Genomic DNA, 144,179 nt, shown 5'->3' on the forward strand with positions numbered 1-144,179 from the left:
ACTTGATCCAACTCTCTGTGTGGGTATGAGGCAGTGGGATATGTGTAGTGTTGGGGGGCTGTCAGGGAACACACACTGGGAAAAGTAGCTTCCAAATTATGAGCTGAAATACAGGATCAAGATTTCAGCCAAGCAAAAGGTAGGAGAGGGGGTGAGCGTCTGCAGAGCATACTAGACCTATGAACAGCAAGGATCAATTTGTTCAGAGGCTAGAGAGAATGGCCTCTTCCCATAACTAAAAGTAATTCTCTGGAGCAGGATCAGAGTAATTGTGGGAGTGGAGCTCCATCCACACCAGAAGGTTGGTGCCGGGGAGGTGTGTGTTGGAGGTTGCGGGTTAGGTGGAGCAGGCTGTGCTAAGCAAAAATTGGACTTAACCCTTAGGGCAATGGAGAGCCAGCAGGAGAGTTTTTCAATTTTTTACTTCGAGATAATTTTAGATTTACAGAAGTGTTGCAAAAATAGTACATAGAGGTCTCATACACCTTTCGCTGGGCTTCACTTAACGTGAACATCTTACATAACTATGGTACAATGATCAAAGGAAGAAATACGCATCAGTACGATGGTATTAAGCAAACTAAAACTCTATTTGGCTTTCACCAATTTTTTCACTAGTGTCCTTTTTCTGTGCCAGGATCCAATCTAGCCACCCCCCCCCCCGCCCCGCCACATTACATTGATTTGTGCAGCAAAGGATTATTTATTTATCTATTTATGTTAAGGATTTTATTTATTTATTTGCGCGGGCATGAGAGAGAGATAGCAGGAGAGCACTAGCAGGGGGGAGAGGGAGAAGCAGGCTCCCCGCTGAGCAGGGAGCCCAATGCAGGGCTCCATCCTGGGACCCCAGGATTATGACCTGAGCCAAAGGCAGACACTTCACCAACTGAGCTACCCCGGCGTCCCAGCAAAGGATTTTTTAATTATAATTTTTGTGAGAATAATCTCTACACCCAATGTGGGGCTTGAACTCATGACCCAGAGACCAAGAGTGGGATGCTCTACCAACTGAGATGGCCAGGCACCCCTGTGCAGCAAAGGATTTTAAGGGGGAGTGTGAAACGATGAGATTTACACTACCAGTTTGAAAGAAACCTATTTAGATTTGGGGGGACCTGGGAAGGAAAAAGTGAGTCAAGGCCAGAGGCCCAAAGGGTAAGCTAGACTGATGCTGTCAGGACACTATGAAAGGTATGATGTGGCCTCTGGGCTGGCACCCTGGCCTACCATGGCACATTAGTACTTTTTTTGATGTTCCAATATGCTCATTTAGAAACATGGCTTAAATAGAGCATGATTTCACTGGGTCACAGTATTCCTTTGTTCCCCTACTGAATTTTGATATGTACACGTCGGAGTGAACTGGAAAGAGGATGGGAACTGTCACTTGGATATCTTTAACTCCAAATGGTTGGAATCGAGGGGGAAAATGTCACTATGAAAGATGAACTATTAAAGACCTAGTTACTGTATTCCTCCATCTTACACATTGTCTGTAGTGCAGCCCAAAGCACCCACTTTTGTGAAGTGCCATTCCTCACATTTCGCTCCTTTTTCAAAGTTGTTTGACTGACGCTGCATATCACAAATTTCATGGTTGAATCTCTCTGTGCACCACTGCTAAAGTTAGCTCCTAACTTCAGGTTCATATGCTTCACTCAAGCTTTTACTTGCGGGTTTCATAGTTGATGTAGCTGTCAAGTTTCCAGCTACATAAAATGAGTTTCTTTCTTTTTTATTACCACTTGGTACTTCCTTTTATTATTTTTTTTAAAGATTTTATTTATTTATTTGAGAGAGAGAATGAGATAGAGCACGAGAGGGGGGAGGGTCAGAGGGAGAAGCAGACTCCCCGCTGAGCAGGGAGCCCGATGCGGGACTCGATCCAGGGACTCCAGGATCATGACCTGAGCCGAAGGCAGTCGCTTAACCAACTGAGACACCCAGGCGCCCCCTTTTATTATTTTTTATAAGATTTTATTTATTTATTTGAGAGACAGAGAGCAGAGAAGGGAGGTCCCCTCTCCCCGTCCCCCCGCCGCGGGGTTCGATCCCAGAACCCCGAGACCATGACCTGAGCCAAAGGCAGATGCTTTTTTTTTTTTTTTAATTTTATTTATTTATTTGACAGAGAGGGAACACCAGGAGGGGGAGTGGGAGAAGGAGAAGCAGGCTTCCTGCAGAGCAGGGAGCCCGATGCGGGGCTCGATCCCAGGACCCTGGGATCATGACCTGAGCCCAAGGCAGACAGACGCTTAACGACTGAGCCACCCAGGCGCGCCCCTAAAGGCAGATGCTTAACCGACTGAGCCACCCAGGTGTCCCTGGCACTTCCTTTTAATTCCATTATATTTCAGAACTAAATTAGACATCAGGGGACCTGCTTCCTAGCCTTGACTTGGTCCTCTATTACTGTGTGACCTTGGACAAGCAAACTAACTACTCTTGGCCTCAGTTATCTCACATAAAATAACTACTCTGCCTACCTTACATGGGCACTGGGAGGATCTATGCAGGAACTATGCAGACTCTACTGCTGTAAATAAAGAGGGATCATCCTGGTTATCTACACTTACTCCCATCTTTTGATTGCATCCTCTTTTGACTTCTATATGAAGTAAAATATATAAAAATGCCACGGCAGTGTAAGTTACATGGCATTCATTCTTCCATCTTTTCATTTATTCTGAATCAATGTATTGTGCTTGCTGGGGAGCAAAATTTGACACCCCAAAATGTGTCTCTTTAGGCATGTGGATTATTTTAGTTTGATTCTTTTTCTTTTCAAAAAAAATTTTTAAGTTTTATTTATTTAAATAATCTCTGCACCCAACATGATGGGGCTTGAACTCACGAGCCTGAGATCAAGAGTCGCAGGCTCCTCTGAATGAGCCAGCCAGGCACCCCTAGGCTGATTATTAAGAAACAGAAGAGGGGCTCTTGGGTGGCTAAGTCATTAAGCGTCTGCCATTCGGCTCAGGTCATGATCCCAGGGTCCTGGGATCGAGCCCCCTCATCGGGCTCCCTGCTCCACGGGAAGCCTGCTTCTCCCTCTCCCACTCCCCCTGCTTGGGTTCCTGCTCTCGCTATCTCTCTCTGTCAAATAAATAAATAAATAATCTTTAAAAGAAACAGAAGATTGGGGAAATTTTTCTTTTCTCCTTTTTTTCAGCTTATTTATTCAAATTATCTTTACACCCAACATAGGGCTTGAATTCAGGACCCTGAGATCAAGAGTTGCATACTCTTCCATCTGAGCCAGCCAGGAGCCCCAGGAAGTTTTTCTTTTTCTTTTTTTTATCTTCCCCTTAACTGCCTAAAAGAATCTTGGGGTGCTGGCGCGAGCCAAGCTACTCATGCTGTTTGACAAGATCCAAGTATGGGGGACGATCCTGAAAACAGGAGACTCCACAGCTGGCTCCTGCTATTCTCTTTCTTTTTTTTTTTTTTTTTAAAGATTTTATTTATTTATTCATGAGAGACACAGAGAGAGAGGCAGAGGGAGAAGCAGGCTCCCAAGGAGCAGAGAGCCCAATGTGGGACTCGATCCCAGGACTCTGGGATCATGACCTGAGCCGAAGGCAGACGCTTAACCATCTGAGCCACCCAGGCGCCCCCTGCTATTCTCTTTCATTTTGTTTATGGCAATCTTTGTAATTGTGGGAATATTTCTGGGGTTTCATGATAAAGTGACTACTCATCTTAGTTACGCCTATCTAAGCAATCATAATGAAACTAATTCCATGAAGAATTAGTTTCTATAGAACAAAATAACAAGACGGTCACGCTCTGCCTAGCACCTTTCTTTTTGCGTACTGTTTTTTAGTTTTCGCAGAAGTCAATAAAGGTCATGTTAACCTTACAAAGGAAAATGAAAGAAGGCTATGTCTGTAATCCAAAAAATGATCTAAGATTATCTCAATAAATTGTAAAAAAACCATAATCACGTTATGAAAGTATGGAAAAACAAAAATATCCTAACATATAAATAAAGTTCCTCCGAGGCTGTCAGGAGGAGATGCTTGCAACCTGATCCTGTGTCTGTGTCTCCTCATTCGCCGACGCCATCCTTTCCTACGAGAGACCCACCCCGGCTGGAGCTGGACTCCGGCAGGGTGCCTAGGTGGCTCAGGCAGTGACTCTTGATTTTGGCTCAGGTCATGATCTCAGGGTCATGAGACAGAACCCTGCATGTTGGGCTCTGCACCTGGGTGTGGAGCCTGCTTAAGATTCTCTCTCCCTCTCCCTCTGCACCCCCCCCCCCCAAAGAATCTAGATAGAGGATCTGTTCTAGAAAGGGAGCTATAGCGACAGATAACTATAGTACAACAATCTAGGTGTGGCAGACAGAGGAACTTAGCAAAATCTGTTAAAATTCTTTTTTGTGTCCCATTGTTTCTGTATGGCCTGGCAAACATTTGTTTACAAAACATTTGCTCTTTTTCAATTTCTTGTGAATTGCCTGCCTTCCCTTTGAAGCCCCAGACCCCTACCCCCTTCTCCTTAGTCCAGAATGACATATATACGTCATTTTTCCTGTTTTTGAAATCTCTCGTTTTGTGGATTCCCCATATGTACATAATTAAATTAGATTTTTCTCCTGTTAATCTGTCTTATGTCAGTGTAATTCTTAGACCAATTAAAAAACCCTTGAAGCATAGAGAGAATTTTTCTTCTCCAATATGCTCTTACCAAGTGGTCTGTGCTAGGAATATGGACCTTGAGAGCTTGTTTGGAGGTTCTAGCAGGGAGCGCAGCTACTCGTATACCCTTGACAGAAGAACGGTCCTCCTCTATCGGGGAAGGTCATCCTCTTCGACCGAGCGTGCAGCTTCAGGAGGGACGCACATGGAGCGGTGAGGGAGGAAGGGGACACCCGCCTAGCTAGCCAGATCAGCCGAATCAACCCTGGCGATCAATGGGGTGACAGATGTCGCAGCCAGATCGCCCTCACATCCTGTGCTAGGAATATGAAGACAAAAAAAGGATCCTGTGCTTAAGGAGCTTACTTTCAGTAGAGGGTGAGAGACAAGTAAGCAAATAAAATGAATAATGTATTCTTCACTTTCCACTAAGATACTCCTAATGGCATAGAAGGGAAAACCCATGTCTCCCCGGAGTTTGGGGCATAACCTACATTAAGAGATTAATTTCTTTGAATTTCATCTCTTTAAAGTATTTATTTAAGTCCAATTAGTTGAGTGTAATATGAGTTTCAGGTGTACAATATAGTGATTCAACACTTCCATACACCGGCAGGTGCTCATCACAAGTGCTCTCCTTAATCCCCATCACCTGTTTCCCCATCCCCCCACCCACTTCTCTTATAATCATCAGTTTGTTCTCTATAGTTAAGCCTCTGTTTCTTGGTTTGGCTCTCTCTCGAATTTTATCTTTTAAAAGCCTTGCAAATTTTGCATTCCACACTACAATATAGCTCCACTTGTTTTTTTTGTTTGTTTGTTTTTACATATCATCCAACCAAGTGGGGTTTATTCTGGAAATACATGACTGATTCAGCATTTAAATATCAATGTAATGCATCATATTAATAGCCTTAATAAGAAACACTGCCAAAAAATTGGATAAAATTCAATATCTAGTCATGATAAAAACTCTCAACAAACTAGGAAGAGAAAGGAACTTCCTTAACCTGATAAAGGACAAGTATAAAAAAACCTATAGTTTGGGGCCGCCTGTATGGCTCAGTCGGTTAAGCGTCTGCCTTCGGTTCAGGTCATGATCCCAGAGTCCTGGGAATGAGCCCTTAAGCGGGCTCCTTGCGGGGAACCTGCTTCTCCCTCTCTCTCTGCCTGTCACTCCCCCTGCTTGTGTGCTCGTGCTCTCTGTCTGTCAAATAAATAAATAAAATCTTTAAGAAAAAAAAGCCTATAGCTGGTATCATACTGCATGGTTAAAAACTGAATGTTTTCCCCTTGAGAAGGACAGGTAAGGATGTCTCCTCTTATTCAATATCCTATTGGAAATCCTATATAGTGTGACAAGGCAAGAACAAGAAATAAAAGGCGTAAGAATTGGAAAGGAAGAAATAAAACGGTTCCTAGTTACAGGTGCCAGTCAGGCCTCCCTCTGGAAGAGGTCTTCAAATTGGCGCATGGGGGAGGGGGAGCCTTGGAGTTGGGCAAAGCCAGGCCTGCCTAGTGAATGGCTTGCACATTGGGGGGAGGGGGGAGGTTAGGAGGTTGGGGGTGGGGAACAGAAGACAACTCCTAGAGCACAAGGAGCACAGAGAATCCACCAGAAGGAGCCGCCTCCATTTCAGGCCCAGCAGGTAGATGGAGCTGGTGACAGTCACTCAGTGGGGACACCGGGAGGGCTGTGTCTTATTGCTGAGAATGGGGACGTAGCCCTCGGTGCTGCTTCGCTTCTTGAGTTTAACAGACACGGCGCGGCGGGGAGCTTTAATGGAAGACCTCAAAGTCACAGTTGGAGTTGTGGATGAGGACGGGGATGGGGGCAAAACGGATCAAGAACCGGCTGCTCTTTCCTGCTTCTCTGTCTCCTGCGTCTGCGGAGGGGCGGAGGCCGGCGTCCTGTAGGTGACCCGGGTGGCACACGGTCCCCACACTCGGTGAGCCGCCTGTGCTCGCTCAGTAGGGCGCCCAGTCCCCGCTGCAGTCCCCGCCCGCAGGGCCCTAGAGCAGCCGCTAGACCCCGCGCCCAGGCCTGGGAGGCTGGCGGAGCATCCCGTTTATTTAAACATGTACACTTTTTCAGCCACAGGCTGCCTGGAGAGGGGTAGTAATGTAGTGGTAAAACGCAAGATTTGTATTCAAGCTCTGGTGACTTTTTTTTTTTTTTTAAAGATTTTATTTTTATTTTTTATTTTTTTATTTATTATTTTTTTTAAGGTTTTATTTATTTATTTGAGAGAGAGAGAATGAGAGACAGAGAGCACGAGAGGAAGGAGGGTCAGAGGGAGAAGCGGACTCCCTGCCAAGCAGGGAGAAGCTCTGGTGACTTCTAATCGTGACCGCTCTACCGCTTCCCAGCTCCTCTTTCCTGTTCCTCTTCGCAAAAGTAGTGCCCCTTCTGATCACCTTCTCCTGTTCTCCAAATCTTTACAAGGGCTTCTCCAGTCCGCGTGGTTAAGTTCGTTCTCCCCTCTCTTACAACGCCCCGGATTCTGATCATTGGTACATTTTCTCCCTGCAACTTTTCCTGCCTCTCTAGTTCAAGAGTTAACTCGCTAAATTCTACAGGCCTCTTCTAACCGCCAGCTCTCTGCCTTTGTTCTGCCTGGAATCGCCGGCTGCCAATCAACAGAGGACGCAGACCTCTCGAGCGAGGGAACTTGGACAGAATGGCCAGGCGCACTGGGCTCAGCGTAAACAAGTGACCTCTTGTTCTCCAAAGCTCTTGACAGACCAGGAGGAAAAAGGATCAGCTCTTCTACTATCTTTGTTGTATGATACCTACACTACTGCCTGGGTCCAAATACAAGCACTTTGCATTATAGGACAGCACAGGGAGCGGAAGGCGAGGGCGACGAGGGTTCTTACAAGAGGTCGAAAAATAAGATCCTTGCCGCTAAGTGAAACTTTCAAAGACTAAGAGCAACACTTCCCTCTCCCTCCCTCTTCTGTAGCCTTTTTCCCCTCCCCCCTCCTTCCCCAGACCTGCGCTGTCCAATAGAAATGGAAGGCCTTGTGGAATCACTATGTTGTACACCTGAAATTGATGTAATATTGTGTGTCAGCCACGCTTCAATGAACATATTTAGGATAAGTCCACCTGGCATTCTCTAGGATGTGATTATTGTGGTTTTCTTTTTTTTTTTTGTGGGTGTGTGGTTTTCTTAAGGTGATTTTATTTTATTTTATTTTTAAAGATTTTATTTATTTATTTGAGACAGAGAGAATGAGAGAGAGAGCACATGAGAGGGGGGAGGGTCAGAGGGAGAAGCAGACTCCCTGCCGAGCAGGGAGCCCGATGCGGGACTCGATCCCGGGACTCCAGGATCATGACCTGAGCCGAAGGCAGTCGCTTAACCAACTGAGCCACCCAGGCGCCCTCTTAAGGTGATTTTAAAGATTTTTCAGATTATCATTGAATCATAATAAACATATTCTGCTTAAGGCATGAATGTAAAATAAAAGTTGTGTCTCCCAGGTAGGAATGATGCCAGAACTTATTTCACATTGAGCGATATATGTATCATCACAGACAACATAAAAATACCGAATAGCTGAACTGGTTAATTGGTAACACTGCATGGCTTTGTTTTGCTGTAGTATTTTTGCAGAATTTATTTATATTAAAAATTGCTTTAACGAATAAAAAAAGAAATATAATGCGAGCCACGTGTCATTTTAAACGTTCTAGTAGCCACGCTTTATTTTTACTTATTTATGTTAAAGTAGGCTCCACGCCCAACATGGGTTTGAACTCATGATCCTGAGATCTAGAGGCCGGTGCTCTACGGATTGAACCAGCCAGGCGCCCCTAGCAGCCACACTTTAAAAAGAAACAGGCGAGGGGCGCCTGGGTGGCTCAGGCATTAAGCGTCTGCCTTCGGCTCAGGTCATGATCCCAGCGTCCTGGGATCGAGCCCCACATCCGGCTCCATGCTCTGCGGGAAGCCTGCTTCTCCCTCTCCCACTTCCCCTGCTTGTGTTCCCTCTCTCGCTGTGTCTCTGTCAAATAAATAAATAAAACATTTTTAAAAAAAGAAACAGGTGAATTAATTTTTTTAAAAGATTTTATTTATTTATTTGAGAGAGAGAATGAGAGACAGAGAGCACGAGAGGGAAGAGGGCAGAGGGAGAAGCAGACCCCCTGCTGAGCAGGGAGCCCGATGTGGGACTCAAGCCCGGGACTCCAGGATCATGACCTGAGCCGAAGGCAGTCGCTTAACCAACTGAGCCACCCAGGCGCCCAGGTGAATTAATTTTAACAATGTTTTATTTAACGCAACTGACCCAAAATATTACAATTTCAATATGCAATCAATATAAAAATGCAGAGGTTTGCATTCTTTTTTCCAAGCAGTCTCTGATACTGGGTGTGCATTTGACACTTACGGAACATTAATTTTGGACTGGCGGCATTTCAAGCGCCTAATACCCACCATCCTGGACAGCTTGGCCCCGGAATTCCCCCTCGTTCCCCTTCTTGTCCCACCACCCCGCAGGAAGAAGTGAAGATGGTGGGGGGGCGGTAACACTGCTACTTTGGGACTGAGGCAAACTCGGGGAGGACACCACCCTGTGAAGTTGTGATGCTGCGATGCTGAGACCTCTCAGCCAACCTCCCCTGCCCCCCTCCCCCGCTCAGCGAGGAAGCTCCTACCGCAGGAAAGCGCCAGGCTGCGGGTGGGGGATGGGGGGAGTGGGAGAGGTGGGGGGGGAGGTGGAAGACGCCGCGCAGAGCCGCACGCATGCGTACTGCGCGCGCTCATAAACGCAGCCTGGCGCCCTAGCAACGGGTTCCAAGCCACTGTCTCGTCGGAATAAGTGGCTTTCCCCGGAGTTCTAGTCCCACCAGTCGGTCTCGGCTTGTCCCCATCCACGGTTCTTTCTTATCATTTCCGTTTCTCCCCTCCACTGGTTCGATCTCGCTCTCGCCCGAGCCCTGAGCCGGGCTCCCGAAATGAGTACTCGTGGTTTCCGCGTGGGAACCAACCCTTGCCGCCTCAGGCTCGCCCTCCCCGGGCTGAGGTGGCTGCTGGGGCTGTTCCTGGGGCTTCACGCCACCCGCAGCGCGGCCTTCTACCTCCCCGGGTTGGCTCCAGTTAACTTCTGCGAGGCGGCCCGAGAGACTGCAACCTGCAAGGTGAGGACCAGTGGGAGAGGCAGTGAGATGTGAGGGGAAGGCTTCGGGTAGGGGTATGGGGCACACTGGGGGAGACCACGGTCGCGAGCTCTTCTGCCTCCGACCCAGAATGCCAAAGCCCTCTCTGTGGGTGTGTGTCTCGTCGTCTCTAACTCTGAGCCTCGCGCTTGGAGGATCCGGACCTCTCTTTTTCTCAGATTCTCTTTCCCTCTCTTTTGGCTCCTCCCCTTACTCTCCGTTCGTCCAACTCCCGCTCAGCTCTTCCTCCGTCCTCATAGCTCCTCCTCCTCCCCCGTTTCTCTTGGCTCCCTCCCTTTCATCTCAGCTTTTCCTCTTCTCCTCCCTCTCCGCTCCGCCCCGCCCTTCCCCACTTCCGTCTCAGCTCCTCCCCTTCCCCTCAGCCCCTCCCCTCCCTCTCAGTTCCGCCCCGCCCTTCCCCACTTCCCTCTCAGCCCCTCCCCTCCCTCTCGGCCCCGCCCCGGCGTCTTGGCCTTCCGCCTCTCTTCCCCTTAGCCCCGCCCCTTCGTTACGCTCTCCCCTCTAGGTCCCGCCCCTTCTGCCTGACTCCACCCCTCCCTCTTTCTCTTCCCTCTGGGCTCGCCCTCTTGCTTCCTCCTTTCTGGGCGGCTTCTCCACCGCACTTCTTAGCTCCTTCTGTTCCTCCTTCCTCTGAGCTCCTCCCTTTCCTCCCTCCCTATTGGCTGCTCCTCCACCTTTCTTAGCTCCTCCTTTTCTGTCGCAGTTCCTTTTCTTCTTCCTCCTTGGCTCTTTCCCTCTCTCCCTCCCTTTCCGATTGTCCTCCTTGTACTCTCTCCCTTTCAGGACTCACACACTCACTGTGGTTTTTTTTTTTCTTTCTAGTTTTTATTTAAATTCCAGTCAGTGCACATACAGTGTTAAATTAGTTTCAGGTGTACAATTTAGTGATTGAACACTTCCATACAAAGACCGGGAGCTCATCGCAAGTGCGCTGCTTAATCCGCATCAGCTCTTTCATCCGTCCCCCCACCCACCTCACTGTGGTCTTAGATACACCCCTACCATGTTTCCTTTCTGTCATTCTTCACTCCTCTGGTCTCCTGCTTTTTACCTCTTTAATTCTTGTCAATGTACTTTTGTCTCCCCTGGGCCCTTTACCTGCAAACACCAAGATCTTATTTACCTCTCAGACTTGTGAGAATAAAATGAGACAATGAATGAAAAGCACTGACAACTGTACCTGGCGCTTAGTAAGCTTTCCATAAATGGTAACTATTGTCATTATTAGCTTTCTTTAGGCAGAGATTTCTTTTTTTTTTTTTAAAGATTATTTATTTATTTATTTGAGAGAGAGAGAATGAGAGACAGAGAGCATGAGAGGGAGGAGGGTCAGAGGGAGGAGAAGCAGGCTCCCCGTCGAGCAGGGAGCCCGATGCGGGACTCGATCCCGGGACTCCAGGATCATGACCTGAGCCGAAGGCAGTCGCTCAACCAACTGAGCCACCCAGGCGCCCCTCTTTTTTTTCTTTAAAGTTTATTTAAGTCATCTCTACACCCAACTGGGGCTCGAACTCAAGACCCCAAAATCAAGAGTCGCATGCTCCTCCCACTGACGCAGCCAGTCGCCCCTGGGCAGAGATTTCTGACCCAATTCCTCTTCTGTGTGTTCCTCAACACCCAATAATTTTCTGACTCCTTTCTTTAGCAGCTTGGTTTCTGTAACTGTAAGCTGAGTCCAAAAAAGGTGTGTTTTTTTTTTTTTTTGTAAGTAATCAATTCAAAATATATTAAAGAATAAGACTTGGGCGCCTGGGTGGCTCAGTCGGTTAAGCGTCTGCCTTCAGCTCAGGTCATGATCCTCAGGGTCCTGGGATCCAGTCCCGCATCAGGCTCCCTGCTCAGTGGGGAGCCTGCTTCTCCCTCTCCCTCTGCTGCTCTCCCCTGCTCATGTTCTCTCTCTCTCTCTCAAAAATAATAAAAAAAAAAAGAGTAAGACTTAATTTTCGGACTCCTCATTGGATGGGGGAGCGTTCTGGCATAAGGCACCACAAAGGCACTGGGAAGTTGAGAACAGTGCTGGGTGTGGTTTAACTATAGACTTAACCAACTTGAAAGTTCCAGGGTTTTTTAAAGGCCAGTTTTAGGGGTAGCAAGTTTGCTCTTAAAACCTGGAACTTGCCTTTTCCTGTGTGAAGTTTTGATAGTAATGTTTTGAGCCAACATCTTGCCAAACACATGTAATGTAAGAAATGGCATTTACAAAATATTTTTATGTCTGCCTTTTCTCTGGTAATACCTCATCCTGGATCTCTCTATTTCATCAGGCTTCCTAGCAAAGAAACATGATCTTTAACCATAACAAATGTCTGGAACTTCTTTTCCATAAGCTCTTTTCTTTTTAGGCTGTTATTGCATCCCTACATGTGTTCTACTTTTTATTCTGAGATTTCATCTTCTGTCTTTTGGTGAGTCTCTCATTTTTAGGTTTAACACTCTAAACTTACTTCATTTGGTAGCATCCAGCCCCTTGATTTTTTTTTTTTTTTTTTAGTTTTAAAATTTTTGCTATTACAAAAGCAGTAGCATGCATCATACATGGTTAGAAAATGCAGGTAGGCAAAAAATAAGAAAAACATTTCTAATAACTAGAGAATTACCACTCTTGATATCTTAGCATATATTCTAGATTTTTTCCTACACATACTCATACCCGCATGTGTATTTTTAATAGACTTTTTAGATTTTTTTAGAGCAGTTTTAGGTTCACAGCAAAATCGAGCAGAAAATAGAGTTCCCATATACCCCTACTCCCGCACATGCATAGCTTTCTTCATCGACATCCCTCACCAGAGTGTTACATTCCTTACAGTTGATGGACCTAGATTGACACATCATTCCCACCCAAAGCCCATAGTTCATATTACACTTCACCCTTAGTCATTCTGTGAGTTTGGAGGAATGTGTAATGACATGTATCCATCATTATAATATCATATAGAATAATTTCACTGCCTTATACATTCTCTATGTTCTCTGCTATTCATCCACCCCTCTCTTAATCCCTGGCAACCACTGATCTATCTACTGTCTTCATAGTTTTGTCTTTTCCAGACTGTCATATAGTTGGAATCCTACAGTATGTAGACTTTTCAGACTTGCTTCTTTCACTTAGTAATATGCATTTAGGGTTCCTCGGTGTCTTTTCATGGCTTAATAGTTCATTGCTTTTCAGTTTTGAATAATATTCCATTATCTGGATGTACCACAATTCATTTATATATTCACCTACTAAAGACATCTTGGTTGCTTCCAAGTTTTCACAATGATGAGCAAAGCTGCTATAGACATTGTGCAGGTTTTCGTGTAGACTTATCTTTTCAACTCCTTTAGGAAAATACGAAGGAGTATCATTGCTAGATTGTATACTAAGAGTATGTTTAGTTTTTTAAGAAACTGCCAAGCTGTCTTCCAAAGTGGCTATATCATTTTGCATTCCCACTAGCAATGAATGAAAGTCCATATGCATTTTTTACCGACATAAAATCGTGGTATTCATGTTATTTTGTAACCTGCACTTTTCTTTCTTTTTTAATCAATATCTTGTTTCTTTCCTTTTTTAAAAAAGATTTTAAAAATTTATTTGTGAGAGAGAGAGAGAGCACAAGCAGAGGGAGCAGCAGGCAGAGGGAGAAGCAGGCTCCCTGCTTAGCAAGGAGCCCCATGCAGGACTGGATTCCAGGATCCTGTGATCATGACCTGAGCCTGAGCCGAAGGCAGATGCTTAACCATTCCATAACCTGCACTTTTCTATTAACAACTCTATCTTTCCACATCAATACATTTTTATCTCATGTATTACCAAGTTCATAGTCAGATTTCCCTAGTTATCCCTGAAATAACCAAACCAGAATCCAATCTAGGACCACAAATTGCATCTCTTTATTGTAGTCTATGGTTCTTTGAATCAAGCACAGTCCCTGCTTTTTTTTTTTTCATAACATTAACTTATAAAAGGGATCAGTCTGTTTTTCTTGTGCAAGTCCTCCTGGACTTGTCTCTTTGCTGCCTTTTGATGGCATGTAGATTGGTTTAATAGTTAAACTTGAACCCTTTGGAGAGTAATTTGAAATATATATCAAAGTCTACAAAAATGTTCATCCCCTTGATTGTAATGATCTCACTTAGAATAATATACAAGGATATGGACAGATAAGAGGTTTTTCTCTGTGAAGGTCTCATCTACCTGGGTCTTTTAGTCACATAGTACCCCTCCCTGGAGAGCACCAATATCATCAGTTTCTCATGTATCCTGCTAGGGATTTCATGAATAAATGAACAAATAAGTATTTATATCATTTTTGCCTTTTTTTTTTTTTTTTTTACACAAATGGGAGCATACTGTTCTCATCTTCAGGTGCCTTTATCATTTAACAATATAGCTTAGAGATCATTTTATATCATTGTATAAAGAACATCCGTGTTCTTTTTTAATGGTATAGCATTCTATTATAAGGATGTGCTATACTTAATTTACATAGTCCCTTATTTATGTATTTAGCTTGTTTCTATTCTCTTGATCTTACCAAACATTGTTGCATATGAGAATATCTATAGAATAAATTCCTAGGACTGGAATTGCTGGGTCAAAGAATATATGCACTTAACAATTTTGATATCCTCAAATTGCTTTCCATGGAGGTTGCATTAATTTACACTCTTAAATCAGGAAACTAGTCCCTTGTCTGTGACATCCTTTTCCCAAGTTTGTCAGTTGTCTTTTGGTTTTGCTTATTGTGTTTTGTTTTTGCTTTTGTTTTTTCACCATTTAGAAAAATTGGCTTTTATTCTAATATATCAAAAATTTTTTTGGTTTCTGACTTTTTTGCCCTGTTTTGAAAGGTCTTAACCAAGCCAGCCAAGATTATAAAATAATTCTCCCATGGTTTCTTCTATTATTTTTATGGTTTAAATTTTATGGTTTAAATTTTAACAAATAAGATTGAGATTTCCTGGTGTAATGTATGAGGTAAGTATCCAGCTTAACTTTTTTCCCCCTAGATTGCTGACCAGTTCTCTTAACAGTATTATTGAAGAATTTATCTTTTCTCCACTTGATTTGTGAAACCATTAAGATTCTTTTAATTATAGTAAGCTCCAGATATGCATTTTAAAATATAGTTCAAATCTTATATACGTTGTGTTTTGGGATTCTAGATGAGAGCTATTATCCTTAATTATCTGCTGTCCTTTTAGAAACTTTTCTCTGGGGCACCTGGGTGGCTCAGATGGTTAAGCGTCTGCCTTCGGCTCAGGTAATGATCCCAGGGTCCTGGGATCGAGCCCCACGTTGGGCTCCTGGCTCAGCGGGGAGTCTGCTTCTCCCTCTTCCTCTGCTTCTCCCACTGCTCATGCTCTCTCTCTATATATATCTCTCTGTCTCAAATGAATAAATAAAATCTTTAAAAAAAAATGAAAAAAGAAAAAGAAACTTTTCTCTGTTCACCTTTATAAAACTCTGATATATGTTGCTACTGCTAAATTTCTGATTAGATTTCATTAAGTGCAGATACAATACTCTTACAGAGTTAGAGTAAGGTTGTTTATATTTGTTGCCAAACTTGATGATTTCCTACATCCTCTTTAAAAAAAAAAACAAAACTAACCATGTGGTAAAGATGATAGCAGATGTTCAATTAAAAAAACAGTTTATGGAATTTTGAACAAGAATAAAGTGTTTACCCAAGTTCTGCTGTTCTAGTGGTTTTAAAAATCCTATCTTGGGCACCTGGGTGGCTCAGTCAATTAGGCGTCTGACTCTTGATCTCAGCTCAGGTCTTGATCTCAGGATTGTGAGTTCAAGTCCCGTGTTGTGCTCCACGCTGGGCATAGAGCCTACTTAAAAAAAATCCTATCTTGTAAATTATCAACAACACAGCTGAGATCCAGGGAAGTAAGCAGAAGTATTCTGTGAAAAGCCAGAATAGATGTCCTAATGTTCATGCACTAACTCTCATGCTCTCAGCCTTTTTGATATAGTTTTAACAAATCTGTGATTTATTCCACAAATTGAGGGCTTGCTCTCTAGCAGATTGGGGGTGGGGAAGAAGGGAGAAGAGGCATCTCAACAACTGACAATTGAAAAGAAAGACCTAGGGCGCCTGGGTGGCTCAGTTGGTTAAGCGACTGCCTTCGGCTCAGGTCATGATCCTGGAGTCCCGGGATCGAGTCCCGCATCGGGCTCCCTGCTTGGCAGGGAGTCTGCTTCTCCCTCTGACCCTCCCGACCCTCCCCCCTCTCATGTGCTCTCTCTCTCAGTCTCTCTGTCTCAAATAAATAAATAAAATCTTTAAAAAAAAAACCCCTAAAATCTACACAAAGAAGTTGAAGTTCTTTGGTAGGGGTGAGAGATGTGGGTAGCATCTATCGCAATGTAGTTTTGGGGCAAATAATTCTCACTTAGTTTGATACTGAGAATGTCACAGAGTCCAAGCTGGTGCAAGGATTGATGTTCAAAATGACCCTGAGCCATCAAGGAAGGTTGAATTGTGATCACCGTGTTCTGTTTAAGATAGGAAAGAGTGAAGTGTATTTTAGAATGATTCTTACAAAAACGGCTAAAATAATACAAGGAGAGCTCTTATGCAGGTAGATTTAATTATCTCAAGTTCTTAACCCGAATTCCGTGGACTCCAGGGGCCCTATGAAGCCTCCTAAACCTGAACAGAGACTTTGGTGAATATGTATGCTTTTTTGAGGAGAGGGGCCATAGCCTTCATCACATTCTCAAAGGGTTCTATAATTAAAAAAGGTTAAGAATGGCTGAGATATCTGAAAAATTTATGTATTCAGAGAATCCAATGATGCCACCTAAATGAAATGTTATGAATTTATAGCTATACTGTGTTAAAAATTTATAACTGTATTGTTATACATTTCTATCACTGTCCTAAGTTATAAATTTATAATTGCACAGTTATAAATTGATGGGAGCAGTAGACCCAATTACCTTTCAGTTACTTCATTATGTATTTTGCAAGTGCTACCTTGTTTTATTTTGTATTATTAATGAGTGTTTTCTTTCCTTTTTGTAGTCATCAATAGCACTATTTGTAAATAGATTGGACTCAGAAGAATCTGTCCTACCTTATGAATATAATACGTAAGTTATAAGTATTATCTCTGATATAATTGCGGTTACATTATAATTATGATATTATTGTGTTAAAAGTGTGTTTTAAGCTTTTAAAGATAGTGGATGAAAGCCCTGGATATATTAAGAAATACAGTGGTAATTTTGTAATAAAGGTAACAGGAACAAAATGATTAAAATAGAGAGCTTTCAGTGTGAGGCAAATGCTTAAAAATTTAGGAAGTTGCCATACTTGATTTTTCTAAGAAAAGCAAATTATAAAGTTACTATATTTTGAACTTTAAAAAAATCATTGCAGAGTTGTAGTTTATTTTTAAAACATGGGATAGGGAGGTTTCTACTAAGGTTTTTATTTTTATTTTTATTTTTTTAAAAGATTTTATTTATTTGACAGAGAGAGACACAGCGAGAGAGGGAACACAAGCAGGGGGAGTGGGAGAGGGAGAAGCAGGCCTCCCGCCGAGCAGGGAGCCCGATGCGGGGCTCGATCCCAGGACCCCGGGACCATGACCCGAGCTGAAGGCAGATGCTCAACGACTGAGCCACCCAGCTGCCCCTCTACTAAGGTTTTTAATGGATGCCAAGTGCTTAGTTCAGTAGTGAGCTGGTATCACATAATCAAAATTAAGATCAATCATTTTGAGAATAGCAACAAATGATATACGTTTTAGAAAAATGATTGTAGCTCGCTTTGGTATTACTTTATTTCCACTAATTAAACAGAAGTAAAATCAGATCTAATTTTCATTAAAATACCAGGTTTAAATGTAGGGTGTTAGCAGGAGCATTTAAAATATTATGCAAGCCTACCATTGATTTTATCGTCTGCCATTTTATATTCAATTTTATATATTCACATTTACTTAAAGGTAGTTGTAATTCTTTTCATGTAGTAACCATTTGATTTGTGAGTGAATCTGTGGGCATGTATTTGAGGAGGGAATTTGTTGTTTAAGTTCCCCTTTGATCAGAACTGATAACAGCAGTTTCTAAATGTCTCAGGTTAGAATTAGTACAGATTTTAAACTATTCTTTGCTTATTTTATGTAATTTGAAGATTAACCCTGAAAATAACTGTTAGTTTTTTTAAGATTGTGATTACCTACATTACAAAAGCCAAGAGCAGTACCATGAGCATTTAAAATAATGAATTCTTAGTTATAAGAAGTTAAACAATTTAAAAAGAAATCTATAATGAGGTCTATAAATCATAATTAGACACCTTCTGGGTCATGTTTTTAGAAGTATCTACCATTAACAGTGGAGAGGCTTGACAAATTACAAAGATGTATTTCTTTGCTGAGATGTATATATATGTTTTTACCTTACTTGAACTTCTCCTCTAGCTTTGACTTCTGTCAAGATTCTGGAAAGAAAAACCCTTCTGAAAATCTCGGCCAAGTACTATTTGGAGAACGAATAACATCATCCCCCTATAAGGTTATTCAGGTCTTATTTAATATTATTTTAAATTGAATCTTCTCAGAACTGGCTACTTAAAATTGTAGCAAAGAGTCTGTTTTATTTTTTATTTTTAAAAATTTTATTTATCTGACAGAGACATAGCGAGAGAGGGAACACAAGCAGGGGGAGTGGGAGAGGGAGAAGCAGGCTTCCTGCCGAGCAGGGAGCCCGATGCGGGGCTCAATGGGGGGCTCGATGCGGGGCTTGATCCCAGGACCCTGGGGTTATGACCTGAGCTGAAGGCAGACGCCTAATGACTGAGCCACCCAGGCGCCCCAAAGAGTGTTTTAAAAGGAGGTAGAGAAAAAAGAAAGGAGATAGGATGTGGTGTTGCCAGAAGAATGCATGAGTATGTGGTCTTTGAACTATCTGCAGTAGGGAGTGATTCCACATAAAGATTTTGCCTTTCAAATTTTATTTTTGCTTAGTAAAGAAAAAGTTTACCTTATTGTCCCTGCATATTTTGGGTAGGGTGGAATAAGCAGATGTCATTGGACTGTCATTGTCTTATTGATTTTGCCTTCAATATCTTAATAGATAATGGGTATAGAGTAAGGATGTTTTCATAAGCAGTTATGATTATGAAGGCATTAACTTTTTTTCTTCTTTTTTCCAAATTCATTGACATCTACTTGAAGTACAATAAACTGCTCATATTGAAAGTGTATAGTTTGGGGGCAGCTGGCTGGCTCAGTCGGAGGTGCATGCGACTCTTGGTCTCGGGGTCGTGAGTTTAAGCCCCACGTGGGGTATAGAGATTACTTAAAACTTTTAAAAAAAAGTATGTAGTTTGCTCAATTTTAATTTATGTATACACTTGTGAAACCATCAGGCATTAACTTCTTTTAAAACTTTTTTTAAAGATTTTTATTCATTCATTTATTTTTTAAGATTTTATTCATTTGGGAGAGAGACAGAGCACAAGCAGGGGGAGAGGCAGGGGGAGAGGGAGAAGCAGGCTCTCCACTGAGCAGGGAACCTGATGTGGGACACGATCCCAGGACCCCGGGATTATGACCTGAGCCGAAGGCAGATGCTTAACTGACTAAGCCACCCAGGCGCCCCAAGACTTTTTATTTTGAAATAATGCTAGACAGGAAGCTACAAAAACCCCATGAACAGGGAGCTCTCATGTACCCTGTGCCCAGGTTTGCCCAATGATAGCATCTTGCATGACTGTAGTACAATAGCAAAACCCAGGAACTGACACTGGTACAGTGCACAGAGCTTATTCAGATTCCACTAGTTTTACATGCATTCACTTGTGTGTGTGTGAGAGGGAGAGGGAGAAAGAATGGGGGGAGAGGCAGAGGGAGAGAATCTTCAGACTTCTTGCTGAGTGTGCAGCCTGACCTGGGGCTCAGTCTCCCAACCCTGAGATCATGACCTAAGCCGAAACCAATAGCCGGATGCTCAACCGACTGAGCCACCCAGGAGCCCCTGTCTCCTCTTTTACCCATTTTCTATTTGGATTGTTTGTTCCTTTACTATTGAGTTTTCAGAATTCCTTACATATTCTAGGTGTGATTCCTTTGTTGCAACAGTAGTTTACAAATAGTTTTTTCCCAGTCTGTAGCTTTTGTTTTCATCATCATCTTTTTTTTTTTTTAAAGATTTTATTTTTAAATAATCTCTATACCTAATACAGGGCTCAAACTCATGACTCCGAGATTGAGAATAGTGTGCTCTACCAACTGAGCCAGCCAGGCACCTCTGTGTTTTCATCTTCTTAACAGAGTCTTTGACAGAGCAAACATTAATTTTTATGAGGTCCAATAATCAAATTTCTTTTTTATGGATTGTGTTTTTGGTGTCAAGTTTAAGGACACATGACATAGCTTTTAGGTCTTAAAGATTTTCTTTTATGTTTTCTTCTGACACTTTTATAATTACTTTATATATTTAAGTCTGTGATCTCTTTTGAGTTATTTTGTATAAGGTATGAGATTTGGATTGAAATTACTGGATTTTTTTTTTGTTTTTGCTTTTTGGCCTATAGATGTCCAGTTACTTCAGCATTATCTGTTGAAAAGACTGTCCTTCCTCCACTGAATTGCTTTTGCACCTTTGTCAAAAAAATCACACGGACATAGTTGTATAGATCTATTTCTGGGTTCTCTGTTGATCTATTTTTTTGGTCTGTGTGTCAGGCATTAGCTTTTCGATGATTAGAGTTGCACAAAATACCTCTGTGGAGTACCATTGTCCTAACAGAAAAGTGAACTTTTTCAAGAAATGCTGTCCCTTGGAATGAAGAACATGACAGTATAAGAAAAAGAAAGAAAGAAAGAAAGAAAGAAAGAAAGAAAGAAAGAAAGAAAGAAAGAAAGAAAGAAAGAAAGAAAGAAAGGTGACAGTGTTCTCAGCTGCCAATGGGGAACTTTTTGGTTAATATTTGTATGATTTCAGGATATGAGGTGCTAACTATAACTCTTTTTCATAGTTTATTCTTGTTCATTATTTCCTGATTAGTAACACCGGTACTTTATCCTGATAGCTAGACTTTGTAAATGAGAGGTTTCATATTAAAAGTATCAAATATTTTATTAACACTTTTTTGTTAACAGCTCTATTGAGAGATATTCACATACCAAGTAACCCACTTAAAGTGTCCATTTTTTTTTTAAGTAAGCTCTACACCCAACATGGGGCTTGAACTTACAGCTTGGAGATCAAGCGTTGCATGCTGTATTGACTGAGCCAGCCAGGCGCCCCTTGAAGTATCCAATTTAATGTTTTTTATTTATTTTTTATTTTTTAAAGCTTTTATTTATTTGAGAGAGAGCACAAGCAGGGAGGGAGTGGGCAGAGGGAGAAGCAGACTCCCCGCTGAGCAAGGAGCCCGATGCAGGACTAGATCCCAGGACCCTGTGATCATGGACTGAGCCCAAGGCAGATGCTTAACTGACTGAGCCAGCCAGGCGCCCCTCTGATGTAATGTTTTTTAGTATATTCAGAGTGTTGTGTGACTATCACTAAAATCAATTTTGTTACCACTTTTAAGTGAAGGGTTCTATATCAGGGTGGTTTTAGGAAGCTACAGTGGATGTTATATCCTACCTTCTATGTTATTGAAGAAGGCAAATTCTTCTGCTTAGTGGTGAAAGCATGTTGTGTATGTGTGTGTGTGCGTGTGCGTGTGTGTGTGTGTAGTGTAATCATTTCAGGTATGAATTGAAACTCAAAGGAGATAGTGTTGAGGATGATGGCATACTGAAGTCTCTGAGGAAAAGTTTTATCTGTAAGGTAAAGTACTTATTTTGTGATACTTGTTTTTATAAAATTTAGTCAAGTCTTTTACTATTTTCTTTCTTAACAGTTTTCTTTTAACAAGACAGAAACATGTAAAAAAGTTTGTGTAAAATCCTATGATAGAGAAAATGAGGACCACAAGAAAAAGCTGGCTTTTTTGAAGAAAGGAATACAACTAAATTATCAACATCACTGGTAGGTTTGAAATAACACTGAGATAACATGACTTAATTTTTTAAGTCCTTTCAGAAGTAGTTTTTTATTTTATTTTATTTTATTTTATTTTTCAGAAGTAGTTTTTTTAAAAAAAGTTGTTTTAATACTTGAAATTGTATACTATTTTTGTGACTTTGATTAAAAATTTTAAGTCCTTTCAGTAGTTTTTTAAAAAAAGTAGTTTTAATAGATATTTGAAATTATATACTATTTTTTGTGACTTTGATTAAAAATTTGAACTTAAATATATGCAAGATGATGTTGCTATTGCTTCATGTGAAATGCTTAAATCTTTTATTTTTAAAATATTTATATTTAGGATTATTGATAATATGCCAGTAATATGGTGTCACGTTATTGAGGATGGAAAGTACTGCACACCAGGATTTCCGATAGGATGTTTTATTACCAAAAGTGGCATAGTGAAAGATGCTTGCGCTCTCCACGTAAGTGTTGAGAACTTACTGTAGAAATATAAGTTGCTTATAATTTGCTTTCTATTATAATCACTTAGCAAACATTAATGGGACACCTACCATCTCCTAGGTTTTGGGCTAGGTGTTGGGAATACAAACTCAAGTAGACATGGTCTCTATCCTCTAGAAGTTCACAGTCCTGAGTAAGGAGATAGCCCTGTAGACAAATCAATACACTAAAATGTCCTATGATAGGAGATTAAGGGACAAGGAGGATATAATGGAGGGTATGAAAAAGTATATGTGAAATAAATGGGTGGGTGAGCATTTCTAGTAGGGAGATCAGTGTGATCAAGAGCTTAGAAGCCTGAAACAGGATGCTATGATTGGGGGACTGTGAGGAGTCGAACATGTCTGTGGGCATAAGTTTTGGGGTTTGGGTGGTAACAGCTAGAGATGAAGCTAAAATGGGAGGTAGGCAGAAGCCAGGTCATGGAGGGAGGTCCTGTGTGCAGTGGTAAGGAAAATTGTATCGATTGCCTCTAATGTGCCAGGAGCAATGTTATATTACTTTATACAGTGACTAATTTCATCCTTAGAACAGCCCTGTTGCTAGGATCTACTGCTGCCATTTTACAGATGATGAAACTCAGTCTCCGAGAGGCTGTGGCATGACTAGAGACATACAGCTGGTTAAGTGGCAGAAGTAGGACTCCAACTCAGATCTTTTTAGCTTGGAAGTCCCAGCCACACTGTTCTGCCTTGCGGTTCTCAGTCAGTGTCCTACTGGGCCCTAGACTAACAGGAGTGTCTTAGGGCTGCCATGGAGGATGACTAAGAGGCTGAATGGCCGTGAAAGAGCTCAACCAGGGCAGCACTGCCTTTAATCTGTTTTCTGTGTGGCGACTCAGTGTGGGTCAGCGATGGGGACAAAGGGGATGGGAGAAGGAAGAATATAGGATGACTGCCCAGTTTCTGGCTTGGTTGTCTAACTGATGATACTCTTAACTGTTTCTTTCCAGATAAAAGGGCAGTGCTTCTTAAATTTCACTCATTTATGCATCACCTTGGTGATTTTGGTCAAATCGGAGGCACCTATATTATTATTTATTAAATTTTTTTTGAGTTTATTTAGTTTTAGTAATCTCTACACCTACCTTGGGGCTTGAACTCAGGACTCCTAGATCAAGAGTCCACGTTCTTCTGACTGAGTCAGCCAGGTGCCCCTCAATTTTTTTTAAAGATTTTTATTTTTAAGTAATCTCTACACCCAACGTGGGGCTCGAACTTGCAACCCCGAGATCAATAGTCATATACTCTACCAACTGAGCCAGCTAGGAGCCCCATTATTATCTATTTTTGATAATCCATAACTTAAGTTTACTTAGAAAAGAAACTATAATATCCCAGAAAGTATAGGTTTAGTGCACTACTTATATTTTTAATTCATCAATTTCAAATATATAGATACAAAAGTAGAGTACAAATAGAGTACAGATTGTTTTTTCATCTGCTGCCTAAAATCATCTCCTATATCCCCAGTGATATGTATTCTTCACAATAGGAAACATTTAGGTAGGGAATATGGGAGGAGAAGCAACAAACAAATGCTTAATTGATAATTGATAGTTCTTTTAAAGTAAGGGAGGAGGGGCACCTGGCTGGCTCAGGTCATGAGTTGAAGCCCCATGTTGGATATAGAGATTACTTAAATAAATAAATAAACTTAAAAAATAAAGGAGAAGTGGCAGAAAAGAGGAGTTAATGAATAGGAGAAATTTTGATTAATATAGTCTGTGTTTGATAGCATATATGAAAGTGGATTCTTTGGGATGATGTAAAGACCACATTTTTGAAGGCCAAGTCTGTGAAGAATAAATGGACCCATAGAATGAAAGAGCTGCAGTTGGCCAGGGTAGCAGTAACTTTTATCAACATATGTACCTTCACCTCCCCCATGGTTGCAAAATGATACATGTTTATAAAAACCTCATACAACCCAGAGGTTTAAAGAGTACAAAGTGAGAATCTCTCTATAATCCACCTCAATTTTAATAGATTCTTTTTATGAGTACATCATTTCTTAATCTAAGTGGGATTATAAAATGTATATATATATTTCTGTAATCTGCTTTGTTTCTTTTAGAAGCTTATAATGGGCTTCTTTCCGTGGTCAATATCTATCTACCTACCTATCTATTCATATACAGATAGAATACAAGAACAAGAAAGTGTTTATGCTTTTTAGTAGTTTCATAATATTCCATTGTGTGGATGGAACATAATTTTTTAAAGGCTCTCTTTTTATTTCCATTTATTTTTAGAAGTTAATTTACTGGGGCACCTGGATGGCTCAGTCAGTTAAGTGGCCAACTCTTGATTTTGACTCAGGTCATGATCTCAGGGTGGTGAGATTGAGCCCCGCTCAGGCTCTGTCCTCAGGAGGGAGTCAGAGCCTGCTTAAGATTTTCTTCCTCTCCGTCTGCTCCTCCCCCTGCTGTGTGCTCTCTCTCTCTAAAATAAATAAATAAATCTTTAAAAATGAGTTTATTTTTAAGTAATCTCTACACCCAACGTGGGGCTCAAATTCATGACTCTGAGATCAAGAGTAGCATGCTCTACCAACTGAGCCAGCCAGATGCCCCATTTTTTCATTTTTTTGTAAAGATATTTTTTAAGTATTTACTTATTTATTTATGTAATCTCTACACCCAGTGTGACACTCAAACTCACAACCCTGAGATCAAGAGTCACATGCTCTTCCAACTGAGCCAGCCCCTGGAACGTAATTTTTTATCCACTTCACCAAAATTAGGTGTTTTCGATTTTTCTTACTTAATAATGCTGCAGTGAACATTTATTTTTTATTTTTAATAGCTGTTTTCTTCCTTTTTTAAGATTTTATTTATTGAGAGAGGGGAGAGCATATAGGAACAGGGGGAGGGGCAGAGGGAGAGGGAGAAGCAGACATGGGGCTCAATCCCAGAACCCTAGGATCATAACCTGAGCTGAAGGCAGATGCTTAACTGACTGAGCCACCCAGGTGCCCCTGTTTCCTTTTTTTTTAAATTGAAGTATAGTTGATACACAATGGTAACATTCTTATGTCTCTTTGAGTCTCATCTGTAAAATGGGAATAAGAGTAGTATATACCACATAGGGTTGTTGTGAGGATAGATAGGATACTACTTATAAAGTACTCAGAGGGACGCCTGGGTGGCTCAGTTGTTTAAGCATCTGACTTTGGCTCAGGTCATGATCCCAGGGTCCTGGGATTGAGCCCCAGTCACTCCACGCACGCTCAATGGGGAGTCTGCTTCTCCCCCTACCTCTCCCCCTCCCCCCACTCTCTCCACTCCCTCTACTCTTCCACTCCTCCACTCCTGCTCTCTCTCTCAAATAAATAAATAAAATATTAAAAAGTGCTTGGAGCTGTGTCTAATACATAGTAGGCACTCAATGAATGTTATTGTACAAACATCTGTGTACTCTTGTCTAATTATTACCTTAGGATAAATTCATATAAGGGTAATTGCTGAGTCAAAGGATATGGACTTTAAAAAAAGCCTTTTTGTTGCGAAATACAGATCTAGAAAACCACACAGAACAGATATAAAGTTTAATGAATTATTACAAGGGGAACACCTTTGTAAACCTCAAGCAAGTCAGGAAATAGAATTTGGCCAGCCACCCAGAAGGTATCAGTGTATCCCTATCCATTTACAACGTCCTTCCTTTTCCTAAAGTAAACACTCTCCTAACTTCTATCCTAATCACTTCCTTAAGTTTCTTTTCTAGTTTTAGACAATGTAGTTTAGACTTGAACATTTTTTCTTTTTTTTTTATTTTATTTTTTTATAGTTTTGTTTTTTTTTTAAGATTTTATTTATTTGCGAGAGAGAGAATGAGAGACAGCATGAGAGGGAGGAGGGTCAGAGGGAGAAGCAGACTCCCCGCCGAGCAGGGAGCCCGATGTGGGACTCGATCCCGGGACTCCGGGATCATGACCCGAGCCAAAGGCAGTCGCTTAACCAACTGAGCCACCCAGGCGCCCATAGACTTGAACATTTTATATGTCTTTTTTTTTTTTTAAGATTTTATTTATTTATTTGAGAGCGAGATACGAGCCAGGGGCGAGGGACAGAGGGAGAGGGAGAAGCAGACTCCCTGCTGAGCTGCGAGCCTGATGCAGGACTCAATCCCAGGACCCTGGGATCATGACCTGAGCCAAAGGCAGATGCTTAACCGACTGAGCCACCCAGGTGCCCCTATATATCTTTTTTAAATCTTTTATTGTGAGCAATTTCAAATACAGAAAAGCTTAATTCATTATATAGTAGACACTCATATACCCAGCACCTAGATTCTAAAATTTTTTTAGAGTTTTATTTAAGTACTCTGTATACGCAACATGGGGCTCGAATTCACAACCCCAAGATCAAGAGTTGCATGCTCTTCCAACTGAGCCAGCCAGGTGCCCCCAATTAGCATTTTAAAATATTTGATTTATCACATGTTTATCCATTTGTCTGTCCCTGTATCATTCATCCAAATAGTGCTGCATGTTCTCTTTTATTTCTTGAAAATTGGCAGATGGATCCAATGGCTTGATCAGATTCAAGTTTGATCTCTTTGGTGAGATAAGGTAGTGGTGTGTTCTTTCATCAAGAGGCAAATGATGTCTCCTTTTTAACAAATGGATTTATTATTTTAAAATTTTTATTTATTTGAGAAAGAGAAAATGGGGGGAGAGGGGGGAGTAGAGAGAGAGGGACAAGCTGACTCTGTGCTGAGTGTGGAGCCTGACGTGGGGCTCAATCCCATGACTCTGAGACCATGACCTGAGCTGAAACCAAGAGTCGGACACTTAACCAACTACACCACCCAGGCTCCCCCCCAAAATAGATTTATTATTTAGATCAGTTTTAGGCTCAAAGAAAAATTGAGAGGCAGGTACAGAGATTTTCCATGGTCCCCTTTCCCCACATATGCATAGCCTTCCTCATGATCATCTTCGCTCACCAGACTGTGGTACATTTGTCACAATTGATAAACCTACATTCATACACCATTATCACTCAGCATAGTTTTCAGTAGAGTTCACTCTTGGTGTTGTACATTTTATAGGTTTGGACAAATGTGTAATGACATGTATCTACTGTTATGGTATCATACTGAGTAGTCTCACTGTCCTGCAAATCTTTGTTCTGCCTTTTGCCTATTCATCCCTCCCTCCCTCCCCAACCCTGATGTCTTTTTGTCTCTCTTTTTGTTGTGACACATGGATCCATTAATTCTTTAGAGGTTGTGTCCACTGGAGAAATAGGGGAGTGTGGAGTGAGAGCTCCCGTCAACCAGAAAACAAAATTCTCCTCCCTGGTAATGTCTGTCTAGCACCCTCTACTGGCAGCACTTCATTCAATGCCTCCTTGCAAAGAAAAACAATTTTTTTAAAAGATTTTATTTCAGGGCTCAGCTTATTTGTTGCCTTTCTCTTAGCGATCAGTCTCTTTTTTTTAAAGATTTATTTATTCATTTGAGAGCGAGAGAGAGAGAGGAGGGGCAAAGGGAGAGGGAGAGAGAATCCCAAGCAGATTCCCCACTGAGTGCAGAGCGCAATGTGGGGCTCGATCCCAGGACCCCGAGATCATGACCTGAGCCGAAACCAAGCGTCAGTTGCTCAACCAACTGAGCCACCCAGGTGTCCCAGTGAACAGTCTCTTAATGTTCTTTGTTGTCTGAGGTCTAAAAAATGTTGTCTTCCTATATTTTACCCATTTTTTTTTAGTTGTTTAAAGTGAAAGGATAAATCTGGTCTCGCATTATTCCATCATGTCAGGAAGAGGAGGTCCAACTCCCTTGCTTTCTTTTTGCCTACCTTCCCTCAGTGTAACTTTGCCCAGCCCTTCTTACCTTTTCAGAACCTCTTTGTTTTAGATGTGTCTCTTGTATACAACATGTTGAGTTTTGCCTTGTGGTATCTTCTGAAAGCCCTTTTCCTCTTAATAGGTGAGTCAAGCCCATTTACATTTACTGATAGACATTTGTTCTCACTTCTGTTATTTTATGCTTTGTTTATTATTTTTTATTATTTTTATAGTCCACATTTTATTCTGAAACTCATATTTTCCAATATTTTAACATTTATGAAATCAGGATGTATCCCTTTCAGTTGATGGCTTGTCAAAGTTTAATTGGCAATGTTTTTTCCTAACAGCACATAAAATAATGCTTTTTAAAAAGATTTATTTATTTATTTGAGAGAGAGAAAGTGGGGGTGGGGAGGGGAGGGAGAGACAGAGGGGGAGAGATCTCCAAGCAGACTCTACTCTTTTTTTTTTTTTTTAAAGATTTTATTTATTTATTTGACAGAGAGAGACACAGCTAGAGAGGGAACACAAGCAGGGGGTGTGGGAGAGGGAGGAGCAGGCTTCCCGTGGAGCAGGGAGCCCGATGCGGGGCTCGATCCCAGGACCCTGGGATCCTGACCTGAGCCAAAAGCAGATGCTTAATGACTGAGCCACCCAGGCGCCCCAAGCAGACTCTACTGTGAGCATGGAGCCCAACACGGGGCTCAATCCCACAACCCTGAGACCAGGACCCAAGCTGAAACCAAGAGTCAGATGCTTAACTGACTGTGCCACCCAGACATCCCTAAAAGAATGTTTTATAATTGGTGGCATTTTAGATTCCATAAAATGGAATTATTAGTCATCTCTTTCTATAAAGGGTCTCATACAGTTTTATGATTATGTGTCTAGTTATAGACTTTTGTTTTGCTTTGTTTTTAATCTTTTTTGTATTTTTTTTAGTTTCCTGGATTGGTGCCTCTTATCAGTTCTGGAATTCTCAGCCATTGTCAGATACTTTCTTCTTTCCTTTTCAGACTCCAATTAAAGCTGTGTTAAATGTTTTTATTTTCTCCTCCATGCTCTTAACCTCCCTTCTGTATTTTCCATTTTTTGTGTGTGTGCTGCGTTCTGGCATATCTTCTAGTCTAAAATTTTCTTCTTTACTTGTTTCTTCTCTTATAAACATTGGCATTGAGGGCACATGTTGTGATGAGCACCAGGTGTTGTATGTAAGTGATGAATCACTAGATTCTGCTCCTGAAACCAATATTGCACTGTGTGTTAACTAACTAGAATTTAAATAAAAACTTGAAAAAAATGTGTTATTACAATAACATTTATATCAAACATATTGAAATTTTGTTCTCACATTTTTAAGCCCTTTGCCTTGGCATCTGATAATCAATTTATAAGTTATTTCATCCATAAACAGACCTCAAAAATCCTGAAAAAAACCCCATAGGCACTGAATTTTTAATTTCAGTAATTAGCTTTCTCATTTCTGCAAGTTTTATTTTGTTCTTTTGCAAATTTGCTAAGTCATTATTTTATACTTTTCTATTTTGTGCACATACTGTCATGCTTGTATTTTACTTTAAGTATAGTAAATGTAGTTAAAATTTTACTTATTTTTATTTTTTCAAAGATTTTATTTAATTATTTGACAGCGGGAGACACAGCGAGAGCAGGAACACAAGCAGGGGGAGTGAGAGAGGGAGAAACAGGCTCCCTGCCAAGAAGGGACCCTGATGTAGGGCTTGATCCCAGGACCCTGGGATCATGACCTGAGCCGAGGCAAACGCTTAATGACTGGGCCACCCAGGCGCCCTATGTAGTTAGTTTTAAATCTGCTTCTAATGGGGCACCTGGGTGGCTTAGTTAGGTGTCTGACTTGATTTCAGCTCAGGTCATGGTCTCAGGGTCATGAGATCAAGCCCCATGTCGGGCTCTGCACTGGATGTGGAGCCTGCTTAAAATTCTCCCTCTCCCTCTGCCCCCCAACCCTGCTCTCGCTCTCTCTCAGCCTCTAAAAAAAATTATTTGTGGAGTTTCTTTGAGTCCTAGGATCAAAGTAGTTTCCTCCAGAGAAGATTTTCATTTACTTCTGCAGACATCTTTGGGAAATATCAGTCTGGGAACACCTTAAAGCAAATTCACAACTTGAAATTCCTAGGGCCACTTAGGTGATGGGAATCCACACTGCAAATCTATGTTAGGGCTGGCCCGTGGCCACAACTGTTCCAGGACAGTTCCCCCACTCCCCTTTTCTGTTTACCATCAAGGCCATCTTCCTTGTAGTCCATGGGGGGCTTGTGTGGAGAAGGTTTTCTTCTGGCTCATCTTTACCCTGAGGGTATTGGTTTTGTGAGGGGTCAGTGGTCTCAGCTTAATGTGCAGAGGGTCTCATGTTAGCCTTCTCACCTGGGAGGGCCCTCCTTGAGGTCTCTCCTCGCTATCCCATGAGGCTACCCAAACCTAAGTTCAAGTTTGCCCAGATCAGCAGGTGTCCTCAGGACAATAGCAGCATCAGTGCTCCCTCACCCAGCTTACCTCTCTGGCTTCCTGCTTTCCCTTAGATTTGGCATGGCAGTTCCTTACTTTCTTGTCAGCTCACGTTTTGTTTTTGTTTTTAATTTAAAAGACTTTATTTTTTAGAGCAGGATTAGGTTCACAGCAAAATTAAGAGGAAATGTACAGAGAGTTCTCATATACCCCCAACCCCCATATATACATAGCCTCCTCCATTATCAACCTCCCCTACCAGAGAGTATATTTTATTTTATTTTTTAAAAAATTTAAAAAATATTTTTAAGATTTTATTTATTTATTTGAGTGAGGAAGCACGAGCTGGGGGAGGAGCAGAGGGAGAGGGACAAGCAGACTCTGCACTGAGCACAGAGCCCAATGTGGGGCCTGATCTCATGACCCTGAGATCATGATCTGAGCTGAAACCAAGAGTCAGACACTTAACTGACTGAATCACCCAGGCGCCCCTAAAAAGATTTTTATTTTTTTTATTAACATACAATGTATTATTTGTTTCGGAGGTACAGGTCTGTGATTCGTCTGTCTTACACAATTCATAGCGCTCACCATAGTACATACCCTCCCCAATGTCCATCACCCAGCCACCCCATCCCTTCCACCCCCCTCCACTCCAGCAACCCTCTGTTTCCGGAGATTAGGAGTCTCGTATGGTTTGTCTCCCTCTCTGGTTTCATCTTGTTTCATTTTTTTCCTCTCTTCCCCTATGATCCTCTGTTTTGCTTCTCAAATTCCTCATATCAGTGAGATCGTATGACTTGCCTTTCTCTGACTGACTTATTTCACTTAGCATAATACCCTCCAGTTGCATCCACGTTGTTGCAAAAGGCAAGATTTCATTTTTGATGGCTGCATAATATTCCATTGTATATATGGACCACATCTTCTTTATCCATTCATCTGTTGATGGACATCTTGGCTCTTTCCATAGTTTTGCTATTGTGGACATTGCTGCTATAAATATTGGGGTGCATGTGCCCCTTTGGATCACTACATTTGTATCTTTGGGGTAAATACCCAGTAGTGCAATTGCTGGGTCATAGGGTAGCTCTATTTTCAACTTTCTGAGGAACCTCCATACTGTTTTCCAGAGTGGCTGCACCAGCTTGCATTCCCACCAACAGTGTAGGAGGGTTCCCCTTTCTCTGCATCCTCACCAACATCTGTTGTTTCCTGACTTGTTAATTTTAGTCATTCTGACTGGTGTGAAGTGGTATCTCATTGTGGTTTTGATTTGTATTTCCCTGATGCCAAGTGATGTGGAGTATTTTTTTCATGTCTGTTGGCCATTTGTATGTCTTCTTTGCAGAAATGTCTGTTCATGTCTTCTGCCCATTTCTTAACTGGGTTCTTTGTTTTTTGGGTGTTGAGTTTGATAAGTTCTTTATAGATTTTGGAGTCCATAGTCTCTCATGGTTCGTCTCCCCCTTTGATTCCTCCCCCTTCATTTTTCCCTTCCTACTATCTTTTTTTTTTTTTATTAACATATAATGTATTATTTGCTTCAGGGGTACAGGTCTGTGATTCATCAGTCTTACACAATTCACAGCACTCACCATAGTGCATACCCTCCCCAATGTCCATCACCCCATCCCTCCCACCCCCGTCCCCTCCAGCAACCCTCAGTTTGTTTTCTGAGATTGAGTCTCTTATAGTTTGTCTCCCTCTCTGGTTTCATCTTTATTTTTCCCTCCCTTCCCCTATGATCCTCTGTCTTGTTTCTCAAATTCCTCATATCAGTGAGATCATATGATACTTGCCTTTCTCTGATTGGCTTATTTCGCTTAGCATAATACCCTCTAGTTCTGTAAAAAGATTTTATTTTTAAGTAATCTTTGCACCCAACCTAGGGCTTGAATATACGCCGAGATCAAGATTTGCATGCTCTACCAACTGAGCCAGCCAGGCACTCCAGAGTGGTACATTTTATACAATTGATGAACCTACATTGACACCCAGTGCCTATAGTTTACATTAGGGTTTACTTTTGGTGTTGTACATTCTATGTTCATGTTGCTTTTATGAAGATATTTGTTATGTTATATTTACCATTTGTAGTTTTCAGAGGGAGATTTAGCCCAAATCGGATTGGAATTGGAAATCTAGTTGAAGTTTTAAAGCATGATTTTGACATCTAGTAGGAAGGAAACTAACATTTAATGATCTCCTTATTCTGTGCCAGGTGCTGTGCTAGTTCTTTCCCTATAATTTCTCACTCAATCCACTTAACAATTTTATGAAGTAAGTGATGGTATCCCCATTTCAAGAAAACTAAGGCCAAGAAAGACTGACATACAAACGATTATATGTGGCAAAATCTGAATTGCATCCCAGTGTTTTTTGATCCAAATTCTGTTCTCTCTGTAACATATGAAACTACCTCTTGTATTATTTGAGCCCCTGTAGGATATTAGCTCTTAGGGCATAGTTAAGAAGTGCTTGGCACATAATAGATGTTAAAAAATATTTGCTGAATGAATGAATGAATGAGTGAAGCAAAGTTCCTAGCCTTGTAATCTACTGGGGAACACAATTGACTAGGGGATGTAAACGTGGAAATACACTGACTACAATTCGATGTGGTCATTGAGTGACTGGCATATGAGCTGAGTGCTATGAGAGCACAGAATAAAGAATTCTCTGTAGTCATTTAGCTGGTTACAAGTAGGGGCTGTGGCAGCAGATGAGTCTGGAGAGACAAGCAGGATCCAGATCCTTAAGGGCCTTGTTACCACTTTACCTCTCATATTGGGTACTTTATGCCCAAGACTGGTTGAGATGCTTTTCATGGGTTGATTCAATCCTCATAGCACCCATGAAGACAGGTACTCTTATGTCTTATGATCTCTACATTTTAGGTGTGGAAACTGAGACACTGAGGGGCTAAGCAACTGGTCACACAGGCTAATACATGCCATACCTGAGCTTTCAACCTGGGCAGCTTGACTGTGGAGACCACATCCTTAACCACAATGCGGGGTTGCTTCTATTAGTACATACCATGGACATCCGATACCAATACATGGTATACTCCATACTAGGACATAAAAATCTGCTAGCTGCATTTTATTTCTCTATGTGGTTACACCATATTTCATTTAACTGTGTTCATAGACAGTCTTGGTGGTTTCTTGTCCTTTGCAATTATGGACAGCACTGCAGCGAGTAGTACGTACTTTCCAGCCCAAGCTGACTGCTGTTGTTCCCCCATAGGATCACTCTTACCCTCTTCTCTGTTATTATTGTACTAAAGGATCTCTACAATTCCTTCAGGGCATCACCCTCAGTTCTGAGATTTGCAGAGCCATAATTCTTTTTTTTTTTTTTAAAGATTTTATTTATTTATTTGACAGAGAGAGAGAGAGCGAGAGCAGGAACACAAGCAGGGGGAGTGGGAGAGCGAGAAGCAGGCTTCCTGCCAAGCAGGGAGCCCGATGTGGGACTCGATCCCAGGACCCTGGGATCATGACCTGAGCCAAAGGCAGACGCTTAACGACTGAGCCACCCAGGCGCCCTGGAGCCATAATTCTTAATCTAGGCATACTGCATGTTGTAGATTAATCAATATGGTAATTGACAAGGTTCATTTGGATTCATTTTCTGAAGATTGAAGGGCCTGGTTGATGTAATAGCTAATATTTATTGAAGGCTTCCTATGCCAAGCACTGCACTGAATACTTTACATACATTATTCTGTTAAATCCTCAACCATTCTATGAGCAATCCTATTATAGTTCCCATTTTTTTTTTTTTAGTTAAAAAGATATTTTTATAAGTAATCTCTACACTCAACGTGGGGCTCAAACTCATGACCCCGAGATCAGGAGTCACATGCTGTACCAACTGGGCCCCTGTTGTTCCCATTTGTAAAAAGAGGAAACTGAGGCTCAAAGAGGCTAAATGAGTTGTCTGTGGTCAGATAGCTAGTAAACGCTGTCTGATTTCAAAGCTCATATTGCAAAGCCCTTTGTTTGCTAGGGCTGGCTAAAAATACACTACAAAATGTGTAGCTTAAAACAACAGAAGTTTGGGGCACTTGAGTGGCTCAGTCGGTTAAGCGTCTGCCTTTGGCTCAGGTCATGATCTCAGGGTCCTGGGATTGAGCCCCGCGTCGGGCTCCCTGATCAGTGGGAGTCTGCTTGAGATTCTCTCTCTCCTTCTGCCCCTCCCCCCTTCATGCTCACTCTCTCTGTCTCTGAAATAAATAAATAAATCTTAAAAAAACCAACAGAAATTTATTGTCTCATAGTTCTGGAGGCTAGAAGTCCAAGTTCAAGGTGTAGGCACGTTGGTTCCTTCTGAGGGTTCTGAGGGAGAACTGGTGGTTGCCAGAGGGGAGGGTGATGGGGGATGGGCAAAATAGGTGAAGGGGATTAAGAAGTACAAACTGCTAGCTATAAAATAAGTTATGAAGATGAAAAGCATAGGGAATATAGCCAATAATATAGTGGATCCCATTTTTATTCCATGGTCAGATTTTATATTTTTTAGTTTCTGGGAAAAGTTCAAACCTTTTTAAAATTTCTGTGTCTTTTTGCAGCCTGAATTCAACAAAAATAATACTTTCTACCTCTTCAACCACGTTGATATTATTATTATGTATCACAGGGAAAGTGAAAGAAATTGGGCTATTGCAAGATTGGTTGCTGCTAGACTTGACCCCCAAAGGTAATTATAGAATATCTTTTTAATTAGTTCCTTTAATTTAAAAATTAATTCAGAATGTAGACGTTCTCAACTAGAATTTTCATTTTTAGGGTACACATGTGATGTAACCTTAGACATACAGTTTGAAAAATTAAACAGGCAATTTATTCCCTTCTACCTATAGTTAGAGTTTGAATACCGTGTAATGTGAGGAAGAATTGACAGATGTGGAAGGGAAATAGACTTATTGAGGGCATCCTAACTCTCTTCTTTACTTGCTGCCATATGACAAAGAGCTTAGATTTAGATTTGTGTTTCTTCAGAGGACAGATTGGAGTCTGGAGTCTATTCGGCAGGTATCAGCTGAATATAAGGAAGAATCTACTAACAATTAGAGTTCTCTAACAAGCAATCTCAAGAATTAGCAGGTACTTTATCCCTGTACATTTATAGAAAGAGCCTGGATGACCTAGCTGTAAATTAGAACTCTTCAATTAAGATAGAGAGGGGAATATAGCACACAGTGTATAAAATCATGGTTCATTATGGGCAAAATATTATAAAACCTGAAATACTAAGATGGAGGGAAGAAGTTATCCCTTGAAACCTACTTGCATATATTAAAGGAAGCCCATGTGGTATAGTTTTCTGAATACAGAACAAGGAATTAGGAAATTTGGATTTTAGTCTCATCTCTCCTGGTTCCATTTTGCAAGTCAACCCTAAGTTTGTAGAAATGGATCAGACTTCATTGTTTTTAAGGCTACTGCCCCATTTGACTTCTGCCAAGGTTCCATCTGGCACAGAGATTATTCCCAAAGGGAAAGAAGAGTTAGAGACTGTATTGTGCCAAGCTTTTGACCATTGGGTAGGTTAACTTGATTTGTCATAGGCTGAATTTCCTCATCTGTGAGAGGAGAGGACTGAATTAGGAGTTTTTAATATGGTCCCTGATATATCAAACTCTGGACATTTGTATTGATGTGTATTTTTCTGGGTAAAAGGGCCTATAGATTTCATTAAACAGACCCCAAGTGGTGAGGAACACTGGTATTTTCCAACTCTGGTTTATCTTAGTAAAAGGATATTCTTTTAAAATTAATGTCTATGTTAAAAATTTTGAGGATTATTTATCTTTGCAAGGTGTTGCAAGTAGGAAATAAAAGAAGGCTTAAAGGGATCAGAGTATATTTGTGAACAACAGGAAATAAACATAGCTACCAAGAGAGGCCAGGAAATACTAATCATTGTCAAGGGCAATCACCTGTGCTTTTTGGTGTATGTCACTTCTGATATCTGGCAAGAGAATGTTAGGAGCATGGACTGTGAGGTCTAACTCGGGATGGCTGCTCATATTCGAAGTCATTAGGTAGTAAACATACAGGGTATGATCATCCAGGCAGCTAGTCCCATCAGCTATATGAAAATCAAACAATGCTTTACAGTTATATCTCATATTGTCAGACTCAGAGTAAAAAAGCCAAGAAAATAATTTTTTAGACTTATATTTATTCTACACTGCACATAGCAACAGTTTATGCATGCAATAAAACTTTTATCTAATCATTGTAAAGGTCATTTATGTGGGCCCCTTGAGAACAAGGACTGTGCTATAAATCATTTTTTTAGAATTAGGCAGTCTGCTCAAGGTCATAAGAAGTGAGTTAGGCCTAATGGTATTCTAGGCCTACAGTCTTGTGTTTTCTATTAGGGACTGTACCCAGCTAATTTCCCTGATGGTTACCATAGTTGATCATTTCTTTTTCCTATAATTACTTGCTTCATTTGGCTTTTGGATTACCATACTTTACTGATTTTCTCCTGTCTCACTGGTTGCTTATCAGTCTTCTCATTTCTCCAACATCTTCATATTGGAGGGCCCCAGGACTGAGTCTTTGAACTTTTTTTTTCTTTATATATACTTACACATTGGTAATCTTATCCTGTCTCATGGCATTGGATCCTACAACGACTCTTAGATCTGTAAACTTGTATATCTAGCTGTCTACTTGACATGACTACATGGATGTCTAGTAGGCATTTGAAATTTTTAGAAAAGATTTTATTTATTTGAGAGAGAGAGAGAGAGCAAGAATGGTGGGAGGAGGGGCAGAGGGAAAGGGAGAAGTGGGCTGTCCGCCCAGGGCTGGATCCCAAGACCCTGAGATCATGACCTGAGCAAAAGTCAGACGCTTAACCCACTGAGCCACCCAGGTGCCCTGGCATTTGAAATTTAACGTGACCAAACATGAACTTGTAATCTTTCCTCCAACCTGTTTTTCCTGTTGTCTTCTCTATCTCAGCAAATGGCAACTACATCCTTCCAGTTGCTCAGGCCCCCAAGCTATGGCAGCAACCTTGACTCCTCTTTATCATTTTTCACTCATACTCTGTATCTATTCCAGTCCTTTGGCAGACCATGGGACTCTGTTTTTAAAATATATTTAGGATCCACCCCTTCTCATCACCTCCACCGCTATCATCTGGTCCAAGACATCATTACATCTCACCTGCCTGATGGCAACACCCTCGCCGGTCTCCCAGTGCCATCCTTGTTTCCCAGCAGTCTATTCTCAGTACAGCGTGCAGAGCATTCCTTTTGAAATGTCAGCTCATGTCAATCCTCTGCTCAGAATCTTCCAGTGACTTCCCATCTCACTTAGAGTAAAGGCCCAAGTTTTGAAAATGGCCTAGAAGGCCTTATGCAACCCATATGTAAGGCTGGTGGTTTAAAATAGGCCTTTTACATTGATTGGAGATCTTAATATACCTTTTGCTGCATGATCTCTCCCATATGAAATGCAGGTATTTCCTGGGCTAGATTCAAGGGCCATACTTAAACATACTTAAACAGTAAACCTTGATATGCGTTATCATTTGGTAATGTAATGTTTTTCCTGTAGATGTTAAGTTTTTATTGGTAGCCTTAACAGTGATCATTTAATTCATAGCTGTTTTATTTTATTTTTAAATTTTTTTTGAAGTAGGCTCCTAGTGTGGAGCCCAACACGGGGCTTGAACTCACGACCCTGAGATCAAGACCTGAGCCGAGATTAAGAGTCAGACATTTAAGGGGCGCCTGGGTGGCTCAGTTGGTTAAGCGACTGCCTTCGGCTCAGGTCATGATCCTGGAGTCCCGGGATCGAGTCCCGCATCGGGCTCCCTGCTCAGCGGGGAGTCTGCTTCTCCCTCTCCCGCTCCCCCCTCTTGTGCTCGCGCTCTCTCTCAAATAAATAAATAAATAAAATCTTAAAAAAAAAAAAAAAAAAAGAGTCAGACATTTAATTGACTGAGCCACCCAGGTGCCCCAATTCATAGCTGTTTTAAAATATATTTTGGCGGGGCGCCTGGGTGGCTCAGCCATTAAGCGTCTGCCTTCGGCTCAGGTCGTGATCCCAGGGTCCTGGGATCGAGCCCCGCATCAGGCTCCCTGCTCCGCGGGAAGCCTGCTTCTCCCTCTCCCCCTGCTTGTGTTCCCTCTCTCGCTGTCTCTCTGTCAAATAAATAAAATAAAATCTTTAAAAAAAAAATAAAAAAAATAAAATATATTTTGGCTTTAAATAGAATTCACCCTACAAACACTTAGTAAGGGCAATCATATGCCAGACACTAGGGTTACAAAAATGAATAGGAAGAGGGGCACGTCAATAACCCCCCTCAATTGTGAGTGAATGGTTTAATTGTGTATATACATGTAGAAATAACCATCCCATAAGGATTGCATATTGTCCTTTACACAGAAGCCAAGGGATAATTTGTATGTTGAGTAAATAATTCAAAAGGGAAGCGCCACTGTTTCTCCTTTGATTTTTCTCTCTCCCTTTTATTCCTCTTTTCTTTTTCTTTTTTTTTTTTTTAAAGATTTTATTTATTCATTTGAGACACAGAGATACAGAGAGAGAGAGAGAGAGCATGAGCAGTGGGAGAGGCAGAGGGAGAGGGAGAAGCAGACTCCCGGCTGAGCCAGGAGCCCGATGTGGGGCTCGATCCCAGGACCCTGGGATCATGACCTGAGCTGAAGGCAGACGCTTAACCATCTGAGCCACCCAGGCGCCCCTTCTTTTATTTTTCAAGTAATATTACAGTCTCTTTATTCCTGACCAGGCACTTGTTAGCTTCATCAGTCCTTAAGTTTAGTTTCACACTTCTTTAGTTTTTGCTTTCCATCTTCTATTTTTTATAATCATCTTTTTCAAATACAAAAGGTTTGCATAGATTGTCCTCGCTACCTTTCATCACTAAGCATGGCATTTTACACACAGTAGGCCCTCAGATCTCTGGCTGCTTATAAATATGATTTCAAAACCTATTTGGTTTTCTAAGCCTACAGCTAAGAATACAAGACAGGTTGTTTAATATATTGGAGAGGGGTGAGATGAAAGATGAGAAATAAAGCCATTTGCTAATAGAAGGACTTTAAAAAATCTATCCACAGCCAAAGAGAAGGTTCTTTTTTTTTTTTTTTTTAAAGATTTTATCTATTTATTTGAGAGAGAGAATGAGAGAGAGCACGAGAGGGAAGAGGGTCAGAGGGAGAAGCAGACCCCCTGCTGAGCAGGGAGCCCGATGTGGGACTCGATCCCGGGACTCCAGGATCATGACCTGAGCTGAAGGCAGTCACTTAACCAACTGAGCCACCCAGGCGCCTGAGAAGGTTCTTTTTTTTTTGAGATTTTATTTTTAAGTAATCTCTACATCCAACATGGGGCTTGAGCTTACAACTCCGAGATCAAGAGTTGCACGCTCTACTGCACGCTCTACTGACTGAGCCAGCCAGGCTCAGGAGAAGAACCATGAGAAGGTTCTTAGAGTGATATATTTTCCCCTGCTATCCGAAAGTAGAGTGTTCCTATGAAAGCTTTTGGAAGCAATTGCCATTAACTTATATGGAAAAATTTGTGAGCGTTCCCAGACCCTCCAAATCGCCTCTCTCAGGCTTTTCTGATACCTTAAGACACATCTTGCTAATGGATGCACAAAGTAAACCAAGATAAAGCACAGATGCTCACAGACCCAGTTCAAAGCATTGGTGGCTTGATGTCAAAATGCTGTGTGGTTCCCAGGGAAGGGGCCGGGTGGTGCCACGCTCACTGCTGGGGTGCGAGCTGCCTTTATTATGGCTCCCTGCAAAAGCGATGCTGAATCCTCTTTTTGATTTTTCATAAAAGTGAAAATCCTCTTTGCATTTCTTTCAGTTAGTTTGTGAAAACAGGCACTAATGTAGGTCTTTCGTTAAAACAAAGTGGCATAAAGTGAGCTTCGGAAAAGCAGGGCAATTTGAGTGTTGGGGACATTTAGAAACAAAAGTATTTTAAGTATTTTTTCAGTCTGCTATTGTTATATGCCCGAATAGCCGTGAATCGGCAATTTACAGTGGCGGTTTGGTATAAAAATTCCTTTCCCTTCCTCCCCGCCCTTTTCTTAGCTATAAGCATTCGGATGAAAACCACCTAACTTGTAATGGACCCCCTATGGAAATTCCTGGAGAACATACAGATAAGTTGAGTGTCACCTACACTTACTCTGTGAGATTTGAAGTAAGTATTCCATGCCATCATCTTACTTTTGTTCCATATCAAGTATATAAATATCATATACTTCCTTAATAGTAAAGCCTTAATTTTCATCATCAAAGTTTTATAACACAGCTAAGAGCCCAGGAAAGTAGGTTAAGTTCTTTATATTAAAACCAGTCAGAGGACAATCGTGAAAGGAATTCTGTATTAAATCTCCCACATTTCAGGTACTGTGTCAGATAACTTACTTTTTCTTACTTTACGTGGAGGTTTAAAAGAAGTATGTGGGAAACCAGAGGGGTGTCACCTGCGGTTGGCAGGCTGGCAGGCTGCTCAAGTGGGACCTTAAAGGAAGAGTATGTTGTGGAAGAGACAGAGTATCATGTACTGAAAAGAACATCCTTTTTTTTTTTTTTTTAAAAAAAGATTTTATTTATTTGAGAGAGAGAAAGGGGGAGCGGGGGCAGAGGGAGACAGAGAGGCTCAATCCCACAACCCTGAGATCATGACCTGAGCCAAAATCAAGAGTCAGATGCTTAACTGATTGAGCCACCCAGGCACCCCGAATAGAAATTCCTTATTGGGCTCAGACTGACCTGTGGTTCAAATTGAGGCTTGGCCACTTACTAGCCAGTGTGAGCTTAGGTAAGTCATGTGATCTCAGGCTCAATTTTTTTTCCTCATGTCATTTCATCCTCATTTTCAGAATATGTAAAGACCTTAGCATGACACAGAGTAGGTCCCCAACATATGGCATTCATTATTGTTTCTACATCTGTCATTTTTCTTTTGTAAGTAGCTGTTTTTATGAAGTGGTATGTATTTTGGGAAGCTAGATAGATATACAGACTGACTATTAACATTCTGGTGAATAATCTATCAGCTCTCTGATGCCCATGTTTCCCAAAGGTTTTTCTGGAAACTCGTTGCTTCATATTTTATTTATTTTTGCTTTGTATTTTCAAAAGTGTTATGTGAAAAAGGGATTCTATGACAAGGTTACTTTGGATAATGCTAAGTTAAACAATGTTAAAACAATGGCATCAAGAGTACTCATTATGTTAAAAAGCACTGTGAATATTCAGAAGATGATTATGATACATGGTATTTCATAGACCATGGCAGAACTCATGGGGTTATAATGTTCTGTAGAATATATCAGGGAAACACTGCATGTGGTACCAAAAAATATGCAACTTTGTACAAATGAGGTATTACATGTGCTATTTTCACTCCATGTGTACATAGAGTCACATCCTTTTTATTTACTGCCTAATACATTTATTTTTTAAATTTTTAAAAAAGATTTTATTTATTTATTTGAGAGAGAGTGAACGAAAAAGCATGAGCAGGGGCAGAGGGAGAGGAAGGAGCAGACTCCCCGCCGAGCAGGGAGCCCGATGCAGGGCTCGATCCCAGGACCCTGGGATCATGACCTGAGCTGAAGGCAGACACTTAACGACTGAGCCACCCAGGTGCCCCAAGAATTTTTTTTAAGATTTCATTTTTATTTCAGAGAGGGGTGGGGTGGGAAGGGGCAGAGGGAGAGGGAGAGTTTCAAGCAGACTCTGTGCTGAGCACGGAGCCCCACGTGGGGCTTGATCCCATGACCCTGAGATCATGACCTGAGCTGAAATCAAGAGTTGGACGCTTAACCCACTGTGCTACCTAGATGCCCCTACTACACATAACGTGTAGGCCATAGTTGATTTACTTAGTGTACTTTTGAAAAGAATGACCCAAATGTCTAATTTTTAATTACTATAAATAATGCTTTAATGAACATTCTTACTTATTTTCTTCTGTGATTATCTCCTAAAGTTAAATTCCTAGCAGTAGGATTATTTAGGTAAAAGGGTGTACATATTTTGATAACACATTGCCAAATTCTTGTCCAGACAAGTTGCTGGGGCTGAGGATCTGCTGTTCCCTCACACACTCAGCAGTACTAGGTTTTTGTCAATTTTTAAAAATCTTGCTTCAGAATTTTAATTCTGTGACTATACCAAAGGAAGATTGATTCATACTAAGCAAACTCCTAAGGGTCCAATGGATAAACCAGAATACCAATTTATTAATTTACATGGAGAAATATAAATGCCAAGCAGACCACACCATTCATGTTAGCTGGTTAGCACATCTGCCTGTTATAATGATATGTGAGAAAGCAAATAGAAATAGAATAGAATAAATAGAAAGTTTCTTGGTGAGCATAGGACCCCAGAGCAAAGGGAAATGGCTATTAAAAGATGATATTCATGGCATTCTAGTGCTCCGCTTGCCCATGGACCAAATGTTTATATTCATGGGTTAGGAACTCAGCCCTGCAAAGTATTAGAGGTGCTTCACCAAAAGATTAACTTCGGGGCTTTCCTTTTTTTAAAAATTTTTTTTTTAAGATTTTATTTATTTGTTTGACAGAGAGAGACACAGCGAGAGAGGGAACACAAGCAGGGGGAGGGGGAGAGGGAGAAGCAGGCCTCCCGCTGAGCAGGGAGCCCAATGCGGGACTCAATCCCAGGACCCTGGGATCATGACCTGAGCCGAAGGCAGACTCTTAATGACTGAGCTACCCAGGCACCCCTGGGGCTTTCCTTTTACAGGGAAAACCTTTTATGACTATATAGATCTGTGCATTTCTCTTTTTAGTTTTTTTTAAAGACTATATCTCATATTTTTGATTCTGCTTTGATCATCCTTGATTTCGTATAAAAGGCTTATTTCTTAAAGCTTTAGATGTGCTTTCTTTTTTTTAAAATTAATTAATTTATTTTTATTTATTTTTTTTAAAGATTTTATTTATTTATTTGAGAGAGAGAGAATGAGAGACAGAGAGCATGAGAGGGAGGAGGGTCAGAGGGAGAAGCAGACTCCCCGCCGAGCAGGGAGCCGGATGCGGGACTCGATCCCGGGACTCCAGGATCATGACCTGAGCCGAAGGCAGTCGCTTAACCAACTGAGCCACCCAGGCGCCCTAGATGTGCTTTCTTGAGACCAAACCCTAATCACATTATTTGGGATTAGGTCTCAAATTTCTTCAAATATTTACAAATTGTGCTCAGTTTGTGTCATGTCTATAGGTGGCCTGACAGCCATTACAACATGATTTTTCCTAATCTCATTCTGAAAGCAATTCCAGGTTGGGGATGCCTTGCTTTTGTCCCTATGTATCACTTATGTGGTTATATCCATTTCATAAATGAGGATACTGAAGCCCAGCGAGGTGAACTAATTTTCTCAGGGTCATAGCTGGCCGGAGGTGGAGGTGATATTCAAACTCAGATCTGTCTGGCCCCCAGACTCATAGCTTTTCTACTCTACTCTTCTGGCTTTCTTTATTAAAGCTCTGTTATATTTTCTGTCCACAGAGTTACTGTGAAGAAAATGAGAACCGTTTATGTTAGAAATGTGTATGTGTGTACTTTGGATCATCCAGCTAGAGGTCAGGATTACTTGATCCTACATCCTGCTGTTCACCCAAAGTACAGTTGGTAAAAACAATTTACTAGTCCAATAAGTATAGTCCAGTCAGCCGTCTGATCTCTGGATGAAATGCAGAAGTGTAATCTGGGGGAAGGAATGAAATACACCCTAAAGAAATTAAAATAACCTTTCCCCAGTGATTGAGAATATATATATATTTTAAAGATTTTATTTTTTAGAGAGCGAGCGAGAAACAGCATGAGAGGGGAGAGGGTCAGAGGGAGAAGCAGGCTCCCCGCTGAGCTGGGAGCCCGATGTGGGACTCGATCCCAGGACTCCGGGATCATGACCTGAGCCGAAGGCAGTCACTTAACCATCTGAGCCACCCAGGCGCCCCGTGATTGAGAATATTATTCAGAGTCTAAGCTACTATCAGAAGTTGATCAAAGAATTGAAGCCCTTCTACATATTTATCTCTTATTCATCAGCTGTTAAAAATTTAAACGTGGCCAGTGGGTGGGAGGGCTCCTGGCTGGCTCAGTTGGTAGAGCAGGTGACTCTTAATCTCAGGGTCATGAGTTCAAGCCCCACGTTGGGTGTGGAGCCTACTTAAAAATTAAAAAAAAAAATTAAATGTAGGAACTTTTATGTTTACAGTAAAAGCCAAGGGAGAACACCTCTAAATTGAAGTTCAGATTCATATCAGGAGTCTCATTTGGGGTTATGGCTCAACCCCTGTTTCTTAACAGGTCTCCATCCTGGAAACTCTTCCAGGAGAGGGAATTATCTTCCTCTCCCGTTGAAGCTCATTTAGGGTGCTTAGAAGGCCCTTGGCTTCAAGAAGTGGCACAATGGAAAGAACCACACATGTCTGAGTTTGAATTCTGGCTCTGACATGTACCAACTGTGTGAACTTAGATAGGTTACTCTGTGCCTATTTTTCCTAATCTGTAAAATGGGCATAAAATCATCACCTCTGGTGATTACTATCAGAGATATGTGAGCTAACATAAAACATTTAGCATGGGTCCTAGCCTGTAGTAGACACACAACATTTCCTATTCCTTCTTGTGGATATAGGAGCACGTGATTCATAAGTGTCTCACACAACAGTAGCTCATGCATGCAGCGAGCACACCAAGCCACAATATTTTTGATGTGAACACCAGAACATTGCTGTTGTAGGTGGGGGAGGGTGTCAGGAGTGGTGGTGTTGTATAGCTCTGGTGCTGTTCATTTTATTGTCTTTAGTTGAAAAATGCCATTTTTTTTAACCCCGTGACAATGATACACATCAACATTTCCCAAAGTGCATTCCCTAGAACACTAGTCAAACAAGTTTGGAAAATGCTACTTTCTACTACTTCCTTTTTTAGCTTCACAAAGCATGTTAGTAAAATATTTAAAAGTCTCCTAGGGTGCCTGGGTGTCTTGGTCAGTTAAGCATCTGCCTTTGGCTCAGGTCATGATCCCAGGGTCCTGGGATCGAGTCCCGCATCAGGCTCCCTGCCCAATGGGGAGCCTGCTTCTTCCTCTCACTCTGCCCCTCCTGCCTGCTCATGCTTTCTCTTTTGCTCACTCTTGCTCTCTCAAATAAATAAAATCCTTATAAAAAGAAGTCTCCTAATAAAGAAACATTTTGACTGAGTCTAACCCAGCATTTTACAGCTACAATTGGCTCTGGAGTACTCTTCTGAAGTATAATTTATGTTACATCGTGGATATCACTTTGGGTATCCCAAGTGTACATGGTTGTTGCATCTTGGAGTAGCTCACAAAATCTTATTGAACCCAGAACACAGCTTGAACTTTCAGAGGACAAATAAGAAGCAAAGCTTCATACATTGGTAACTGTAATATAAAATAAACTACATTATGGCTTATGAAGGATTTTGTCAACTCACTGGGTTGACATCATCATTTGTTGAAATGCTTCAGTGGTAATGACTATTTGAAGTGGAATTTGAATTTGAAAACCACTATTTTTCACCCTCCGGTTAAATAATTGATTCAGGTCAATGTTATCAGTGGATGTTAAAATTGGAGGTGAATGAGTATTGGGGAAACTGGTTACTCTCACAGTGGCAAAGTTCACCCCACAGATGACTTGCTAATTGCAAATGGGAAAATATAAAACTGAATGAACAAGGAAGTAAGTGAACATGAGTTCATACCAGTATCTCGGACTTAATCCAGTACTGCAGTGTTCAGGCTAGCCCTCTCCCCTTGCTCACTGGTAACTTCTTTCTCTGACACTGAGAAACCTGGCCCTTATCGTCTACACTACACTACACTTATTTGTTCAACCCTAGCATACATGTAATGTCAGCACTGATAACCTATACCCCTGTGAGAGACACATTTATTAACTAGAATGCCATGTTTGTATAGCACTTACTTTGGTAAAGAAATACCTTGTGTTCTTTTATCTTGTACCAAGTCTTTGAAATCCAGCATATATGTTACACTTGCAGCTCATCTCACTTAGGACCAGCCACATTTCAGGTGCCTGAAATGTGGGGGACAGGGGCTGCCATCTTGGCAAAGATCTAACCCTCCACATTTCCTGGGAGTTTCCCCTTTGGTCTGTGCTTCTGCATGTTTTCCCTCTTTTTGTTGCCTCTCACTCCCAGTACAGAAGATCCCACGAGGTCCTGTGACATGGATTGATTCCAGGCCCTTGGTTGGGTGAACCACACTGTCTTACCCTCGTACAGACTGTGGAAGCCTTCCATGTACCTCTGGTACACACAGTCATTCTCGGGGTCAGTGGGGGAGGGGTCTGCACAATCCTGACACAGGGATGGAGCCAGGGGACATGGACAGGAAGCCAAACTTCATGCATATGTCAAGCCACTTACAGATGTCAGTGCCATGCAGCAGCTGGGGCTCCTCAGCCACCTGGGTTGTGACCTCCCTCCTCCTGGCCTTCCTCTATCACCTTAGACCTCCTTGTACCTCCTCTACAGCCACCTGCAAGCTGCTGTTTGGAAGCAGAGCCCATGGTCACTGGCTGAGATTGTGGGCCTGAGCCCCTGCTCAGGCAGCTACTAGCTACAGAAAGGTCCAGAGGCAATATAATTTTTAGTTAAAAAAAATTCTGTCTTTTTGGTTTTTTAGTTAAGCATCTTGGGCACTTTATGTTTGCAGAAAATGATTCATGTTCCCAAATGGGTATAGGTTGGGAGTTTATATAACAAATTTGTTCAGAAGTTATTGAAGGATGGGTCATAAAGATTAACATTGGAGTAAAGACCTTTTTTTTTTTTTTTTAAAGATTTTATTTATTTATTTGACAGAGAGAGGCAGTGAGAGAGGGAACACAAGCAGGGGGAGTGGGAGAGGGAGAAGCAGGCTTCCCGCGGAGCAGGGAGCCCGATGCGGGGCTCGATCCCAGGACCCTGAGATCATGACCTGAGCCGAAGGCAGACGCTTAACGACGGAGCCACCCAGGTGCCCCGGAGTAAAGACCTTTCATTCGTCCATTTATGTGACAAATATTTATCGAGTGCCTATTATATGCCTGGCATGGGAATTTTTATAAAGTACTTACTTTAACTTCATTTCTCACAATAGTCCTCTGAAAGCAGGTACTATTTTAAATCTCCATTTTATAGAAAATAAAACTGAGACTCATAGAGGGAAAGTCACTTGCCCAAAGGATTATAGTAAAGGATTATAAACCAAGATTAGTCTGACTAGAGAGTCCAGGCTCTTAATGCAGCCTCTAAAATACACGGTGTGACTTTAAAATGGTGGGTGAATTGTCCAGGAAGGCTTTGTGAGAGAGGGACCTTGAGCTGGGCTTCTAAGGATGCTGCATGTGATTTGGATGGAAGGGACAGAGGTGTGTGAGGCATTATGGGAAGGCCAATGGACTGAGTTAAGAGAGCCGGATTTTGGGAATTTGGCGAGGAGCTGGGGTAGGGCTGTCTGGGTAAGATTGTACATGGTGTATGTGAAGAACAGCAAACAAACGTCCAATTGAAACAAAATTGTTTTCCTTTGCTTATCCATTCATCAAAGGACATTAAATGCACTTTATGTGCCAGGCGTTAGGTGCTAGGGTTTATAAAGGCCAAAGAGATTCAGTCTAACTCTGGACTTTAATAGTTTATATAGTATTGGTAGAAAGGTTAGAAAGATAGACATAGGCCAGATTTTGAATGGCCTTGAGTGCCAGGCTAAGGTATTTCTATTCACAGTACTTTTATTTCAGAAACTTACTGTTTTTATGCCACCAACCAAACGTTTTTAAAAAGGTTTCATTCTAATCCCAGTACTCTTAGCTATGTATATGAGTTATATAAGTTTTATTTGTGGGCTAGCCTGGGACCCTAGCCACATTTATAGCATTGTTGTTTGTTTTTCCCTCCAAAATATATTCTTGATCTGTAGGCAGCATGGGCCACTAACTGAATTGAGAAGCAGAAAATTTTGGTATTTTGGTTCTAGCTTGCCTCAAACTCATACTGTGACCTTGAGCAAGTTCATTTGCCTCTCTGGACTTCAGTTTCCCCAAAATAAAATGAGAGAGTTGAAACAGATGAGTAGTTCTTAACCCTATCACATCGATGTCCTCTTTTATTTATTTAAAAGATTTTATTTATTTGAGAGACAGCACGTGTGTGCATGTGGGGGTGGGGTGGGATGGGGGAGGGGCAAGTAGACTCTGTGCTGAGCTCGGAGCCCCAGGTGGGGGCTCAATTCCACAACCCTGAGATCATGACCTGAGCTGAAACCAAGAGTCAGACACGCTCAACCGACTGAGCCTTATTTTATTTTATTTTTAAAGATTTTATTTATTTATTTGACAGAGAGAGAGAGAGAGCAAGAGCAGGAACACAAGCAGGGGGAGTGGGAGAGGGAGAAGCAGGCTTCCTGTGGAGCAGGGAGCCCGATGCGGGGGCTCGATCCCAGGACCCTGGGATCATGACCTGAGCTGAAGGCAGACGCTTAACAACTGAGGCACTCAGCGCCCCCTATTTTAATATCAAATGTTTTTGCAGCCTCCCTTTACTGTGAATTCACATTTATAGATACTAGATGATTAAAACTGTACGCGTAGTTTCAATAAACATCAGTATAACACCCTAACTATAATATAAAATAAAAAGAAAATAACTTTTAATAAAATAACATGTAGTTCAGTATATATTTCAGCCTGTCAGATGCATGCACCATTGTGTATAATCACTGTAAATGTGACAGCTGTGGATGCAGATGAAGATGAGAATGTTGTACATAGGTAGGTCAAGTACCCCATATTTCCAAATGATGGCATGATTTTCTGAAATGTTTTTTCTTTTAAGATTTTATTTATTTATTTGACAGAGAGAGAGACAGCGAGAGAGGGAACACAAGCAGGGGGAGTGGGAGAGGGAGAGGGAGAAGCAGGCTTCCTGTGGAGCAGGGAGCCCGATGGGGGGCTCGATCCCAGGACCCTGGGATCATGACCTGAGCCGAAGGCAGACACTTAACCGTCTGAGCCACCCAGGCACCCGATTTTCTGAAATGTTGATCAATTTTGGTAAAGTTTCAAACCAGGGGCACCTGGCTCGCTCAGTCGGTTAAGCGTCTGCCTTCGGCTCAGGTCACGATCTCAGGGTCCTGGGATCGAGTCCCGCATTGGGCTTCTCGGGCTCCCTGCTCAGTGGGGAGCCTGCTTCTCCCTCTCCTTCTGCCTGCCACTCCCCCGGCTTGTATGCTCGCTCTGTCAAATAAAAAGAAAAAAAAGTTTCAAACCGAACATAGTACTGTTTTCCCTCAATTTACATGGTAGTTGCAGTCCCCCAAAAAGTCAGTGTTATTAAAAACATGTAAAAATACTTTATCTGTAAAATGGAATTAGAATCTAGGCACGGACCATAATCATTTTTAAAATTTTAAAATTTTTATTTTTAAATGTTTATTTATTTGAGACAGAGAGAGAGCGCGCACACAAGCAGGGGGGAGAGGCAGAGGCAGAGGGAGAAGCAGGCTCCCCACTGAGCAGAGAGCCCGATGGAGAACTTGATTCCTGAGGACCCTGAGATCATGACCTGAACCGAAGGCAGACACTTGACCTACTGAGCCACCCAGGCGCCCCACAGATCATAATCATAAGCAGTCTTTCCCTCACACCATATTGGGTGGCGCATTTGGAAGTTTTTCTCAATTCCTTGTTGTGTTGGTTGGTCTCCCAGTGCGCTGTAGACGTCTGGCGTTCTATGCTGCGAACACCAGAAGCATCCCTACACATTTTCATTCTGCCCCCTAGGGGGCGCTGCTCCCCGTGTTGAAAACATCTGGACTAGAAGAAGCCCTCGTCTGCCCATTTGATTCTTGGAGCCCCTGCCTATTGATTGAGTGAGATCCATCGTGGGATATTGTGTCAGGACTCAAGAAGTCCTGTGTGTGTTTCTACCTTTGCTTCTTGTGCCTCCAGTGTAAACAAAATTAAGGACTTGTTTTAGGAGAATTGCTGTGTCTTAGAAAAGACTTTGAAACGCTGGCATGGAAAGAAGCAGAATAACTCATTAGTTTTCAGTGGATTAAGGAAATAGGTTCCACCACTTAGTTATCTGTCTGCATTTGTCATTTTGTTCTCAAATGTGCCTTAGGATTTTTAAATAGTTTCTTATTTTCTTAGGGAAGAGTAATATGTGTTATAGTCTGTTATTTCCAGCAGATGGCAATGTTTGGTGCAAAAACCATTAGGTTTAACAACTGCAGATTTTTCTAGGCTCTCTTTGTAAAATCCAAACTTCATGGCGCATATTTGAAAGTATCTCTCCGTTTTGAAAGACTTGATACGAGTTAACTTGCTTAAGGCAAGGGATAGGCTGGTGAAGAAGATGCCCGTAATTCAAATTTTTACAAATTAAGTCACATTTTACTATAGAAACAATATTTTAATAGAATGGCTAAGATATATGCTTTTATGCAATGAATATTTATCCCTTGATTTGTCTACAAATTCTGATTTCCTTATAGGTTTTATTTTATTTTTATTTTCTTAAAGTTTTTATTCATTTGAGAGAGAGAAAGCACAAGCAGGTGGAACAGTAGGCAGAGGGAGAGGGAGAAGCAGGTCCCCTGCTGAACAGGGAGCCCGACGCAGAACTCAATCCCAGGACCCTGGGTTCATGACATGAGCCGAAGGCAGACGCTTAACCCACTGAGCCACCTAGGCGCTCCTCCTTATAGGTTTTAAATAATAATTTATTTCGAAACAGTTTCAGACTACAGAAAGATTGCCAGAACACTACAAAGAACCCCCATAGTCTCTTTAATCTCAGACGCCCCAATTGCTACTATTTTACTCATTTGCTGCATTGTTCACCCTTATCTGTGTGTCCATTAGCCTTAGTCTTTCTCTGAATCTTTGGAGAGCTAGGTGTTCCATCACCCCTAAACACTCCGGAGTCTTTCCCCCAAACAAGATCACTTTCCTACTGGCATAGCATATCACTAGCATAGAACCCTCCAAATCAGGAATCTGCACTGGTATCACATTACCATCCGGTTCACATCCATCCATTCAAATGTTGCCAGCTGGCCAAACAATGTCACTTTTTCCCTTCGTGGTTTGAGATCCTATCCAGGAGTATGTGTTGTTTAGTTTGTGATCTCCAATCCAGACTGGTTCTTCTGTCTTTCTCTGTCTTCCACAGCCTTGAAATTTTTATAGAGTAAGGACTTTACAATCTGCAGGATGACCATTAATCTGGGTCTGTCTGATGGTTCTTTATGAGCAGGCTCAGGCCGTACATTGTAGGCAGAGATTATACAGCGGAAGTGATGCTGCACGTTAGGAGGCATGTGATGTCAACCTGCTTCGTCACTGGTGATGTTAACCATGATCTCCTAGTCATCAGGTTTTAGCTAAAATCAACCGTTGAATTAAAACCCAATTAAAATCTGTCCTTTGGATTTTTAAAAAATTTTTTTTAAGTAGGCTCCACACCCAGTGTGGGGCTCGAACTCACAACACTGAGATCAAGAGTCGCATGCATGTTCTACCAACTGAACCAACCAGGTGCCCCTTGGGTTTTTGTTTTTTAAAACAGTACATATTAGGGGCACCTGGCTGGCTCAGTCCATAGAGCATGCAATTCTTGATCTCAGGGTCGTGAGTTCAAGCCCCACATTGGGCGTGGAGCCTACTTGTTAAAAAAAAAACAAAAAACAGTGCACATTGAGTCTCTCCATACTCCAACTCTAAACTTCAGAAAAAACACCTAACAAACACCCACTTTTATTTTATTTTTAAATTTAAATTCAATTAATTAACAATGTATTATTGGTTTCAGAGGTAGAGGTCAGTGATTCATCAGTCTTATATAACACCGAGTGCTCATTCCATCACGTGCCCTCCTTAATGTCCATCACCCAGTTAGCCCGCCCCCGAACCCTCCTCCCCTGCAGCATCCCTCAGTTTGTTTCCTAGAGTTAGGAGTCTCTTATGGTTTGTCTCCCTCTCTGATTTTGTCTTACAAACACTCAGTTTTAAATAATAAGTCATTTCAAACATTACTTGGTCAATTTGTACCAGCATTTTCCCTTTGCTAAGAGCATGTTATTGATTTGAGGGGTGATTACTCTGAATTAATGGTGTGTTTATTGGGGGTTACCAGTTAAGATCTTCATCTACTGGGGATATTTTGTAAGAAAGCTACTGACAGTTTGAGTTTGATCACACATCAACAGAAACAGCTTGATTGGTAATTGTATTTTCTTGTGGTTTATTCAGTATTGAAAATTACAATATTTGAAAACAACATCTTTTATAAACTTGTTGCTACTACATCTCAAAATACTTAACGTATAAAAATGTAGGGGTGCCTGGTTGGCTCAGTCGGAAGAGCATGGGACTCTTGATCTCGGGATTGTGAATTTGAGCCCCACGTTGGGTGTAGAGATTACTTTAAGCAAATAGTCTGTTTTATTGTTTTAATATTTATTTATTTGAGAGAGAGAATGCACAAGTACGAGGAGGGGCAGAGGGACAAGCAGACTCCCTGCTGAGTGTGGAGCCCAACTCGGGGCTCCATCCCAGGACCCTGAGATCATGACCTGAGCCGAAGTCAGAAGCTTAATTGACTGAGTCACCCAGGTGCCCCTGGATGGTCTGTTTTTAAAAAAGGTTGCTACTTCTGGTGAACAGCAGCAGGCTAAAATTACTTTCTAGTCCCTTTCTGAAATGAAGAAGAATGTCAGTTAATAAAAATAAGATAAAAATGCCAGGGTACATCTCATTATTCCATGAAGTTAGTAGTGAAGAGATTGACAAAGTACATGCAGAATAACTTTGTTTTAGGATTATAACCAGCAAAAGGTCAGTGAAAGTTTGGTCATATTATTGTATATTTTTGTTTTTTAGGAAAACAAAAGCATCAAGTGGGCATCTAGATGGGATTATATTTTGGAGTCCATGCCTCATACCAACATTCAGTGGTTTAGGTAAGTACTTTAGTTTTATTTTTAAATTCATTTATTTTTTTTTAGTAATCTCTACCCTCAGTGTGGGGCTTGAACTCAGACCCTGAGATCAAGAGTCGCATGCTCTTCCAACTGAGCCAGCCAGGCACCCCTACGTAAGTACTTTATGAAACAAAGAATACATAGCTTAAGGGGGGGGATGTAAATATATATTTGTGTTACATATACATATATATATTTTTAAAGATTTTATTTTAGAGAGAGCACGAGCAGGGGGAGGGGCAAAGCGAAAGGGAGAGAGAGAATGTGAAGCAGACCCCCCACTGAGCATGAAGCCCAGGGCAGGGCTCAATCCCAGGATCCCAAGATCATGACCTGAGCCCACATCAAGAGTCGGAGGCTTAACCGACCAAGCCTCCCAGGTGCCCCGATACATACATATTTTTAAAAATTATTTTGTTACCAGAGATGGTCTCGGGTGACATTTTTTCTTCTCTGTGGCTAGTTTCCCCTCTCAAGGGGACGTTCCCTCAGCAGGTCAGATAATGGAGAGGACTGTGTGGAGGTCAGGTCTTGAGTGAAGGGCCGCTCATTCCACTGGTGTTCTTTCTAGTCTCTGTTAGGTGGCCGGGCACTCTGCTGGCCTCTGAGACAGTGTGAGGGAGGCACACAGGCTTCTGCTCCCGTGAAGCTTACTACGTTCTAGTGGATTCAGGTGAAACTGCTTGATTCCTCAGGAATCTTTAACAGGGCCAAACCACAGAGTTAGAAGTTTCAACCTGAGACGGAGGGATGGACCAGCTGAGAATGTGATGATTGGGCATGACTGTGGCAAAGTGCTGAGGGAGGGGTAAGGTGTTAGCTCATTTTGGAGTGGAAGAAGACTATAAAAGTAAAAATGAAAGTGAGGAAAGGTGTGATTCTGAGTATGGTCTTTTGAGGTGATGATTTTCCTTATATTGCCATTGCCTTTAAAGTGAGAATAGCGGGGCACCTGGGTGGTGCAGTTAGTAAGTGTCTGATTCTTGGTTTCAGCTCAGGTCATGATCTCAGGGTCGTGAGATCGAGCCCCGCGTTGGGCTCCATACTCAGTGGGAGTCTGCTGGAGATTCTCTCTCTCCTTCTCCCTCTGCCCCTACCCCCTGCATGCACTCTCTCTCTCTCTAAATAAATCCTTTTTAAAAAAGTGAGAACAGCATCCCCCACTCCTGTTTTTCTAGACTTGTTCCTTCTTCTCCTCTTCCTGCTCTCCCTCCTCCTCCTCTTCTTCATTATTATGATCATACCATAGCTTTTCCACAGAGTCTTTTGTTTGGGCAACTGTCCAGGTCCCATTTTGTTACACCTCCAGGAGTCTCTTCAGATAAAATTTATGTAAATGGTTTTTCCAAAGGGATTGTGAAAGCAAGGGGCCTCCGGATACACTGTGGGGGCTAATCTCTAGTAGTAGTGATATTTATAGCGTAATGAGGAATGTACTTTAGTTTCTGTCATGAGCTAATTTACTTACGACATTTAACAGACATTTTAGACATCAATCATCTTTTTAAAAATTTTTAATTGAAGTATAGTTGACATACAATATTATTAGTTTCAGGTGTACAACATAGTGATTTGACAGTCCTGTACTTTGCGAAATGCTCACCATGATAGGTGTAGTTACCCCCTGTTACCATATACAGTTATTACAGTATTATTGACAATATTCCCTGTGCTGTACCTTTCATTCCCAGGGCTGGCTGGCTGGCTGGCTTATTTATTTATATCAAAAAGTCTAGTCGACACACAATGTTACATTAGTTTCAGGTGTACAACATGGTGATTCAGCAAGTCTGTACGTTCTGCTGTGCTCCCCACAAGTGTGGCTGCCCTCTGTCCCCATACAGCACCGTTACAATACCATTCACGACAACCGCTATGCTGTGCCTTCCATCCCTGTGACTTACTCATTCCATAAACTGGAAGCCTGCACCTCCCACTCCCCTTCACCTATTTTGCGCATCCCCCCACCACCTCCCCTCTGGCAGCCATAGACATCAATCATCTTATTGGCATCTTTTTAAAACAGTGCTGGTCTTTTCATAGATTCTGGTGAAACTTTGTTGACGTGTCTGGGTTTGGCTGGGTGGTAGGATGGCAGAGGTACTGGTTTTGATTTGGGGATAATTTTTACGTTTTAGTTTAAGTAACAGTAAGAGCTCATAGGTAAGTTGTCCATGGGGTCATTACCCTGAAGCTCACAGAATGATAAAAAGACTACAACCTTGGTTTATCAGCTAAGAAGTCAGTCAGCCATTAGTTCAACCTCGATTCCTGAACTTTCGTTCTCAGTGCCATGCTCTGGAACTGAGTTTCTAAGATTTTTATTTTATTTATTTATTTGAGAGAGAGAATGAGAGAGAGAGAGAGGATGAGAGGGGGGAGGGTCAGAGGGAGAAGCAGACTCCCTGCTGAGCAGGGAGCCCGATGTGGGACTCGATCCCGGGACTCCAGGATCATGACCTGAGCCGAAGGCAGTCGCTTAACCAACTGAGCCACCCAGGCGCCCGGAAATGTACTCTTAAATTCTAAAATCACCTTAAGAATAGTGTTGCTTCTTCTTCTTCTTTTTTTTTTTTTTTTAAAGATTTTATTTATTTAACAGAGAGAGACACAGGGAGAGAGGGAACACAAGCAGGGGGAGTGGGAAAGGGAGAAGTAGGCTTCCCGCCAAGCAGGGAGCCCGATGCGGGGCTCGATCCCAGGACCCTGGGATCATGACCTGAGCCGAAGGCAGACGCTTGACGACTGAGCCACCCAGGCGCCCCAAGAATAGTGTTGCTTCTATTGCTTTGTTTGTAATGCACTTTTTGTGGTAGAGCTTTAAGTTCATTTAATATATTGATGTATTCAGCATTTGATCTAAGTTTAACCTTGGAAAACTGATCAACATAAAGATAATTTGCATGTCTTTCTTTTATACATACACACATTTTCTTTCACTGTTCAAATAAGGAGCTTGAGATTTAACTTCTGTTTTTTTCTTCCTTAAATTTTCTAGTATTATGACTTCCTTTGTTATCGTTCTCTTCTTGTCTGGGATGGTGGCTATGATTCTATTAAGAACTCTCCATAGAGATATTATCAGATACAATCAGACGAATTTTTCTGTAAGTAAAAATGCACATATTTGATTCAGTACATATTTGAATGCCTACGCTGCCCAGTTGTCAATGTTATATTTGTACTTAGAGTATAAAATACCTTGAAAACAGCACATTTTCGATGTTTAGTCGTTTTGCCCATTATACCAAATCAGAAGTTATGGGGTTGTGTAGATTTTTAAAAAGTACAAGTAAGTTTATTAGAGAAGTATTTGTTATCAACTCTGGTTCTATTCCTTTTTATATGTTTCTGAACTTTCAGGGTATTATTATTTAAGGTTTTCATTAATTTGAAGCATGAGATAAATGTACCAAACATTGCCAAATGCTATCATTTAGGTTAAATTTAGTTTTATCTCATTTATACTATTTTGACTCTTATAATCATTTGCGTATTGGTGAATTTTAAATGTCTATAAAATTGGTTGAATTCCTTCTGTATGTCAAATGATTTTGCTTTCTTCATGGAATTAAGCCAGGTGTGTGCCCTATATGATGAACACATTCCCCCCAGTGCAAACCTTGGAGTAAGGGAGCAACTTATTTTACGACAGGATCACATACCTTCCAGAGACCCGCTGTATCCAAAATGAGCTATTGGTTTCCAGTTAATCTGTCTTTAGAGTAAAATTCATTTTCGTCTACCTTTCAGAGTTTCAGTAACTTTCTGTCATAGTGTGTGTTTATCAAAGACTTTCTTATGTGCAGGAGGAGGTCCGGGAGGACTTCGGTTGGAAGCTGGTTCATGGGGATGTATTCAGACCTCCAAGGAATAGAATGCTGCTCTCAGCTTTCCTGGGTCAAGGAACACAAGTTTTGATTATGACGTTTATTACCTTATGTGAGTAGGCTCAGATCAATAGGTGTCATCTTAAACATTCTTAGTCAACTGCTGACCTATGTTAAATTTTGATCCATGTGCACAAAAGGACTTTGAAAATACCCTGAAGTTTAAGAAAATGATGTTTTCTAGTACTTACATTTCCATCTTCTCAAATTAAGGAGAGGAGTCTGAATATGTTCCTATGTCAAGGACCTTTCATGGCTTCTTCAGTTCTGAATAATTTATTGTAATGTCCAATACATATATTCCTCGCTTTGCAAAATAGATGCTTTCTTGAAAATCAGCATGTGGGTAGAAGCATATTTAATACGTGGACTAAGGGAATTCATAATTAACCACTAGCATTTTGAAATGCTATGGCAAGCCTAGGCACTGGTCTTTAAATGTATAAACACAATGGCATCTTTAGTAGTCTTTCAATGGCTGATAAACCCTGGCTGCCTTCATTTATAAAGTAAAAAATGGAGCTTGTCAATTTTTGATAGAGTGTTGATTTTCGTAAACAAAGCTGCTGTTAAAAAAAAAAAGGAAGGCTTATTAGGTGTTTCACGTGTCAATGATAATTTCAAAATTCAGCTCTTAAGATTATATTTTCCTGAGACCGAGTCTTGCTTTGATTTTTTTATTCCTCACCTTGAATAAAGGGAAGCAGAAGGAAATTTTTGTGGGGAAAAATGAGTTGCTGTTTAGGGCGTGATCCTGGAGTAGGGAAGGGGGATTTAGTTTGTTTAATTTTGATTTAAGCAGTGAGATTAAAGACTAGACCCCACTTGGAAACTGATTTCATGTGCCCAGTATTGAAAATCACACCTTTTCGTTAAGAAAAAAATTGTCATTAGCTAAGTGAATAACAGTCATTCACAGTGTCACTTAAGTACTCACACCGCAGAATTTCCTCATGTGCTGTTACCCATAATGTGTCTTAATAAGCAGGTCTTTATTATAAAGTCTTGCATGCTTCTGGGGCTGTTATTGTCACTGCTTTGATATTTCTTTTTTGTACCTTTAGTTCTGGCTTGCTTTGGTTTTCTTTCCCCCGCCCATCGAGGGGCCTTGATGACCTGTGCCGTTGTGTTATGGGTCCTCCTGGGAACCCCTGCTGGATATGTGTCGGCTAGAATGTATAAGAGTAAGCATTGCAACTGTTACCATTCCAGTTAGTTGGTGTGTTAAACGTAGACATTAAGAGGCCATAAAAGAAAACATTTAAAAATTGCATGGGGCATTTTAGCTGGCCTATCAAAATGTAACTGGGCCCTGGGTATAAAGTAGTTGAAAAGTGGACTAAATAAGTTGCTACAGTAACTATTTCTGTCTTTTCCTTCCTCAGCATTTAAAGGTGTTAACTGGAAGACAAATTTTTTGCTGACAGCACTATTATGTCCTGGGTTAGTATTGCTCGTTCTCTTTTCCCTACACAATTATACTCTTTCTTAGACTTGCTCTTGGAAAAAAAATCACTGTACCTGATAATGAGGAGTAGAAAGGAGATGAGCGACCACTGTGTTTTCTGTAGCGCCAGCATTCTCTCTCTGTGGTATCTGCATTCCTTTCATCATTTTGTACATCGTAACCTCTAGTACAAAGAGACAGCCGTGGTGCCGCTGTATTCGATTTTGATCTTTGGTTTGGAAGCAGATTTCATAGATGCGCATCTTAGTTATATAGCTTGTGTTATATATCATGTTAGAATGGCAATTTCCGCTCTACCTTGTGTTGTTCCCCTTGTCACTGGCTTCCGGGATCCTTTCTTTCTGTCTCCCCTAGGTCCTGCGGTGTCATTCGTGACTGCAGCTCCCAGGTAGCGTCATGGTCCCCGTGGGAGTGGGCGGGGCTGTGCTGTGGCAGGCCAGTAGCTCCCTCCGCCCCCTCATTATAGAGATGTGGGGTTGGCGGCCAAGCCAGGGAGCAAGTGTTTGAGGTCACAAGGGAAGTTGGTGACAGAGCCCAGGCTATACATAACTGAATGTCCCCCCGGCATCCCGTCCAGGGCTCTTCCCACAGAACCTCACTGATGAGGTGCTGACTCACTTTGGGTTTCTTTCTTTCCTTCTTTCTTTCTTTCTTTCTTTCTTTCTTTCTTTCTTTCTTTCTTTCTTTCTTTCTTTCTTTTTTCTGAAATTTTGTTGGAATTCTTTTTTTTTAAAGATTTTATTTATTTATTAGAGAGAGATTGAGAGAACGAGTGGGAGGAGGGGTAGGGGGAGAAGCAGGCTCCCCGATGAGCAGAGAGCCCCACACGGGACTCAATCTCAGGACCCTGGGATCATGACCTGAGCTGAATGAAGGCAGACATTTAACCAACTGAGCCAGACACCTGGGCGCCTGGGACTTTGGGTTTCATCTCCTTAGTTAGCCTGGGCTACCATAACAAAATACCATAGACTGGGGTGGGGGACGCTTAAACAATAGAAATTTGATTTCTCACAGTTCTGGAGGCAGGGATGTTGGAGATCAGGGCACCAACAGGGTCGGTCCTGGTGAGAGCTGTCTTCCTGGCTTGCAGATGACTGCCTTCTTACTGTTTCCTCACACGGCAGGTGGAGACGGTGAACTCTCATGTTCCTTCTCAGGAAGGCACCGATCTCGGGACACCTGGGTGGCTCAGTCGTTAAGCGTCTGCCTTCGGCTCTGGTCATGATCCCAGGGTGCTGGGATCGAGCCCCGCATCGGGCTCCCTGCTCCTCAGGGGGCCTGCTTCTCCCTCTCCCACTCCCCCTGCTTGTGTTACTGCTCTCGCTCTCTCTCTCTCTGTCAAATAAATAAAAATCTTTTAAAAAAAAACCAAAACACCGATCTCATCATGAAGGCCCTACTCTCATGACCTCATCTAAGCTTAATCACCTCCCAAAGGCCTCACCTCCAAATACCATTACATAATGGATTAGGGCTTCAACATATGAATGGGGGGGGGACACAATGCAGTACATAACACGTTTCATTTCTAATATTCTTTCCTTGATATGTTATAAAGGACAGTTTTTTTTTAAGATTATTTGAGAGAGAGAGAGCATGAGAGAGAGAGCACGTGAGAGGGGGGAGGGTCAGAGGGAGAAGCAGGCTCCCCGCCAAGCAGGGAGCCCGATGCGGGACTCGATCCAGGGACTCTGGGATCATGACCTGAGCTGAAGGCAGTCGCCTAACCAACTGAGCCACCCAGGCATCCAAGGACAGTTTTTTTAAAGGAAAAAGTAGTGGATTATGTCTTAATTGTCATGTGGTACTTTAATTCCTATTTGTTACAAAGTTCCCACATCCGTGATGCTAGGAGTATGTTGCAATAGTGGAAGAGGTCCCATAGTGAAAGTTATACATAGTAAATTCAGTTGCGTTATGTTCTGATTAGTGACAAAGTGAGAGCAAATGCTTTAATAATGCTCTGTGACTGTGTGTCATGCAATAAATCATGCAATGCAGTGATGGGTTCTGTAGACCCATAATCATTCATCTCCATGTGGCTGGTTTCCCTCCAAACTCCAGGGAAAAAGATTAGATCATTGAAAGAATTGAACATTACAAGTTTGCACATCAAATACAGGAACCTCATAATTTTTGACTTATTTAAAATAAGGACAATGCACACCCCTCCCCTTCCCCACCTTGAATAGAGCCATCTGCTTTTCCTATAACTCTTTTCAAGGGAACTAGAATGGGTGGTCTTTTCTGAGGTGAATGCTTTATTACATTTCTGTAAGAAAGCGACGTCCTTGACAATACTTCAGATATTTGTTGCTTCAAGTTCAAGACTCAAATGAATCCAAAACTGAATAAATTTGGCAATGAAGTGCCATTGTGCAAAGGTCATTACACTGAATTGTAATACAAGGGATATTACATGCAAGAGTCAGTCAATAAGCCATTCACTATTCTCTGCATTATTTAGTTACTCATTCAACATAGTTATTGTGGTCTTTTTGGTTTTGTTTTGTTTTTGTTTTTACTATATTTAAGGCATTATGCGAGGCACTATAGAGGAAATAAATACAAATTGCCCCTGAATCTTTGCCTTCGTCGCTCAGGATGAATAATAGTGGCCCATTTTTCATCACACAGATGTTCCATCTAACTGCAATAATAAGTTACATCATTGAAATAGAAGATGTAAAAGAATTAGAATATACCATATCACTAAGCTTGATTAGACAAATTAAACAATTAATGTCTGAAAAGCATTAGCATTTGCAATGCACTATGAGTGGTTTTCATCATGTTTTCTATGGGATCAATTTTGAAGAATGTTTTACACAGAAAAATTTAAAAAATCAAGTAGAAATCCATAATAACATGGCTCAGGTTTACATGGACTATGAAATGATGCAGTGTCAAGCCACGGTTTTGTAAAAGTAAAAAAAAAAAATTTAAATTTGAAAAGCAAATTTAAATAATGGTGGTTGTGCCCTGGGTGGGTTTTTGGGTGGCTGGGGGACAGAAGCGTGAAGGAGACTGTTTATATCAGACTTACTTTTCACTCTTTTTTTCTTAACCTTTTGCATCATATACCATATGCATGTGTTATCTATTTTTATTTTATTATTTTTATTATTATTTTTAAGTAAGCTCCACGCCCTGAGATCAAGACCTGAGTTGATATCAAGAGATGCTTAACTCACCGACCCACCGAGGCGCCCCACCTATTTTTAAATAATTTCATTATAAACAACAATAACAACTCATAACCATATATTAAAGTGGAGAGGTAGTGATAGAAACTACCAGCACAGGCTTTATTTTTTTATTTCTTATTTTTTTAAAAGATTTTATTTATTTATTTGACAGAGAGAGACACAGCAAGAGAGGGAACACAAGCAGGGGGAGTGGGAGAGGGAGAAGCAGGCTTTCTGCCGAGCAGGGAGCCCGATGCGGGGCTCGATCCCAGGACCCCAGGATCATGACCTGAGCCGAAGGCAGACGCTTAACAACTGAGCCACCCAGGCGCCCCTAACACAGGCTTTAGAGACACACACACACACACACACACACACACGCGCGTGCGCGCTCCCATGCACACATACCCTACACTCCGCACATGCATAGCAGTTCATTTCCCAGTTCTGCCTCCTTCTAGTTTCCAGGCCTTGAGCAAATTGTGAATAATGCTGAATGAACATAGGGATTCGGGCATCTCTTTGAGATTTTTGCCTTCTCTTTTATTAAATAGATGTTTTCTATGGCACCATTTTTATTCCTTCGTCATTTCTTCTATTATTTCTTTTGAATTATTTTCTTAGTGGTTACCTTACAGATTACAATTAAATTAATCAATGTATACTAATCTGATTTGGATTAATTCCAATTTAATTTCAATATTATACAAAAACTTTGCTCCCATATAGCTCCTTTCCCTCCTTCCTTCTTTGAGCTGCTGTTGCCATACAGATTACATCTTAATACTTGGCATGCTTGTCAACACAGATTTATAATGATCGCATTATGCAGTTGTCTTTTAAATTAGGCAAAAAAGATCTTCAACTAATATTTACTAATCATGGGTTGTTGGGCAATTGGTTTTACCTCTCTAATCTTGGCTTTCCTCATCTGTAGAATGCAAATCATGGTATTATCTACTTCATGGTTGCTGTGAGGATTAAATGGGATAATGTGTGTAATGGATTTGAAAGAGTGCCTAGCATATACTGAGTGCTCAATAAATGGTAGCTGTGGTTATCAGCTACTCTTGACTTCTGCCGTCATGCCTTTGCTCATGCTGTTCCATCTTTTTGTAATCACCTCTTTCCAATCCTCCAATGCCAAATTTCTATTCTTTTTTATGTCCCAGCTCAAATGCTACCACTTCCATGTTCTGGAATTTTATAGTGTCTATTATCATTACTATAATACTTATCACAGTGTTCCTTAGATTGGAGTTATTTGTGATATGCCTTATCTTACTGTGCATTCTAAAACTCCTGAGGGTGAGTACCATGTCTTATTCATTTCTGTATCTTTCACAGCTTGTAACCAAGTGCCCTATATGGAGTATAAGTGCCTTCTATGGAGTAAGCACTCAGTAAATATCTACTGTATGATTGAATCAAGTGAATAATTTAAAAATGCAAAACAGATTCAGTTTCTTAGTTCTGTTAGTAGAATTGAATACAATTTTAAAGCAATAAACCAGGCATGATACGAAGGACATATTTCCCTCAAGTGGTTTAGGGGCTCTTTTAGGTAGATGGGAGAGAGAATTGTAAGGTACTGGCATTCTTATTTCTTAGAACATAGTAGGTTGAAAGAGAAGTTCAGTGCCTCATGGTATATCAATGTGCAAGTGGCTCATGTGGTGCCATAAATGGGCAGTGTAAAAATGGCTTTAAATTTAAAAGAAGAAGCATTTAGGCTAATGAACATAGATGTTCCCTAAAAGAAATTGAAGAAAGTAAGATTATTAAACCATATACTTTTCCTTCATGTAACCCCAAAAGTGGTAGGTAGGAAAAGGCAGAGGTAGCCTAGTTTGATGGGCATGTACCCAAACTTTACAATTAGAGACAAGCAAGTCTGAATTCCAGCACTTACTATTAGGCTCTCGGTATTAGGTAAGTGACTTTGGGGGAAATCCTATAACCTTCCTGATTGTCCATTTCCTTGCCGGATAATGCCTTTGTCACAGAGTCGTTTAGAGAAATAAATGAACTAATAGATTGTGAAATTTTCTGAGCTATAACGTACTTTTGATCACTCTTTTCTTCCGTATTCCTACTGCTCTGTGTTTATCATCTGCTATAGTATTTCCCATGTTGTATTGTAATTTATTTGTTTATCTCTGTCCCCCACTAGACTGAGCTTTTCAGAGCAAGGGTTCTTATTTATCTTTGAACACCAGGACCTAACACATAGGTACTCAATAAATGTTTGATGAATGTGTGAATAAATGTTTCAGGTAGGAGATGAACCCAGATGACCTCTTAAATTTCCTTTTAGTTTTGCTGTTTAAGATTCCATGAAAAGGTCTAGAAATAATTAGAGATCAACAAAGGAAGAACTATTTAGAATATAAAAACTTGAAACTGAAGGGCAGTTACAGAATTGTTAAACACATATTAACATTCTAGAGTGTACTTTCAAGAGGGAAATTGTTGAGACGGGTTAATTGAGTTTATGTATAAGAAGGGAGGTTATGATTTGTCAAGTGAGAAATAATTTTTCTGGCCATGGAATGATAACAGCTGAAATGAATCTCTCAAAAGCTAGGAAATTTGGCAGAGGAATATTGTGGCTGAACAAATTCATTAGAGCAGAAAGGTATTAAGAAACATTTGAAGAAGTATGGTTAAATCATAGGAAACCAGATTCCCTTATTAAGATGCCAGAAACTAATGAGACCTAAGGTGGAGGTTTACTGTTGTTGCATTTATTGTTGTTTGAAAGAGCTTCGAACCATGTCTCTGGCAGGAGCGTGTGTGAGCCTTTAAAAAGCACAATAGAGGTACCTACTAACATAGGTTTTAGTAGGGAGAAGAGCTCGTACACACAGTGGGGAGGGTGGAGCAGAAATGGTAACATGAAGGAAGAAATGGCTGAAGTTGGTTTATAATGAGAGATGAGGAACATCCCCAAAAAATGATCTTGAATAAGAAATTGGAGAACGGTGGCAGATAGGAAGGCAGCATTATATCCTAGAATTGGAATGGACCTTGAGAGAACTTCCAACTAAAGAATTAACCAGAGCCTTAGCTGGTGCGTCATGATGTGGCTGATGCCACATTCCCTCTCTCTGGTCTTTGACAAAATGTCTGGGGGAAGAGAAGATAGACCTGATTGGCAGGGTGGGTTCCCACCATAGAGGCCTTAGGATGGCACAGTGGCATGGAAACAGCTTGCTCGTGAAGAATCACACACACACCTGAATTAGAATCCCAGCTCTGCCTCTTATCCGCTGTCTGACCTTGAGCAAATTACCTAATACCCCTAAAAGACATGAAGAACTCTGTCTATTCAAGTGACTCCTATTTCTCATGTGCCTGGGTTGTTCATCTAATTTTTCTTTGTTTTTGACCTATTCAATTTTTTCTTTTTTCCTCCAGTTTTATTGAGAACTAATTGACATCCATCACTGTGTAAGTTTAAGGCATACAGCATGATGGTTCAATTTACATATACTGTGCACTGATGACCACAATAGGTTCAGCTCACATCTGTCATCTCCTATAGCTACAATAAAAGGCAAATAAAGAAGAAAAAGGAAAAAAAAACCTCTCCTTGTGATGAGAACTCTTAGGATTTACACTCTTAACTTCCCTATCTATCTATCACGCAGCAGCATTAGCGGAAGCCATCATGTTGTACATTAGTCCTTCATACGGACCTTTTGACCACCTTCTTCCCCCCACCCTGGCCCCAGTTAGCCACAAGTCCGATTTCTTTTTCTATGAGTTTGGTTTGCCTTTTTTTTTTTTTAAAGATTTATTTATTTGAGAGAGAAAGAGAGCGAGCAGGGTATGGGCAGAGGGAGAGGAAGACAATCCCAAGCAGACTCGCCATTGAGCGCAGAGCCCTCAGTCTCATGACCCTGAGATCACGACCCGAGTGGAAACCAAGAGTCAGATGCTAAACCGACTGAGCCACCCAGGTGCCCCGAGTTTGGGTTGCTTTTGTTTTTGCTTTAGATACGTGTAAGTGAGATCATATGGTATTTGTCTTTCTCTTATTTCAGTTAACATAATGTCTTCAAAGTCCACCCATGTTGTCACAAATGATAGGATTTCCTCCATTTTTAGGCTGAATAATATTCCAGTGTATATATACACTGCAACTTCTTTATCCACTCATGTTTCGATGGGCACTTAAGGTGTTTTCATTTCTTCTCCTCCTCCTCCTCATCCTCTTCCTCCTAACACTGCTTTCTAAGACATACTATTAGCTTTATGTTCTAACCCTTTTACTGAGGTTTTTATTCCCCTTGTCGTATTTCTAATTCCAAATAGCTCTTTTATTTCTCACCAGTCCTTAAAGTGTCATCTTGTTTCATGGCTGCAGTGGCTCTTCTAATCTCTTTGTGGATGTCAATCATAGATTTTCCTTTCTAGAGTTTTCCTCTGAGCTGCAGGGACCTTCTCTAAGAGGCTAGACCCTCCAGTCTTCTGCTGGGGTCGGGAAGGGAAGGTCTTTGGCTCTGCGGTGTAGGGGAGGGAATCTGCAGGTCTGTGAGTGTCTTGCGCTGACTTTCAACCAGTCCTGGTTTTGGCCACTCCTTCCCTCCCACTCACAGGGGTACCTGACGCTACATATCCCTGAACCTTTTCTGGAGTTCTGTGGTATAACCTGAGTGGCCTCTCAACTTTTCCTACAGATGACTTGGGATACAGTTTTCCCAGTTGTACTAACTCAGTTACTACTTGTCCATCTGCTGTTTGCTTTCCAAAATTTGTTGCTAATGTCTTCTCTCCTGTATCCCCCATCCTTGTGTATTTGTGCCCTTTTAAAGTTCCTTTACTATCATTTTATCGGAGTTTTGAGGAGGCAGCAGAGCTAAATGTGTGATTTCAATCTGCCATCTTTAACCAAAAGTCTCTCAGTGCTTCATGTCTTTTATATACATCATTTACATTTTAACCATCACCACCTTATACAGATTCGTACCACTTTGTATCTGGTCTCCTTGTCTCTAGTTTCTCTTCCCTTAGGGCTGTCCTTCGCCATGCTGCAGACTCATCTGCCTGGAAGGCTGCGCTGTGTACCCCAGAGCTTTGAGTGTAAAACCCCTTCAGCTGCCTCCTGATGCTGCCAGGAGCAAGTCTACCTTCCTTACCCTGACATTCAAGGCCTTCCACAATCTAGCCTCTGCCCACTTCTTCACCCTCATTTTTAGGCTTTCAGAAGCACTCACATCCATACCCACATTCACCTGTAGCTTTGACCAAGCTTATCTGGAACCAATAGGGGCACAATAGCTGGGCTTGCCTGGTGATTTATCCAGTAGATTCAGCAGCTGACCTGTTGATTTTGAGTGACTGATTTAAAGCTCTTGTGTTAAGTGAACACTTGTTGGACTTGAGACTCATAGCCCATTTCAGTCTGGAATTCTGTTTTCAGTATGTGCATGTTCTTTTTTTTTTTTTTTTTTTTTTTTTTTTAAAGATTTTATTTATTTATTTGACAGAGAGAGACACAGCGAGAGAGGGAACACAAGCAGGGGGAGTGGGAGAGGGAGAAGCAGGCTCCCCGCAGAGCAGGGAGCCTGATGCGGGACTCGATCCCGGGACCCTGGGATCATGACCTGAGCTGAAGGCAGTCGCTTAACCAACTGAGCCACCCAGGCGCCCCTTAATTGTGTTCCCTATATTGCACATTGAGTTTTTCCGTGGTATATTACTCTACACCTTACTTATTTTCTGCTAGACTCTGGAGGTGCGAAGATGAGTAGGATGTAGAAATGATGTCTTATAATAAACTGCTGCCTTATTATATGGTATTGGGTTTAAGCCCCGGCTCAGTGGCTGGGTTTCCACAGTGAGACTTCATATTCTTCTAGGGTTTAGCCTTGTCACTTACTATATCCTTCCCACCAAAAGAATGTTCTGACATTCACATCAAGTATGATTATAACATTTTCCTGAAAGCATATTGTTTCCTGATGTTTTTTTCTCCCTAGTGTCGTCTTTGTCGACCTTTTCTTTATGAACCTGATTCTTTGGGTGGAAGGGTCATCGGCTGCAATCTCCTTTGGTACCCTGATAGGTATCCTTGCGATGTGGTTTGGAATTTCAGTACCATTAACATTTTTGGGTGCATACTTTGGAAGCAAGAAAAAGGTAAATTTGTAAAATACTGCTGTTGGCAATTGACTAATGTCTGAAATAATACCTCAATGTGTATATTACTATATATGGAATGCGAAATGTACCATTGGCAAAAACTACAAAGGATAATCATTTTGGAATCAAATATTTTTAAAAATTTTTTAAAATGAAACACAGTAATACTTCAAAAGACACTATTTAATGTACTTCCCACTTTATAGGTTGTTTATATTTCTGTCTATCTCTGTTGGATGAAATTAAAGGGACATATTGTCAAAAGGGGCACCCACACCCCAGTGTTTATAGCACAACGTCCACAATTACCAACATATGGAAAGAGCCCAAATGCCCATCAGCAGATGAATGGATAAAGATGTCATATGAACTCTCTCTCTCTCTCTCTCTCTCTCTCTCTCTATATATATATATATATATACTTTTTATATTGATGACAAATTTAACTGATAATATTTGGAGGTGTTAGATGAAATGAAATGTATTCATAAATTGATTCTGCCTATTTGTTTTTAAAATTTTTTAATTTATATTTCTGAGAGAGTGAGAGAGAGCACGAGTGGGGTTGGGGGGATACTGAGCAGGGAACCCGATGCGGGGCTCGATCCTAAGACCCAGGGATCATGACCTGAGCTGAAGGCAGATGCTTAAGTGACTGAGCCACCCAGGTGCCCCGATGTTGCCTATTTCTTTTCACTTTTAAAAATGCAGCTTCTAAAAGCTTTAAAACTGCATATATGGCTTGTATTATATTTCTATCACACAGTGGTCTAGGCTCTGCCCACATGACTGCTCTTGGAAGTGTTCCATGTCATGTTCCGATTCAGGATTCTGTGTTGTGATTATATGTATATAAATTCACCTCAATTTCATTCATTCTGATTTTCACTTGATTTCTTTTCGAGCAGTTTAAGCATCCAGTTCGCACAAACCAGATTCCCCGTCATATTCCTCAGCAGAATTTCTTCACCAGACCACTTTTTGGCATCATAATCGGTGGCATTTTACCTTTTGGCTGTATTCTTATTCAACTCTTTTTCATTCTGAACAGTATCTGGTGAGTATTGGATCTTCATAATCTCAAAAAAATCTTAATTGTTGATCAATTAATTTTCCTGTATTTCAAGGAGGTTAAATTCTGGTATGGTAAAACTTCATTTGACACCCCCCCCCCCACGCTTTTTAATCCAGGAAATGGCAGTCTGACCCCAGGGGAATTTCCTAGGGAACTTTGACTTAATTCACAAGTTTTTCAAGACACTTTTTGATGGAAATTTCTATGCAGGTTTCCTTTTTAAAAAGTAATAACCTCTTTTTAAGCCTTTCCAGATGACTTAGAAAGTTGGCTCACACTGTACTACTCTGAGCCTTTGCAGGGGGTGGGGCAGGGGTGTCCCTTGGAAGGAGGCGCCTAAAGATGAGAAGAGGCAGCCCTGATGTATCTCTCTTTTCTGTACTGACCTTCCATGCAAGATTTCAGAGTTCCTCTGCTAAAAATACTTTGAAGACCACTGACTCTGGGTCTTCATCTGTCCTGAGCTGTAAGTAATGTTTTTCTGCTCTCCTGTCTGTCAGCTGTTAGCTCTGTTGTCAGCATGCCTGCTCCTTACAGTGTTCCTCTTTCTATTTGTTACTTTGAAACTGTCGTGATTTAAGAATTCTGATATGTAAAGTAAGAACCCGTGCTCTCTGATGCAAGTTCGACAGCTTCAGCTTCTCCAAGTCCTTTTTTTTTCTTAATTCCTGATTCTTGACTGCATTCTCGTTTCAGGGGCGGGTCGAGTGGGGTGGTGCTGCAGAGGGAGTTTTGGAGATGGGGCAAAGTCCCCATAAAATCCAAGGCAGTAGCCAGCTGTGTGTGTTTAGAATGCTTTTGTCCCAAAGCAGTCTTTCAGACACAGCTTTCAAGTCCTCAAAAGTTAGGCTTAATCATGCACATTAATTGCTCACCTTTTAAACAGCATTGTGCCAAATTTGTTTAAAAGATAAGCAATAAAGTTTGTTACCTTGTCAGCAACTAAATATTTAACCTGCTGCAAAATAGATTATAGTAACCGCATTTTCCAGATGTTTTTGATGGGAAAATAATTTTCAAGTGAAAACTAGAAGAGTCTTCAGACAAGTTTTATTTCAATGAAACAGAGTGTGCTTGCTGTATGCAACTTTGTATATGTTCATTATCTACAGAGATGATTTTCCCCAAGCCCCATCCCTCGCCCTTGTGCCCAGGGATACATTCTGCAGGAGATTTTAAAATGGGGTATCGATTGGTTCCTCAGTTTCTTTTCTTTAGAAGGCTTTTAAAATTGCTCATCCCAATTTAGTCAGCTCGGCTCTGTAATAATGAAAGAAATGACTTTGTTCCTCCAAAGTCTGGCAGAAATGTAATCCACACACAGAGCTTTAAGAAGATGCACATCTGAAAGTATATATATATATTCTATCAAATAGACCTATTGGGGGAGGCTGCCTGTCAATAGAGCTTCAAAGGCAAGGCAGTATTTGATTCTGTGGTTTTGTGTTATATAACGTAGTCGCTGGCATTTTTGCACTTACCACCTTCCGTTGCTAAAAAGAAAGCACGGTTTAAAATGTGCCTAAAGAAAATGACAGAGATACTGATGGGTCTCAACTGAATACTGAATGACGTGAGCAGAGAATTATGGGTAAGTAGCCACACAGATACGACCTGGACAAGATCAGGCAGAACTCTGAAGCCACACAGGTCAGGGAGTATCTTTTGGATACTGGATGGATAGATGAAGGTTTGGAATGAGTTGCTAAGGCTTGAGAAGTGTGGCCGTCTCTTGTATGGATTTGGATTGGGCTTTCTGTGTACTGTGAAGTTAATTTTAAAGCTGTCATTTTTATTTTCAGGTCTCATCAGATGTACTTCATGTTTGGCTTCCTTTTCTTGGTCTTTATAATTCTCTTGATTACCTGTTCAGAAGCTACAGTTTTGCTGTGTTATTTCCATTTGTGCGCTGAGGTAAAGACCTAAGAAACGAATGTATCTCGTGCTTCCAAAACTCGTGTTATTGGAATTAGAAGCCTGTGTTGAGAAAGGAATTGAAACAACTGTTAACTGCATGGTTTCTAGAATGTGGGATCAGTTTTTTTTTTTTTTTTAAGATTTTATTTATTTATTTGAGAGAGAGAGAATGAGAGAGAGAGCACATGAGAGGGGGGAGGGTCAGAGGGAGAAGCAGACTCCCCGCCGAGCAGGGAGCCCGATGCGGGACTCGATCCCGGGTCTCCAGGATCATGACCTGAGCCGAAGGCAGTCGCTTAACCAACTGAGCCATCCAGGCGCCCAGGGATCAGTTTTATATTGTGTTTTCCTGATGACACATTTTGATTTTGATGCAGCTATCAAGTTAATGCGACTTTGATGGAAAATTTAAACAGAAAGCAATTTCTCTCTGGCTAGTTACTATAATTGCTGCATAATATTCAGTTAACATAGAAAAATATAGGGAACTGATTTGATATTTGGACATATAAAAGATCTGGTTCAATGTAGCCTTTTTTTTTTAACAATTAAAATTTTCTCCGCTTAGGCCAGCATTGTGTTTTATGGGTTTGAGATTGCTGCTAAAGGCCCTTTCTCTTATTTTCATTTCATGCCTTTTGGTTACCATGGACATAAATAGTTCTGTTTACCCCACTCCACCCCCATTTTTTTTTCTGATGTCATTCTGGATAATTAAGGTGGTAGTGAACATTATTTTCATAAATCCCCTACATCCTTCTTGTTTTGGTAGTTAAATGTCACTCTCTAAAGGTGACAATAGAGAGTTTAGGGAATGGTTATCGTATACATGATGTCTGAGAGCATTTTCATAGGCATATGATGTGTATATTTCTATTTCTTAGATGGGGTGCCTGGGTGGCTCAGGCAGTTAAGCATCTGACTCTTGATCTCAGCTCAGGTTTTGATATCAGGGTCATGAGTTCAAGCCCCACTGGAGCCTAGTTAAAAAAAAAAAAAGAAATGTTTTGGAGGCTCCCAAGACCACCCACATATTTGGCAGCTTACTGGAAGGACTTATGGGACTCAGCATAAAGATGTATGCATGGCTAGGGCCTATTATAGCCAAAGGATACATAACAGAATCAGCAAGGGGAGAAGACACAGGTGGAGTCTGGAGAAATCTACATACAGTCTTCCTATGCTTTCTCTTTTCCACGAGAGGATACATCAGTTGTGCTCCTTTGTCCAGCAGTAAAAAGTATAGTAATAGATATGTGATGTTTGTGCCCAGGGAAGCCCATTAGAGACTCTGCATCCAAGGTCTTCATTAGGAGATAGTCATATAGGCACCCTCTGCCTAGCAACTACAAAAATTCCAGACTCCCAAAAGGAAAGCAAGTGCTCATCATAAATCACATTGTTTGTACAGTCTAGGTATAGCAAACCAGTCTTATCAGTCAGGGAATGATTAAATGCCAAATTCCCAGATGTAAGCCAAGGGCCAACCTTGCAAGCAGACCCTTCTAAAGATAGTAACTTCAGACCTGCTATGTTAACTCTTTTCTGTACTGTAGGTCTCCTTGACCCTCGACCACAGTGCCTTTACAGTAAAATTTTTTTTCTGTCTTTTAAAAAAATTTTTTTAAAAATTTTTATTTATTTGAGAGAGAGAGCATGAGCAGGGGACAGAGGGAGAAACAGACTCCCTGCTGAGCAGGGAGTCTGATGTGGGGCTCGATCCCAGGACCCTGGGATCATGACCTGAGCTGAAGGCAGATGCTTAACCAACTGAGCCACCCAGGCGCCCCATCTTTTTTTTTTTTTTTTTTTTAAGTAGGCTCCACCGCCCAGTGTGGGGCTTGAATTCAACCTTGAGATCAAGAATCGCATGCTCTCCCCACTGAGCCAGCCAGGTGCCCCTACAGTAAAATTAGCATCATCAGGAGCCCGTAGAATACGCAGAACTTGCGTATTGACCTCAGTCATGCCTCCCTGGGTCCCAAATTCAGCTGGGTAAAACAAATCGCATTCGCTATAAAGCTCTATCTGAAGTTTCTGTACTAATCTTTTCCTACCTAGCCTGAGGCAGCTCTGGCCAGTAAATTGAAGCTGACCGGAAAACCTTCTAAGGCTGAGGCAGCGTCCCAATAGAAAGGATGCTCCTGATAGAAAGGATGCGTGCATTACATGTGCAGACCCTGAGGGCACACATGATCTCCCTGGAAACAAAGAGTTTATACATGTTAAGGCACTCCAAGCAGACGTACATTAGTCAGACAGTGTATACCACATTGAATTTCTTTTTAAAAAAAGATTTTTAAAAATTAATTTATTTGACAGAGAGAGACACAGCGAGAGAGGGAACACAAGCAGGGGGAACGGGAGAGGGAGAAACAGGCTTCCCGCTGAGCAGGGAGCCGGATGCGGGGGCTCGATCCCAGGACCCTGGGATCATGACCTGAGCTGAAGACAGGCACTTCACCAACTGAGCCACCCAGGCGCCCCCCACATTGAATTTCTTATAAAACTTCCTCTTTTATTTCTTTTACTGCATAATCTAATGAAGCCTATTTTAGGACAATAATTCGTAACCCATTTATAGTTAGATTTCACCTAAAAAGTTGTTTTTGCTATTTCTTTTTGCAGGATTATCATTGGTGCTGGAGAGCCTTTTTTACCAGCAGTTTTACAGCTGTTTACCTTTTCATATATGCAGTTCATTACTTCTTTGCCAAACTTCAGATCGTGGGCATTGCAAGCAGCATTTTGTACTTTGGGTACACAATGGTCATGGTCTTGATTTTCTTCCTTTTCACAGGTAACCACAGAATTACTTCATGCATTTCAGACTCTCTGAAGAGACTTGGAGATAGCCATAATGTAATAAGCATCAATTAACAATTAATGGAAGGAATAGGGAACAAAGTCATCATGTTCATTTTTATGCTTTGGGGATAAAAGATTGCAAAGCCTGGGGAACTGGAGGGACCTTATGTACTTAGCTCCAAGGTTGTCCCTTGTGAATGTTTTTAAACAGTAGGGATGTGTTCCAAAGCACAGAAAGGGTTATGTGTAATCACCTTTGAATAGCCTCCAAGCATAAACATTAACTGGCTTGAATAACTTTTAAATTAGCAAAAATAGATTAAGTAAATGTGTAGTCATATAAGCAATTAGATGCGAGGGACAAGATGTAGACTTCTCAGGATTATTCATTTGGGGTTGTTATTTGGGTTCAAGATGTGATGGCAACTCTTGTTTAGATTAATGCTTAAAGCCATAAAGGTGGCAAAATGGACTGGTTTATAAAATGATTCAGTTAGAGAAATAAGGAAGTTGGAGAGCTTGGAACCCTTTTCAGGACGAGTGAGGCAGCTTTCCATTCTATCTGCCTCACTTTTTTTTTTTAAGATTTTATTTTATTTTATTTTATTTTATTTTTTTATTTTTTATTTTTGAGACAGAGAGAATGAGAGAGAGAGCACATGAGAGGGGGGAGGGTCAGAGGGAGAAGCAGGCTCCCCGCCGAGCAGGGAGCCCGATGCGGGACTCGATCCCGGGACTCCAGGATCATGACCTGAGCCGAAAGCAGTCGCTTAACCAACTGAGCCACCCAGGCGCCCTTAAGATTTTATTTTTAAGTAATCTCTACACCCAACGTGGAGCTTGAACTCACAACCCTGAGATCAAGAGTCCTATGCTCTACCAACTGAGCCAGCCAGGTGCCCCTCTACCTGCCTCACTTTTAAGTTCTGGTTTTCGCTCAAGTCACATGACTTATCTACATCACTTGGGCAAATTTCAAGTATTCTCTGATTTTAACTCTCAGGTTTAATAGATACGTAAAAATCAACTATGGAAATTTGTCAGAAATCAAAGCCTTAAGACAAGTGTCTTGTCTTGGTGTCTCCTTACCTGAGAAACCAAGGAATCTTGGTGGGTCTCCTTGTTTAATATTGTATTACCTATAAACTGCCAGTCTTAACTCCTCAGTACATAGAAGACTATGCTGGACTCCTCACATCTCTCAGCCACCAGACTTTCTATTTAAAACTGAAGGCCTGAGAATGTCTCACCATCCTAGTCTAACCAGGCTTTTCATGTGTTTTGCGGTTTTTCTAACTTTGTATTTAAAATATGCATACAGAGAAGTGCACACAACATACACCATACACATACAGCTCGATGAGTTATCGCAAAGTGAACCCACTTTTGTAACTATTGCTGGTGTCAATGAACAGTACATGATCAGTGCCCTGGAAGCCACTTCTCTCTACTCACCTTCCCCAAAGGCAGCCACTCCCCTGACACCTAGCATCATGGATTAACTTGGCCTGTTTTTTTTTTTTTTTTAAAGATTTTATTTATTTATTCATGAGAGACAGAGAGAGAGAGAGACAGAGGCAGAGGGAGAACCAGGCTCCCAAGGAGCAGGGAGCCCGATGTGGGGCTCGATCCCAGGACCCTGGGATCATGACCTGAGCCGAAGGCAGACGCTTAACCAACTGAGCCACCCAGGCGTCCCAAACTTGGCCTGTTTTTGAATTGTGCATAAATGGAATCCTACAGGATGTACTCTTTTACGTCTGCTTTCTTTTCCTTGGTATTGTTGGTGAGGTTCCTCCACGTTGCTGTGTGTAGACCTTGTCTACACCCCTCATGTCTTTTGTTTTGGATTTCTCCCCCAGTGACTGACTGGCTTTTATATTTGGGTGATGTGCAGTTGGATGTGTCTCACACAGTAATTTCAGGCTTCTGTTTTCTTCAATACCTAGCACTTTGACTCAGGTTGCTTTTTTCTGAGAGTCTTGTATGACAACAGCTTCTTTCAGAAGGTAGATGGAATGCTGAATGGTCACATTGCTGATAGAAATCTTCTCCCATTGGTTGGCTGCACCACTTGTCGTCTCTTCTGTCACACTCCACTGAATACTGACTTTTTTTTTTTAATACTAGGATTGTTTTCTTTTTTAAAGATTTTATTTATTTATTTATTTGAGAGAGAGCAAGAGTGAGAGCGCACAAGCAGCAGGGGAGCAGCAGAGGGAGAGAAGCAGGCCCTGGTGAGCAAGGAGCCCGATGTGGGGCTCGATCCCAGGACCCCGAGATCATGACCTGAGTCGAAGGCAGACACTTAGCCAACTGAGCCACCCAGGTGCTCCTGAATACTGACTCTTAAATCTTTTTTTTTTTTTTAAGATTTTATTTATTTATTCGACAGAGAGAGACACAGCAAGAGAGGGAACACAAGCAGGGGGAGTGGGAGAGGGAGAAGCAGGCTTCCCGCTGAGCAGGGAGCCCGATGTGGGGCTCGATCCCAGGACACTGGGATCATGACCTGAGCCGAAGGCAGACACTTAACGACTGAGCCACCCAGGCGCCCCTCCTGAATACTGACTCTTGAAGGTTCCCAGTGATCCCTTGCCAGATCAAATGGCCTTTCCCTAGCCTTCACCCTCCTTGGCTTCTGCAGCTGACTACTCAGCACCTATTCTGTGAAACTCTCTCAATGTAATTTGCATCATTCTCCTTGTACCTCCCTTCCTCTTGCTGTCACCTACCTCTAGCCTTTATACAAGGTTCAGTCTTTAGCATTTCAGGCCCCTCTTTGTACCCTCCCCGTTTCAGAGCTCATCCAGTCCCATGGCTTCATCTACCTCCTCAATGCTGACAGCTCCTAAGTCTATGCAGTTAGATTCTGAACATTTGCCTGTCCCATTGGCACTGCCAACTCAACACGCCAACTCCAGTGAGTGTAGTGCTTCCTTTCCCAAGACTGACTCATTTTAATTTCTTTCCATCTTTGATGTGTTTGTTTATTTTAGAGAGACCTAGTATGGAGGGAAGGGGCAGAGGGGGAGGGAGAGGGAGAAGCAGACGCCCCACTGAGTGCAGAGCCCAATTTTGGGGGGTGGGGACTTGATCCCACAACCCCGAGATCATGACCTGAGCCAAAATCAAGAGTCGGACACTCAACCGACTGAGCCATCCGGGCATCCCATGAAGTGTTTTTGGCATCTGTTTTCTAGAACTGTTCTTTAAGAAGCCCTGTCTGCTTATAGACCCTTAAATGGCATCTCTTTACATTTCATCATTATATATTTTTTCCTGTCATATGTATTTTTTCATCATCATTATATTTTGAGGTTCACAGCAGGAAGTGAGGCTTATTGCTTATGGTCATGTTTCACTTTTGAGGAAGACATCCTTAATTAAATCATTAGTCTTGAGAATATGGATGTACACAAAGGTACAGTTATTAATTGCTGATTACTCTTTCTTGCTGTAGACAAATGCTTCTGAGAGGGTTTTTTTTTTAAATGGCAACTTGAAAATTAGCAATATCCACTCATGTTAAAAATGCCGAGGAGTTTCACACTCATTTAGAATAATTATGCATTCATCCAAAGCTCTTCCTTGTGGTCACCACATTGTCTTTGGTATTTGGATTCATCTGTGTCATCACAGCAGAAGGATAAGACTTCACAGCTGTCATCTTTCAATATTGAGTATTGTGACTGTAGGGAAGACTATTTATATACTAAGTATATTTCCATGTTGCTACAAATCCTTTATTTTTACTTATTTTTTTAAAAAATTTAATCTCTACACCCAACATGGGGCTCAAACTCACGATCCGGAGATCAAGAGTCACACGCCCTTCCGACTGAGCCAGCCAGGTGCCCCAACTATGAATCCTTTATATTTATCATTTGTAAGGCTGCTTAATCTATTGAGCAGATTATTTAACCATTTCTTGCCTATCGAACTTGTTTTTTCTGTTTTGAATTATTTCCTTAAGACAGTCTGTGAAATGGGATAGCAGGGTCAAAAAGCATGAATATTTTTATGATTCTTTATGCTTTTCTGCCATTAGCACAGTGTATTGGTTTCCCCACAACCTTGGCTGGCACTGAGTATTATTTTTGAACAAACAAAACAAAACCCCAAAAGTGGTTTTCTTTTTTGTTAACACAGTATGTCTAGAATGGCATCCCATTGTTTTCTTCCTCTCATTTTTTGAGCCAAAGGAAGTGATGTGCATTGTGGCTGGTGTTCCTCTACCCAATTTTTAGTTGGTGGCACACTTACAGATGTGTAAACAACATGTCGACTTAGGATTCAAGGGACAGGGAGAGGAAAGATAAGCCACAATATATCAACAATATCACCAGAGGGTACCAGGACGGAAACCTTGTATTGTATAGACTAAGATAAATAAATTTCAGTTAAGTGTGGGTGACTTGCCCCAAATCTTAACTGGTTTTAAAAAACTAGTTTATCAGCTGGTTAAGCTAGTTAAAAAAGAAACTAAGTCTGTGCATTACCAACTAGGCTATGCTGTCTTCCAATCTGATTGTTTTCCTCTGATTTCTAATGGATGCTCATTGATGGTTCACTTATGGATACTTGGTCTCGATTGATGGTTCACTTATGGATACTTGGAGGATAGTTAGTGATTTTTATTTGCATCAAGTTTTGTTTTAGGTATCAATAAATGAGTTAAAGTCTTTTTTTAAATTTTATTTTTAAGTAATCTCTATTACAACCCCAAGATCAAGAGTCAGGCTGTACTGACTGAACCAGCCAGGTGCCCCAAATGAGTTAAAGTCTTAAGAAAATGACTTGAAATAATGTAGTTTTGTAGATTTTGATAGGAAGGATATAAAATCACAATAACCAATTAAGATCTAACACTTAGGATTCCTTCTTTAAAAGTCTAAAGTGCTATGTTGTATTATAATAATGGCATTTATAGCCTAATGTAAACCTTGAAATCTTTTATGTGATGATGTATGTTTTAAGCAAGCAATGAAAAATGTTTGCATTTAGCCAAGGTCTATTATTTAGCCACAGTCTATTATTCTAGAGCAGTGTTTCTCAGCCAGGGGTGAATTTGCTCCCTAGGGAACATTTAGCAATATGTGGACACGTTTTTAATTGTCATGACTGGAAGGGTGCTAGAGACATCTAGTGGGTAGAGGCCAGGAATTCTGCTGACCACCCTACTGTGTGCAGAACAACCCTCTACAAAATAGAATTATCTGGCCCAAAACATCAGTAGTACCACTGTTATGAAACCCTGGTCTAGAGTGAACTATTTTCTTTTTTTTTTTTAAAGATTTTATTTATTTATTTTGACAGAGAGATAGACAGAAGAGCACAAGCAGAGGGAGTGGCAGAGGGAGAGGGAGGAGCAGGCTCTGCACTGAGCAGGGAACCCGATGCGGGACTCAATCCCAGGACCCTGAGATCATGACCTGAGCCGAAGGCAGACGCTTAACCATCTGAGCCACCCAGGCGCCCTAGAGTGAACTATTTTCAAACCTTACTTTTCCTTAGGAGTTAATGCTATTTTCAAAATACAGTTTTGTTTTTGTTTTTTTAAAGATTTTATTTTTATTTATTTGACAGAGAGAGACACAGCGAGAGAGGGAACACAAGCAGGGGGAGTGGGAGAGGGAGAAGCAGGCTTCCCGGCGAGCAGGGAGCCCGATGCTGGGCTCGATCCCAGGACCCTGGGATCGTAACCTGAGCCGAAGGCAGACGCTTAACGACTGAGCCACCCAGGTGCCCCCAAAATACAGTTTTGATTGTCTCAAAAATCAAGATTATGTTTAGAATCTGAGACTCTGAATCACCAATCACTGTGTGGTGATTGAAGCCAGTTTGGTACCAGGAGCTTTTAAGACCCAGAAGAAGTATTAGCCAAGTGCCGAGTGCTTTACTGGTAGCTTTCTCACTAAGTGTCTGTGCTTTGAATATATTTTTATTCATTAAAAAGAACCTAATGAAGCTCAATATGTTTTGAGAATGTCTACTGTGTAATATTTTATCACTAAATTAAAGTGAAGAATCCATGTTCTCACACAGTGTAACATGAAATACACTGAAGGAAAAGGCCAATTACCTCAATGCACAAATGTTAGCCGTATTGGGCCTTTCGTGTTTTACTATACCGACTTGTCTCTGCCTTATTAAAAATTTCAGTTCTCGGGCACCTGGCTGGCTCGGTCGGTTAAGTGTCTGCCTTTGGCTCAGGTTATGATCCCAGAGTCCTGGGATCAAGCCCAAGCCCCACCTTGGGCTCCCCGCTCAGAGGGAGCCTGCTTCTCCCTCTCCCTCTGCCTGCCGCTCCCCCTGCTTGTGTGCTCTCTCTCTCTCTGGCAAATAAATAAATAAATAAATAATCTAAAAAAAAAGTTCTAAAGGGTAAAAGATCAAAAAGGGATAAAGATATATTAATGCTAATTGTTAATCACCCAACAAATATTTATTAAGCTTCTATGGGCTTGGCAATGTGTTAAGAGGGAATATGGAAACATAGATCTAACACTATCTGGTTTTTGTTGAATTGACTTCGTGCCAACTATTTGCATGTATTTATCTCACTTTTCACCTAATTGTCTAATTAGCATGAGATGTTAAGTCATATTACTGCCATTGTATGGATGAGGAAACTGAGATTAAGTGACTTGTTTGAGGTCACTCAGCTAGTAAGTGTTGGAGCTCTGATTCAGTTGAACCCAGGTTGGTCTGACTCCAAAGCTCATTCTCTTAACTACAACTCTCCATGTCCTCCTCAAGAGAGAGGCACTTTCCTTGAGCTGAGGCCAAGCCAACAACCAGAGAATGCCTGTGGAATCTCCTCTGTGGTCCTCTGTTTGATCAGGTGGACTGCTCTGAATTGGGAGAGCTAAGATTGGCGCATCTAAGAGCACAATATCGCCCTCAGGAATAAGATGATGGAAACAATATCTCAGTCTTTCCCATACCCTTTTGACCCTTCTTTCAGAAAATGGAGGCACATTCTTCCAGTTTTTCCTCATTACTTCTTCAAGCCCAGCTCATTTTGGTTTCAATTTACATTTATGGATCCACATGCCAGGTGCTGTAGGAATGAGCAGGACAGAGTCCTCTCTCTTGAGGGTATGGAAAACTGGGGCTCCCATTGTTTTTCCCAGTGCAACTAGCTACACACCTACTCTAACTCTGGGTCCTCCAGTAGCCAGTGTTCTTCTAGTTTTGAGTAGCCTGCTAAAACTTTTCAGAGGAAGGGAAGCCTCGCTTTTCCTGGCGGGAAGCAGAACCTGCATTCTCTGGCATATTCTTGTACTGTGTGGTTTACACTCTCTAGCATCTCATACCTGAATTGGTTTCTACTCCCGACACGCCAGGCTTTTCCTGTCCAACTGCTGCTCATTCTCCGTGGTCTTTCTGCACAAAGCAGTTCGTGGTCACCTCAGCCCGTATTAATCTCCCTATCCTAGAACAAAGACTTGGCTTTGAGTCCCAGCTGAATCGCTTATTGGCTGGGTGTTGTAAGGCAAGTCAACAGACTCTCTGAGCCCCTCTTTCCTTATAGAATGGGGAGAATCCTAGTACTTAGCTCAGAGACTTCGACTCAAACTGATCGCACGTGTAAGCACTTAACCCAGAGCCAGGCATAGAAATTTTTAGTAAACAACAGATATCGTCCTTCATTATTATCATCATCGTTGTCATTGTCACGAAATAGAAATTTGGTCATCTTATGCTCTGGCTTATGTATCGTCACTGCCACCCCCCTCCCCCAGCCCCGCCTGCTTAATCAAATCCCAACTTCTTAGCATTCGCTCCCTGGCTCTCACCTACTTTTGCAGTCTTTTCTCCTATATGCTTTCTTTGATATTCCCTTAATTCTATTTTTTCTTTTAATATTTTAAAGAATATTTTCAGTTTCTTTATTTTTAAGTAATCTCTATGCTCAACATGGGGCTTGAACTCATGACCCCGAGATCAAGAGTCATGTGCTCTTCCAACTGAGCCAGCCAGACACCTGATGTTTCCTTAATTCTTCGGTCATATACCCTTAATGTCCCAATCCTTCTGCCATGGTTCTCACTGTTTCTTACAACTGTCAGGGTTTAATTGTTCCAGGCCTTTATGGGTACTTTTCGCTCTGTCTGGAATACCTGTCTCCCATCCTCAAATACCTCAGAGTCCAACTTTAGAGGACCTTCTCTGTGATGCCCTCTCCAAATTCTTGCCATTCATTCAAGAAGTATATATTGAATACCTACTGTGTGTCAGGCACTAGCCCTAGAAGCCGGGGCTTTGGCAGTGAACAAACCTTCATATGAAGGGATAAAGGTTTCTATCCTCAGGGAGCTTACATTGCTATGCAGTTTATCCAGACCAGTTTAAACTTTGTCATCTGCCTACAACGTGCTCAACACCATGCTAAGCACTGGGGGTACAAAACTGAGTAAGCCTTAACCCCTAGCCTCACAGCTATAGTCTGGTGAGAGAAGGCCTCTAAACAGATCATTCCGGGGTGCCTGGGTGGCTCAGTCAGTTAAGCGTCTGCCTTTGGCTCATGTCATCATCTCAGGGTCCTGGGATCGAGCCTCATGTCGGGCTCCCTGCTCAGCGGGGAGCCTGCTTCTCCCTCTGCCTCTCCCCCTGCCATGCGCTCTCTCTTTCAAATAGATAAGTAAAATCTTTTTTTTTTTTTTAAAGATTGTATTTATTTATTTGAGAGAGAGAATGAGAGAGAGAGCATGAGAGGGGGGAGGGCCAGAGGGAGAAGCAGACTCCCTGCTGAGTAGGGAGCCCGATGCGGGGCTTGATCCTGGGACTCCAGGATCATGACCTGAGTGGAAGGCAGTCGCTTAACCAACTGAGCCACCTAGGTGCCCTAGATAAGTAAAATCTTAAAAAAAAAAAAACCAGATCATTCCACGCATTGTGGCAAGGAGCCTAAAAATGAAGCTCAGGGTTTTGTGAAAGCAGTGAACAGGGGCGCCAGGCCCCGGCATGGGGAGGGTGAAGGAGGTCAGAAAAAGCTCTGCTGGAGAACGTGATAGAACTTCCTTGAGGGAAGACTGAGTCTTACAGTTTGAAGGTGGAATTGACAGGTTGAGCAAGGCATGGTATGGGGAGATCTGTAGGTAATTTGGGGCTGCTGGAGTTTGAAATTTTAAGGCACGGAGTGACAGGAACAAGTCCTAAAGGAGGAGGCTGGGGCCCCGTCCTGGAGGGCCTTATGAGCCGACACCAATGTGGGCGTGCTTCGCATTCATTTGTGGAAATGATTGAAAACCAATACAGCGGATGCCCAGGGCCCATCCCGAAGCCCTGAATCAGAATCCTTGCTGATGTTTATTTTTAACAGCTTAAAAGGTTTCTGATACACTCAGGGGTTTGAGTGCTTTTGCCATGGGGAGCTATTAAAGGTTTGCAAGTAGAGGCATGACTATAATTTGTGCTTTGGAAATCTCACAGTCACTCTGACCAAGTGCAGGATGGATTAGAGAGAGAGACTGGAGGTAGAGGTGAGCCGAGAGAGTTTTCTAGATGAGAGATGAAGAGAATGTGATGTCTTTGTCAGTGGAGATGTGTAGGATAGCCATCACCTGAGATCGTTCCCTACAAGAGCCCTGTTCTGTCCTCCTCATTACCCACCCAGCAAGGGCCAGGCCCAGAGAAAGTGCTTCATGAATACTGAATCAAATATGGCCGAAGGGAGTCAAGGCCCCCAAGACTCTTTTCTCCAAACAAGCTTTCTCTTTGTTCCTTTGTGTAATGGCTTTCATTCCAAATTTAAGAAAACCTTTTCCCTGCATGTCTTACTGGTGCAAATTCTGAGATTAATGTGTATTGGAATATAGCCCCCACAGTGGCTGTGGAAAGACTCTTTAAAGGTTTGATCCTATCAAGTAGAATGCGGTAGACTTTCAAAATGTTTTATTTAGCTAGTTTCTTCTTCTTTTTCAAGTGTGCATATATAATGACTACTTTGGGAAAGCCTCAGAAGAAATGTGTATTGGAAAGCAGTCCCAGGATCAGGCTGTGCATTCTTTACCTTATAGAATTGCAATTAGGGCCAGGACAAGGGGAAAAATGGGCTTCTCTGCTTGGCTTGGACTGCCTCATCAAGATCCTGTATCACCTGACCTAATGATAAAAGGTTATGAAGCTTAGAAAGAAACTAGGACATTTCTAGTACTGGTTTAGTATTTTCTCTGACCTGAGGCAAAAGTAGACAGAGACACCAAAGTGACCATTCTCTCCCTTTTGGGCCCATCTCTGTTTTTCTACCCGCAAATTGTAGTACAAGCAATTGGGTTGTAGAAAAAAATATTTCCATTTTCCAGATCCTTTAAGTTGCTTTTCAATTGTATGGTTCAGTGGCCCTTAGAAGAGAAATTTCCCCACCTCTCTTTATACTTAATGATGTTTGTTTATAGGAAGGAAGGGAGGGAGGGAGGGAGAGGGGGACAAAAAGGCAGGCTAGACCAGAGGCTCTGAAACCCTGGTTGCATGTTAGAATCACCTGGGGAGATTTTAAAAATCTTGGTACTGAGGCTGCATCCCAGATCAATTACATCTGGGGGATGTGACCCGGGCAATAGTAGCTGTTAAATCTTCCTAGATGATTCCAGGGTACAGGCAATGTTGAGGACTACCACACTAGTCAAATAAGCCCCATGTGACTATATTTTTCAAGCCCCAGATCAGGACACGAATGCTAGCTCTCATTTCTTGAGTACCTCCTCTGACAGGCACCCTAATGTATCTTACCTTTTTCTCTCAGGTCAATCCTGTTAGTTGGGTGGGGGATAGAATTCCTTTTCACTAAGGAGGAACAGAGATGGGTAGCTTGCTCTATATCCTATAGCTAAGTGTCTGCCTGACTCCAGAGTCAGCTGACTTAGCTGCCTATCAGAACAGTGTGAGAGTTGATGGAGCTTTGTGTTTCGGGTAGGAGACAATTTGAGTATTGTAAGTCGAGCATCAAAAAGTTTGAGAATTCATAGACATTTTAGTAGTGTACGGGGATAATATGCAGCAAATTGAAATCAGGAATGTCTTAAATTCAGAGACATGTGTTAGCTACACATTGTCATCTCCTGAACCTTTGAAGTTGTTGGATGCAGAAAAGGAAGCTTAAAATGGGAATAGGTATTATCATCCCCATTTTTCGGCTGAGAAAATGGAGGTTTGGCAAGATTATCACTTGCCCAGATCAGACAGCTAGTAACCAACAGAGCAGATTCTGGGGCTCACTCCCAGAGCCCATGCATGGTCTTAATCACTATACCACACTGACTCCTGACAAGGAGCTTTGAAGGGTGGGAGGGAGGTGGCATGATGGTATATTGGATAGCTTGGAAACTGGCAAAGAAAAAGGGACCAAACCCTGCCTAAAGCCTTCTGTGATTAACATGTTTTGCTAGATGATTGAATTGTCTTGAGTTACCCTATTAGATTATAGGATCTGGAAAAGAAAACTCCTATTAGAGTTTTCTTTGAGTTACTGAACCGTAATATCATATGAGAATTGTTTTTATAACATGAACATCGATGAAATCCTATGTTAAAGAAAAATTTGCCCAGAATTGTATCACCCTACATATAAAGGTATCTTCTTTGGTCCATGCTCTGCTGTATCTAGTGCATGGTGTATACAGTGTTCACACTGGTGAGTTACAATCTGGGTTACCTAACACCATATTATAAAGATTGTTCCATGCTGCTGTATAGTCTTTAAATTTGTCATTTTTGATGACTATCTTATTTCATTGAGCACTTAGTCCATCATTTAGCTAAGTCACCTATTGGGGGGCATTTGGTTTGTAATTTTTCAATATTATAAATCATAGTATTTTAAACACCTTTTTTGCATGTAATTTTTTTCTTCTATGGGGTCATTTCATTTTTTTTTTTTTGAGATTTTATTATTTATTTGAGAGAGAGAGAGAGCACAAGCCGGGGAAGGGAAGGCAGAGGGAAAGGGAGAAGCAGGCTCCCCACTGAGCAGGGAGCCCTATGTGGGACTCAATCCCAGGACCCTGAGATCATGACCTGAGCCGAAGGCAGCCGCTTAACCCACTGAGCCACCCAAGCGCCCCTACGGGGTCATTTCTTTAGGATATATCCCCAGAAAAGGGGTATTTCTCAAGTTTAATAAGGCAAAACTTTGATTTATAAAACTATGTCCTGAATATGCAAGTAAATAATAGATTATTGCCACTTTTGTTACATCAAGTGATAATGGTTACATTTTCTAGATTGAAGCAAGTTATATGAAGTTTATTATATTAGAAACTAGCCTTGGACCTCTTTGTATCCTTTTTGAAATAGAGAATTTAAGCTACTCATTTTTTTTTTTTTTTTTTGCTTTGGTTAGAGACCTGCAGCGTTCAGTCAAATGGAGTCTCACACCTGTTGCAGGTGGCTGCATCCAGCCCCGCTGCTCATCCTCTTTGCTCAGCAAGAGAGCCTGGTGATTTTTTGTTTGATAATGTGGGAGTCCTGAGATTTAGAGAATCAGTAGTCCACCTCAAAACTGACATGCTTTGCATTTTTGAGAAAGCTCCTTTGATTTGCTATAGTGTCTGGTTAACAAGGATCTTTTTCATTTTGTTTCAGGGACAGTTGGATTTTTTTCCTGTTTCTGGTTTATTACTAAAATCTACAGTGTGGTAAAAGTGGATTAAAGAATGTCTCCCAAAGGCTTCCAGGCATGTCACCACTGCTTTCGAATATATACATCTATATCTATATGAACATCTATGGAGATACATGTGTATGCTTCCTACTACACATTTTAAATATATATCACGTAAAAATCTCATTGTCTGGCCTCAGTTTGTATGACACAAAATACTGATTATGTGGAAAAAAACAGGTTGGTTTGGAAACAGGTTTATTCTAAGTAAGACTGTCCTGAAAAGATACCATAAAAAGGTTTAATTGAAAGCAATTAGAGCAAGGGAGGCACATTTCTTTAGGAAATGAAAGCTGAGCACACGGGCTTTTCAGATGAAATGTTTTTTTTTTTTTTTTTCTTTTTTCTTCATTTTGTTTACAGCATCAGAACTATTGTCAAATAAATCTTAGGTAAAATGTGAATTTTTCTAACTTACGTGGATTGTACAGACTGTATTCCACCCTTGTATTTGGATGACCATTTTATTTTATGTATTTATTTATTTTTGAGAGATTTATTTATTTTAGAGCAGGGAAGAAGGAAAGGGGGAGGGAATCTTACTTAAGCAGACTCTGCACTGAGCATGCAGCCCGACGCGGGGCTCGATCCCACTACCCTGAGATTATGACCTGAGCCGAAACCAAGGATTGGTGCTTAACTGACTGTGCCACCCAGGAGCCCCTATTTTATTTACTTTTTAAAGGAAGCTCTACGTCCAACATGGGGCTCAAACTGACAACCCTGAGATCAAGAGTCACTTGCTCTATTGGCTGAGCCAACCAGGTGCCCCTGGATGACCATTTTAACAACGCACATCATTTTTTTAAAAGTTTTTATTTATTTGAGAGAGCAAGAGAGAGCATGAATGGGGGTAGGGAGAAGAGGGAGAAACAGACTCCCCACCGAGCAGGGAGCCTGATGCAGAGCTCCATCCCAGGGCCCTGAGATTATGACCTGAGCCCAAGGCAGACGCTTAACCGGCTGAGCCACCCAGGCGTCCCTGCACATTGGTTTAGTATATAGGGTTTATGAAATACCAGGTACTGCTGTCTTATTCCTTAATTAAATCTGCACATTTCTGGTTATTGGTTGTCTTTTTCTATTTGCTGTCCTTTGGAGGCTGAGAATGTTCAAGTTTGACTTAGCTCTTCGGAACCAGTTTTCTGGGATTTATTTGCTTTGACTGAACAATAGTCAGGTGTCATAACTCCCCAAATGTCAGGAATTCGTATGACAATATTCTCCAAGCTTGCAATTTTGGGAGGCAGTCATGAAAATCATATATTTTCTGTGATACATTTTATTGATAAATATTGGCCTTGTTGAGGAAAATGTTTGAAAACTGTATATGCACAAGCTTCAATTCATGAACATTCTCAAAGCCTTCCTTAAGCTGAGGAGTACTTGTTTGTGTGTGTGGAGATCAAAGAAGCTCTGTTGCTCTTGAAGGGGAGATTGGGATGGTGAGGGATGGGGTCAGAGAGTTGCATTCTGAAGGAGAGTGGTGGGGGGAAATGGAAGTTACTAGTTGCCTCAAGGAGGAAGGTAATTACCTAGCCAGTAGGATGGCTTTGTCTATATTGAAGGATCAGGGCTCAGACCCCAGGCAAACAGACCTGGGGCCTGGAGCAGACTAGCCAGAGAGGGAGTGGCTATAGAAGGTCAAAGGTGTGTCTTGAATGGAATTTTCAGATCCTCTCTACCTTCTCCCATTCAGTCTTAAAATCAGGCCGAGCCCTAGGCCCTGCCTGAGAGGAGTAACTGCTGTTCTGAGATTCATTGGAACCAATTCCATTCTCCTCTAAATACTTTGAACTAAGCAGTGTTATAGTGAGCTTCGGGGGACTCTTCCCACTGGGTTGGCTGCCTGGGAATTTTATCTAAGCTCACAAGCCCTCCTATTTGCACTGATGGTAGTAGTTTGCTCGAAAGGCAAATTTGTTAAAAGAATGAGCTCTTGCCATTTGTGACACATGGCTGGACCTTGAGGGTATTATGCTGAGTGAAATAGGCAGAGAAAGACTGGTATCATATGATTTCACTCATATGTAGAATCTAAAAAAAAAAATGAACAAATGGAAACGGACTCATAGGTACAGAGAACAAATTGGTGGTTGTCAGTGGGGAGGGGGGTGGGGGGGGATGGGCGAAATAGGTGAACGGGATTAAGAAGTACAAACTGCCAGGTATAAAATAAATAAGTGATGGAGATGGAAGGTACAGCATAGAGAATACAGCCTATCATGTTGTAATAATGTTGTATGGTGACTAATGGTGACCATACCCATTGCGGGGAGCAGCGAGTAACCTACAGAATTGTTCAATCACTGTGTTGTCCACCTGAAACTCATATAGCATTGTAGGTCACCTATACTTCAATAGTAAGTATTAGAAAGAAATAGGACAAATTTATTTTTGCAGCCGTGTACAGGTCTCATGGCAGCCATCTTTGAACATCTTGAAATACAATGTGTACATCAGTGTTTAGCTTGATTTTGGAGTGAAAAATGGAGAAGAGCACTTTACTTTGATTGAAACGGAAATGAATAGCTCCCTGAGCCTCTGAGCATGGGCCATGAATGCCACTCGGGAAGCATGAGCTGTGCAATTCCTTGAACTGCTGATGAGATGACAGAAGAGCCACTAGCAGGTCAAGCACGTCAGCTCCGGAGGAACTAGGGGGCTCTTACGTTGTAGACATATTTGACTGTCTCGTCTGTGTCCTGTGTGTGCATGTGTCATGGCTGGTGTTCAAGGTATAATTTTCTCACCCTGGGGCTCGGGGGAACGTGCGCCCGCCCTCCTGTTCTGGAAACCCTGGTGAACTGGGGCTGAGCTGAGGTGGCTGGAACTGGGTTGTGCCAAGGGAGGTGTCCTGGTCATGGGTAGTGGGGTGGTAGGGGCAGGAGCCCAGTGGAGGTGACCTGGTTGCTGGGCAGTATTGTTTCCTAAAATGGAAGGCTACTCCTTCCCCTCCCCCTGGTCAGACCTCATGGCCTTGGGAACCCCACAAACCACCTGGCCCTTTTCCTACTCTGCCCACCCCACTGTCACTTTGAAATCCTTTTCATTCATAGAGGACTGAGGCACATGCCCCTCTTCCAGCAAGGCCATCAAGATGGCTCCCCCATCCCGTTCATTATTTCTTGTATTGGGACAGCACAGTATGAAATCTTGGAGCCCCTATGTTCCATCCTACCATGTCATACAGTTAGTTTATCCTGTCTCCTCCCTTCCAGCAAGACAGAACGCATGGAGACCTAGTTGTGTGTCTTCCTCACTGTTTTCCCACTGAGCCCGGCATAATAACCAGATACGCACATTAAAATTAGACTTTATTTAGCATATTTAAGAAGAATACCAAGGACAGATTAACAGCACCTATTTAAGAAACACAAACATTACTTAAGAATATTTAGTTAAGCCACAAACATCAATCTCTCTGCCTTCCCCAAGCAGGAGTCCATTATTCCTGTCCTGCAAAAAAATGCATTGTAACCATTTTAGAAAGGATCCAATTAAAACCAACCAATATATGAAACCTTGTCCTTGGGCAGAGTCTCTGAGACTACTGGCCCGTGTAACAGTATTGATTTATGAATTTGACTGGGGTGTGAAGGGGTTTCTCTTCTTGCTGGGGCAGGAGGGTAAAGCCCACCCCTTTTGTGCACCTGAAGGTAAGTTGTGCCAAGGGGAGCTTGGCCCCAGGATCGTAATGTGGCAATCCTTTGAAAAGGCACTTTTAAATTACAAATGTTTTTTTTAAAGGAAAAGGAAAATTTTAAATTCAAAATGGAACATATTAAAGAGATCTGCTTTTGACTGAATGCATCTTTCTATGGTTTTCAGTCTCAAAGCAAATAAAGTTTGATTTTAAAGGCAGTTTCAGAAATTACTCAATGAGGGTATATGTATATACATAGTCTTCTGTTTTCATAGGTTTGTTTTAAAATATAATAAACTCATAGTTCTCTCTTTTTCGTCTGATGCAAATGTTGTTGATACATGACTGTAATATTCTCAAACACCTTAGCTGCGAACCCCGGAGGAGTCCCACTACGTTATTTACCCATCCGTGCTCTAGCTCATCTCTCAGGCAACCGATCAAAGGAACAACCCAGAGCAACCTTTTTCTGGGTTTGGGTGCTGCTCTAGCCATGGGGGGATGGGCACAATATAGATCTGCTAAATGTGCATCCTGTCAGTTCACAGTCAAGTACTGGTTGGGTCTTGAGAGTACAGTATTTTTTTTTTTTTTAATCCTGCCAACAGGACTCCAATAGCCTCTCCTGGGGTCTGTGCTCTTTGAAGGGGGAAAGGATTGTCTTTTTTGATTTTGCATTCTGTACATTCACCCTAATGGACAACAGGCATACCAGTGCCAAGCATGTTGTGGAGAACCGCCGGGGAGGACTTCAGCCGAGATGATTAATTCACACTAATGATCAGCTGTACCAGAATAAGTTCTCCCCTGTCAGAGACTACCAGGGACTTAAGGGATGAAAGGCACCTGTTACCTGCTACCCCACCTTGGAGCCATCTCACACAGCCTGTAGTATACACTTTACAAATGAAATTGTAAAAACGAATGTACTATGTTCTACTTCAGAAACGGACCAAGGTGTGGGTCACACATAAAATTGTGCATGCATTGTATTAACTTTACATGTACGAACTATCCATTGTTGAGGATGACACTATCTATGAACACATACATCTAATATCTAGCACCTTATCTCCAAGAACACTGGTATTTTATATACAGTTACAGCTTAGATTTAGGAGAACTACCACAGAAAGGAATACACCACTGAAACAGACCAAAATATCAAATTTGTAACATTAAAGTTGTAACACAGATGAAGCAGGGTGGGGAATCCACTCAACTTTAAAGCACCAAGCTAAAACCAATCTTGTTTTCGTCTACAGTTTGGAACAAGGGAGATCCAGTAATGAGTCTTCAAACATAGCGAGCCTCTCGTGAGTGTAGAAATTATGTGGTTTCCTCTCGGTGTGTGTACTTTGAGATCTAAGAGCTTTGGGAGGCAATGATGGGAACATTTGATTCCTACTGGCAACCTTCATTTTTACCTCGAGGATTCTTATTCTACTTACCAAAGAGCAGTGAACTTGCCAGTGACGTGGCAATCAGTGGTCAAGTTCAGTGGACTGTAGCTTTCCTACTTCTTCCTCCAGCCAGTCTTGTTGCTTTTAGCAGAAGACTGCTGTAAGCAAGCTGGGCATTTGCCATCGAGGAAGAGATCCTTTGTAAGTAACTGGAAAGAATTTATGACAAGGGCTTCTTTTCTTTTCAAGTTTTAGGCTATGGTCTGCTATCTGAAGCTCACTGCTTCCATCTCCTTGTGCCTAAGCTGGGAGGGGCTTTGAGGGGGGTCAAGAGCACCTGTCCAGCCCACAGAAGACGAGAGAGACAGAGATAAGGAGGGAGAGGGTTAAAAGCCATGACTGACCAGATTTTCTCTCCTTATCTTGGTAACTGGCTGGCAGCCAACTGTTCCTTTAATCTTTTGTCTGCTCTAGAAGGAAAAGACATTTTGCTTAGAGAAGCCTCTCCTGACAGCATGGGGTTTGTCTTAAAGAGGAACACAGCAAAAAAACAAAACAAAAACAAAAACAAGAAACCAAAAGACAACAACCAAAAAAAGCCATCATGAGGGGCAAACACTTCTTTTGTTTTTTTGTTTTTTTTCCCTCAAAATATGGGGGAGGGCAGTTGTGAGAGAAAAAACCAGTCCAGTAGTTTAAATTGTTATTCTCTGTGTTTCATCCCAACAACCTCTGAAGGTTTTATTTTGGAGAGTTCCAATTACCAGATGATGCATAATTCTTCTCTTCCAAGTGGTGTATTTCAGGCATTTTTAAGAGCATTTTGGCAAAGTCTAAGAAAGAACGCCTAGTTTAATCTTGGAAATTATTCTTCAAGGTAGTACGAAAAAAATCTTTTGAAGTAACTTTAGCTTAATTAGCTAATTATGTATAAAATAAGGCAATGTTAGGCACCTTATCATTTTATAGGTAAAAGATTTTTTAGTGTTTTTATTTTTCCTGCTGCAATCAGTGGACAGTATCTACAGGACTGAAGGTGTCCCCAAAGATGGGTTGTATTGGGTGCTTTTTGGGTAAGAAATGAGGTGCCTACCTCCTCCTAAGCTATAAAATGGCACTTTTCCTTACCTGTTGAATTTGAAGTTGATATCCCGTCATCTCTAAATTGGACTGGAGTTGGGGAGGAGACAGAAAAATACCTTTTACTGCTGCTCACTCCTACCTTTCACTTCTCTCCCCTGCTTCCACGGGCCCCCAGGTTCCTGCAAATCTGTCAGCTCTGGGTGCGGGAGGGGACGGGCCAGCGGGGCAAGGGGAGGGAGGGGGAGTGGGACAGGTGGAGGCAGGGGCCTGCCGGCAAGAGGTAGGCAGGGAGCTGCTCTTTGTGGTGTCTTCCAGAAGATGGACCCTTGAATCACAGAAGCCATGGAAGCCCAAGGCTTGCTCCTTATTATTGCCTTCCCAAGCTTTTTGAAATTGGTATGTTAGTGAAAGCACCTGTGACTCCTTGGCAAACTAGATGCTTTATTATTTTTAAATAAGGAAATCATTAAATTGGAAATCACATCATTTCAAAGTCTGATTTGTCTGGCCCCTGTACTTTAATGGGATTTTTACTGCACATATGAAGTGGCCTTGGCAAAAGAATACATCCTTTAAAAACATTTAGGGAATGCTATTGCACATGAGGATCTGTGAGGCTAATGATGACTTTTTTGTGTGCTTTCAGATTTTTAAATGACAAAACAGTATGTGCAGTAAAACCTCATTAGGTTGATAGTGTTCTATTCAAAAGAGCACAAAATTTAAAGCAGTTGCTATCTCGAGCTAACCAGAGGCCCTATTGTTCATTAAGTAGAAAATGTCAGCAAAGCAGAGTGCTCTTAATTCAAAAGTCCTCTTTTCCAGTCTCCTAATTTTCAAAAGGTTTTCACCTTTGAAAAATCCAATTTGCTGTAAGAACAGACAATGACTAAAATAGGGAAAAGAGGAACTTTATAAAGGAAATTGGTGAGTCTTGGTGGCCAGGAGAATGTTGCGTGTGCTGTTAAGTGAACTTACCACACTCGGACAGGCTCTGGTTCCATTTTGATTTGGGATTTTGGCAAACAATTTTCTCTGATACACTTTGAAGGGGTTGAGCTTTAAAAAATAAAACAAGAAGTTCAGTTTCAACAAAATATTTGGAGACACGTGTGTTGGAAATCCTGTTTCCTACCCAGGTAAGCATTTCTACTCAAAGGACAGGCTCTCGCTACTTTGAACTGTTTTGACCATGACAGACCTTCAAGGCGATACCCTTCCCCCCACTAAGAGGCCTGGTCACACGGGCCATTTCTCCACCCAGATATCCTTTGAGGACAGGTCACTATGAGAGTTTGGCAATAAATTGGCATAATAAATTTATGACTATTAATTCACTTTATACATTTTAGTAGAAAAATAAAGGATAGTGCAAGGGGAAATTTCAGCCCACACTTCTTGTCTGAATTACCACATGTTCCAGGGTAATGAGGTTGGAATTGATAAGATTTTTACGGACACACTGAGTCCCGTTTGCATCTATACCCCTCTCCTTTCCTAAATTCTGAACGTGGCAATCCCAAGTTTCCACGCAGACTTATTCATAGCCCACATAAATTGCTGTTTACCTCTCCCCCTTGGAGAAGCTCATGTTGGAATCTGTGAGGAGGAAGAGATAAAAAAATTCAGTGAGTTGGTCCTTTACATGAATGAAATTTGAGTTCTAATATAGATATGGTAATCACACAAGAATGAGGCTAAACTCTGAATATGGCCATCTTTATGTACAACCACCCGATGAACCATTTTTCAACCAAATACCCCCTCCTCTCCTTCCACCCGTATTAATGTTGGCTTTCTGCATGAACAGTTGACTGGCCATGGAGTTGCTTTAATTTGATCATCAGGAGGATCAAAAGCACTGTCTTGACCATTTGGGGGGTCCATGTTTATTTGGTCATGTCAATGTGGTCTGTGCCCTCAGAAATACACAGGCATATCCTGACCCGAAGTGATTTTGGGGTTTGAGATGTGAAAGAGCCTTCCTCTATATTGACCCTGGGGATAATTTAGGTATTGTAAAGTCTTTGCCAAAGCAATGTATTTCAGTAGCAATACTTAGGATATGTCTGACCTGAATGCTTTCGTTTAGGATTGTTTGAAATAGGTCAGATGCTTGCCAGGTATTGTGAAACCACTGTCTCTGCTATTTCTGACTCTCTTGTATTTCTCTTCCACATCTGCAGGGAGCTTAAAGGCTTTAGAGAGAGCCACAGGTGGAAAAGACACATGGGTGTGCCTGGAGGAAGGAAAATGTTTAGCCTGCCTTACTTGCTCCCCACGTGGAGATCATGTCACTTGTCTATGATCCCACGGACACAAAAGAGATTTCTAATGAGCATATCACTCTTCATTGGCAGTGTGAGTTTTGTAAACTTTTGGCCACTCCCAGTCACGTTTCTTTTTTTTTTTCTGGAAATACTGTTTGACCCAAAAGGCCTATTTGGGAACCCCCACACCCCCACCCCCGAACAAGTGACTGGCAGAGGAGATTTGGAGGATTCTTATGAGCATCCCAATTCAATCACAAAGGGAAAATTGTAAAATTGTGGCATGCCTTCCGTCTCACTATTATTCGAATAGGAGACAGAAAATAGTTTTAGTGTCAACTGACAATTTTTCATTTGCGTGGAATGACCTGGGTCCCAGCCCCAGCACAAACCCAGGGTTTTACGGAAAAGAGCCAACTGTTTAGCCTCATGGATGTGTGTTATTTCTCTACCTTTTCCCTTGGACTACCTTCCCATTTCAAACATGCCCTGATATTCTGTTCTGCTTTTCTGGATCCCTTTTGAGGATCTAGAAACCTTCTTGGTATTTTAACTACACGATGCTCTTTGCCTTAGTTTCCATAATAGTCTTTACACCAGATCGTGGGTCTCTTCAGTTTAGAACTTGACTCGTCCATTGATCAGTCAGTGGGGTTCTGCTTCTTGGGCTCCATGAATGATTTGGTCCGCTGCTTTTCTTTCAGTTGAACACAGGCTGTAGCCCTTACCCATAATCTCTTCACCTGAGGGCCTAAAAGTCCTTAAGTTCACAGGCATCATCTTCCTTTTTCCTCAGAGCAAAAGCTGACACGCTGTAGCTCTGGGGAGACAGACAAAGGTCCAAAGTGGATAGCCCTTGTTGCTTTAAGAAATTTAGAGCCTAATACTTTTTTGGGGGAAAATTTCAGTCAGAATCCTCAAGTCTGTGCTTTGAGGGACACACTTCTAAGGGAAAACTCCAGTTCCTACCTCTTCCATATATTTCTCTATCTTGTGGCGAGAAGAATGTGTGCAAGGCCTTGCCTGAAATGGTATGGGTTGGCATCACCGGGATTGGGGGCGGTCCACGGAAAACAGCACTGCTCCTGTTTGTGCACTGTGCACGGTTCAAGCTTTGCCTTCGAACTAGCTTCAAGGCGAAATGGCAGAATCATGGGAAGGGATGGTCTTGCCTTCGGTCCCACCCTCTGTGCCGGCTTCTGTTCCCGGCAGGTCTGGGTGGCTGTCTTCTTTTGGGGGCTTTTCCTTGCAGAAGAACTTCTTCAGCATATCCTGGATTTCCTTCTTGATGGTCTTGTGCATGTAGCCATAGATGTACGGGTGGATGCAGCACTGCAGGAAGAAAAGCCAGATGATGATGGTGATCACCCACTGGGGTACCCTGGTTTGGACATCCACCCACACGGCCAGGACCGCTAGGAAGCAGTAGGGCCCCAGAGACAGCACGTAGGAGAAAATGATGAGGAAGATCACTTTTGCAGCTTTGCACTCGTAGCACCTGGGCAGAGGAGGGTCGCTGGTGCTGTTTCGGCGACTGGGCGGGAGACTCTCCGGGATGTTCACGGCCTCGATGTCATCCTCACTGAAATTGATGGCTTCTTCGCCAAACTCCATGTCATCTTCACCCAGGTCGATGTTGCACTGGCCTTCCTCCATGCGGCCCTTGTCTGCCTTCAGGCTGCCCTGTTCCTTGCCCTCCGCGCTGCCTTCCCCGGCCACCGAGCTGCTTTCTCCGACCCCCTCGCTGCCCTTGGCGGCCGTGCTCCCCGCACTGCTCTCCACGCGCCCTTCCTTGGCCTCCACGTGGCCCTCCTGGACCTTGACCTCACCTCCATGCTGGCCACGGAACGCATCCTTCCTCTCTCCCTCTTCATCCTCATTCTCCACACGGTCCTTGGCGCGAACCTCCAAGCTGTGGCTCTTGACGTTGTACAGCAGAGCGTGCTGCCGCCGGGCCGCACCGAACACCACGGAGTAGCAGGCAATCATGACCACCAGCGGAACGATGATGAAGGACACCACGCTGAGAATGGTGTAGCTGGGGCTGGCCCCCCAGATCATGGAGCAGAGGGCATTGCGCTGGTCAAAGGCAGCCTGGCCCCAGCCGTAGAGAGGGGGTGTGCTCTGCAGGATGGCCACGATCCAGGTGCCGTAGAGGAGCATGTACCCCCGGCGCGGGGTCATCTTGGCGGGGTAGGAGAGGGGGTGGATGATGGACAGGTAGCGATCCACGGACACCACCACGATGGTGTTGACACTGGCAAAGGCGAACAGGTGAGTGAGGCTCACCAGGGCGGTACAGAAGTGGCTGTTGAGGGGCCAGAAGAGAGGCACGGAAGTGGCCACCACCCAGGGGGCCACGAGCGAAATCTGCAGCAGGTCAGTGACGAGGAGGTTAAAGATGAAGCGGTTGGTGACCTGCAGCAGCTGCGGCTTGCGCTGCAACACGAGCGCCAGCACTATGTTGCCGACGAAGGAGGCGGTGAGGAAGATGAGCAGCACGCTCGAGCGGATGATGCCGTGAGCCAGGCTGATGGGCATTTTGGAAAGGGGCACGCACGTGTGGCTGCTGTTGCTCTCGCGGGTGCTGTTGGTGCAGGTGGACGTCATGGCGGCGGCGGGCGGGCCGCACGGGCCGTGGCCAGTGCCTGTGCCGGGGCCGGAAGAAACACCCGGGGCCGGGTTAGTCACCCCGCTTCGGGGACCCCGCCCTCCCCGGGGCCCCCGCGCCGCCTTGGCCCGCGGGAGGGCAGTTTCTCCGCACCTCCTCTTACTCTCCCGGTCCCTCCGCTCCGCTCTCTCTCGGGGTCTCGGGGCTTGCCCCCCCTCCCCGCACCCGCCGCTCCCGCGGGCGTGCGCGCGCTGCGTCTCTCCCACATCGTCTCTGCGTCTCGCCCGCGATCTCTGGCGCTGGCGCATGCGCGCGCGCTGTCTCATGCCCGCGCGCTGTCTGCCTGTTTACGTGTCGCTCTCTCCCCCCAGTGTCCCTCACTAGCGCCCTTGCCCTGTCGCTCTTGGGGGTCTGTGGCCGTGTCTCACCGTCCTTCTCCAAGTCTCTCGCCCGGGTCTCTCACTCTGTCTCCTGTCTCTCCTTCCCAGTCTCTCGCTAGCACGTGCGCGCAGTCGTTCTCCGTCAGTCTGTCGTTCTCTCTCCAACCTTTCCGTCTCTTTGTCACTCCCGTCAGTCCCTCCAGGTCTCAGTCCATTTCTCGGACTCCGTCCCCTCCCCCGCCCCCCGCCCCGTTACTCCTTCGCCAGCGCACTTTCTCTGTAGCTGTGCGCGCACGTCTCTCCCTGTCTCTCTCCGCCTGTCTCCCGGCCTTGTCCCCGTCTCTCCCTGCGTCTCTTGCTGATGCGCTCCCATCTCTCTGTGTCTCTGCCGGTCGCGGTCTCTGTCGCTCGCCCGTGCGTGCGCTGCTCCGTCCTTTCCCGATGCGGTCTCGTCTCTCCCGGTCTCTCCCAGCCTATCTCCCTGACAGTCTCTGTGGGTCCCCAGTGGCCCTGTTCAGTATCCCTCGCTGCCTGCGTGTCCCTGTCGCTCTCCGCGTCTCCCCGAGGCTCTCGCTTCCGCGTCTCCCTCTGTCTGCCGCGTGTCTCCCTGCGGATTCTGTCTCTCCGCGCGTTAGTTCCCTCTTGACCGCTGTCTGCCCGTCTCTCGCCGTTGCCTCTGACGATCTGCCGCTGTCTCTCCCGGCTCTCCCTGTCTCTCGTGGCTCGGGCTATCTCGCTAGCGCGCGCACTTACACACCCGGCTTCTCTGTCTTGTCCCTCTGTCCCCGGGACTCTCGCGCAACACTTTCTTCGTATGTTTTCAGCGCGTGTGTATCTCTGTGTCTCTCCGTTTGCCTCCGACGATCCCTCACCTCGGTTTTTCTCTGGTCGGATCTCTGTCTCCGATCTCTATCTCTGGGTTGACTATTTTGCCATGGAAACCAGCTGCCGCCCTGGCTACCGCGGGCTCGGGCAGATAAATCTCCTAGTTTCTCAGCGGCGCGGCCGCCGCGGGAGGCAGGGAGGATGCCTCCTTGCGACCCCCTCCCCGTATCCTCTAGCTCCCCGCTCTCTCTCTCTCTCTCTCTCTCTCTCTCTCTCTCTCTCTCGCGGCGGCGCGGCTGGGGAGGGGGAGCTCGCGGGGAGCTCGGGGAGGGCAGGAGAGGAGGCAGGGGTGCCGGGCTGGTGGGAGAGTCTGAGAGAGGCAAAGCGGGAGACACCGGGAGGCAGAGAGAGAAAGGGAATGAGAGACAGAGAGAGAAAAAATGAGACCCGGAGAGGCAGAAGGAGAAGGAGAGACGGAGACAGGATGACAGCCACCCGGAGAGGCAGAGAAAAACGAGAGGAAGAGGAATGGAGACCACGAATGAGAGGCAGGGACGGACGGAGAGAGGAAGATCGGAGAAAGACTTAAGGAAGAGAGGACGGGCAGCAAAGGGGAGAGCGCGGGTCCGCGCGCGAGAAGTGCGAGGGCACAGGCGAGGGCTGCGGCCGGGCGAGCGGGGCGCACGGGGGGCTCGGCGCGGCCGGGCCCGGAGCGGCTGCCGTCGGGCCGCGGCGGCCTGGGCGTCCGGGACGCTCGAGCGCGGGGCCAGTGGGCGCGGGGGCCGCGGCGCGGGCCGCGGCGCCGGGCCGCTTACCTGTTGCTGGCGGAGGCGTCGCTCCGCCGGAGCTGCGTGCCGCTCCTTCGGGGACTCGCCGCGCTCGTCCGGGCTGCCCCCCGAGGCGCCGGCGGCGGGGGAGCTCGCGGCGGGCGCGGGGCGCGGCGGCAGCGGGGCGCCTGAGCCCGCACGTCCGGCCGGCGCGCCGCGCTGCAAGCTCTGAGCGGCGGCGGCGGGGGCGCGCGGCGTCTTAAGGCGGCGCGGGGCCCTCACCTTGCGGCGTCCCCCTCCCCTCGGCCCCCGCTCGCGCCGGTGACGCACGAGGCCGCGGGCGCCGGGAGGAGCGGGGCCGGCGGGTGGGGGGCGCCGCCGCGGACCCCGCGCCCATCTTCTCACCCCGCGGCCCCCACCGGGGCGGCCCGAACTCGCCGACACCTCACAGGCTGGCGTTTGTCACCGGGACGGATTTTCGTGCAAACCTGTGCCTTCCTGGCCCCCGGATTTCGGGCCAGGCCCCGGCCACAGACCGGCACAGTTCTTCCCAGAGGAGCAGAAACCTGGGCCCGGGCCTCGGGCCACGACCTTTGAAGACCCCCTTCCCCCCACCTCCACTCCCCTAAAGTTAGAACCACCCGTGGGCCCGAGAGAGGAATCGTGACTCTGAGGTCACCAGTTTTCCAGTTTTCTCTAACCCCCAGCAAGGGCTAAGCAGTAGTTCCTTTCCTGAGGGTTTTGGGAGCATTTCGTCGAGGAGAAGCTGCTTAATTATCCACTATATTATTTGATTGAAGTCCGTCTATAAGTCCGCCCCACCCCCCACCCCACCAGGTAACTGTGGTACTGTGTTAAGCTGTTTACACGGAGAATACCACCGAATCCTTACCTCAGCCTTGTGAGATAAGTACTGCTATTATCTTCATTTTAGAGACAGAAGCCGAAGCTAAGAGAGATTACCCTACTTGCCCAAGTTCAAGTAAATGTTGCACCTGCTTTATTAACCAAGACTTTTTGGTCTCTCCCAAACATACGGAGAGTTTGCTCTGTATCATGCCTGGGCAGACACCAGGGCATAGGCTGTCTCCCCCCCCTCCCCCACTCCCCCCAAATAAAAAGGGAGGGCCAGGCCTGGGAAGGTATCCCATATCCCAGTCCAGGGGTCATTTGCATGTGGTTTCCAAGAGATAAGGAAACGTTTTCTAGGTAGGAACGAAGGGAAAACATGTTCTGCAAGAAGGAGACACACTGGCAGAGATAAGGCTTCGGGAGAGAGCTGGGTGCCGAGAGAGGCTACAGCATGGTGAGTGTCAGGAGGTGAGCTGGAAAAATGGGGCAGGGGCAGGTCCTGAGGGACCTTGAATGCCAGCCTGGGGACTTTGGACTGTATCCTCAGATGCCTGGAGGGCTGGTGAGGATTTGTTTTATTATGAACAATTTCAAATGTACACAAGTGTAATGAGAATAATAAAATAAGCCCCCATGTTCCCACCATTCAGCCTTAACAATGATAAATATTTTGCCATTATTGTTCATTGATAGTTTCTGTGCATGGCGATGTGATGAGATTTCTGTTTTTCCAGGGTCTTCTAGAAGCAGGGCTGAGGTGGGGGTGGGTGAGACATTGAATGGACGAAGATCAGAAAGGAGGCTGTGGCAGGGGCCAAGTCCGGTCTTGACAGGTCACACAGAGGGGGCTGAACGGAGAGACCCACAGAAAGGCAAAATTGACAGAGCCGAGGGATAAGGGCAGGAGGTGTTGGAGAGAGTCTAGAATGAGCACAAGATTCTGAGTCGGTTCATGGGCTAGAGAGAGACGCCCCCTACTCCTGCATCCCATGCCTCCCGGACAGAGAGACAAGAAGGGTGTCTAATCAGGCTCCAGGACGCTCTTTGGATTTAAAGTCCTACATTTGCTGTAGATCATTTGTCTTTTTTCTGCTAGACCTGATTTTATCTTCCCAAGGTTGAATGGTATAAACCTGGTCGTTTTTCCTGGAGACAGTTTCCATGATAATCGCTCACAGTTATTAATTTCTAGCCTCACGCTGGCCATGGTGCAGAACCCGGGGTGGCATGCACTGTCAAATGGCAGTTCTCTCAGGCGCCGGTATTTTAGAATCACTTGGGAGGCAGTCAAGCTGTGACAAGCGGCCAGAGACCAAGGCCAGTTCAGTCCATCCTGCCCTTTCCTCCTTTCCGCTGTGGTCCCCAGAGTTCTCTGGACTGCTGGGATCCATCAGAGACAGGGTGCAGACCTCGAGGTACATATTAAAGGTGGGTGCCTCGGAATGGCAGGTACATGGAGCCTGCGGCTGCACCCCTGGGCGCTAAGCGGAATGAGGGGAGTGGGATGAGGCCTCTGCAACTGAGGCCAGTCTGCCTGCAGGAAACAGCAAGAAAACCAAGGAAGCTCTGGGAAAGAAATGAAAGTCACTTTTTTTTTTTTTTTTTTTGTACAGGGAGATATTTGAGGGTTGTAAATCCTCAGGTGTCTGTTTCCTCTTATTCCCCCCAGGCATGAACAGAGTTGGTGTCCTTGAATTTCAAAGGCATTCAAGTATCAGCACCCCAACTGGAGGTATGTGGGGGGCCTTGGACAATGTGGATTTGGCTTCAGGCCCTGCAGGCTCTGATTCTGATGGCCTTGGAAGAGCCCTTCAACTGACAAGCTTCCTTAGATTCTGGAGAGGTTCTTTGGGATGAGACAGGGAGAGTTTGGGGTGATGGCGCAGAAGTTACCTAGTCCTTTTCCCTACCTTCACAATTCTGTGGCAACAGAAGTAAGCTTGGGATAATGCTATTAGAGAACAAGAAGCTACTAGAAGAAAGGGCTCTAGGGCCTGGCGATAGTCACATGCCGCAACATTGGCCAGCAGCATGCCAGCCTGATCTTCCCAGACTTGTTCACCTCATCACACTGCCCTGATGGATGTATCAACTGCTGCATGAGGGAAATCACAGGCCCACGACCCAACCCAGGTATTGATTCTGGTAACAATGGAGGTGCAAGGGTCCTTGAGTGCCTACCATGTGCCAAGCCCTATGTTTGCTTTATCCTCTTTAATCCTTGAGGAAACTCTGCAAGTTAGAGATTAGTACAGTATTTTTAGAATCCAAGATATCAGATATCATTAAGAAAGAAAAGCTGCAAATTTAACTGTCACATCACTCATAGCAATATACCTCTTGATTTCAAAGATGCTAAAATGTAAAAAGAAAAATTAAAAAAGTGCTTTAGAAGCCGTGTATGATAGTACCATCCCTGTCCTTACAGAGAGGTTAAATAACTTACCCAAGGCCACACAGCAAGTACGTGTTGGAGCTGAGAGGTAAAACCTGTTCTACCTGACTCCAGTGCAGGGACCATTTCCTAGACTGCTTCTTGGAAGGCTCAAGAGGCAAAACAGAAAGGTTCCCAGGGACCCAGCTCAGAAAAAACGTTTGGAATCCAGGTGAATTGCTAGAATTGCGGGAAGACAAATGCAGGTGCGGTGATAACGGCTTCTCTTAGTGGGATACATGGCTCCCATAGGTGGCAAAGTGACCAAATTAGTTAATCTAAATTCTAAGTCACACTCTTTCTTGCGTAGCGAGTTTGTAATAAGTCAGTGGGGAATAATATATGGTTTTGTTCTGGAGTGCCTACCCATGGGGGCATTTAAAGTTCTTCCACGTTATGAGCTGCTCTGGCATTCACTTTAGACCAACCCTAGGGGTTGTGTTTGCAAAATCCAGAGGAAATTAAGTACCATCTGGGTGTGAGCTAATATTGCCCACTCCGTGGGCTTGGGCAGGACAGAAGGTCTGGATTTCAAAGCTATTAGTCTATCTAAATCAAATGGTTTGGAAGAGAGTATTGGCAGAAAATAATTGGATGGATTAGAAATGAAGAGCAGGAGACCTGATTTCTAGTCCTAGTTCTGTGGCTAACTTGCTGTGTGACTATGAGAAGATCCTCTCCCCTCTCTGATCTCTGTTTTCTTAATCCACCAAATGAGGGGAGGGAAGTGTTAGGTAATCTCTAAAGATCTTGTCAGTTTCTGACTTTTGATTCCATCCACTTTCTATCAGGGTATTATTAAAAATCCCCCAAACTAATCCAACTCAAATATTTAAAAACTGAAATCTGGACTTCTGCTTCTGGCCGTGAAAGAATGACAAGGACTGGATTTACCCTTCCACTCCAAACAACTAAAAAAGTGGACAAAATATATGAAATAATGATTGTCACACACTGGAAAACAAGAAGTACAGGACAGTAATCCTCAGGAAAAGAGAAATAAATGAGGTGAGCCCAGTTTACTACACAGAAGATGTTTCCAGTTAGGGAACCCAGGCTGAACCTGAAAATCTGCCTAAATTGAGGAGACAGAGTTTAGAATTCAGGGAGGTGAGGGTGGCTAGATTTTACAAGGTAATATACTAGAGAGGAGCTTCTGAGAGAGAGAGAGAGCACACACATACTCCGGGGATCTATAAAAGGTACCTCTCAAATTTTTGACCAAATACTGATCAGCACATGTGTGTGAGAAAACTACCTATGGCTGGGGAAATAATGACTCAAAAGGAATAGGTGGAGGGATTTCTAGAGCTCACATGTGGCTGGCTAGAGCTCAGTTTCCCAAAAGCCAGAGAGAAGACACTTCATAACATACAGGACAGCAGACTGACTACTCAGAAGAAGATTGCCTTAGTGGTGGAGCCACATTAACCTTAGTCTAAAGTTTGTTCTTTTTTAAAGAGATTTTATTTATTTGACAGAGAGAGAGAGAGCACAAGTAGGGGGAGCAGCAGGCCGAGCATGGGGAGAGGGAGAGGGAGAAGCAGACTGAGCAGGGAGCCCGATGCGGGGCTCGATCCTAGGACCCCAGGATCATGACCTGAGTTGAAGGCAGACGTTTAACCGACTGAGCCACCCAGGTGCCCTTAAGGTTTGTTCTGATCCCACACAGCAAAGCTTAAAATCAAGCTTTGAAAAGATTGAACAGTTTCCAACTATCTTTACCACAACTCAGAACAAGGCTCAAAAATATTTAAAGGAGTACAAAAATTATCTAGCACCCAACAAGATAATATTTGCAAAGTCTAAAATCCAGTAAAACATGACAAGTTGGGCAAAACAGGAAACTATGACCCCTAATGAGAAGAAAACTCCTTAAATAGAAACAGACACAGATGATAGGATTGGTAGACAAAGACATTAAAATGGTTTTTTAATAAACAGACTTCGTATGTTCAAGAAGGTAGAGGAAAGCATGGGCGTGTTAAGGAGAGAGACAGAAGAGAGAAAACAGACTCAAATCTTACTTCTAGAGATAAAGGATGTTAATGTCTGAGATAAGAAGTACACCGATGACATTGCTCACATGTTAGACGCTGCAGAAGAAAACTTTAGTGAACTTGAAGACATAGCAATAGAAACTGTCCAAAATGAAATTGAGAGAAAAAAGAGAAAAAAATGAGCAAAGCAACAGTGAGCTGTGGGACAACTTCGGATGTAGTTGAAGTCCCAAAAGGAATTAGAGAGACAGAAATATTATTTGAAGACATAATGGCCAAAACTTTCCAAAGGATAATAAAAACTATAAACCCTCAGATCCAAGAACCTCAATAAAATTCAAGCACAAGGGACATGAAGAAAACCGTATCACAGCACATCATAATGCTTGCTTCTCCAAATAGTTGGTGAGGGTTTGGAGAAACTATAAGCTTCTTGCACTGCTTTTGGAATGTAAAATAGGGCAGCCACATTGGAAAGTGGTTTGGTTAAAAAAATGTTAACCATACACCTACCGTATAACCCAGTGTTTCCACTCCTAAAGGAAATTAGAACATTTGCCCATGCAGTGATGTACATGAATGTTTATAGTTCCTTTATTTGTAATAGATAAAAACTGGAAACAATTCTAATGTCTACCAACAGGCAAATGGTATCTTCACACATTGGAATACCATTCAGCTAAAAGAGAACAAATTGTTGATATAGATATGACAACATGGATGAATGTCAAAATAATTATGCTGAGTGAAAGAAACCACACAAAAAAGAGTACATCCTGCATGATTTCATTTACATAATGTTTCAGAAATGCAAACTAATCTAAAGTGACATAAAGCAAGTCAGTGGTTGCTTTGGGATGGGGGAAGGGAGGGATGGGGGATGAATTACAAAAGGGATATGAAGAATCTTTTGGAGGTGATGCAGATGTTCATTATCCTCATGGTGGTGCTGGTTTCGTGGGTGTATACCTATGTCAAAACTCATCAGGTGGTACTCTTCGGATATGTGTGGTTTAATCTACATCTATTATACCTAAATAAAACTGTAAATACAAAAGAGCCCCAGGGAAATAAAGCCCCAAGGCCAATGGTTTGTGTCCCCAGGTCTCACCTCAAGCATTAGTACACTGGCCTTTGTCTGAGGGAACCATCAGGCCTCCCAGCACCCCTGTCTTGGCTGTCATCAGTCCAGCCTTGTGTTCTAGTCATCAGTGTCTTTGCTCCGCCTTCCTTCAATGATGGGAACGCAACGTGAACTCTTCCCGAATGCTTGCAGAATCGTGTCCGTCCCCTCATGGCAGGCTAAAAGCGCCCATTTCCTGAGGGCTTACAACATATCTAGGACTTCACCTCTCTGAGCTCATTTAATGAACGCTGGGAGACAGGTGATGCCATCAGCTTCATTTAATAGATGGGGAACCGAAGCCTCAGAAAGGAGCCATGACTTACTCAGAGTCACTCAGGAAGAGGCAAGGCGAAAATTTGATTTAGGACAGAGTCTGACTTTACGAGGTGGATGCTTAGCTGCTACAAGATTTTGCTTCCCTATTCTAAGCAATTTTTAAAACATATCACTGGTGTGCGAGGACCTTTATACACCTTATCTCATCTAATCTCCCAACAGTCTTATGAGATGGGTATTGCCAATATTCCTTATCTTATAGAAGAGAAGACTGAGGCTCAGAAAAGCTAAATAATTTGCTCATAGTCATCCCAGTAACATGGGGAAAAGGTCAGAGCAGGTCACTCCCTGGTACCTGCTTTGCTCACTGTCACTCCCAGAGCAGGAAACCCTCTGGTCTTTGGAACCACGCTAAGTCAACTTGCCCAGAGGCTCAAGAGTTTCACAATGTGAGGTTGGTGCAGTAGCCAGGGCCAGGAGCCCTGGGCAGGCCTACCCCATTCCACAACGTGTATTCCTTGGGTGGAGGGTTTGGGTGGTTAGAATCGACCCACTGCTAATTAGTAGTGAATATTCAGAGTACCAAATACTTCAAACCTCCCCTGACTCTGCATTCAATATCAGGGTCTGTGGAGTTTTCAAAGGTTGATTTATATTTTGTTTCTCACTGAAGTAAGACATTTAGAAGTTTGACTTCATAAAACAGTACAAACACTGAGCTCGATGACAGTTAAGAATCAGAAGAGAGCTCTGGAGCCAGCAGGTTGACCAGAGAAAGGCAATTCTCATGTGCTCAGATGCCTTCCTTGAATAGTTCGTGTTGCTTGTGGGTTGTAGCGATGTTGCCATAATGTCTCAAAATGGAGCCTACAGAAAATAGGACTATGTTTCCACATTTAGGAAAATATTTCTGCCATGCTCAGATATCAGCCTTAGAGGGGGAAACAAATCAACCTCTTCAAGCCAAACTGTAGTGGCCATATATGTTTTTGAGTTTTTGCCCACATGAAGGCAAAAGGTGGCACTTTTCTAGAAGATGCTTCTGTGAAATGCTTTTTTTTTTTTTTTTTAAGATTTTATTTATTTATTTGACAAAGAGACAGCGAGAGAGGGAACACAAGCAGGGGAGAGCGAGAGGGAGAAGCAGGCTTCCCGCGGAGCAGGGAACCCGATGCGGGGCTCGATCCCAGGACCCTGGGACCATGACCTGAGCCGAAGGCAGATGCTTAATGACTGAGCCACCCAGGCGCCCCACTTCTGCGAAATTCTTCACAAGGAGTATTCAGTGGTTACAGTGAAGTACCTGGAGGCAGTCTGTACCGGTGTGTGAGAGCTGACCGTGAAGTTTTCAGGAATTTTGCAAGTGCTCGTTAAAAGTGAAATTATATAAACCTACAGTTAAATGAATTACATTCAAAACACAGGTAATAAATACTCAAAACACATCACTTCCTAATTATTTTATCACCCTTTACTATGACCTGTGATCTTGAGGTTATTTATGTCCATTCGATCTGTACGGCATCAATACATTATAATGGTGTGCTTTCTACACATCTCTTCCCAGTACTGCGTCCGCTGATACCACATTGGTCACTTGAAATAGGCCACAGGAATATTTTCACCATGGAAATCATCAAACACTACAAATTAGGACATTTTTCTATGAGATCCAGATGTTAAACCTTTACCAACACATCACTGTCTGTAGAACGCATTCAATTTTTTATATAGCTTTATTGAGATATAATCCTCATGCCATACACCCATTTAAAGTATACGATTCAACTGATTTTAGTATGTTCACAGATATGGGCAACCATCACCATAGTCGATGTTTGAATATTTTCACGACTTCAGAAAGAAACCCCGTACCCTTTAGCCAATAGCCCCTTATCCCCCACTCACACCTCTCAGCCTTAACCAACCACTAATCTCCTTTTTGTCTCTATAGATGTATCTATCCTGGACATTTCATGTAAATGGGATTACATAGTATGTAGTCTTTTGTGACTGGCTTCTTTCACTTAACAGAGTGTTTTCAAGATTCATCCATGTCGTGATATGTATCAGCCCTTCATACCTTTTTATGATCAAATAATATTTCATGGTATGGATAGACCACCATTTGCTTATCTGTTCATTAGTTGATGGACACTTGAGGTGTTTCTGCCTTTGAGCTACTGTGAATAGTGCTGCTGTGAACAGTCATGTACAAGTTTTTGTCTGAACACCTGTTTCCAGTTCTTTTGGGTGTATGCCTTGGAGTGGAATCGGTGGGTCATATGGTGATGTCGTTTAGCCCTGGATCTGCCAGATTGTTTTCCACAAGAGCTGCACCACTTTACATGTCCATCTGCAGTGTATTGGGGTTGTGATTTCTGCACATCCTCGCCAACACTTGTTAATTCCCATTTTTTGATTCTAGCCATCCTAGTGGATGTGAAGTGGTATCTCACTGTGGTTTTGATTTGCATTTCCCTAATGATCTTTTCATGTGCATGCTGCCATTTGTATATCTTTTTTTTAGAGAAATGCCTATTCAGATCCTCTTGTAGAGCACTTCTAAAATATCTCTGATCCTCATAACAACCTTACATGATTCCCATCTTACAGTTGAGGTAACCGAGACTCCGAAAGATTGAGCGACTCACTTAATTTGTGCGCAGCTAGAAATGGAGCTGGAATCTGATTGTGCTCGAAAACCCATATTCCTCCGTTACACCACATTGTTTCCATGATCTTGATCTGTTAGCTGATGCTTAGAGACTAAATACTCTTGTCCAGTGGATGTGCTCCTGGTTCTAGTCCTGGCTTTGTCCCTGGGCCTCCACATTGTCATTCCTCAAAGGAAGAGTTTGAGTAGATGACCTCTATGTCACTCCATTGGTCTAATAGTAAAATTGGCCCTTTCATTTTGTATGCAGATGTCCCAAGGATTTGTACAAAGGAGGCTTGATTGCTCCGTGTGTTATTTTGAGTGGTTAATGGGATTCTTTTTCTCAGTGCATTATGTTGCACTTGCCTACACTGACGCTCACCTGCTACTTTTCAGCCCACTCACACAGCCTCTCAGCATCTTCCTGCAGTTTAATCTAAAGAGCTTAACATGTTACTACCCAGAAGGGTTGGGTGTTGCCTGGAAACCTGAAGTTTTTACTAGGCTGACTTTCTTCCACATAATTTTTGAGTAAATCAAACAAGTTAGATCTTCTTTAGTCTTTGGGGGAAGGCCATAGTGTCTACACTTCTCTCCCTAGAGAAAGTCGGGTTTATCCCTGTTTCCTGTCCCTATGCCCATTGCTTATCCATGATGCAAACATACTCTCAATCCCAGGGTGATTTGGCAGTATATCAAAAAGCTTCTGTTTTCATATTCCCTTTTTATTCATGCTTTTTACTGCTTAAAAATTTCTGATAGACTGGTCAGGCATGATTTCATCTTGTGTAAACTGTTGTCCACCTGGCCATTGAGCTCATTCTTTGTTATAAAAATTATGTATTTCCCAGCCCATGCCCCAGGTTCTTTTTAGGACCCTACCTTACCAGTGGAACTCTTTAGGACCCTACCTTACCAGTGGAACTCTTTAGGACCCTACCTTACCAATGGAACTCATGTTGTCAACGTGCCAGCCTTTGTCATGGGGGCCCTTGGTGAGGACAAGTTGTCCCTTCTGGCCTAGTTTCATGGGGACACTTTACCACTGAGTTCTAGTGAAGGCTGTACTTTTAGCCTACTCTGTAGGCCTTGGACATCCACAGCATGTGCCACTATCTAGTCTAGCAACTTGGACACTTCCAGTGAGAGCTAGGGAACAGACGTCCCAGTGATATCCTGTATGGTATCATCTGTTCACTTCTTGGCTTCTCAAACATGGCTGTTATCCCACCTGTCAGTTGTCTTCACTGATCATCTTGCTGGCATTCTTCCTAGACCATACCTCAAGGGGCTCTTGGCTTTGGCTTTCAGGTACTTTGCCTGGTTTCTCTCCAGTTCCCTTGGTCCCTCCTGATTTTTAGTTTGCCTCTGTCCTGCCACTCTTGGATAGTGTCTTTGTTCCCTTTGCTTGAGCCACCTTTCCATTTGGAGAAGGAGCTCTTTTCACACTGCTCATCTCTCTCTTACTTGGCTACTTATTGCTGGAAGATAGTTCTTTCCAAGTTTCTGGTATTTTATTTTATTTATTTTTAAAAAAGATTGTATTTATTTGTCAGAGAGAGAGAGAGAGCAAGCGCACAAGCAGGGTGAAGGGTACAGGCAGAGGGAGAAGCAGGCTTCCAGCTGAGCAAGGAGCCTGATACAGAACTTGATCCCAGGGTCCTGGGATCATGACCTGAGCCTAAGACAGACACTTAACAGACTGAGCCACCCAGGTGTCACCCAAGTTTCTGGTATTTTAGTGTTTTTTTTTTTTTTTTTTTTTTTGTGTGTGTGTGTGTGTGTTTTGCCACATATTACCCTGGTTTTTCAGTTAGATGCTTTCTAAACCATTACAGGCCTCTTGAGGTTCTTGACTTACTTAACTTCTTCAAATCCTCTCCTAACTAATGCTCACATTCGGTCAGGGCTCCCTTTGCTAGAATGAAGTAAATAAGTGTGTGGTGGATTTCTTTGGCTTTCCCTGTCCGACCGGGATGCTGGCCCTGGTTATTCTGGGATCAGCATTTCTGAAGGCTTTACTCGCAATAACCTGATCAGTAACTGTTACTAATTCTAGGCCTCGATCTTTCATAACGGCCCGGGGTGCAGGAGGAGGACTGATGAAACCAGTGGGGGCTCCATGCCAATCTGTGGCTTCTGGCCTGTCTCAGTCACAGTTTCCCTGTATGATAATTAGAAGGCCATTACCCTTCTCCGGGCTCGCTTTTCTCTTTTTCCTGAGGGGACGACCCACAGGAAGGACAGGGATCTATAACTGTGGTCCCAATGATTCAGTTTGCATTACCACCTTTTTAATGTGCACCCTTGACCGTGAGTAAGGAGTTAGGTTGAGCCTTGGGCAAGAGTTTTGGATCCCTCCAGTGTCTGAACCTTGGAGTCAGCATTTCGATCTGGATTGCTGGCTGTGGCTGGGCTCTCTGGCTCTGGGGAGAAAGGGTCCTGAAATACCACTCTCAGTTCTACCAGGCCCTGCCCTGGACTCTGGCTTTCCAGTCTTTTCCACAATGGTCTGAGGAGAACCGCCGACCAAGCCTACTGTTTCTTTGACAACAGTGATTCTTAACTTTTTTTTTTTTTTGGATGAGGGGTCCCTTTGAAAAGCTGGTGAAAGGGGGCCTGGGTGGCTCAATCGATAACTGTCTGCCTTCAGCTCAGGTCATGATCCCAGGGTCCTGGGATTGAGCCCCACATCGGGCTCCATGCTCAGTTGGGAGCCTGCTTCTCCCTCTCCCACTCCCCCTGCTTGTGTTCCCTCTCTCGCTGTGTCTCTCTCTGTCAAATAAATAAATAAAATCTTAAAAAAAAAAAAAGCTGATGAAAGCCAGGGCCCTGTCCACCAAAAAATACACATACCCACATCCACACCCGCACATTACACACACCAGTCTGAACCCAGTTGTAGCGTGTTCATGATCTTTGAAGGCAATCCACTGAATCTGGAGTCTAGGGAGTCTTGGTTAACTCCTGCTCTAGAAAATGGCTCCTGGCCTGCCCTGAACTTGGCATCCTCCCTTGCAGCTTGCTTGTGCTCTGACTTTATGACCAGTGTGGGTGATCAGCAAACCACCAGAATTGATCCAGAGCCTTGACTGTATCTGGAAGGAGCCATTTCCCCTTGGACAGTAACTCTGGAGCTGAGAGGTTGTGCTAAGCTCTGCCAACAATAATCAGGAGAGGGAATGAGGGCCAAGTGGGCCGATTCTCACAGCATCTCAGGTCAAGGGGCTTCTCTTGTGGGAGGCTTGCTGGCGGGTGTGGAATGGCTGGAAAGTGCTTCTGTGGTAGGCAAATGAGGAGGAGAATCCATGCTTTCTATTATACCAGCCAGAATCTATGAAAAAAAAATGGCCAAGTACAGAGTAAGGTAAAGAGGGAAGTATGTTCAGATGCAAAGGACGTTTGAATGAGGGTGAAGGACTAATGGGTGAAATGAGTAGACTTAGAAAGCCAGTGACCTAAAAATGAAGCGAGCCTCAGGACAAGTAAATGGTGGAGGAGAGGGAATGTTTTTAGGCAGACCCCCTCTCACACAGATATTTTAGTTCTTGATGGAGATGTCATTTCCTTTGGGAGAGCAAGCTCATCTGTGCCGTGGAGCTGTGGAGAAAGGTCAGGGGGATGCTGGAATCCAGAGAAGGTGCTGGGCAAAGGGCACTGGTGTTGCTTGGTGCGTGCAACGGAGGGTGTGTCTGGCCCATTGTGAAGCACAGTGTCCATGCTGGAGGCTGAGCAGCATTGCGTGCAGGCCGTCCGCCCCTTCGTGGTGAACGTTTATGGAGAGTAACTACCCAAGATATGGAGCTTGAGAGAGAGCTTGGGCTAGACTAGCACCATCAGAGAAAAGCTTCTTTGGAGCCAATAGGCTGAAGAAAAAGGGGCCAGCTAATTGGAATTAATTGTGTCAGCCTTGGATATCTGCTTGGCATCATGAATTTACCCTTGGCATTGACCCAGCCAAAGAACTGGAGTGGCGGCTGGAGTGTAACTGTGGCAGGAGGAGAGTCCTACTTTTCCTGTGGTGTATTCAAGTGGGACAAGCCAATGGGGCTTGGAGGCTCAATAGCTTTTTTTTTTTTTTTTTTTTTTGCTCAAATGTAGCACTTTCCCTGCCGAAGGCAACATGCCGTTTCTGTGGGTGGTTGTAGGTGTGCTTATGGGGTAATAACCAGGGAAATGTTTATAATCAACCACTTCGGAGGCGGCAGGGGTGAACTGCTGCTAATGAACCACACACCATCACTTACTTGCCCCACTACAAGTAGGCAGAGAGAGTTTTGGCTGCCCAGAAGTTTTTTTTCTCTTTCTTCTTGGACCTCTCTTATCATCTTTATGGTCAAGGACTTTCAGGACAGAACCTTGAGAGTTGGCCACCAGAATGAAGGTGCTGAGGATGGGTACCAGGCCTGCTGAATTAGTGAACCCTCCAGGTTGCTGGGAGCTCTTTGAGTGTCTTTAGTCTGCCTTTAGGTCCATGGGCCCTTCAGAAGACTATGACTTGTTCTGTAGCTTTTGCTATCCAGTGCTAGACTGGGGTACCTGCCATCACTTTTGCTCATTCTTGTTGCCAACCATGTTCTGAGTCTCAGACTCAACTGCCAGAGCCACATCCAGAGGAGGCAGTTCCAGAAATGCAACAGCTAGTGTTATGTTCTACAGGAAATAGGGATGGGAGCTATATGGAACATGCTAGTTAGTGTCTGCTGTGCTGAATTTCTGCTTCTAGCCCAAACAGCCTCTTCCACGACCCCCTTTCTCAGGGAACTAGGCTCATATCATTGTGTGTTTTGTTTTAGTTTTTGTTTGTTTGTTTGTTTTGGTATGGGCTGTTCAGACCAGGAACAGACACCTGACCCAAGAGTGGTCCCTATCTAGGCTGGCACCAAGGGCTTGGCCTAAGAGTGGCCTTGGCAATCAACCAGGTAATGCAGAAAGTGCCCTCTGGGCACTTTCAATATCACAGGCTATCCATTGAGTATTAAAATTTCTAATTATCTCTTAGATGCCATAGGATTTTTAAAGTTATACAGTTTGTTGGAATCAGGAGCTAAAAAAGGTCTTCAATTGTGATTGCTTGATATGTATTTAAGCCTTCTTTATCTACAGGTTCCCCCATAGCCTCTCTCTCCAATGGATTTGTTAAAGAAATGAGATCATTTGTTCTGTAGAGTGTCTGGATCTTACCTTTGCATCCCTGTGATGTCTTTTAATATGTTCCTCTGTCCTTTGTGTTTTCCTGTAAATTGGTAGTTGGACTGATGCTTCATCAGACTCATGTATGCCTTTTGGCAAGACTCCTTCATAGATGGTGTTAGGCGCTTCCATCAGGAGATGCATGGTGTCTGCTTGTCTCTCTCTTTGTGATGTTAACAGCCACTGGGGATCAGGAACTAGATTCAGTTATTCATGAGGTGGACCATTTTCTGAAAGGATCCTGAATGGGACTGTGTCCTTTTCAGCCAAAGCACATTAGCTAGCTTGAGGAACTCATGTTCCCACTGAGGCAGCAGCTCAGCATGATGGGGTGGATCTGGAAACTCTAGAGCTTCCACAGGTGTGTGTGCTTTGGATGGAACTACTTGGGTGGCATACCATGGTCTAGCAAGAAGTCCCAATTCTTTAGGCCTTCCTCTGTGTCTTAGTCAGTTTGGGCTGCTATAACAGAGGAGAGATTAAACAGCAGACATGTATTTCTCGTAGTTTTGAAGGCTGGGAAGTCCAAGATCAAGGCAGATTTCGTGTCTGGGGAGAACCCATTTCCTGGTTCATAAACCTCTGTCTTCTCATTGTGTCCTTGCATGATGGAAAGGGTGAGGGAGCTCTCTGGGGTCTCTTTTATAAGGGCACTAACCTCATTCACGAGGGCTTCAGCGTCATGACCTAATCACCTCCCAAAGGCCCCACTTCCAAATACCATCACATTGGGGGCTAGGATTTCAACATATGGATTTTGGGGAGACACAAGCATTAAGACCATAACACTCCATCTCTTCAGTTATTGGGCTTTGTAATATCCATACTGCCTTGTTGCTTTTCCAATTTCCAATATCCCCTCTAGTGTTCTGCCTTTTTCATCATGTTCCTTCATCAATCCTTGCCTCCTCCCCCCTCACTGCTTGTCTTTCCATTTCTTACCAGTAACAGCCAGTTTGGGTTCCACATTATGGGGAAGAGAGAGAGAGAGATCCTGCCCCGCACATCTGACTGCTACAGGACACTCTACTCTAAGCACATTCTAGCAAATGGTGGAGAAGATGGGAATTTGCTGGACAGCAGTGTTTCCTATTAGTATGAATTTGTATTTGGCTTTCTGTAGCATACATGCCTACAAAATACAGGTCCAAAAAAAAAAAAAAAAAAAAAGAAGAGAGAGAGAGGCAAACCAAGAAACAGACTCTTTACTATGGAGAACAAAGTGATGGTTACCAGAAGGCAGGTGTGTGGGGGGCTGGGTGAAATAGGTGACGGGGAGTAAGGAAGGTGCTTGTTGTGATGAGCACGGGCTGATGTATGGAAGTGTGAATCACTACACCGCACACCTGAAACTATTACACTGTATGCTAACTAACTGGGATTTAAGTAAAAACTTGGAGAGACAGAACAGGGATCCGAACGAGAAGAGAGGGTGCCGTGAACATTGTATCGTGCAAGGGAGATGATTCGCATTTTCACAGTTACTGTTGTCTTTTTATAAACTATACCTGTCAGCGGGCCTCACTGTTTCCAATAAACAAACGTAAAAACCAGAAGAAAAAGCAGACAGGGTCACCTTGTTTAATTGGTGGAAAGTGATAGATGTTGTTAAGCAGAGAGGCAGTCATAATTCACTTGCACAACTCTCCCAGTGCTGACATGGCCTCTGCTCTTGTGGTTGTCGCCAGCTCACCCGTGAGAGAATCAGAGACCAGGACGTGGCAGTAAGCAAGTTGCTACGGGATGGCTCCTACAGCAAGCGCTGCGGGGAGGTCAGAGGCAGGAGCCGCTAACGAGGGCCCAAGGAGCAGGCACAGGCTTCCGGAAGGAGGTGAGACCCTGGCCTCAGCAGCTCATACCAGAGTGCTTGGTGTCACCTCTCAACCACTGGACGCTTTCCCCTTCGGCTGGGGGCTGAAGGCAGATCTTGTAAATGCTGCCAAGAACCCATGCCTGAGAGTCTGCAAGAAGAGGCTCGAGGTGTCTGGGGACCACTGTGTTTCCGGTTGTGTGTGATCACTTCCTAACTCAAGTGGGGAAGTTTCCTTCAACCAGTCTGCGATAGGGCATTGAAAGGGCACCAGAGGAGGGTTTGGGTTTTTTTTTTTTTTTTTTCTCCCCCTAAGTGAAAAGGGATTAGAGCCTGAGTTATTTTTGATGAATTCATACGCATACTTTGAGCTCTGATATTTCCTGCCGGCTTGAAGAAGTGTGCAAGCAGCCATTTGGACAGCTGTGTTCCCCATCAGGGAGGCCTTGCATGCAGTGAGAAGAACGTGGTTTCACTGTGAACTTGGACAGGTTCCTACGACCCTGTGAGCTGCAGTTTCCCCATCTGTAAAGTGGGGCTAAGAATGCCTTGTGGGATTCTTTTGGGGATCGAGTAGGACGATCGATGTGGAAGTCCTCAGCAGCCACGGCAAGGAGTAGGTGCTATTTCGAGGACTGTGCGGCCCTTCTGTGGCGTCCCACACAGGAAGCCCCCGTGGTGTGGGGCGCCGTTGCATCTCGGAGGCGGGGTGTGCCTCAGGACAGGGCCAGCCCTGAGGGGTTATGGGGTGCGGCGGCAGGGGCTCTGACGGCAACTGCTCCTGCTCCGCAGTTTGAAATGACATTTGGTTGAGCGCCCGTAGGTGTTAGGGATGCTTCCCCCTCCTTCATTTGCGTTTTGCTGGCTTGTCATCAGCTAGTGTCTGATCGGCTGTTCCGGAGACGTGCAGGACTGCGCAGGGCGGCCTGGGGGCGCTGCAGGCGCCGCGCGGCGGCTTGCGCGGGCTAGGGAAGACTCACTCGGGTCCCCACCGCCCCGCAGGCCCCCGACTCCGCGACCTTGCCGGGCTCGCGGCGCAAGCAAGCCGTGCGCACGGCGCCCTCTGGTGCCCCGGCGCTGCCAGTGCGCCGGGGCCCGCGCCCCGAGCCGGCCGGACCCGCAGCCGGTGATCGCGGAGACCTCGGCACCGCCCCGCGCCGCCTCCACCTCCACTCCCGGGGATCCTGGGTCCCCCTGGGCGCGCCGAACGCGGACCCGGGAGGGGGGCGGAGCGCATCAGGACTTTTATTTCTTTAACAAAACTGTGCCTCTGGGGGCGCCTGGGTGGCTCAGTCGTTAAGCGTCTGCCTTCGGCTCGGGTCGTGATCCCAGGGTCCTGGGATCGAGCCCCACATCGGGCTCCCTGCTCCGCGGGAAGCCTGCTTCTCCCCTCCTTCTCCCCCTGCTTGTGTTCCCTCTCTCGCTATGTCTCTCTCTGTCAAATAAATGAATAAAATCTTAAAAAAAAAAAAAACAAAAAAAAAACAAAAAAACTGTGCCTCTGATGGGGCGCTCCCTGGGCGCGGGGCTTGGCCGCGGCCGTCCCCGAGGGCGCCATCTCCTGCCGCCGGCCGAGCCTGCAGCACGGCGAGGCCGAGGCGACCACCGCGCCCTGACCCCAGCGGGGCTGCGGGTCCCTTTAGGCGGCGCCCCTGCCAGCCCCCATCTCGCAGCGCCCCAGCGGCTGTCATCTGCCGCCCCCACCACCATGTTCGTTTGGAGAGAGGGGGCCTTCTCTCTCTGCAGCGTGTTCAGAGCTCAAACGTCATCTGCAGCCCCGGGCATAGCCCCATCTCTTCGGAAGCCGGGAAGATGCCCGCGTGTCCGTAGAGCGTGGGCGCTGCTGGTTAGAAAACCCGGTATTTGATCAGAAGTAGAAATTGATTTCCACCCCCACGCAGCTTCTGCCTATTGCATGGCAAACTATTAAAGTAAACTAGATTTAACAAAGGGAAAATAAATTTGCAAGGGCTTGCTGTGCCGAAATGCGGCTTGCTTTCGGCACCCGCGCTTAATGAGGACTGAATTATTGTTAATACGCGGACAAAATTTATAGGGCATCATTAATACTTTTGAAAGGCAACATTCCAGGCGTTGTTACCTCTTCCTTCTGCAAATGTGGATGGGATTCAAAATGTGTGCCTGGATCGCCTGTGCGTTTTGATAGGCAACCTGATTATCATTCACTTCTGAATTTGGCCACGGGGCTTGTAACACCGGCCTTCATTTCCCCCTTGCTCAGTGTTGTTGTTGTTGTTTAGATTTATTTATTTATTTATTTATTTGACACAGAGAGAGACAGCGAGAGAGGGAATACAAGCAGGGGGGTAGTGGGAGAGGGAGAAGCAGGCTTCCCGCGGAGCGGGGAGCCTGATGCGGGGCTCGATCCCAAGTGGCTGGGATCGTGACCTGAGCCAAAGGCAGATGCTTAAGGACTGGAGCCACCCAGGCGCCCCACCCCTGCTCAGTGTTCTTAATGCAACTGAGATTTCTCTTTGCTCCCTCCTAAGGAGTTGTGTTACTGAATAGCAGAGACTAAGAGGACATGTCTTCATCCCTTCAAATGTTAAAATGTTTTTATTTTCATTTATTTTTATTTTAAAATTTTTAAAATTTTATTTATTTATTGGTCAGAGAGAGAGAGACAGAGAGAAACAGAGAGAGAGCACAAGCAGGCAGAGGGAGAAGCAGATTCCCCACTGAGCAGGGAGCCCGATGCGGGGCTCGATCCCAGGACTCTGGGATCATGACCTGAGCTGAAGGCAGACGCTTAACGACTGAGCCACCCAGGCGCCCCTAAAATGTTTTTAACAGCAAAAGTAAGAAGAAGAGTTATTATTGTCTCAATTATGGCATTATCTTCTCTTACTTGATTTCCACCCCACCCCTTTTATATAAACTCAGCAGGACAGGTTTATCACAAGTAGAGCGTTCCAATTCAACACCCATCACCAAATGTGTTTTTTTTTTTAAACAATTTTTTTAAAGATTTTATTTATTTATTTGAGAGAGAGAGAATGAGAGACAGAGAGCATGAGAGGGAGGAAGGTCAGAGGGAGAAGCAGACTCCCTGCTGAGCAGGGAGCCCGATGCGGGACTCGATCCCGGGACTCTAGGATCATGACCTGAGCCGAAGGCAGTCGCTTAACCAACTGAGCCACCCAGGCGCCCACCAAATGTGTTTTCTGTGAAATGCAGATCTGTAAGACGTTGGAGAGAGAAAATGATAAGAGAAATACAATTGCAAGAAACAATTGCATGTCACATTTAAGAAAATCCAAAACTTACAGAAGCATTTGCATTGTGTGGATCTTCTTAAATGTGTTTCTTCTTTTTCTTGTTTCCTTACATGGCCCCTATATTTTTAATTTTATTGTTGCACATGTGCAAAGTTTAGAGTTCAAACTTGATTTCTTCTGCCAGTGTTCAGATGCTTGCTTCCCATTGTAACTGTGCAACCTCCGTGTAGTGGGAAGAGCTAGGAGGGAATACCAGGCTCAACAGTGAAGAAGATTCCCATTGCTCAGGATTCAGCCGAGATCTCTACATCTTTAGAGGGAAGTGGGCAGGACCCCTGACAGAAGTAGGTAGAGAGCCCTAGGGGTAGAACTCTGCTTTGTTTGTTTGTTCTGTTTACTTGGTCTTTTTGGAAGATTGGGTTGATTGGTAAACCTCAGGCTGGACTCCCAGAAAAGACCACTGGGTATTTTCATGGTGTTATTAGTACTTTTCAAGGTGGGAGGGATGAAGGGAATGGCCTGGCCTCCCTGTGTTCCTGATCTTGAACTCCAGGCATGATGGTGGGGAGCTGGGCCAGCCTGAGGTCACTGGGGCACTGTGGGCACCTAGGAATTAAAGCTTGGAATCTCATTTCCGCCAAGTGCTAGTCCTGCAAGTAATTCTTCTCTGATTCTGAGCTTAAGTTTCCTCACATGGAAAAGGAGTACAACTACCTGTAGAGCTGAGTGGGGATCAGAGGGGTTCATCAAATTGGTAGCTCATAGGGAGAGTTCAAGTTATTTTTGTTTTTTCTGTTTTGTTGAGATTGTGAATCCTGAGAAGTTGTGCATACGTGTGTGTGTGTGTGTGTGTGTGTAGGAGGGGAGAGGAAAGAGGGAAGAAGAAGTCTTCCATTAGAAGGAAGACATACCATGCTCATGGGTTGGAAGAATTAATATTGTTAAGATGTCCATATTACCCAAAACAATCTACAGATTCAATGCAATCCCTATCAAAATACCAATAGCATTTTCCACAGAACTAGAACAAATAATCTCCAAACTTGTATGGAACCACAAAAACCCCTGAAAAGCCAAAGCAATCTTGAGAAAGAAGAACAAAGCTGGAGGTATCACAACCCCAGATATCAAAATATACTACAAAGTTACAGTAATCAAAACAGTATGGTACTGGTACCAAAACAGACACATAGATCAATAGAACAGAATAGAGAATACGGAGATAAACCCATACCTGTATGGTCAATTAATCTACAACAAAGGAGACAAGAATTTACAATGGAGGGGGTGCCTGGGTGGCTCAGTCATTAAGCGTCTGCTTTCGGCTCAGGTCATGATCCTGGGGTGCTGGGATCGAGCCCCGCATCAGGCTCCCTGCTAGGCGGGAAGCCTGCTTCTCCCTCGCCCACTCTCCCTGCTTGTGTTCCCTCGCTCACTGTGTCTCTCTCTGTCAAATAAATAAATAAAATCTAAAAAAAAAAAAAGAATTTACAATGGAGAAAAGACAGTCTCTTCAACAAATGGTGCTGGGAAAACTGGATGACTACATACAAAAGAATGAAACTGGATTACTTTCTTACACCATATGTAAAAACAAACTCAAAATGGATTAAAGATCTAAATGTAAGACCTGAACCCATAAAACTCCTAAATGAAAACATAGGCAGGAAATTCTTGGACGTTGGTCTTAGCAAAATTTTTTGATCTGTCTCCTCAGGCAGGGGCAAAAAAAGCAAAAATAAACAACTGGGACTATCAAACTAAAAAGCTTTTGCACAGTGAAGGAAGCTATCAACAAAATGACAAGGCAACCTATTGAAGGGGAGAAGATATTTGCAAATGATATATCCTATAAGGGGTTAATATCCAAAATGTATGAAGAACTCATACAACTCAACACCAAAACACAATCCAATTTAAAAAATGGGCAGAGGACCTGAATAGACATTTTTCCAAAGAAGACATCCAGGTGGCCAACAGACACATGAAAAGATGCTCAACATCACTCATCATCAGGGAAATGCAAATCAAAATCACAATGAGATATTGCCTCACATCAGTCAGAATGGCTGGTATCAAAAAGACAAGAAATAACGTGTTGTTGAGGGTGTAGAGAAAAGGGAACCCTTGTGCACTGTTGGTGGGAAGGTAAATTGGTGCTGCCGCTGTGGAAAACAGTATGGTGTTTCCTCAAAAAATTAAATAGAGAACTACCCTATGATCCAGCAGTCCCACTTCTGGGTATTTATCTGAAGAAAACAAAAACACTAATTTGAAAAGATAAGTGCACCCCTTATGTTCATTGCAGCATTATTTACAAGAGCCACGATACAGAAGCAAACTAAGTGTCCATCCATAGATGAATGGATAAAGAAGGTGTAGTACACACACACACACACACACAGTATAATATGACTCAGCCATAAAAAATAATGAAATTTTGCAATTTGCAACAACGTGGATGGACCGAGAGAGTATTAAGTGAAATAAGTCAGTCAGAGAAAGAAACATATCATATGATTTCACTTATATGTGGACTCTAAGAAACAAAACAAATGAACAAAAAACAAACAGAAACAGACTCATAGATACAGAGAACAAACTGGGGGTTGCTAGGGGGGAGGGAGGTTAGGGGATGGGCAAAAAGGTGAAGGGGATTAAGAGGTACAAACTTCTAGTTATAAAATAAATAGAGGATGAAAAGTGTAGCATAGGGAAGAAGTCAATAATATTGCAATAACTTTTTATGGTGACAGATGGTAAGTAGACTTATTGTGGTGAGCATTTTGTAATGTATATAAATGTTGAATCACTATGCTGTGCACCTGAAACTAATGTAGTATTGTATATCAAGTATACTTCAACAATAAAAAAAGGAATCTTCCATTAGAATTCCTTTCAGGTAGGAAGAATGAAGTGCAGTGATTCCTAAGACAGAGAGAAGAGCGTTTGTGTTCAATGGGGACTAATGCCAGAGTGAGCACTGTGATAGAATGGAGGAAATATTTCTGAGTTTATCAACCCGTGGACTAGGCTGGATTAGATTGCTGAGGACTTTTCCTGAAGCCGACAGGATGCTGAACCATCATCAAGTCTACCAGTAAGGCATAAGGAAAACAATCTCCAAAACAATGAGAAGCACTGAAACCAGGGCAGGAAGAATGGAAGTTAGACCCAGAAATAACTCTGTGAGTGAGGGCTGTGATCAGCGTTTGGCAAAGGAAGAAAATGAAATACCATTCTCTGGGAATACAGTATTTCCAAAGAGCCTTGCCTGGGAGCACAACCCTGTTGATGGGTGGGTGATGCAGCGGATGCCTCTGGAAGTGCCTTTTTGCTTCACATTCTCACATAAATACAGATTTCTCCTTTCTGTTATCACTGGAACCTAAAATGGTTATCTTCTATGTAGGATTAGACTGAAAAAGAGAAACTTCCAGAATCAAAGTTCCCTCTTTCTTGAACAGTATTAGCAGCCCTGGAATGGATTTTATTCTGAGGGAAGCTTTTTTTTTTTTTAAAGATTTTATTTATTTATTTGAGAGAGAGAGAGAGAAAGAGAAAGAGAGGGAGCACAAGTCGGGGGAGGGGCAGAGGGAGAGGGAGAAGCCGACTCCCTGCTGAGCAGGGAGCTGGAGGCGGGGTTCGAATCCCAGGACCCTGGGATCATGACCTGAACCGAAGGCAGCCGTTTAGCTGACAGAGCTACCCAGGTGCCCCTGAGGGAAGCTTTTTATTCATATGTTCACTTACAGACACACGCCAAATGCCTGAGCATCAGGAAGATTTTAATCTTCACAAGGCGACAAGCAGTTTTGGTTGCTATGGCATTTGTCAATATCATTTCCACTGTACAAGGTTCTTACAGAACCTTTACTTCTATAAAATCTACTCAGGGCTTCAATCCTACTGCTGCTACTTTTTTGTTGGTGGTGATCAAATGTGTGACGGTTATAGTATTAACAAAGCTTTCCTGGGCAACACCAACTCCCTTTTTCAAGGATTAACAATACCAGGGTAGCTGTAACAGTGCAGCTCTTTAAAACTCTTTATCAGGATTTCTGTACATATGATGGCTTTGAATGTTGCATTCTTTTCTGCCAGGCTAGAAAAGTAAGTTTTGCAAATATATCTAAGGGGAAATTAATTTGTAACTAAGTGGGAGTGGGGGAGGTATGTGATATGTTATATAAGCTTCTAAAATGTCTTATTCCCTCATGGATACAATTGTGAAAATCCCCTTTTGTGACTAAAAGTTGATTTCTTCCAGAGGTGGGGTTAGTTTTCATTAGAAATGTGATGGTATGTCTTATATTAGTTATTAATTGATAGAATCTCTGTTTTGTGGTTGCCTTGAGGAGCTGGGATCCACTCTTTGTCCCAAATTGGTTTTGAAGTTGGGCTGATGACCCCGTACATGCACCAATGTGGTATGAAAAAGCTATTATTCATATCATGAGGCTTTCTGGGAAGAGCAGGGCAGGCTCCCAAACTGGTTCATTGGCTAGTGGCTTTGGTTTTATCATGGTTAGGGTGTGGGGGTAGGGGTGAGGGTTCCCATGCATGGGCTGAGATTTTGATGGTTTGATCTTCCCTGTCAGCACAAAGGGAGGGATCATCTAGGCTCCTTATGGGCTTGCTCAAATGTGAGACAAAAGGCAAAGGGGAAGAGGGGCTTGAGAGGTGTCAGCAATCAAACACACAAAATGGATTTGAGCTCTATTACAATTCACCTCTGATGTTTCAAGATGACTGAATTGTGCCCTATTTTATTTATTTGAATTTGAACTTGTTTAAGTAAGCCATTATGGTGCTCTATGAGGGTTGCAGCCTGTGACCAGTAAGGGAAGTGAACGTCCCATTGGATACCTTGTTCAAGAGTCCAGCATTGTATAGTCTAAGAAGTGACATGAATGCCTCGTTCACTATCATTGATGTGTGGAACTCTGAAGAGGATAAGGAGTGCCTTGCTGAGACCTTGTATTGTGGTATTAAATACATGCAGTGATACGTGTGACCTTGATTTATATTTTGGGTATCTGTGAGGCAGTAAATTCCCAGCATTCCTTACCTCAAAGGGGGCAACCTTGGATAAGGAATTGTTGTCACTGGTCAGACCAGATAGCCAGACCATTGGCAATAGCCCAAGAGTCTATAAAAATGTGCATATGGGACTGATTGTTGGCCAGGTATCGTCTAGTGCTAGGATGATTCCCTGAAGTTTGGCTAATTTTGCTGACAGTGGAGTCCTGTCTTTGATTACGGACATCCAGGTTAGATGATGGATGGCAGCTCTCTCCCTTCTCTGATCACTCAGTTGATCCTAAGGAGCTCCCCTGGTGGTCCATTGAGTATAAGAGAGGGATAATCTTTTTCAATACCATTGTATCTGTCCAGAGAGTGAGGACAGGGGAATCCCCCTTCTTATAGGTGACATATACCAGAGGGCTTGGCTCCATCATGTAAGTATCATTTTCATTTCATAAGGAGGGGTGTTGTCTCCACGATCAAAAGAATACTGAGTCACCTCTTCAGAGGGAGTCTCCCTCTTCAGGAGGAGTCTCCCTCTTCAGGAGGAGTCTCCCTCTTCAGGAGGGCCCTATGCAGCCAGCATTAGTTGCTGTAATGGCCTGTAGCATGAAGCTGAGGAGAACAGGTCTTTTGTACCAGAGAAAAAACAGGTGTTTTTTTTGTTTTGTTTTGTTTTTTTTGTACAGACAACTTTTGGACATCATGGGTGGTCCAGAGACTCCTAGAAGTCACGAGAGGAGGTTGCTAAAACCTCTACAGTGAAGGAATCTCTGGAGGACACTAATGGGAGTGTGCCTGTTGTTTTGTAGAGCCTTTTGTTGGAGGGAGCCCCATTCAAGATGAGCTGATTTGTAAGTAACAGCATAAAGTGGGCTTAAGTAAAATTTTTAAACAAGGAGTATGTTGCCTCCAGAACCCCAACATGTCCAAAAGATGTTTGGCTTGTTTTAATGGTGTGGGTGCTGAGAAGGTCAATGGTTGTTTCCTGACAGTGTCAGTGATAGAGTGGCCCTTGGCTGACCAAATGATTCCCAGTAATTTGACTGAAGGGCAGGTTCTTGTACTCTGTGTGGGGCAATGGCTCATCTCCTTTTGTGAGCTCCTTTGTGATTATTTGAATGTCCTGAATGAGTGTGTCAAGTGAATTTCTTTGGAGAAGATGTCATCAGTGTGATATCATACCTCTGCTCTTAGGGAAAGTTGGATTCCTGCAAAGATTGTGTACAATGGTGTGGCTGTTGAGATAATGCCCGTGTAGCTGGGTAAAGGCTTACTATGTCTCTTTGAAGATGAGGGCAAACTTCAGCTGAAAGACTATTGAAAAAGGCACTGAATAGAACATATTCACCAAATCTACAATAGCAAAAGATTCTCCAGTTGTTGATTGGATGGAGTCAATAATTTCAATAATATTGGGTATGTATGTATATAGGAGGTGTATAGGAAAGAATTTAACCTTGTCCAAAGACAAGTCCAGCCTTTGCCCTTGGCTTCTTGGAAGTAATATCTAAGCCCTTAAATTATGAGCCTGATGGGAATAACTTTGTTTGCCTTGGGGCCTTGGGCTATACCAACAATGTGATTTAGGGTGGGGGCTTTGGGTCATAGGGTATCAGTTGACCTCTGGAAGGGCTGGATATTGAGGTCAGCCACATGGATGGCCAACCAGCTTTATGTGATCAAGCCCCAACAAGGACTTTGGACTCAAGGCTCAGGTGAGCTTCCTTGATTAGCAATACCCCATGTGTATTGTCACATTATCAATGCCAGGAAAGAAATGTTGTCTATGAGTCTGTGGAGAGAGGACAACAGGAAGCTCCACATTTGGAACTTTTCGGGGACTTTGTCTCATGCATCTCTTCCCTTGGCTGATTTTAGTCTGTGTTCTTCCACTGTAATAAACTATAACTGTGAGTATAACAGCTTTCAGTTCTTTTTTAAGTTTATTTATTTATTTATGTAATCTCTCCCCCCAACGTGGGACCTGAACTCAGGACCTTGAGATCAAGAGTCACTTGCTTTACTGACTGAGCCAGCAAGGCACCGCTCTATGAGTTCTTCTAGTGAATTACCGAAGCTGAGTGTGGTCTCAAGAACCCTTAAACTTGAAATTGGTGTCAGAAGTGAGGGCAGTCTTGTGGACTGTGCTCCTTCTAACTTTGGAGGGGCCTCAATCAGCGGTACCATGTAGTTAAGGTTGAAGTAATCCACTGCTAGGCACTATTCATTTTAATCAGGCTTGAGCATTGGCCAGTTTGGGCTATTGGCTATTATTAATGATTTTTAAACAGCAGGGAAGAAGTTCATGTGATTCCATTTTTATCAAGCCAATTGTAAATGCCAAGTATTTAATTTTATTTCAGTTTATTACTTATTGGGTCAGAGAGTCTGTGCCCACTATGGGCATGGATGACCATGGGGAATTTAGCCAAGACAGTAGTTCTGATGGTTAAGGTGAGGCATACCTGTTTGTCCTTTATTTTATGTTTGATAAACTCCCCCAAGCATGTAGAGGATACCCTGTTTAACTTTAGTGAGATCCCCAGGTATAATTGTAATTTGAGCCCCATGGTATCAATTAGGCCATGAAAGTTTGCCGATTGGTGCATTTCAGCAGAGGTTAATGTATGTTTTAGAAGTGCAAAAGCCATTCAGAACCCTATTATTTTTCTGTTGCATAAGTTATTTTAGTAAAATTCGGATTTGTAATTGAGTCAAATTTTAGGCCTCTGTTTCAGTTTCTTTCCTCCCCATGTATGAAAAAAATTTTTTATTTTGTTTTTTGTTTTGGGTTATTGGATATACCTCATGTTGGGGGGAATCCTCTCTACCCTGGTTATGTTTATAAGTTTGTTCCTCTAGAGAGTCTCAAATCAGTATCATCAAGTTTAGGGACCTTTCTTTTGGCAATTATTGTTTTATTTGGTCTAGAGACTCTGGGCTTAAACTGAGTTTGAATTAACCTCTTGGCATGTTGACTAGCTGTGACACTATATAGAACCTGGAGTCTTCACTGGTCCAATGAGTGATGGTGTCCTCTGGCTCTTTAAGAGGGGTGGGGATAAAGCATTCAAGGTGCTTCTCATAAGGGTCTATGCCATGGGGGTACCATGGGTTTCTCCCCCTATAATTCTGAGGATCAGAATCTTTGTTTCACCAGAGAAATTTAGGGTCCTAATGGGCCATCTGCTTTTAGGAGTGTGATCTCAGCGCTCCACATGGTGACTGTTTTTCCTCACGCCAATGACCACTCATGACCATGATGTTGCACATGGTATCAGTCTTTTTCTTGAACACTTTATAAAACAGGACCAATGCCTACTTGAAACACAACCAGTGGTCACAGAGGAAGAGTCATTCCCCCGAGTCTAGCATCAGTCATAGCTTGTGCAGGACTTGAAACACATGATTCAATCTGAGACAAGAGGTGTCTAACCCAGGGCTACATTAAGAAGGGCCACAATCCCACATTCTTGCCCTTACATGCAACACTTCAGACTTGGGTTGGTCATATCTGTAACCAAGGCTTGCTAGAACTTATTAAATACAGTGACAACTCTAATGCAAGCTCACTAGCAGGCAGCAGCTTGCAGGGCATGCTTGCCAGCAGGATGTGGAGCCAGTTAGTAAGCTGAGAGCAATAGAAGAAAGACCTCCAGGAGCCCATGGGCATCTCTTAGATCATCTAGCGGTCAATACCAATTATCTTGAAGTTCTCCTACAGAGAGCAGGATCAAGCCCCCTTCTCCCACCCAAAACTGACTCAGATCTTGAGGCTGATGATGTCACACATGCACCAAGAGAGTATGGCAAAGTTTATTATTCACATCATGAGGCTTTCTGGGGAGAGTAGGGCAGGCATTCAAGCCCATCCATTTGGCTTGAATGAAGAAGGGGTGAGTGGCTCAGGTTTTAATAGTAGAAGATGGGGCTGGGGCGAAGATTCTGGCATGTGGGTTTGGGTGTTCTTGGTTTGAGCTTCCTCACCAGCACCAAGGGACAGAGTGCCTAGGATTTCTTATTGCCTTGATAGACATGGAACCAAAGGGGAAAAGGGAAAAGAAGCTTGAGAACTCTGGGGCGCCTGCACGGCTCAGTCGGTTGAGCTTCTGCCTTCGGCTCAGGTCATGATCCCGGGGTCCTGGGATTGAGTCCCACATCGGTCTCCCTGCTCAGTGGGGAGTCTGCTTCTCCCTCTTGCTCGTGGTCTCTCCCTCAAATAAATAAATAAAATCTTAAAAAAAAAGAAGGTTGAAAGCTGTCAGCAGTCAAATATCAAAAATGGAGCGAGACTTTTTGTTACAATCTCCCTGTCACTTCACATGATATATTGCATGCATGAATACAGTTAATGGGGGAATGTACGATCAATAAAATGATGACACTGCCAAATTACTTCAAAGGAAAATATCACATCTCGAGTTCAGAAGAAGTCAGTTGGGAGACAAAAATGATCACACACCATAGGAGCAAAAACAGAGCTCTGGGATGGAATGGCTGTGACCAAAGCTAAAGAAAATGGGGCATTCCTTGGCTGTGCCGTGATCAGTTCTTGAGGGTCCCCCAAACTGTTGAGAGAAAGTAAGTGCCCAGAACCATCCCATTTAATACATTTTCAAGGAAAGTCCAAGTTTTCAAAAAGTCCTTTGTTTACACTTAATCCTCAAGCTCTCCGTGTCTCTGACTCCTTTCTGTCTCTAAGCTAACAAGTTTGAGGCAGCCAAATTGCTCTCTCTCAAGCTGTGCTGTCCAATATGGTGGCCACTAGCCATGGCTGGCTGGCTATGAAGCACTTGGCATGTGGTTAGGATGAATCGAATTGTGCTGAAAATATAAAACACAAAGACGTAGATTTTTGTATTCCTTTTTTAGGGCTGCCGTAACAAAGTACCACAAACAGGATGGCTTAAACAACAGAAATGCATTGTCTCACAGTTCTGGAGGCTAAGAAGTCCAAGATCCAGGTGTGGGCAGGGTTGGTTCCTTCTGAGGGCTGTGAGGGAGAATCTGTTCCAGGCCTCTCCTCTAGCTTCTGGTGGTCTGCTGGCCATCTTTGGCATTCCTTGGCTTCTGCTGCATCGCCCCAATCTCTGCCTTTTTTCTTTACCTGGCCTTCTGTCTTCGTGTCTGTCTCTGCATCCAAATTTCCCCTTTTAATGAGGACAACTGTCATATTGGCTTAGAGTCCACCCTCATGATTTCATCTTAACGTGATCATTGGCAAAGACCTTATTTCCAAATAAGATCGCATTCACAGGTACTTGGGATTAGGACTTCAACATCGTTTTGTGGTCCACAATTCAACCCATGACAGATTTCAAAGATGTGGCATGATAAAAAAGAATGTAAAAGATCTCATTAATAATTGTTTTGTTCATGCCATGTTGAAATGATAATATGTTGGATATATTGGGGGCTAAATAAAATATACATTAAAATTAATGATCCCATTTTCTTTTGATTTTTAAAAAATGTGGCTACTAGAAAAATTTGAAATTACCTATGTGGTTTGCATTCGTGGCACAAATTCTATTAGATGAGACTTCTCTAAAGCAGAGATTGGCCAACGGTGGCCTCAATCTTGCTCACTGCCTGTTTTATAAATAAAGTTTTACCGGAAGACAGCCATGTTCATTCATGCATGTATTGTTTATGGCTGCTTATGGCTGCTTTCATGCTATGGTAGCAGATTTGATTCATTGTAACAGAGATCCTATGGCCTGCAAAGGCCAAAAATTACTATCTGGACTTTTACAGAAAAAGGTTGCTGACATCTGCTCTAAACAATGGCTCTGATCCTGTCACTTCCCTGCTTCCGAACCAACAATGTCTCCTATTGCTTATTGAAGACCCTCCAGCTAGCCAGCCCTGCTCTCCCCTTATACCGCACCCTCTCACTGATCAGAGAGAGAGGAAGCTCTTTCAAACCAAGAGCTGGGCCCCTGGCTCCTCTTGTAGATCCTGCCCTGCTTAGCCACTATCTGGCACTCTAGGGCCATAAGAGACTAAATACATACATACATACATAAAAAATCAGAGAGTTAATTGCAAATAGGCACTCAGTAGGGTGTGGGGAGAGTTGACTCTGAGCAGAGCTGAGCTTTCCTGGGCTTCCGCTGCCTCCCATGAGATGTGCGCAGGAAAACCCACATCAAGGCAGTTCTGGGTTCCATCTGCAGGCACTATAGGGTCCATAGGTTTGAACTATTACTGCTGCTTTTGATAACTGCAGCTATCTTTTATTGGGAGCTGACCATGTGCCAGACCTTTTGCTAAAAGTCTTTTTTCATGTAATCTTCCCAAGCCGAGGAGGTCAGTACAGGCAGTTCCACTAGAACTCTTGTTTTGAAAAATGTGAATTTGTTCTAATGCGACTGACATATTAGGGAACAATTTGAGCATAACTTGAACTTCATGTTTGCTTGTGTACGATTTCTTCCACAAGGGACAGTCGCTGAGCACAGGAAATGGCATCCCGCCGAACTGAACCACCCAGGAGTACACAAAGCATGCGTGTCCTCCCCCCGCACACCATCCGGCAGCCCTCTCAGTTCCCCATGTGTGATGGGAGTCACACCCGTCCACACCTGCCCTTACAACTTCTGTCCCATTTCAGATCACCCTCCTTCCACCACCTGGCAAGAATTCACAGGCTGCGACTCTTTCAACTTCTTTTGCACCAGCAAACTCCAGATCTTTTTAAAGTGCCACCTTTATTGTAGTATTGATGTGTTACTTGACCATTTGACATGCATGAAATTGTGATACTGTTTTTATTAGGTTCCCATCTTTGAAAATATGTTGCTGATGAAGAGTTTGAGTGTTGTGCCTCCAAACTTATTTTTTTTCCCGTGAGTCCTGTGGCTTTTATTTTTTTTATTTTTTATTTATTTATTTTTTTAAAGATTTTATTTATTTATTTGACAGAGAGAGACACAGCGAGAGAGGGAACACAAGCAGGGGGAGTGGGAGAGGGAGAAGCAGGCCTCCCGCCGAGCAGGGAGCCCAAGGTGGGGCTCGATCCCAGGACCCTGGGATCATGACCGGAGCTGAAGGCAGTCGCTTAACCAACTGAGCCACCCAGGCGCCCCCCTCCTGTGGCTTTTAATTCACAATTTTACATAGCATGTGATTTTTAGGAACACAAACGTCGCATTATAGCAGAACTGACTGGACTATAATTACTCCCATTTTGTAGGTGGTGAAACTGAGGTCTGAAGAGGCAAAGGGATTTGTTCAAGATCACATGGCTTGGAGCTGGATTTTGAACCCAGATCTCTCTGACTCCATAGCTTAAGCTCCTAACTACCCCCACTGTATTGATTTACAGCCCATAAAATAAACTACTTTCGGCCATCCAAATTTTTTCCAAACAAAAATTGAGACTTCTGGTGGAAAGTAGGCAAGAGCCTTTAGTTTACTTCTTGTGATTGTTTTGTCTTGTTTTGTTTTCGCTCAGGGGTTTAACAAATAGACCTCAGGGTTTTGCTGCTTTCTACACTTTTCCACTTGCCGTACTGAGGGAGGGAGGGAGGAGACTGGGAGCAGCGAGTGAACAGGAACCTCTTAGAGAGGGCTGGAGAGGAAATCAATTCTCTCCTTGCCTGGAGATGCAAACATAATGGAAAGATCTGGGCGTCATAGGAGACCATAGAGTGAGTCAGCAAATCGATGCTGGTTTGTTTTTTTGAAGGCTAATGCGATGCTGTGATGTATAATAATAACAGGAATACAACCTGCAGGAATCATAAAAGATAACTCCTTAGCATTGATCAGGGCCTTATTCAAGTAGTGTGATCAGCTTGGGGTCTGTAATTGAAGAGGGAAGGGAATAAGTTATAGGGGAAAGAGAGGGCTGATGTGGCCCATCCCTGAGTCTGCAGTGGATGTGGCAGTGATGTCATACGGAGCCTAAAGGCTCTGGGAGGGAAAGATGGGGGCAGGGATGGGGTGGGGATGGTTTGCCAGGAGGCAGAGAGCCTGGGTGGCAAAGGCAGAAAAAGGGTTTAGACCAAGGGAAGCCAAAAAGCTAGACACTAGGCAGGGCAGGTGCAAGGGGACACAGAGTTGACTCCAACTTCAGTTAGGCAGCATTGTTTACACTTAGAGCTAGGAGTCGGGGTGGGTTTGGAAAGGGAGAATCGGAGCATACGGCTAGGTTAGGACTGGGGTCAGGACCAAGGGCTGGACTTGATCGCTAAAAGCACCAGAGTTCTTGGTTGGTTAAAAATGAAATTATTGTTGGGCGCCTGGGTGGCTCAGTCGTTAAGCGTCTGCCTTCAGCTCAGGTCATGATCCCAGGGTCCTGGGATCGAGTCCCGCATCGGGCTCCCTGCTCGGCGGGAAGCCTGCTTCTCCCTCTCCCACTCCCCCTGCTTGTGTTCCTGCTCTCGCTATCTCTCTCTCTCTGTCAAATAAATAAATAAAACCTTTAAAAAAAATGAAATTATTGTTTCAAAAAAAATATCTGAATACAAAAGCAATACAAAATTATTGTAGGGACTTGGGAACATAAAAGAAAGCAAAAGAAGAAAATACCGGTTCCTTCTTACCTTGTCACCCAGAGATACGGTACCAGTAACATGGTGGTTTTTCTCCCAGTCTTTTTTCCAGATGTGTGCAAAGGCATACATAAAGTATTACTGTACTGTTAAAGAGCTTAGCCTCTGGAATCAGACTTCCTGGGTTCGAGTCCTAGCTCTGCCATTTAGTAACTCTGTGTCCTTGAGCAAAATCACTTATCCTCTCAGGCTTTCAACTTTCTCATCTGTAGAAATCGGGATAGTATCAGTAACTGCCTCACGAGGATTGTGGTAAAGGTTAACGGGATATGTATGCCACATGAAGCTTTAGTGTAGAGCTTGACACATTGTGAGAGCACTCCATTATTTTAGTCATTCAATGACTATATTATATATGTTATATTATATATTATGTATATGATATACGTTAATTTAGTGATTATTTATTGAGCCAGGCACTGTTCTCGGCACTGTGTATACAGCAATAAACAATAACGTAAACATGCCCATACTGCATATGTAGTTTTGTGTTTTGCTTTATCCACTAAATTATATCATGAGCATTTCCCCATGTCATTAAACATTGCTTGAAAATACCACTTTCATTGACTGCATTGTATTCTCTTATATTAGTTACCCAACCTCCCACTGTTGGACATTTAGGCTGTCCATTTTGTTCACCATTATAGGTGGGTATCATTGTATCTAATTCTTTTTCCGGATTTTGTCCCCTCCCCCATAGGATCAGTTGCCAGAAGGGGCATTTCTGGCTTATGACACAGAGAGCCAAATTGCTTCTCAGAAAGGTTCTACCAATTTCCGTCATCTTGGTTAGATTGTTCCCTCTTATTTTTTAACTTTTATAGAGAAATTCTTTTTTTAAGGTCTTGAGGAACTTTATTTTATGTTTTCTGGTGTGAGTAGCATCTGTGGAGAAGAGGAACAGTGTGGGGGCATTCTGAGTATGAAACCTTTTTCAGTTTAGCCAGCTGAGGACGGCTCTGCCACAGTGGGATGTTGGTAATGTACATGTACAGGGCAATGGCAAGGTGAAATTGTTCTGTGGGCCTTTCTTTCCATCATCCTTCTCTTTTGGTGTTGTTCTTGTTCTCCCCCACGGGCCTACTGCATTTGCATGAAGGAAGCAGATGTGATTTGCCACGGACACTACAGTGGGAATGAATTGGATGTACCAGGCATGCTGGCATTTAAAGTGGCCTCAGGCACCCGGAGAAAGGAGTTTCTAATGTTGGGATTTGAGGCATTTGGGCGCTGTGATGGGAGAGAGACACTCTCTGGTACATCACACTGCAGCATATAAGCAATTGCCTTCTCTTTGCATGAAAGTGAATGAGGTATTGTCTCTGCCTCGAGGAGCTTGCTCTCTAGTAGGGAAGATTAGAAGAGCACTCATAACTGTACTCCAGCTAGACTGTGATACGTGTCTGCAGAGAAAGGTGATATGGTGTCCTGATGGACTGGACACAGGGTGTAGGAGCACAAAGATAGTTAAGGGTGTGGCAAGGATGGGGAGAACCCTTTTGTAGGTGTTGGGTTGTCTTGTGAAACACCCAGAAAGAGCTGTGTTCCCAGGGGCATTATACATCACTGTGCATCTCTCGTCCTACACAAAGACACCTGGCTTAGAGAGCAAGGGGGTGGGGACTCAATATAATCCATGCTTTGTTTACCATGCTCGTGTATACTGGAACAGGATACTGTCTATGTCGGGGGGGGGCAAGGAGCACCTTTTACACTTGCACACAGATGCCATGGGAGCAAGTATTGGCTCTGTATGCACTTGGTGGAAGGGTGCTCACGAATAAGACTAAGCTGGTTGGATGAGCTCATGACTTCTAGAGAACACAAACCCCCAGAAGACTGGACTGCTCCTCAGGAGATCTTGAGCCATCATCTAGAGCGGGTATACCCGCTTGAGAGTCACTGCTAAGGCAGCTGGAAGCCATCATCAGGCAATGTCATGATTTGCTTTGTGGTTCAGAACAGGCACTGTGGTTGCTGCAAATTCTCTGCCACAGCTCCCATTGGGAGGTGGTGTTTATACCCTCTCCTGATGAAACTGGTTGTAGGGACAACTTTGACTAGTAAGTAACGAGGGAAGTGATGTTATGTGACTTCCAAGGCCAGACATAGAAGGGAATTCAGTTTCCACTATGTTCATTTGAACATTCGTTTTTGGAAACTGAATCAACATGTCAGAAATCTGGTTCCCCGAGGCTACCAAGCTGTGAGGAAGCCCAAGGCACATGGAGAGGCCACATAAAGGTGCTGTTTGATAGTCCCAGCTGAACCCAGCTTTTAAGTCACTGAGGCCAAGGCCAGATATATGAGTGAAGAAGCCTTCAGATGATTCCAGTTCACAAATGTTCAAGTCTCCTCTCAGCTGAGACCCCAGGCATCGAGGAGTAGAGAAGAGCTACCAAGTGTTTTGTTTGGGGAGGCTTTTGAATGTAGCAATAGGGAGCTGGAAGACTCACCCTGACTCTCTGTGGAGAAGGAAATGGAGGGAGCAAGAGTAGACTTGGAGAGACCAGTTAGGAGCAGCTGCTATAGTCAGGGTAGCCTGAGCTAAGGTTGTGGAAGAGGAGATAGAGAAGAGTGTATGCACTTGAGAAACAGGTAGGTTTTCACTTGACTAATTATATGGTAGTACCTTTAAAGAGATGGGGAAGACCAAGGGAGGGAGGGGGTGGGGGGTGAGGAGTTGGGAATTGTGAGTCCTATTTTGAGCCTCTAAGAAGCTCCTGCAGTGGTCTTGAAAAAAGCTCACGGTGGCTTGGACTTGGTCATTCGCAAAAGAGAAAGAAAGGAGAAGAGGGGCCAGATTCGGGACCAATTAAAGAGGCAGAGTCAACAGGACTTAAAAATTCATTAGATTCTTACAACACAGAAAGCAAAAATCATAAAAGAAAGAAAAAATAGTAGACCAGACTTCATCAAATTTTGTGATTTCCTCTCACCAAATCATACCATTCAGAAAATGAACAGTTAAGTCAAAGACTGGGAAAAAATATTCACAACATTAAGACAAGGGACCGGTATCCAGAATAAATAAAGAACTCTTATGACTCAATAATAAGACACATAATCCATTTAAAAATTGGCAAATGATTCGAACAGATATCTCTCAAAGGGAGGATAATACAAATGGCTGGTTAGCACATGAGGAGGTGCTCACACCATTAGTCATTAGGGACATGCAAATCAAAACCATGGACACCACTGTACAGTCACTGGAATGGCTAAAATTATAACAACCGACAATGCCACGTGTGGGCAAAGATGTGGAGCAATTGACATATTCATATACTGTCAGTGGGAATGTAAAATGGGACAACTATTTTGGAAAAACAATCTGGCAGTTCATATTTAGCCAAGCGTACACCTACCTACTGACCCAGCAATCCCCCTTCTAGGCATTTTCCCAAGAGAAATGACATGGGAGCATATTTCCACAAAAACACTTGTAAAAGAATGCTCATGCCTGCTATGTTGATAATCACCTCCAACTGGAAACAACCTGAATGCCCATCATCTGGTGAAGGGATAAACAAACTGTGGTCTAGTCACATACGGGAGTTCTACTCAGCAATAAAAAGGAATGAACAAGTGCATAGTTGAGTCTCTATGAAAGTGAAAGAAGTCTTACCCAAAAGAGTACAGTGCTCTATGTTTACAGTTACGTGAAGGACTAGAAGAGGCCATGGTGAAAACAGTCACACCAGTGGTTGCCTCTGAGGGGTGTGTGTGTGTGTGTGTGTGTGCGCACGCATGTGCACACACCCACATAATTGATGGACCTTCCTGAGTGAGTGAACTATTCTATATTTTGATAGGGTTGTGGAATATCCTGGTATGTGCATTTGTCAAAACTTAGTGAATATTACACTTAAGACTTGTGCATTTGTCTGTATACATTTTACTTCTAAAAATCATAAGTAAGTGAACAGGTGATGGGCTATGGGTGCCAGAGATAAGACCTCCCATGAGCCATTGCGGTAAGTTTGGTACTGTAAAGGCTGGGCAAGCCCCTCCCTTACGGTTGCAGCTTGGAGTCAGTGGCTGCAACTGATGATCTCTGGGATCCCTTATTGGGAATTACCACAGGAGCAAGTGGTCTCTCTCTGGCATGAAAATCACCTTCATTGATCTGACCGAAGAGCTACCTATTCCAGTTCAGGGAGAGTCCACGGTTCAACAGTGATGCACAAGAGCTATTATTCTTGCTTTGCTCTTAAAATATGGGAAGAGCCACTCAGAAAATGACTTTCTTTCTAAGATGAGAAACTTCCCGAGTGAACTTAAATCACTCCGGTTCTCCTTGGTTCTGCTCCTGTGCTCTCCTCCTCCCAGTTTACTGTTCTCTCCCACTCTGAACAAAGCAGTTGTTAGCCTTCTAAGTTGCCTGAGGACTTTCTATTATGATCAGTCCAAACACAACGAGGGAGAAGGCTCTTACTGTTGCATAATTATTTTCAGTAATTAGTAGGGCTGGGGAGTATGAAATGACTTCAATGTCTGTGGCTTCCTAGCATGACTCTGCTTTATCCACAGCTCTTCTCCAGTGCAAAAGTTCATAGTCCTACGGGCACACTCATATAAAAACAACAAAAATAGCTTTCTGAAAAATAGGTAGGCTCATGAGAGATTCAGCCCAGGGGAAATTGGGGAAGGTGCGACCCATTTATGGGCAGCCCTGGTTATGTTTGAGGCTTTTTTTTTTTTTTCAATGACTGCTAATGAATGACCCAAGATGTTCCCTTGTTCTGGCAGGGAAGCCATGAGGCTGAGGAATTGGGCCATTCACAGTAATGTGGTAGGGGTTATACATGGTGATTCCAGATGTCAGGCTGGTGCGTTTCAGAGTGGAGTCAGCAGAAGCTGTGTTTCTGGGGAGTCGGGGATGCTGGGTTAACCCTAGTCTCTTTTGATGGATGCAAAGGAACGTGCCCGTGACCATGGAGTACTACTGTACAGGGAGACAGCCAGTAATTGCACTGGGAAGGTCAAAAATTTGCCCAGGAGGTGCTGCATGTTAATGGGCCAGTGAAGACGTGGGCCCTGGTGTGGCTCTTCTGATAGCCCCCCCCCCCCCCCAGTCTCTCATCACCTACACTGATGACAGCAGCCTTTCTTATTTAGCCAGACGACAACAAATGTTGATGTGTCAGCATCCAGAGGGAGGCTGGGAGTCAGGAAGCTGGGTTCTAGGCCTGGGCCTCTCACTAACTGTCTAGATTACTTGGGGCAGTAACATTCTTTTTTGTTTTTTAAAGTTTTTATTTATTTATTTGAGAGAGAGAGTGTGAGAGAGAGCACGAGAGCCTGAGTGGGGGAGGGGCAGAGGGAGAAGCAGGCTCCCTGCTGAGCAGGGAGCCCGATGTGGGGTTCGATCCCAGGACCCTGGGATCATGACCCGAGCTGAAGGCAGATGCTCAATGACTGAGCCACCCAGGCACCCCTCCCGCTTTCTTTAAGTTTTTATTTATTTATTTGAGATAGAGTGAGAGAGAGAGCCATAACATTCTTCGTCATAGCCTCATCATTTAGAAAGTGGAGAGTGTCGCGCCTCCCTTAGCTATTCCCTCCTGGGTTATCGAGAGCAGAAATGTGGAATAACACGTGGCAAAGTATTTCATGAGAATATAAGCTCACTGGAAGCTGGTATCATCTCTGTGAATCACTGGTCTATACAGTGTGTACATGAACAACCAATGACAGTGGGTTATTTGTGGGCTATTCGTACTGGAATTGGGCATATATATTTTTGTGGAAAATAGCTGGAATGAAATGGTTTAGCCATGGCTCGAGGTAATTGCCTTCCAGTATGCCTCTGTGAGCCCCCGGGGGGTAAATGCAATCCTATTGCCAGATGGGCTCTTGGATTTGAGCGGCCACCGGCCAAGTAGCTGCCAGTTGGTGGTTCGCATGTAGCACAGGGATCATGCTCCATACATATTCCACTCCAGCTCTCGTTTGCCACTCCATGTTGGCAAAAATGTGTTTTCCTCCTGGGAAGCAGGAACCACATGCAGGAGTCTGCATGTGAACTGGAGGGAGCTGATGCCTGGGGAGAGATGGGGTGGGGGGGTCCACCTAGCTCTGAGTCACAGGGGTTGGTAAACTACTCAGCCTGATTGGGTGGCTGGTTAACCAACCGCTTTGCCTAGTAGATGTGTCCCACATGCATGGAAGAATGTCTGCTTCAAGGGATGAGAACATAAGCGCAATATCCTTATTGCTAAATTGTACTCCATGCGATTAGAAGTATCTTCGTTGATCAAGAAGCATTTTGGGATCTTGCAGCTTCTCTCAGCAACCACATGACCTTAGGTTATCACTGCAGTGGGACAATGTCCCCTTACAAATGTAAGTACAAACTGCATCTCAGAGCACTCGGTAGCATCATACCCTCTCATCTCAATTTGGAGTGTGATTTTCTACATTCTACTGATAGGAGACAGTTCAGAGAGGTGAAGCGACTTGCCTCAGGGTCACACAGCTAGAAAAGAGAAGGGCCAGGACTTGAACCCAGGTGACATGGCAGTGACAAGAGTCCTGGGGGCTAGTGTGCAGAACAAGCCAATTTCGGCTACATTACAGGCTGTGGGAAAGATATATTGGTACATTAAAAGAACACATATTTTCCTAAAAGAACAGGGAAAATGATTCCTGTTGGTTATGACATTTGGCCAGTATCGGGGTTAAATAAGCACTATTACCATTATTACAAGGGATTTAATATTTGTGACTCCGTTCCTTCATCCCCTTCTCTCCGTCTGCCTCCCTCTCAGCCCCCTCTCCTCTAAGAGCAAGTGCCATTGTCACTAGAGAAAAACTGACCTGCTGCCAATGCTGGTCCTTTGAGGCATCTGGGTCTGTCCCAGGAATGGGAGAGGAAAAGAAGGCAAGTTGAGTGCTTCCTTTGGCTAGCGAGTCTCATCACAGAATGCCTTCTGTGCGAGTCAAGGGAGAAATGCTTACAGAGTACATTACTGAATCAACAGTGGAAGATGGGATCGGCCACGTTGGCAGGCTAGCCGAGAAATCTCTTAGCGATGACAAAAGAGTAGGACTACACACAGCTCCTATCGACTTCCCTGAAGATGTACACGGACTTGCTCAGTAGTCCTAAATAAGCTACAGGCCTAAGAATGGATTTCTGGTGTGTCTCATGATCATAAAAACTTCATTTAATTGAAGGGTGTATTCAGTCTGTCATCAATGCATGCTTTACATGGTTGTCAATTGGTACGTAGACATTTTGGACTCCCCCTTGAGCCGGGCACACAGGGAATCGGCAGCGATATCCGTGTAAGATATGAGCTGATGAAGCATTTCAGCTGAAGGGGATTAGGCGTCCGCTGCAGTACAAAGGAAAGCAACTCCCTAATGGTGTCCGCAAGGGCAACCGCGCTCGAGACCTGACGCTGGGGCCACCGATAGGTTTGGGAATGCCATTGGAGGCTGTTTCGTCACTTGGACCTCGAAACTCACATGTGGCATTTTGAAGAGAGGTGCAAGGGGGAGAAAAAGAACGTGGGCTCATGTGAAATTACTTGTCGTCCAACTTGGTGTTTCCAACAAACTCACAGCTAAGGCAGCCTTTGAGAGAGACTGTGTTCGTGCTCTGTGATTCGCTCGTGGTAGGCAACATGCCCTGCTGAAAAAGATGGCACACTGGAAATGTTCTGTCTGCGGCTGGCGGTCCCCCGAGAGCTGGGGAAAATGTGAATTCCTCATTATCAATTTGAGACTCCACGGGACCCATCAAGAAGCAAATTCACCAAGAATCAAGAGTCTCCGTGGAAGGAAAAGAATACAGCAGAGGAAGAAGGATCTGTTTTCGCAGCCAGCCACTCAGCCTTCCAACCTGGGGCTTCCCGTTTCTGTTCACGGGCGGGAAAAGCCGAATGCCGCCAGAGTTATGCTGCATTAACATTGCTATAGCATTTCTCGATGCAGATGGATCTTGTCGATGAGGCAAATATGCAGCAAGTACAGGTAATGTTTACGGACATTGCTAACTTTCTAGCAGGGCTTATTACAACATTTCACTGGCATATAAAATGATTTGGACACTGTCGACAGCTCAGGTTACAGGTAAAACAAATTTTTCTCCCTTGAGGAATGTTAAAAGCCAGACTGAAGAATAGAATGGGTAAAGAGCTCTTAGAGGCTTGCATACTCACAAGAACAAATAAAGGATATTTGACTGCGCCTTAACTGTGATAAAGGCAGCCTAGTGAGAGGCAAAACCCTGGGGAAGAAATTGAACATTTCCAGTTCATGCAAGAATGTGAATTTTACTCACTAATGAGAATATTATAGGCACATTTTGTGTAGAATGTGCTTTTTGCACCAGATCCTCAGTTGGGTATCTCAGCTGGGTTTCACTGCAATTTGTTACCTTATAAAGTTAAACACTGGTGTAAGGTAGTCATAGCAACTCCAGGTTAACCCACAGCAGCATTGTAGACCATCCATTGGAGGTCTGTGAGAGGTCCTTGAGATGGCAGTCAGAGGATGGAGAGAGATTGGGAGCCTGGGGATGGAAGGTGAGGAGAGGAAGGTGTGGAGGCCTTCAAGAGCCCAGTGAAGCTCCAATAAATTGCCCACAACGATGGCTCCCTGGATTATTCAGGGTGAGATTTTCAATGGAATCTAAGGGCAGGTGTTAGACTTCACTAGTGCCTCTGATAAATAGCTCAGTCCACTGTTTGCTTTACTTGAAAAGAAGATCACAAACCCCTTCTTTCCCATTGCTTGTGGTATTATAGTGCTCCCAGGCATTTCAAAAGCAACATATAATCCAAGGGATATAACATGACCTTTGATTATGGCATCAGTCCCATTCAGAATGGCTTCGCGTTTTCTTTCACATTTGCCCAAGGGCTAGCCTCAGGTTGGCCATCCCTTGCTCCGGCGATTTTGAAGTACCCCTTTCTTTGCAACTCCCACGTCCAGAAAGTCTCATTGATGTTAGATTGGTATAATATCCTCAGCACCAGAATAACAATTCCTCTTTGTGTCCTTTGCGGCACTCAAATGCAAAAAGCTTGACACTTCATGGGAGTGTGAAATTAAAGTTCTGTGCTATTTGCATGAAGGTAATTGATCCATGAAACATACATCTCACTTAGCAATGTGGTTTGGTACATCAAGCTTAGGTTTGAGACGATTACTTCCTGAGCAATAAATACGCTAGAATATTTTATCAGTTGGAGCAGGAGAGACAGCTTGAAATATGAATTTAAAGGTGGTGGCAAGGACGACCAACCGGCAGCTGGTTTGCCATTGCCCATTTATCTCTAAGCAGCCACCTGGCAAAGGGCTTCGCTCTCTCTTCTCGCAGACATACGTCAGACAGAGTAGGAAGATACTACCAGCAATTAATTCATTCCCGGAGTAAACAGTTCCAACCAGAGGAGGGTTGCAGTGAGAAGGAGTTTGTTTCCTGGTTTACTGTGAGTAATCCCCAGGGAGTCAGTTGGAGTCTGGCCACTCCAAATCAAAGGCCAACCAAGCAACTGGTTTCCACTGATAGCCCCTCCAGGGTCAATGAATGTCTGCTGGAGGAGGTCAACTTTCTGGGACTTCTCAGTATATTTAGAGGGAAAAGTCTGTTTGTTTTCAAATTCAGAAGAGAACTTCTTGATTCCTTGTTGCCTGTTTGCCGTGAGATTTGGAAAAGGCAAACCAGATGCTAGATGCTGGGGAGGAGGAAGCAGCTCAATTGTCAAATTGCATTCAGAGCCTGTCGCGAATCTCCTCAGTGGTGACAAATCTTTGTCCTCCGAGAGCAGGCTATATTTGAGCAAACAGCTAAAAGTCATTAGAGCCCACACTGGTGAATAAGGTGAGCGATCATGCTTGGCAGTGAATGTTTTGGATTTAGAAATGAGCTGTATCTCTCCGGTAAGGAGACACATTTTTTTTTTTACGTTAATATTTTTTTTTAAATTTTTTATTCTTATGTGAATCCCCATACATTACATCATTAGTTTTAGATGAAGTGTTCCATGATTCATTGTTTGTGCATAACACCCAGCGCCCCATGCAGAACGTGCCCTCCTCAATACCCACCACCAGGCTAACCCATCCCCCCACCCCCCTCCCCTCTAGAACCCTGTTTGTTTTCCAGAGTCCATCGAAGGAGACACATTTTTGTGTGTTCCTGCAGCTCTCTTTATCAGTGTGTGTCCTCCCATGGGTGCAACTCAGAGTGTCTTCTTTCACTCGGATGCAAAAGTTCTGCTGGTTGGTTTGAAAAGAGAAACCGCATTTTACTCTGTTTTCATACATTGTATGAATGTGGGTTGTAACACTTGGAGCTCTTTTTAACATTTTCCCAAGTCTGAAGACACCCCAAGTGGTCGCATGGGAGAGCAGAAAGATAACGACCTTTGGAATCGGAACAGACCCAGTTCTATTTGCGAACTGTGTTAGGTTTTGATTTACCTTTCCTCACCTGTAAAGTGGGGGGACACAGTATCTATTTCACAGCACTTTATGCATATTTTAAAAAGCCATGTACATGAAAGATTTAGTATTGCGCCTGGTGCATGTTAGGGGCTCCATCAGTTGTTGCTATTATTACCATTATCACCATCATCATTATTACTGCTATTACCTCGTTATCATTGTTACCACCACGACAGTCACTGTTCTGTCATTACTGCGATGAAGCAGAGATGCAGTGTAGGGAAATGATTGGGAGGCTCTTGCGGAAGAATCCACGGATAAGATGGCACCGCTCTAGGTGGAGGATATGGGAGCGGAGAAGGTATGGAGGAAGGAGAGGCAAGGGAAGACGATGAATCTAGGGCTCACCCATCTCCATCTGTTTCTGAGCTTTCCATTTTTAGCAGGATATGTTTGTTTTCCAGGGAAGCTGGTAATGAGAGATTTGTTTAGAGTTTATTATGCAAATGGTGAGAGGTCAAAAACCCATACTGATGTTCTCTTCAATTAGGCTGGAAATGTTTACAACAGTTAGACAATTAACTGCCTTGTTTGCACAAACACTGTGATAAATTAAGACATCTCAGACTGGTCAGAAACCCCACCACCACACACACACAAACACACACACACACAGGATCAACAAGGTGAGATTTTAACCAGAGCTGAGTTTCCT

At 43.3% G+C, this 144,179-nt stretch overlaps 2 protein-coding genes across 3 annotated transcripts; one reads left to right on the plus strand and one right to left on the minus strand.

Moving 5' to 3' along the window:
- The first annotated feature begins 8,948 nt into the window (after positions 1–8,948).
- LOC123839772 (transmembrane 9 superfamily member 2-like) lies at positions 8,949–87,000 on the plus strand. Of its 2 annotated transcripts, XM_045869554.3 has the most exons (17): positions 8,949–9,798; positions 16,869–16,936; positions 18,274–18,367; positions 21,711–21,838; positions 22,179–22,305; positions 35,212–35,339; positions 40,744–40,855; positions 53,622–53,701; positions 56,721–56,829; positions 57,532–57,664; positions 58,677–58,796; positions 58,998–59,055; positions 68,259–68,418; positions 69,330–69,478; positions 71,299–71,410; positions 74,042–74,213; positions 86,813–87,000. In XM_045869554.3, the coding sequence occupies exons 1-17, from the start codon at positions 9,616–9,618 to the stop codon at positions 86,878–86,880; spliced, it is 2,001 nt and encodes a 666-aa protein (XP_045725510.1). In that variant the 5' UTR covers positions 8,949–9,615; the 3' UTR covers positions 86,881–87,000. The 2 variants fall into 2 exon arrangements, with proteins under 2 accessions (XP_045725510.1, XP_064430930.1); XM_064574860.1 differs by lacking the exons at positions 35,212–35,339; positions 40,744–40,855.
- A 9,424-nt stretch (positions 87,001–96,424) lies between these two features.
- GPR101 (G protein-coupled receptor 101) lies at positions 96,425–97,903 on the minus strand. Its single transcript, XM_045869660.1, has one exon. It carries the CDS (start codon positions 97,901–97,903, stop codon positions 96,425–96,427), a length of 1,479 nt encoding a protein of 492 aa, XP_045725616.1.
- Between the last annotated feature and the right edge of the window lie 46,276 nt (positions 97,904–144,179).

The sequence above is a fragment of the Mirounga angustirostris genome, unplaced genomic scaffold (assembly GCF_029215605.1).
Source record: "Mirounga angustirostris isolate CCGP_5_RB_7025 unplaced genomic scaffold, mMirAng1.0.hap1 SCAF_11, whole genome shotgun sequence".
Classification (NCBI taxonomy): Eukaryota; Metazoa; Chordata; class Mammalia; order Carnivora; family Phocidae; genus Mirounga; species Mirounga angustirostris.

Excerpts from the sequence above, each read along its gene's own strand:
- LOC123839772 (XM_045869554.3), top strand. The coding sequence starts at position 9,616 with ATGAGTACTCGTGGTTTCCGCGTGGGAACCAACCCTTGCCGCCTCAGG. Across the intron at positions 56,830-57,531 it reads ACAATCAGACGAATTTTTCT|GAGGAGGTCCGGGAGGACTT; the intron begins GTAAGTAAAAAT and ends TCTTATGTGCAG. Across the intron at positions 71,411-74,041 it reads ATTTCCATTTGTGCGCTGAG|GATTATCATTGGTGCTGGAG; the intron begins GTAAAGACCTAA and ends TTCTTTTTGCAG.
- GPR101 (XM_045869660.1), bottom strand. The coding sequence starts at position 97,903 with ATGACGTCCACCTGCACCAACAGCACCCGCGAGAGCAACAGCAGCCAC.